General features: G+C 43.8%; 1 protein-coding gene across 2 annotated transcripts; it reads left to right on the top strand.

The window, feature by feature from the left end:
- Window positions 1-10,334: 10,334 nt before the first annotated feature.
- On the top strand, window positions 10,335-111,050 carry Tbx15 (T-box transcription factor 15). Of its 2 annotated transcripts, none has more exons than XM_075981799.1 (8): window positions 10,335-11,039; window positions 66,961-67,174; window positions 70,809-70,910; window positions 72,568-72,739; window positions 73,628-73,795; window positions 83,604-83,668; window positions 96,538-96,635; window positions 108,596-111,050. In XM_075981799.1, exons 1-8 carry the CDS (start codon window positions 10,835-10,837, stop codon window positions 109,378-109,380), a joined length of 1,809 nt encoding a protein of 602 aa, XP_075837914.1. In that variant the 5' UTR covers window positions 10,335-10,834; the 3' UTR covers window positions 109,381-111,050. The 2 variants fall into 2 exon arrangements, with proteins under 2 accessions (XP_075837914.1, XP_075837915.1); XM_075981800.1 differs by lacking the exon at window positions 10,335-11,039 and adding an exon at window positions 53,350-53,576.
- The last annotated feature ends 18,970 nt before the right edge of the window (window positions 111,051-130,020 follow it).

The following is a 130,020-nucleotide window of genomic DNA, read 5'->3' as shown; positions in this document are numbered from 1 at the left end:
CTCGGATCAGCCAGCCCCCTTCCTCTCCCTCACCACGCCCCTACGCCCTCAGTGTTTTGGGGACCAGCAGGAGACTTGGGGCTCTGAGCCTAGAGGCAGGCGAAAGTGCGGTGAGTTCAGCTCACTTTTCTTCGAGCGCGTCCAGAACCAGCGTGGAAAATGACTTCTCTGTTGCGCCGCCCACAATATTAGAAGGAAAGAGAATTCAAATACTATGGCCCAAACTCTCTGAACGGAACACTTTGAAGTTGGGTAACCGTGACCGCCCCCCTCCCCCATTCTCCCAGATGCACCAGAAACAGACACTTTGATCCCTCAAAGCAGCAATTTATATTTCTTTAATATCTTTTTGTTAAAAAATGATTGGACTGGGGGAAAATAATGTAATTCTGCGGGTGCAGAGCCAAGAAGAGCTTCCAGGCCCAGGCCCAAGCCCAGCAGTGAGGGTCTAGGGTACCAGGCACATCTGGTCACCCGGGTTTGCCTGCCACTCATTCCTCCTTGCCAATTGCTTTTGATTCTCTCCTCAGGAGGACCGGTGGTGTGATTCACCACCACCACCCCCAAGCCGAAGCCGGAAGCCAGGCTTTATTTGTCTTTGACCACGACCTTCAGGGAGTGAAGGTGTGGAGGGGTGTGGTGAGGAAAGGAGAAAACTGCCCATCCAGATCCCTGGCGTGAATTGGAAAGAGCTGAGGGACAGCCAGAGATGAAAACTCTTCTTTACTTGAGCCGGGCGGGGTGTGTGTGTGTGTGTGTGTGTGTGTGTGTGTGTGTGTGTGTGCGTGTGAGAGAGAGAGAGAGAGAGAGAGAGAGAGAGAGAGAGAGAGAGAGAGAGAGAGAGAGAGGCATTGGAGGGGATGCAGGGTAGGGCAAGGGTTAGGGAGGGCCATTATCAGTGAGCTCTCATCCAAGCTCATCTCAGTGAGCTTGCTGAGAATTAGACCTACGTGAAACCTCTTTCTATACTTTGCTTAACAACCCCAAACTGGGTTAAAGATTGGGAAGGGAGGACAGACGTACAAAACAACAGACACTCCTGGCTTCCTCCCCAACACTTCTCCCCCTCTCCCCGCCCACCACCCTCTTCAAGCAAAACTCAAGGACTCTTAAATTTTCTGCTAGGCCAAACTAGCAAAACCCGGTTTCATGGCTCCCATTTTTCCGAGACCCTCAGTCGCTCGGGCTTTCTCTCCTTTTCCCTTCCCCATCGTAGCTGCCTCTTTCTTTCTGGTGATGCTGCACCTCAATGCTTGAAGAAGGAGAGCAGGAGGTCGGCCTCACCTTCCCTAGGCTCACAGGTGCCTTCTAGGCTGCCAGGTCACAGCAGGAGTCCCGCAGTGTTAAGAACCCTAGGTGGAGCACTTCAGGCTTCCTTCTGGTTGCCCCTGCTTTGGTCTAGCTGATATTTCGACATTGGTTGCTTTTCACAAAGACTCTTGCAGGACTTCCAGTCCCTCGGGACAGGCAGATTCACCCTAGATTTTTATTGTGCCCAGCTTCTTGGGGGAAATTAGATGGCAGTTGAAAACATGCATTTTATGCTAGGTTGGGGTCATAGCCCTAAATTCATTTATTTTTCTTGCTTTTCCTTTCTTACTTTTCCGTTCTTCTATTTCCCTTTTATTTTTCCCATTAAGTTCTTCTGCCCCTTTAACATTCACCTAGCTTTTATTTTCTCAAGTCTCCCTTCGTCGTCCTTAAAGCTCACCTGCTTCAGGTTGCTTTTGAGAAGGCTACTAAAGGCCCTGTTTACTCACCTGCTGCACACGGACTGAACTCAGGGGGTAAAACAGCAAAGCAAAGCTGGGTGTTTAATGTCCTCTGGAGCCCAGGAGAGGCCCTCCCAGGACACACTTTTTCTTGTGTGCTGGTGCAGGGGGGATTTGTGGGAGCTGGGCATACCTGTGATGCAGTGACATTTTCAAATGCAAGCAAATTTGATGGAGATAGGCAAAGAGAAATTCCAGGCAGTAAGGGAGCAGGTGAAAAGGTAGGGTGGGTGAAACAGCATCTGAAGAGGTGAAGAGATTTCCCTTCAGGAGCAGACAAAGATGCCACGGGGTTAAGGGTCAGCACCCAGCTCACCCCTGGGCATCATTACATTGCCTTGACAAGAAGTGATATTTTAATCACTTCAAAGAAAACTGGTTTTCCAGTGAAACAGGATTTGCAATCAAGGGTGTGTTGTGTGTGTGTGTGTGTGTGTGTGTGTGTGTGTGTGTGTGTGTGTCTTCTGGCATCTTGCTCTTGTCACACTCCTCTAGACAGCATAGGCAGCTGGTTGCCACAGAGTCCAAGCTGTCCCAGAAGCTGGCTTCATTTTACTCACAGATTCCCCCACCCTTGCTGGAGGCTAGAGGTGGAGGGGGACTAAGCTTTGGAAGGGATGGGAGCCAGAAGCACTTGGATGCTGCAGCACGGCCAGTTAACTAGGGAAGTATCGCAATCCAGAGGCCAGGGAGAGACTGCAGCATCTTCAAGGATGCTCCTTCCCAAATGGGTTACTTGGCCTTATGTGAGCCCCTTTAGCAATCAGACCCTCAGACCACTGCCTTTCTCCTTCATCTCATCATAGTTTTTCTCCAACAACAGAAGGATCTTCTCTCTGGATCTTCCCTCCCAACCTGATTTGTGAGGCTTTAGATCCTCAAATATAAGTGATTGGTACTCACATGAGCAACCAGACTTGTTCTTCCTTTTCATTTTAAGTACATCTAGGTCACAGACAAGACAAAATGGTTTTCCAGTCCAATCCTGGGTGTCTGTGTCAGGGCCAGGGGCAGAGAACAAGGTGGGGACTCTGGCAGTACTAAAGGCTCCTCCCGAGGCAGAAGCACCTCTCTGGTGACCATGGAGTTTCAGAGGTAGCTCTCAAACTGCAGGAGCGAGCACATCTGTCTTCAAGAAGTACCCACCTGTCTGTGGGCGTTGGTTACAGTCCTCCACACTTCTGAGATGGACAGATTCTTCAAGATGAGGTAGATCCAGAGAAGAGAGTTCATGTTGAGTTCTAATCACCCTTCTCAGCTGCAAATGTAGGTAGCATCGCCCAAGTTGCTTATTAGTGGGGTTGGGTGGATGGGAGGCAGGGGACAGATGTTTCTGAGACTGGATCACTAATGGGTTACTGTTATGAAAATGATTCTTTGCTCGAGCCCAGGCCTGGAGCCCAAGAAGCCAAAAGCAAGCTTTCCCACGGGATCCTACTTGACTGAACCCAGCCTGCACCTTGAATTTCCTTTCTGCAGGAAACCATGGGTACATGCACAATGATACCCGCTTGGCCTAGCACCTGGCTGCCCCTCCCATTGGGAAAAGATGGAAAGTGAGTGCCTGCCTTTTACCCCCATGTTAAAATAGATGCCCTGATGGAACTGGGAAGGGCTCCAGTGTGTATTTATAACTGGGCGGACATTCTTCATCCTCTTATAAGACAATTCCATTGGTGCCTCCCAATTACCAGCAACTTTGCCTTGGGAGAACCTAGGTGTGCAAGCTGCTTAAGGAAACATGCAAGAAGAGAGGCCAGGGGTGTACAGGGTTAAGAATGCTGGCTCTGGAGTGACATTACCTGCACTAAAAGCTGTGAGATCCTTGCCAAGTTACATAACTCTTTTTCACCTCACAGTTTCCCCGCATGTAAAATGTGGCTGGTAATACCGGTTCTTGGCTCACAGAAGTCAAAGTGGGTGGAGTGAGTTGGTCCATGCTAAGCATTTAGCATAGGCCCCAAAAGCCTTTATGTGATGCAGACCCGAAGGAAGAAATGGAGATAAGGGTGGGTGGTGAGAGCAAGGCTGGGGGGATGCACATGTCTTATCCTTTCTTTGGATGGCTTTCCTGGAAACTGTGGTCTAAGCATAACATTGCCTTTTCTTTTCTTTTTTTTTTTTTTCCTTTTTGGGTCGTGTAGAACTTTCCAATAGTGAAGAAGCCAGGAGTACCGATGATAGCAATATGGTTCTGGCCTATGCCAGTGGCAACCTGCTTTGGTTTGGTCTTGGGGCCACAAAGTAGTCCATGTATTTGAGGTCAAAAGTCAAAGCTCCTTGTGACTTAGTTCATTCCTTAAGTAGCTCCTGCAACTCCACCTGATTCCGAAAGCAATGTAAACAGAAGTCCAGTAGTGCTGGTCTCATTGGCAAGATGTTCTGACCACCAGCCCTTCCCCAGCAGTGGTACAGTTGTCCACCATGAATAATTCTTGTCCACCCCTGAGTGATAGCTTGTTCTCCACTGGCAAGGGAAGGGGAAAAGTTCTCAGCCAGTCTTTGTGGGTGATGGTCTCTGGGGGTAGACTCCCACAGTTCCACTGAGGACATTTTGCTCCTAGGTGGCTCTTTTATTGATGACAAATGAATTCTAACCACGACTGGTGTACCTGTGGGGGCATCAGTATATCAGCGTGTTAATACCCCAAACTGTTTGTTTACAATTATTTAGCTGTTGGTATTTGAGCTCCAACAGATTTTAACACTCGCTGTTGTGCTTCTGGCCTGCTTCATTTCTGACCCTCTCACCTTTACCCAAGAAACCTGAGGCACCATCTTTATGTCTCAAATTTGCTATGGAGTTAGGCTGCAGAGCCTGATATTTCTTTACCTCTTCCAATAGGCTTTTAGATGGTTCGCCCTCTTCATATAAATGAACAAACAGGAAAACAAAAACAAAAATCCTAAAGGGAGCTGTTTGACCAGGCACCTGTCAGACTACCAGGAAGGAGACGAAGTTACATTTAGGAGGTAAACCTAGAAGATCTGAGACCAGAAAGCACCCCCAAAGAACTTTCTACCATAGTATGTGGCTCCAGAATTTGTCTTTTCTGGCTCCGGGCCTGCTGGCTCAAGCCAGAATCCCAGGGCATGTGATTGAGAGCAAGCAAAGCTTTGCTGCTTCCAACTGGAACTCCAGTTTCTCCTACTTAGGCTTCCCAGTCCTTAGTGGGGTTCCTGGAGCTTTGCCAAAAGCTAGGGTCTTCCATAGGCAACGGGTGACTCCTAAAAGGACTGAGCCCCGGAGGCAGAATGTTGGGTCCATTTCTTCCTTTGGTCAGCTGGCTTTGTCCGTTTGAACATGAAGGTGTCCCTAATAGGTGAAGAAGAAGTGGTTAAAAAAACAGCGCACCCGGATTAAACTTTAGATCAAGGAGAGCTTGTGGCTGAAGTTTGGGTAAAGAGATGTCAAAGGCGCTGCCTCTGCAGGCTCTGAGAGCCTAGGAGGGCGAGGTCAGGATGCTTCCCAGCAAGTCTGCGCAGTGACGTTATGCACTCTAGCAAACTATCAGCTGTGCCTGTGTTTAAGTCTAGAAAGGCATATGGGCGGATAGAGGGATGTACACGGTGTAAACAAGGGTTTGGGTGGCGAGACAGTCATCAGCTTCACATACTGGTTAGGGTGCACACTGAGCCAAATCTGGGACGTCAGTGCCCCCTCCACTTTGACTTTGTCTGTGTTCTCCTGTAGACAAACAACCCTGGGAATCCTCAAGCAGGTTCCTCCAGAACTTTGCATAAAATGGAAGTTCCGCTTCCTGCGAAGCCCAAGGAAGGCACAAACCCGGCTGCAAGGTAGCTCAAACCGAGGAGGGAAAGAGGAGCTGAGTCTGAGGGAACAGGATTTCCTCGCCTCTTGGGCGCGGCCGCAGCGGGCAGGGCCACACAAGGCCCCCTTTGTGGAGGGGCCGAGCTCCAGAGCAGACCCAAGTCGGGGGAACAATAGTGCAATGTTGCGGCCCGCCTGCCCGGCTTGCCGGGCCACACTGCAGCGGAGGCCGAAGGCGAGGAAACCGGGTGGCGCTTTTTTATAGTCACAAATATAAAATCGGGGCTTTCCCCCCTTTCGCTCGCCTCTTGCCCCAACGCCGATAGAAAGCAGATAAATTTATGAAGGGCGAGCTAAGAGAATAATTACGGGGTGAAGGCCGTTAAATTTTATTTCAAGTCCCAAAGGCAAAACCTGCGATTTTATTGCAAACATCTGGAAGGACCGAGAGGTGGGCACGCTGCTGGGTTAAAATAAAAATAGACGATTTTTATTTCGCGAAAACAAAAAAACATCATTAAAGACCTTTTGCCCCCATGGACTTTTATTTTAAAAAAAAAAAAAACTCTGTTGTGGGGGGCAGGGGTTCCTCGGGACAGCCAAGGACTTAGGCAGTGTCTTAGCTGTGGACCAAAGCCAGCCCAGGAGGTGCGCTGCATGAGAAAGCCCATGCTGCCTTGGGCAGGGCTTCTCAAAATTTTCTCTTCTTCCTCGCTGCACCGTAGGGCTCCAGACCACTTACTTTGTCCCATTTCGCGCTCTTCCAATTCTCTGGAGCGCCAGTTTGAAAGCAGACGTGAAAAGAGGGTAAACATTGGCTCCAGATTGCCAGAATGATTTGATCTCAGCCAGAATAAAACCTTAGGTCTGCCGGGCCTTCTGCCCCCTACGAATAACTTGCTTATTCCTGGCTTCAAATCCTTTCCATCTCTGCACTCTGGAGAAGGGAAACTGAGGTCCTAGCCTGTTAATCAACCCGCCTAAGGTCATATAGTTTGGGGTTGTGGTAGGACTGATCACCAGGCTTACCTCACCTTAGAGTCTCCGTGATTTTTTTCCCACCCCATAGTCGCCTCATAATATTTTACACCTCCCCTGATGGCCAAGTTCATTACGATCCCCTTGCCCCCACAGAATGTCCTTCCCACGTGTTTAGGGGAAGCCTCACGTGTCCTGCTGGCCAGTTGTTCTTAACTTTGTTTTCAATTACTCCCTCGAAATTCCCTGAAATCAAAGCCGGCTGGTGGGTCACCTCCGCACTGAAGCATTAGAAGCATTAGGCGGCCACGACTTGAAGGTGGTATTTAGAGTGCTTTAACCGGCGAAGAGAAATGGAGGATGGGCATGGGGCTCCACTTCTGGGAATGCCTGCTTATCCTCTTGCTGCCAACTCTGTTTTACCTGTGAAATTTTGGTAACTGGGCTGGGCCAGTTTGAGCAGAGCAGTCCCTGCACTGCCCTTTCTTCCTGGTGTCCTTTGTTATGACTAGGCCTAGATTTCATGTCCACATATATCCCTTCTGGTGTCTGGTGACTGGGTGGGCGGGAATCTCCTCTGACTTTTCAGGGTTTAACACTCTTCCTTCTTTCTCGCACTCAAGCAGGAGCTGGGCTCATGCCTCTGGCTTGATTTTGGGCCTGGGATAGACTTGAGGTGGAATTATAGCCTGTAGAATCTGTTTAAGTCACAAGGTGGAGCCTGTAGCTGGGAGGCCTGGAGAACGCCTAGATATTAGCCTCAAAACTGGGGACCCCATACTTATCCCTAAAAGTTAAAAGATAAAGAAACTAAGGTAGCCAAAGTAGGTTTTGGAAACCCTTTGAGCAATCAATAGAAGAAAAATTAGTTAGATCCCACAACTCCCTCTCCACTCCTGTTGACTGTTCAGTATGTACCCGAGCCAAACATACTAAATCATCTTATTCAATCCCCCCCCCCATCTCCCATCAACATAGTTTTTTGTACTAAGGAGTGCATACCTTTAGTGGGGCAGATTAGATGAACTCCAGTGGGAACACCGAATGTTAAAGCCCCTCCCAGTTTATTTGGGGAAACTTCAATTTTCTCATTGGTCCAAGTCTGCTAGTCTTCATTTCCATGGATTGGTTTTTGTGCGACTGTAGGGTATAGGTGAATATGGGACAGAGTTGTTGCAGCTTGAAGAAGAGGCCAAGTCATTCCGAGAAGCCTCTCGCACACATGAGCCATGGAGCGGGGTGTAGCGGCCTATATTGAAGGCGCTGTTGCTACTTCTGAGGCATTCTGTCTGTGGCCTGCCATATGGGTGGGCTCGTGCTGTTGGACCTATATTGGGACTAGTTGATGATTAAAGGGTCTTTTGCATTTTTTTAAATCGCATTTATATGGGCTCTGTGTGTGTGCGCGCACATGCACACATGCGCATGCCTTGTTGCACACGTGGAGGTCAGAGGACAACTTTGTAGAAGTTGGCACTCGCCTTTCACCCTGTGGGTCACAGGAATCAAACACAGGTTGTTGGGCCTGATTAGGCAAGTGCCCTAATGACTAAGCCAGCTCAGGCCTCCTTTTGACTCAAGGTAGTGGGAGGGGCCCAGGACAGGACTAATGTAGGTTCACAGAGGGTGTCTGTCCTATATGGTATATCCATTTCTCAGTCCTGGCCAGGCCTCTCAAAGAATTGAAAGAGGATTTCAAAGAGAGATGGGAGACAATGGAGTGGAGGAAAGAGCTGGGAAAATCTAGAGGGTAACCCATAGCATTCTCACTGAGCCGGATATAGGCTGGCTCCTAGCTATAGAATTGGGAGAGGCACCATAAGGGGTTCGGAGAGGCTCCATGAGACCAGAAGCCCAGAGCAAGACATAAGCTGCTGGGGAAGAGATTTGCAGGGCTCCTGGGTTACCTTGTCTCTGGTTACTTTCAGCCATAGTTCCTGCAAGAAATGCTGGTCTGTAAGGGCACCTTGACACTTGCTTCGCAGAGTCTCCAGGAACAATCACGGGAATGTCTGGCTTTCCAGACACGGTAAATTCTTATCCTTGCTGTCTGGGAACTTCCAAGTCTGAGAAGAAGACCCCAGGAAGGTACCAGAGCCCAGGACTGGTAGAAACATTCCTACAAGGCCTATTGTATTTGCTATGCCACCAGCTTGTTCTTGGCCAGGCTGGAGCACAAACTGAGGGAAATTCCAAAACTGAACTTTAAACGTAGTTCTCTAAAGACCAGTGCACACTCACCATGTGGATGTGGATGTCGCTTCCAGCAGCAGAGGCCCTCAGGGAGAATGGCAGGAACTAAATTTCCTTGGTCCTTGGGGCAGCCATCATAGCGTGGTCTTTCAGAGGTGACACAGTCTTCCTTCACTCCTTACCGCCCTAGCTGGTTCTTTGGAGCTACTCACATGCCCTGCACCCCTTCATATAAGCTTACTTATTCAGACCTTGCTCAGTGCCTGGCTAGGCTCTTTTTTGCTGGGCCTCCCACTCCACGCTAAGCTTCCAGCATCTTCCGCCATCATAGCCCCAGGATAGAATTATTTTGACCAGGTCTTTGGGATGGGGAAATGAGACTTTTAGGCCTCTGCCCCCGAAATATGAGCTTCTTATTTATTTATTTATTTATTTACCCGGCGGGACACTGAGCTAGCTCGGGATAAGTCTGTGCTGGGGCCTTTATGCTATTTGCAATCAGGGTAAACAGCCCGTGAATCAGTGGACTGGAGGAATGGTAAGGAAGGTTGGATTTTAAGTTCCTTGACTATCCGTGCTGAATGAACTGTCCTGAAAGATTTAAGGGGGCTGGCGTGGGGGGAGTGTGCGTGAAGGGAGATAGTGAGAGGTGAGAGCCAAGTTCTGGAGGTGAGGGGATTTGAAAGAAACTTGAAAGGCTCCTTTTTAGCCATCAAAATTCTTAGCTGCTCTCTTCCAATACCCGCTGTGGGTTCTCTGGAATAAGAGCCCGGAATAGGCGAAAGGCAATTCAGAGCGTGCTGCGCTGTGGAAGCTACTATTTGTGTGGTGCGGGCCCAGTCCAGCAGGGTAAGCTTGCTGTACCCGAGGTAAGGTCAGCGCCCCACGCTGGTCTCTCAGGTCTCCGCCGCCCTTCTCCTCCCTTCGTTAGGTAGAGGAGGTAGGAGAGTAAAACCTTGACATAGTCACATAAAAGACTTAGGATGGCAACAGGACTTCTCTGTTTGTTTCGTTTTGCCTTAACCAGACCCGCTCAGAAAACATTGATGGGGAACAGAGCCATAACCTGTGTGGAGAAATTTGGGCAGATCTCAAAACCCCTGGGGGGCAAGGGTGACGTGATCAGAAACCTACTCTGTCTTTTTTTGTTTGTTTGTTTTGTTTTGTTGGAGTGGGGGCAGGTTAGCATTTTGTCACAGCACCAACTTTGCAGATTTGCATCTAAATTGATTATGAGTAGCCAGGTCTATTAGACGCAGAGAATTTGGAAGGAAAACGTAAGGGTTTGTAATCTGGATTTGCAATTTGGTCGAGTCTATAAAGACAAAGATCAGTTTGACTTTCAGCTGTTCCGACTGCCCTTCCCTGCCCCCCCCCCCGAAGAAACGGGTCGGGCACCGGGAAGCCAGGGGTTAAAGTTGGCAGGGAAGCATCCTAGGGATGGCCAGCGCTCAGCCTTGGCCCCAGCCTCAGTCTCTCCCTTCTCCTCATTGGCCGGAGCTCTCGAGGTTTCTCTTGTTCCCTTCTTGCCATTGGTTGGGGGCTGGCTTTCCCTCCCCTCTGTCTTTTTCTTCCTCCCCCCTCCCTTCTCCCTCACCCCTCGGACAGGAGCTCACTGCCTACCCCCTGTTCCTCAGGAAGAGAGGAATTCAGGGGGGAAAAAACTTTCCCTGAAGTTTGGAACAGGGGAAGGACGGGAAGACCGAGAGGGGAAGGGGGGAGAGGGAGGAGAAAAAGAAAAAGGGAGGAGAGATTTTTTAAAAAAAGACAGAAAGAAAGAAAAAAGAAAGAAAGATGAAATCCAGTCTGCAAGGCTTGTGAGCGCCTGCCCGGGTGGGTGGGAAACTGGACTCAGCGCTCATGCAGCGAGCGGGCGGCGTTCCTGGCGCTCGTTCCTAGAATCTGGGGTAGCTGGGGGCACCGGTCTGATCCGGCGGTCGAGGGCGGGGGAGGACACGGAGGGAGGGCGCAGATCACCCGCGGAGCCGCCGCCCCAGCTTCGGCCGCGGCGCCGCCGCCTCTTCAGGGCCGGGCCCGGCAAGCGCTCCGAGCGTGCGGCCGCTGGGCTGCCAGCTCAGTAGAGCGCGGGCGAGAGGGGACCCGAGTGCGGGCGGCTAAAATGAGTGAAAGGAGAAGATCTGCAGTCGCCCTGAGCTCCAGAGCACATGCCTTCTCCGTTGAAGCCTTGATCGGCTCAAATAAAAAGCGGAAGCTGCGAGACTGGGAGGAGAAAGGGCTGGACCTGTCCATGGAGGCGCTGAGTCCCGCAGGCCCACTCGGAGACACAGACGACCCGGCGACCCACGGCCTGGAGCCCCACCCGGGTGAGTGTGTGAGATCGGACTAGGGGAGGCGGGTGGAGAAGGGATACCAAATGATATGCCCGCGTGTGGAGAGAGGCCCGGCCCGCTGACTCCCTGCCTCGCTCCGACGTGGGTTTCTTTTTCTTGGCATAAATAACTTGAGCCTCCCTAAATTCGCCGGAACCAATTTGGGGGGCTGGCCCGAGCCTTGCATTCTAATAGCCAATTTCAAGCAGGCCTTCTTGCATTCGTTCCCTTCTCTTGTAGCAGAGAACAAGCAGCATTTTGAGGCGCCCACTCTGAAGGGCTAAGGGTCCCTGGGTTCGGAAGAGCGCAGTCAAAGACACTAGAGAAAGAGCCCAGTTGATTTGAGACTTGCTTCTGAGAGCTCCCGGGTGCTGGCCTGTGAAGCCCTTACCGTGGTCGTGGGAAATGCTCCGTTTTTCTCATTTAGTTTCTCTCCCAACTAAGATTTAGATGGCGGAGAATAACTGTATTTCTGTCTCACTGGAGACATATTAGACGCTATATCCTGAAACTTAGGTCTTTATTCAGGGCCCTCATTTCTGTATTTGGGTGGGTGAATGTTTTAACTAATTTGTCTTGGATCTATCCGTATCATACACATACAATATACACGTAACAGTTAAAACTCAAGGCGGATGTCAATGTGTGTATTTTAACAAACCCTAGCAGGGGGAAAACAGCCTCACATTTTCTATTAAGTGCCAAGATTTCAACAGTGCAAACCGGCCTGGGGGAACAGCTGTTGTCAGAATCCTGTATTCACAGCACACGAACACAACAGTCACAACTTGGTTTAGCGGCTTGAGAGCAAATAGTATTTTCAGTCCAGACTTCTAAAACCGTGCAGGAGGTGTCCCTTTGTACCAGCTAAAATCCAGAAGTAGCAGACCCAGCTCCTAAGGCTTGGGGGAGGGGAGGTGGAGTAGGGCAACCACCCACACAGGGATGGGAGAAGCCAGTAGGCTGGAGAACTTGGAGATCCTGGCCTAAAAGCTGGCCAAAGCCCGAAGAGGGACAGCTGTCTCTTACATTTTCTCTTTCGGCTCTGACAGTTCAGTTTCCACGCTCCGGAGGCTAATAATAACGCGATTAGCCTGGGACCCGCGGAGACAGAGCTTTAGAGAGTCTCCGTGTTCTTGCAGCCCGTTACGGAATTTCGCGTTAGTGCTGGGGAATTATTTTTATTAGTCGATGAAAAGAAAATTAAAAGGAGATTTATTTTGTCCATTCACGACTTTCTCTCTTTGGGAGAGGGGACAGGTCCACTCGGACCTCTGCGTGGGCAATATAGGATGGAACGCATGGCTAATGTGCGCCCCTTCTTTCGCGAGAGCCCGTTTCCTCTCAGAAATGATCTGTTCTGAGAATTTCGCTAAGGCATCGGTACAGTTAGTGGAATATGTTTCAGGCCTTCTGACAACTTTCGATTTGGGAGTCACTTTTATTTTATTTCCCCAACAGTGGAGAAGGGAGAAATTATTCTACTTAGCAAGACTGATGTCTTGTCAAAGGAGCTTTTCCCTGGGGGAGAATCTAGGTTGCTGGAAGTGTGTCCAGGGTCTTTTGTTCAAAAGGGCCAACATGTGGGGTCAAAAGCATGGGCATAGTTTCACAACTTTCCCCTCCTGCCATCCTTCTTAGCCGGAAGTGAGGCGAGCAAGGAGAGGGGATCTGCAAAAGAGACTATACCAGACACAGGCATAAGCATGGGGAGCCAGTCTCTAAAAGTTTGTTTAGTAGTCCATAGTCCCTGCCTGACAAAGATGCAGTATAGAGCAAACCTTACAAAACACAGTTCAGTTTATCTGTCCCATTATTTTATCACTTGTTGAAAAAGGCAAAGGGTACATTGGAGTTCGAAAACAGGGAACTGTTTCTATGGGAAAGGTTTCAGGAGCGGGAATACAAAATCCCAGCATGGCCTTGGGAAGACAGGGCCCTCAGGTTGGAGCTCTGGCAAAGGCTTAAAGGCGTCTTCTTCTCTAGACTTGGAGTGAGAAATCACCCTTCAGGAAAAAGGTCCCCTTGATGTTGAGCCCTGGTGTCATAGCTGCCCACTCTGGACCCAATTGTAGATATTGTGAGCAGAAATTGGGGGCCTTGTAGTTTTGTTTTCTCCTCTAGTATAGTACCCTGACCCCCGCAAAAGGCCACGTTTAGAAACATGTATAGAGGAATTGCTTAGGCGACTGACCCACCCTGTTCAAAGCAGTGTCTTTCTCCTACTGGGTTCCATAATTTGTCTTTTCTCGATTTGGGCGGGAGAGGTTGCTGTGTTGGTTGCTAGTCCTAGGCAAAGGGAGAAAATAAATACAAAATAAAACCAAAATTGCCTCGGGCCTGGAGCCTGATCAAATACTCATCGGGCCAAAGAAGCCAGCTTCGTTGTTCTCACCGTCTTCTCTTTGAACTAATTCAACTATTTTCGATCAGCCCTACCCGACCTGAAACCATCAGGACCCTCAAACAACTTGAACTGGTAAAGTTAAACTGTAAAGCAAACTTTAATTCCCAGAGTCGCCGGCCGTTTGCTTTTTCACAACCAGAGTTTCTTTCCGGGTCTGGACAAAGTTGGCTTTAGTTAGCGCCTGAGCACCCCAAGTCTGAGGCGCAAACCTGTAGCAGCGGGTGACCAGCCAGTCAAGGCCTTCCCTCTGCAGGCAACTCACTGGTCAGAGGACGCAATATTTATTTCAAAAACTTCCAACCAATGCCCCACAGTCTCCCAAATCTCTAGGCCTGCGGGGCTTCTGTTCAGACTCCTGCCTTAGTCTCCGGTTGGCACTCGCTCCCGCGCTCCCTGTCTTTTGGAGAAGACGCTGGGACGTAGGGCGTAGAGGCCACCGGCAAGAGGGAGTCTCAAGGCCCTGGCCTCTGGCTAAGTTCAACAGAGGAAACTTTCACCCAGGATCAGCTGAACAGCTGCTGTGGCTGCGGCCTTGAAAATGTATTTCGGGCGCTCGGCGGCGCCCTCGGTGCTCGGGACCCCTCCGACGCTCAACTGGTTCTTCCCCACCCCCCTACGTCTGGCTTAGACATTTCCCGCCCGAATCTTCAGCAGAGAGCGGCCAAGGCCCGGTCTCCTGCGGAGCGAAATAATTCAAACCTTCTGGGAAGGAATTTCCCCGTTTTTCAGCCTGCAGGCCGAAGGCCTTGCGGCCAGCCCGGGTTCTACGGGCCTAGGGAGGTGGCATCCCTTGCGGCTGGGCAGGTACAGGCAGGTACAGGCGGATTGACACTCCGCACACTCGTGCATAAGCAGAATTTCTTAACATTTTCGTTTGCACCCATGCGCGCAAACCCTGGTAAAACTAGACAAGGGAAAAGCCCAAGCAGGAACCTCCGCTGCCCTAGAGCAAGCACTTCCTTCCTAGCTTCCTCCGAGTTAGCACTGAGACTAACTGGTCACATTCATTAATCTACCAGTGTATTGTTTGTTTGCTCAGAACAAAACGGGGATTTCAATCCTGACGTTACCCACCCCATTCCCAATAGGGAAATGGGGTGAAAGGGAGGAAGTGACTCTGCACTGACGTTTAAGAAACGGATACAGAGGGATGAGTTGGATGTCAGCGCAAAGAATATTAATGTCTAGCATCAGCCAAGACCCAAGATGGGTTTAGATGCCAGGGGTAAGATGTGAAGAACCCTACGCAGCTGTTGAGGGTCTGCCTGGGGTAGGGGCCTGCCCACAGGACTGTAACTTCTCCGTGCTGCACTGAGTGCGCTGCCCCTGACACACAAGCGGGCATCCAGGGTGCGGTAGGCACCAGACAAGGAATTAAGTGGGCCTTGGAAAATTGCCGTCCATACGGTCTTCCTCAGAGGCTACCCGCTTTGGTAAGTGATCTTTTGTGAAGAAGCAAAGGAGGAGGTAAGAAGCGAATTTGTCATTGATTGGAGATTGTTCACTGGAGAAATGAAGGCCAAGAGTGCGTTTCCGAACGCGGGTCAGATACTGACTGTGGTCTGTGGATGCGCGGGGCTAGGAGAGCACGACTCATCATTTGCTCCTATGCAATGGGACTTGGTTTTGCAGACGCTACGTAAAGTCCCAGCGGTGGGAGAAACGATGGGGGTGGCGGGTAGGAGGAAAGTAATCCTAACTCAGTCGGTCCCAAAGAAATAACAACAGTAAACAGCTAGACTGCCGCCGAGAGGCCAGGGAATGGGGAAATTTAGATGACCAGAGTTTCCTGTGACTGGCGGTCCAGTGAACCTTGCTGCGGCTAATTCCTTAGCTGTTAGCCCCACCGAGTCAGTAGTCCACTAACTAGGCTCAGGACTGCACAGCACTTTCACTATGCCGCCACGGAGTTCGGAAGGCTCATTCAAACACCTCTAGCCCAAGGTCCGCAGGGCACCTCAGACTCCCCCCCCCCTCCATGTCCCGCGTCCAGAACAAACCCAATGACAGACAAAGGCATCCTATGCAAATCCGCGCACAACCTAGGGGCTTTGAAACTCTGAATTCTATCCCCCCCCCCTTCTCCATCGCCGGGTTTCTTACATTTCTCGTTGAGCAATGCTTTGGAGTTCACAGCTAGCCATTTTAGGTTTACTGATTTTGTAGATGAAATTCCCATAAAGAAAAGTTCATAGGGTGACGTTAATGTAAGGAAGAGGAAAGAAATTTCTTGGATTGGAATTCAGGCAGAAATTAAACTGATATACACCCCATGACGTTTTTCTTACACCCCATGTATCCTCGTATCAATAAGCCCCAAAGATGTAAAATTTTAATTATGAAAGAAAATTGTTAGTGTAAACTATCTTTAATACATACGGTCTGTGTGGAGCGAGTGAACAGTGGTCTAAAATGCTTAATCTGAGGGTCAACCCAAGACAACTCAGAATATTGGAGAGGTGTACTTCCTTTTTCTCCATACAGTTTCTTTGCGTAGGGCCACAAACCTAACAGAAACCCTTCATCTTTAACCCCACCTGTCGAACTAGACAGACGCAGAGAGAAGGACAAAACAGATAGATGCAGCCCGGTGCAGAAGACCTCATTGCTGTTTGCTCAAACCTACCCGATGACATTCATTGCTGTCGCTAAAACGCCCTATGCCAGATCCATCACAGACAGTCTGTTAGCAGAAGATTACAATATCAATATGAGAGACAAATTCTGGCGGTTTTAATCACGAACCCCGCTAGAACTCTGTTCTTATACTTAGAACAAATGAAGTTACTTAAAAAATGTGTGTATGTCACTTTCCTTTCTCTGTATTGGAAATGCAGAGATCCTTCTGACGAGGGTCCTGAAAGGAGCTGGTTCTTTCTTGCTTTCAAAAGCCAACTACATATTCCCGAACTCACCCTTCCACCTAAGACTTAAATTTTGACTTTTGCAAAAGAAGGGCAAAACAGGCAGTTGTGGACTGTGAAATCTCTTCGGTCCTCTCATGCACAGGGTTTATTTTGACTCTGTCTTTTCTGGTTTCTAGGAAGCCTGGACTTTTATATGCACATGATTGAGATACTCCCCGGGTCTGCACCGGGAACAGCAATTAGCAAATTTATAAATCAGGTCTGTTTACACTTCTTTGGGGAAAGATAATCATTAGTTAATTTAAGTGAGGCCCTTGCTCCAAGCATCCGGGTGGAAAATGAGACTTGGAGGGGAGGACCTGCTGTGAAATGGAAGAAGTGGGGGACTTAAGCAACTGGAGAGGACTAATCAAAGCTTATTCAGCACCACTAATGGCCTCGCGTCGAGGCTGGGTGTTTTGTTGAGTACAAACTGCTAAGAAGCTTTTGATACCAGAAGTGGAAACAGGCAATCTCTACATGGATGCTGTATTAAAACAAATGAACAAACAAACTGCTATCCAGCTTTGGCCTTTGTAAAGGTGTAAAAAAAGAATTAGTACAAGTTTATGCATGCAAAAACCATGGCACCCTGTGCAGTCTATGACCACAGCCAACCTCAGAAACATACGTGAATGGTGGGATACAGATATTTCAGGGAAAGAAGTTCCCCCCTCTCTCTGCCCCCCTCAGTGTGTATGTGCATGTGTGCGCGTGCACACACGTGTGTGTGTGTGTGTGTGTGTGTGTGTGAGAGAGAGAGAGAGAGAGAGAGAGAGAGAGAGAGAGAGAGTGAGTTTAGGTTATAGCCAGTTTAAAAGATTAGGAATACATTATTTGAGAAAGAAAAGTTTTTTTTAAAATCAATTTTATCTATACTTTAAAGTCTAGAGAATTTGAGATTTGAAACTTCTAGATACGGACTATTTTCATTTATTTCTCAGACCCACCGAACGATTTTGAACAAATTCTAGGAGAAATATCAGAAAAATGAAATTATATAAAGTTGATTAAATATCAGGCGCTGGCAGCAAGTTTTCTCCCTCAGTCGTTTAATTTTGTGGCTAATGCTGGTTTTAGTTTGTATGGCCAGAATGTTACTTTCAATTCTAAACAGTAATATCATCCCCCTACCCAAGTAGGAAGTAAGTGGAATAGGAGAAGTGTAGATAATAATTATATTTTATAGAGTTGAGATAAGCAGTGCAAATTGGGAAAATTAATTTAGGAACATATGAAACACATGTAGAAATATATCCCCTAATTGTCTTCTATTTTTCTTTCTTTCTCTTCTTTCTTTCTTTCCCTCTCCTCTTTCTTCCCTTCTCTCTCTTTAGCCCCACATAGTTGCAAAGGTTTAGATAAGATGGGTGCCGAAAACTGCCTCAAACTTTATAGGATGAAACTGTAAGAAACAAGCGCATAAACTCCTGGATCTATCAGCATGGGGATATTCCTTTTCCATCCCAGTAATCAGGAAGCAGAGGCAGTCAAACCTATATGAGCTCAAGGTCAGCACGTTCTTTAAGAGTTCTGGCCAGCCAGAGCTGCATAGTGAGACACTGTCTCCAAAACAAAACAAAACAAGAAACAAAAACCTGAAAATAAACACGTCCTCAGTGGTCCTTATGTTAGTGGGAGCCCGGGAGCGGTCTGTGTAGTAACTAGACACGTTTCCTGAATTGCGTAGCCTGCGGCTCTCTCTGCTGTTCCCTGCCCCCCCCCCCCCAGCATAAGGAAAAGACCTCACCTACGAATGGGGACAGTTAATCTTGCTCTCTGCTTTTTCGCGCCTCGCGTCGACGCCCCAGCCTCCCTGTCACTGGGAAAACGGCAGTCTTTCGAGCCTCTCAAGGAATTGCAGCTGACATTTCACCAGGGAAGGAACTGGATTGGATCCTTCCCGGTGAATCCGTAGTTCGGGTGACCTTCACAAGCGTGCAGTGGCCGCGTCGGTCAGGTCACACCGGCCCAGTCGCAATCGGCCGGGCTGTGCAGAGAGTTGGAGATCGCGCGGGAGACCCTTGCACAGCTCTGGGCCGGCTGAGCTCCCATCCTGGCCTGACGGGCCAGGGCAGCAGGCACCGGGTGTGGGGGATGGAGGGTAGGGTAAGGGGGAGCAGCTCTGAGTCTTTGAAACTGTGGAGTCCTGAGTCCGGTCTCCAGAGATGGGTCTTGCGCGTTGTCTCTCTAATTACGTCCTGGAGAAGTGAGAGGGCTCTCGGGTAACCCGGGAAGGCTTGGGAGAAGCCATCCCTCAAAAACAATCAGACTCCCCCCAAACAACGAAAGAAAAACAACGGAACCCAAAGATCTTACACCTCACGCCCTGAGGGGAGTTTGAGTTTTGCTTTCATCAGGCTGAACAAATTTCCGAGGAATCAAACTGACTTCAAACATTAGCAATTAGAAACCACGAGTCCCTCGGCCTGAAGAACTTTTAATCCTTAACCATTTCCAAATGGGTGATTCTAGGGTCAGTAAATATTGTAGCCAGTCTGTTAAAACGGAAGAAAAGCATATTGTTGGTTATGTTGCCTGCCTACGGTAGAGTCCTTTCAGGACCCTGCGTCGCCCCCTGCGGACAGAGGGGCCTGAAAATGACTGTCCTTCAGCTGTTCTTGGGATGATGGTGCACACAGAAGTAGTGACTTTCTTAAAAGAGAACCTCCTCAACTTTACAAAGTTGACCCGCATGGCCTGGACCTAAGCCTAGAGTTTTGTAGCTTGACTGTGTCCTAAAAAACACAACTGGTCTTCTCCGTGGGAAGGGGCAGAGCATTATGAACTGGTAACTGTGTACATAGCGATACTTTCCCTGAATTCAACATTTTTCAACTCAGAATCTTTTTGATTTGTTTTTGTTGATGTTGTTAATGGTACAGCCCGAAGGGTTGTGTTTATAAAGCATTTAGAGGGGGGGAAAAGGTTTAGTTTGAAATTTAGATGTATAGGGAAGATGGCGGAGCAATATGGATCGAAGACAAAAGGACCAGAGGGTTCAGAAACCCAAGTAAGGATGTTGTTTGTGACTCTGCAAAAGCCTTACACACAGTTTCCATATTCCATTCTATGTCCCTGTGTTTCAGTAGGAAGAAGGTGGGACCCACTTAAAGCAGGAGGCTTAAATTCTAGTGCTGGCTTTGGTACTAATGGTGAAATACGGTATAAAAGCAGACACATTAATGTTGAAAGAAAGTTTTAAAACTGTTTCATAGCGGCTAGTGAGGCCTTGGTTTCTGGCTTGTGAGATGAGAGAGCCAGTTTCAAATGAAACATGAAGCCCATTTAGCTTCAAGATTCCACAGCCCCCGGTTAGCTTTTGTTTTGAATATTAACACTTTCTCCTAATGCACCTTGGCCAATACTTGACCTGCCCTTTACACCACTGGAATGAGAGAAATTTTACTGCACTTGTGGAACGTTGCAGCTAAGGTCAAAAACATTTAGAGCTAAAATTAGGTGCTTTCATGCAGCTCTTGAAATTATATTATATTAATATCACATGTTCAGAAATCAGAGATCGGTGATTTCCAGTCCTGTGTGTTTGATGCCTAAATGAAAAAGTCCAGCAAGGGCTCTAGGGCACTGGTGAATGGGAAAGGAAACACGAACTATTCGTGCTTTGACGATGTATCATTCACTTCCCAGAAACAATCATAAAAACTAAGGATCTGAAAAATAAAGACTGAGAAAAGCAATGCATCACTGGTGAATCGAAATGGGGGAAACTGCTTGCCCTCTGACACCGCTTGAGCCTGCCCGAGAGCGCTAGTAACTCTTTTCCATGTCTCGCCTGCTAAGCTGAGATCTTGCTCTGGCAGGGATGTAAGAATGCTAAAAGGATGACTTAGTAACAGGCAAAAGGCTTGTCAACAAGATAGATCAGAAGACAGCTTAGCATTCAAGACCTCTATTCATAGCCGCTGAACTTGAGGGCAGGGTCAGCGGCAGAAACCGGGCCCAGCACACACCTAGCAGCCTGGGGAGATCCCTCTTCCTTGCAGATGTCTGCACCCCAGGGCTGGCTTCCCACCCTCATCTAGGACCTCATTTTGCACAGACCCTGTTTGGACTCCTATAATCCTGGGATATGCAAATTTTATTATTTCCCCTTGACCCATTACTGTTCTAGAAATTGCTAAAGGAGAAGGGCCTTGATTTCATTGCTTTTGTTTTTTTTTTTTGAGAGCTTAGCATTTAGGAAATGATAAAATTACAATGATAATCATAGCCCAATACAATGATAATAAATAGCAGCATTCATTGGATGTGTAACGTGTCAGCCATTGTGCTGATATTTAAAGTTTTATGTATATATACATATATACACACATATATACATACCCACATATATACACATACATATATACACACACAGACACACATTCTAATTATTTATATGCAGCAAGTACATATATGAAAACAGAGTTACTCTTACTGTGTTATTTCTTTTTTAAAAAAGAGACTGATTTATTTATGTATACAAGAGCTCTGTCGGGCGGTGGTGGCACACGCCTTTAATCCCAGCACTCGGGAGGCAGAGGCAGGCGGATCTCTGTGAGTTCGAGACCAGCCTGGTTTACAAGAGCTAGTTCCAGGACAGGCTCCAAAACCACAGAGAAACTCCTGTCTCGAAAAACCAAAAAAAAAAAAAAAAAAAAAAAACCAAAAAAAAAAAAAGAGCTCTGTCTGCTTGTACACCTGCATGCCAGAGAGGGCATCAGAGTTCATTATTCAAGGTTGTGAGTCACCAAGTGGTTGCTAGGGATTGAACCTGGGTCCTCTGGAAGAGCAGCCAGTGCTCTTAACTGTTGAGCCATCTCTCCAGTCCTGTGTTATTATTTCTGGTGTAGTGACTGCATCAGTTACGCAGGATCCTGGTTCTAAGCTCAGATGCTTGGGGTCACATTGCTTGCTCTAGAGCTCTGGTTCTAACCCTTCTTAAATGTATGGGCCCCTTAATGTCCTTTGACAGGAGTGTGTGCATCTGTGGAACAGCAGCAATAAATGTGGTCATCCGATGGTTGTTACTAGGATCAGCTGAGACGGTACACCTACAGGAAGAAAAGATGTATCTCAACGTCTGCCATTCTTTCCACATGAGTTGGCAATGGCTGAACATTGTAATCTACAAGCAGACAGGGTACATTTCCTTAAATTTTTTTTTGTAAGAGCGGGTTCCTCACCCATTTATAGCCTCTGATTGGAAGCAGCACAGGGTCCGAGTATATATGGTAAATTACGTAAGTAGAACTGAGCTACTCAGTAATCCACTGAGACAAAAATCCAGAAGCCGATGAGTGCAAAGGGAGAAAGTGGAGATGTCCATGGAGATCCATGCTGCCCTGCAGCAGGAGGGAATGGTGGGTAGGTGGGAGGTACGACTGGAGTGCACCACTCAAACTTACCGGCTCTTCTAAGACCTCAGTTCCTGGGGCAGAGCAGTATGTCTGGAGGCAGAGAGACAGACGGACACCAGAGCTCTCTATCTGGTGTCTCTCTGCAGCCCAGGGTTTTTAGATGGTTAACCCTGGCTTGACAGGAGATCGGAAGACTGACTATTTCTTTGTAAAAACAGACTCTGACGGACCCCCAGGGCTGCAATAATTAGTTGAGGGCACAGTAGTTTAGGATTACTGTGCTATTTGGTTAAGAAATTAGAGGTAGGACAGGTGTGTGAGTGGCGGGGCGGGGGAGGGAGAGAAGAGAGGAGAGGTGGAGGAGGAAGAGGTGGTGAGGAAGGGGTTAAGAGATAAGTTGAAGGGATCACTTAGAGATTCATTTACTTTTATTTTATGTGTATGGGTGTTTTGCCTGCATGTATGTCTGTGCACCACATGTGTGCAGAGCCCATAGAGGCCAGAAGAGCCCATTGGATCACCTGGAACCAGATTTACAGGCAGTTGTGAGCTACTTTGTGGGCACTGGGTTTCAAACCCTAGACCTCTGGGAGGGCAGCCAGCACTTTTAAATGCTGAACCATGTCTCCAGTACCACGACCTTAGCTTAAAGGAAAACCTGCAAGTGTGAGGAGGGAAAGAGCTTGGGGATCTTTTAAAAGAGAGGCAGTGGGGGCCCAGATTGGACCCACATCTGATGGCCCCTTTTGCCTGTTTTTCTTGCTTCCAGATGTTAGAAGCTCACAATTTGCTCTTTTTGTTTTTAATGTTGTGGCACCCTAAACCTTCTTCCTATCTTGTTTCCTGGCAGTGAAGGGAGAAGGCAGCTTCTCTGAGGAAGAGGGACAGAGGAGTGAAGCCTTTCTGAGTCTTTTCAGGCAGCCTAGGTCCTTTCACGACAAGCTCTCGGGCCCTGGCACTGTAGACAAGTCAGGTCTTTGAAAGTCTTTTCAAGTCAGACGGTTTGTTCATTCTCTCTAAATATTTTTTATAAGTTTATGTGTGTGTATGTCTGTGTGTGTGTCTGTGTGTGCATGCACGCATACAGGCAGGAGCCCTCAGAGACCAGAAAAGAGTATCAGATTTCCCAGAGCTGGAGTTACAAGGGGTCCTGTGTGGCTCATGTGTGTGCTGTGAATGGAACCCAGGTCCTCTGCAAGAGCAGCAAGTGCTTCTAAACACTCAAGAACCTATTGAGGCCTTAATCACTCACTTGCTACACTTACACCTCAGAGAAAGATAATTGTATCTCCATTGTGCAGACCAGGAAATTAAGGCTCAAATGATTAAATATCATAGCTACAACCATACAACTCCAGTTTACCCAAACCTGTCTGGCTAGATTCTGAACCTTGCTGTGTCGACTGCCAGCATCCTTGCCCACTACTCTCTGGAGATTATTCTTGACTGCTTGGGGAAAGCATTCTGACCTTGCTGCCTGCTATACCCCAAACAGATCATTAATCGTAGTAAGGGCTTATTTACATTTTAGGTCTCTGTGCTTTTGTTGTTGTTAGTCCCTTCTGTCTTCAGGTGGCTATAATGGTACCCACTCTAGAGGGCAGTGGCAGAAGGGTCAGTGGGGTTTCTAAGTCATGATCTCTGGAATGAGACATGGTCAGCCTTCACACTGTGTTCTTGTTCCTTCCTTCCTTCCTTTCTTCCTTTCTTTCTTCCTTCCTTCCTTCCTTCCTTCCTTCCTTCCTTCCTTCCCTCCCTCCCTCCCTCCCTCCCTCCCTCCCTCCCTCCCTCTCTCCTTTCTTCCTTCCTTTTTCTTTTCTTTGGTTCCTTCCTTCCTTCCTTCCGTCCGTCCTTCCTTCCTTCCTTTTTCTTTTCTTTGGTTCCTTCCTTCCGTCCGTCCTTCCTTCCTTTCTTTTTTCCTTCCTTCCTTCCTTCCTTCCTTCCTTCCTTCCTTCCTTCCCTCCCTCCCTCCCTCCCTCCCTCCCTCCCTCCCTCCCTCCCTCCTTTCTTCCTTCCTTTTTCTTTTCTTTGGTTCCTTCCTTCCTTCCTTCTCTCCCTCCCTCCCTCCCTCCTTCCTTCCTTTTTCTTTTCTTTGGTTCCTTCCTTCCGTCCGTCCTTCCTTCCTTTCTTCCTTTCTTCCTTCCTTCCTTCCCTCCCTCCCTCCCTCCCTCCTTTCTTCCTTCCTTTTTCTTTTCTTTGGTTCCTTCCTTCCTTCCTTCTCTCCCTCCCTCCCTCCCTCCTTCCTTCCTTTTTCTTTTCTTTGGTTCCTTCCTTCCGTCCTTCCATCCGTCCTTCCTTTTTCTTTCCTTTCCTTTCCTTTCCTTTTCTTTTTTCTTCTTTTTCTTTTTGGCTGTAAGGAACAGAAATCTCAAGTCCGAAGGATAGTGGCTCCATATTGAACTCGACCTAAAGCCTCCTCATCCTAAATCCCCTCCCCTACAGTGAAATTCAGGGACAACTAAGGGCTCTGTTTTACCCATTCCCTGTCTCCACTCACAATGGGGTGGATGGAGTCTTATTGGTAATTGATTCAAAATGGAACAGCTTAGGAAGGTATCAGTTGCAGCGACAGGCAATTCCTGCGATCCTAAGTACTGTTGATTTTCTCAAACTCAGCAATCACAGCTGAAATCCCTTTGCCATGGATTGAATTTACAAAGGAAGAGATTCTGATTTCCACAGTGGCTTCTTTTTAATGCCTGAGGATTAGGAAACTGCCTTGAGGGCCCACTGCAAGTACACCCACTCTTCCAGTCAGGGCTTTAACCTCTCAGTGGCTGCTCTGATTCATTTGTTTGTAACAGCTCTATTTGGAGCAGCCTTGTTTGCTACAGGGTCTGCTACTTGCAGGGATCTGTCATCCTGATAAACACTTACATTCACACTCCATTTTCTCCTGCCCCGCTATAACTGGATGAGATGCCAGCAAGAAAGGACTTATCACAAAGTTTCTTTCTCCTCTCTCTCTCTCTCTCTCTCTCTCTCTCTCTCTCTCTCTCTCTCTCTCCTCTCTCTCTCTCTCTCTCTCTCTCTCCACCTGTTCACTGTCTCTCCATCACTTTCCCTCCCACTCTATGTAACCTTCCTCTCTTAGAGTCAGATGTCTCCAACAGGGATTTGGAGAAAATCTACACCCACTTACCTCCCTGATTTCCATGTATAGATTTTTACCATTAATGCATTTTTGGGGTTGTTTAATTGTACAGTCTGTTATATTCCTGTCTGCTGTTTCTGGGGAGAGAAAAGTGGCTTTTACAAGCTGAAATGGGTATGATGTCAAGTCCATCTCCGTTTTGCCGCCTCGTTCTCTCCCACTGCCAGCCCTACTCTACATAGGCAGCTAACTGAGGGGGTTCGAGCCGAGCCGCTCTTTCAGCAACAGAAGCATGTGACTCTCTGGGTCTACTTCCTTTCCCAAGGAATGCACAGATTCTCGAAATCTGTAAATTTCTCGAAATCTGTGTAAATGAAGAGGTGAATGCTACAGTCTTGCTGCTTTTCTGGATCTCATCATTGAGATCCAGCAGAAACAGAGATCCTTCAAGATGTGCCGCTAGCCTGGCTATGGCCCTTTTGTCTTTTCACCTCCCCTCCAGCATTCAGAGCACTAGCTGCAGAACTGGCTGAAATCTAGGGAGCATTTAGATGCCATCTGGTGCATCTGTCCATTACACATTAGAGTGTGACGTCACAGAGATTTAAGGTTCTGTGATATTCTGACTGGGTGGCAGGTACTGCTGAAGGGGCTTCTGGGATATGCACAGCCAGTATGAGAAGATAACAGATGAAGCTTGGCTTATGCACATGTATATATGCGTGTGTGTGTGCGCATGTGTGCGTGTGCGTGTGCGTGCGTGTGTGTGTGTGTGTGTGTGTGTGTATAGGGCTGGAGTGACGCGGGGTGTTATGGAGATCTGGGTGTAATGCTCCCTAGCCTGTGCGGGTGAATTGGTTCCGGATGTTAACATGTTTTCCTTGGGGCTTGGCTACATTCTTCTTTTTCTTTGCCTGTCTGTTTTTCTGCCCACATTGTTGGGCCTCCACAGCTGGGTGGCTCATTGCTAGTGAATATTGAGGTTTTCTTTTCTTTTTTTTTTCCGGCATTGGGTGGGGACCAAACCCATGGCCTTGGGCTTGCTAGGCAGATGCTCTACCATTGAGCCAAGTCTTCAACCCTGCTAGTGAGTATTGAGAATGAGAGTTATTCTCAGTTACAAAGGTAAGTTTGGGGAATGTGCACAGTTACAGTTTCACCTGGATTCTTTTTTGGGTTTTGAGGACTTATATTTTTTTTTAAACATAGTTACTCTGTAGTACTTTAGAGCCTTATCTAGGAGATGGGTATGGAATAGTCTGGAAAGCAACTAAGTTTCACACTCTACAAGCAGAAGACATTGGATGATGTGGGAAACCAAAACATAACATGAAGGCTGTTATAGGCTGGGCCCAGAGGCCATGTATTGAAGGCTTGGATGCTAGCCTGTGTAGCCTGAGAGGTAGAACACTTAGTAGGTGAGGCCTAACTGGAGGAAGTTAGGCCCTTGCTAACATGCTCTTCCAGGGCCTTTACTCCTTGCTGTCTCCCTGCTTCCTGATCATCGTGAGGTGGGCATCATTTGTATGTCATGCTCTGCCCTCCCTTGGGGGATGTTCTTTCTCATCACAGGCTTGGAAACAACAACACAGCACTCTGACTTCTGAGACTATGAGTCAAACTTTGTATTCTTTAAATTGATTTTCTCAGGCCTTTTGTCACAGCGACAGAAAGCAGCCTCCACAGAGGGTGAGCAGATATCACCGTACAACATTGAAATGGGGGCCGGCGGGTACGGGGGGTGGGGGAGAAGGTTCTGACTTGAAACTAATTCTGTCTCTATGGCCTTGGGCAGGTGATTTAATTACTCTGTGTCTCAGTTACATGCATGTAAAATGAGAGTAGTCATATGTGTTTTAAGTCTGGTGTGAGGATTAAATGAGATGGGTTTCAAGAACTTGGTATAGTGCCTAGTACATGGGAGGTGTTCAAAAAAAATCACGTCTTGCTCCAAATTTTACTTTTGGTAAAGTAGAAAACTTGAAAACTCTTCGAATTTATATGAGAAAGCATTTAGAGAGTGCTGGACATGGGAGGTGCCAAACTCCTTTTCCCACCCCCTTTGCATACTCTCCACAGCCCTTGCTCCTTCATGGGCTGCTTCTCTTTTCACGATGTAGAGCTCTTGCCTTCTTTCTGTCTGGAGCACATTTCTCTTATAAAGTTCTTTCTGAGGGAAGTTCATTATTCTCCCACGTCTCATCTTTTTCTTTCTTTCTTTCTTTCTTTCTTTCTTTCTTTCTTTCTTTCTTTCTTTCTTTCTTTCTTTCTTTCCTCCCTCCCTCCCTCCCTCCCTCCCTCCCTCCCTCCCTCCCTCCCTTCCTTTCTTAGTGTATTGATGTTTTGCCTGCATGTGTGTCTGTTTAAGGGTGTCGGGTCCCCTGGAGTTGGAGGGAGAATAGTGGGCTCTCCACTGGCATTTGGAATCTTTTGAATCTGTCACAGGTTTGAGTTGGATGGACATTATGTACACTAACATCTATATCAGTTGACCTTTTCCAACTCGAAATATCCCTGCATCTTGGGTGTTTAAGACGAGACTTGAGGGGGCTGGAGAAAAGGCTCAGTGGTTGAGAGCACTGGCTATTGTTCTGGAGAACCCAGCACCCACATGAGGGAGGAGTAGGTGGATGGATGCCGCCAGTTTATCTTTACATGGTGTCTGCTGTAGGGAGTGTCTCTTTTAGAGACATTTGCATGATTTTCCCTCAGCCTGATGCCAGTGTGCTTCTGTGAGCTAACAGTGATGAAACTTCTTGTAGCTCTCAGAAGGGTAACCGAGACCATACGAAGGTGGGTGCCTGCTTTTGCTATCGTCTTTAAAAATCTGCCCTTCCTGGGAGATAGTCATCCAGTAATCCGAGGAGACCATTTCTGAGCAAGTTCCTACCATACCATTGCCTTCACAGAATATTTTCAGACTGCATACTGCCTACTAGTGCACGCGCACTTACATGTGTGCCCGGCATACACACACACACACACACACACACACACACACACACACCCTATCCTTTTGCCCTACTAAGTTGGTATTAACTTCAGACCCCTTGGGCAATTGATAATTGATGGATGTACCCAAGGAGAAGGTTTTGTGATCTTTCTGCCCTGTGGACATTTTTGAGCACATATAAATACATATCCGTACCCACTTAGTACTTTTCTTTGTTCTTTACCCACAACGTGGAACTGACCATATAGGAAAACAAGTAACAGAAAAAGATTGAAAAAGGAAAATTATGAGTTCAAAGTCAGTGTGGTCTGTATAATGAGTCCTTTTTCCATAAAATAAAAATAAATGAATTAATCAAACAAGCAAACACTCCCCTGAAAATACCAAAATCAGTATTTTGCGAGCCCCATTTTAACTGAGGAACACTGACTTACTCATCTTTGGATTCTTATGAACAAAATTCCCCGAACAGAATCAGCACTTGTCCCACGTTGGCGATGTGTTTTGTAACCAATACAGCCACTGTAAGCGTGGCTTGGCTTCAGATGACCTAGCATGAGTTATCTGCCAGTCACTTCTAGGTATGACTTCAGACAAGTCAATGGATCTTTCTGTACTCTGGAGTCTCCATCTCTAACAGGGATGAGAACACTGAATTTGAGTAAGGAGAAAAATGTTATTTAATCATCCTATCAACAAGTCATTTCTGTAGTCCGAAACTGCTGAGTGCCCTGGGCATGAAGAAATTTTTATTATGGACCTTGTTTTCCCTGGAGAGATGCTAATATTTAGAGACATGGTTACTTTGAGGGAGTTTCTTTGATCTACCATTCTTCACAGATTTCAGGCTTTATGTCCACAGCAGTCTGTGTTTCTGCCCACCAGAGGGGATAAAGAAATGGAATAGGAGAAAACTCAAAAACTCCTCAGCATTCAAGAGAAGTGCACAAACATATCTGCCAATGGAAGACAGAATGCGTATGCTTGAGAAAATGGAAATGGGTCGGGCTCAAGCAGAGCAATAGGAATTTTTCTGGTTTTCCCTTCCCTTGAGTTGCAAGGAATATGCAAGTGAGCTGACAGGCAGTTCCGGCCTCGTGATGGGAAAGCACGCAGGTTGTTAGCAGAGGCCAGGAGAACTGTCCAGAAACGTAAATCTCTGAGCAAACCCGAGGGCTGAGCACTAGGTCTTTAGCCATAAACAGTCAGGGATGGACATACACACGTGCCAGATGACTTTTGGTCCCCGTGGGGCTGTCCTGGGCCTGACTTAGGAAACAAGGAGGCAAGCAACATTGCTTTGCCGTTTCCTTTTGTCCTGTGTGTCTTCTGACCTTTCTTCCTATTGTTTGTCACTGGGCCTTGCTGTAGGAAAAGATGTGTTTTGTTTGGACTTTGCTGCTATGCCCACAGGCATGGTGTATTACTAGGGCTCACCCAGCACCACTACAGAGTCTGTGGAAATGGTGGCTTTTGACCATTGTCATATATTTGAAACACTGAAGAGTGGAAACTGTGGATAGGACCCCTAATGTGAAACTTCCAATGCACCCCAACAGAGCTGGGGCAGTTCTTGTCTTGAGCGTATGAGTTCTCTGCACTTTTCCTACAAACAATAAGAATGGCTGAGTCTTTGCTTCCTTCCTTCCTTCCTTCCTTCCTTCCTTCCTTCCTTCCTTCCTTCCTTCCTTCCTCCCTCCCTCCCCCCCCCCTCCCTCCCTCCCTCCCTCCCTCCCTCCCTCCCTCCCTCCCTCCCTCCCTTCCTTTCTTCTTTCTTTTTTTTGTTTTTGTTTCTGAGTCTTTCTCTGGTTGAATAGCTTTAATCTTGAATCATGAAGATACTTCTTCAAGATGCATTTGTAGGCCACTCATGATTACTGCCCAGCAGACTCCATGGATGGAAATATGTCTTAATAATTTGGAGGAACATACAACTTCAACACAGTGCTTTTCATTATCTTCTTTATACGGGGATTATGGCCCTTTTAGGAGGGAGACACTTAATAACTCCCTAAGATCTCGTCCTAAATCATCAAAATTCCATTTGCGAGTGTCTCTATGGTGAGGCACTGCAGGTACCGAGGTTCATTGTGAGGAGTATACATTAGCCATAAAGATTTGAATGCTCCCACCCATTGTTGAGCAGCCTGATTCACAATTAAATTATGGGCTTTCCTTCAGATCTTCAGAGGCCAGAGGGTAAGGATAAATATCCACAGAGAGTAACTCCAGAAGCCCGACGTCGTGAGGTGAGCACACAGACCGTGCTGTTCTTTGGGTAAGGGAGATGGGATAACTTGCAGCCATGGAATTTAGGGAAAAGCTTATTCCTGAAGCTGCACGAACTATAGGAAATGAGTAATGTGCCCAGGATGCTAAGGACCTTGGACTAAGTATTCAGGATAAAAGTTCTCTGGCTGCTATGCCAGCTGCCATTCGTAACTTTCAGGAGGACATCTCTTTAGCCAGGGTCTTGCTCCTAACCTATGCTAGCTGTCGTGGACTTATAGTACATCATCACCATTCCATCCAGGGAGACCTGGAAACTGACTTGTTAGCTCCAATATCATTTATGGTTTTTAAACAAAGCTTAGTGTGCTTGATAATCAAAGGAGAGCTTGACATCGGAAATGAGTCTGGGTAAAGGAGCAAACCCCTTCTGTCTGGATCTGGGGTTGTGGTACTCATGGACTAGATGGAGCCCTACATCCATACTGTGTACACGTGACCTTAACAACGTGTTGTGAAAGCTCAGATCAGAACTTCAAACTAGTTTCCATGCAGAGAGCTTCTGAGTCTGCCCTTCATTTAGTAATTCAGTATTTTATTATATGTGTAAAATATCTTTACCCCATTCTGCAGCTATTCTGAACAGTCTCCATGAATATGGCTGTATTGATTCTATTTTCAGTGGTGGGATTTATAGTTACATATTATCAGAGCTCACTTTTTGAAGTATATGAGTTTTCGTCAAATGTGTATAAATAAGTTTGGAGGGGGGTTGACAAATTAATTTTCTTTGCAAAAGGAACTTTTGTTGCTTTTAGGTGTGGTGTTCTAGAGAGACATGATGACAGACATTTTCAGTGATGAAGGGAGGGCAAAGACATACTCGAATTTTCATATGCCAAATTTACTACAAGTTGCATGTGTTTTAGTTCAGGCTGGAAAACGATGTACATGTGACTTTTACCTCCCATTTTGCTTAGCCCTCAGATTCCGTGTAATTATGCTTGAAATTTAAAAATATTTCATTTCAGGAGATTTCTTTTTCTTTTCCTTCCTTCCTTCCTTCCTTCCTTTCTTTTTTTTTTTTTAGATATGGTTTCTCTGCATAGCCTTGGCTGTCTGAGAACTCAGTCAGACCTGGCTGGCCTCAAACTCAGAGATCCATCTGTGTCTGCCTCTTGAGTGCTGGGATTAAAGGCAGCACTTTAATTTCTCTCTCTCTCTTCCTCTTCTTCCTCTTCTTCCTCTTCTTCCTCTTCTTCCTCTTCTTCCTCTTCTTCCTCTTCTTCCTCTTCTTCCTCTTCTTCCTCTTCTTCCTCTTCTTCCTCTTCTTCCTCTTCTTCCTCTTCTTCCTCTTCTTCCTCTTCTTCCTCTTCTTCCTCTTCTTCTTCTTCTTCTTCTTCTTCTTCTTCTTCTTCTTCTTCTTCTTCTTCTTCTTCCTCCTCCTCCTCCTCCTCCTCCTCCTCCTCCTCCTCCTCCTCCTCCTCCTCCTTCTTCTCTCTCTCTCTCTCTCTCTCTCTCTCATCTCTCTCTCTCTCTCTCCTTTTTCTTTTCTTTGTTTTTCCTTCTGGGTTTTCAAGACAGCATTTCCCTGTGTAGCCCTGGCTGTCTTGCTCTGTAGACGCTGGCATCTAACTCAGGGACCCACCTGTCTGTGCATCCCAAGTTCTGGAATTAAAGTCAGGAGAAAAAAATTAAAATAGTTTATTGAGTCATATTTTACAGCAGTCCATAAATCATGACTAAGGAAAAAAACTCCGACTCTGTTTTCAGAGACTATTGAGAGGTCTTCCTGAAGAAAGATGTAAGGTATCTACTGGAAGCCGAAGCTGGCACCATACATGACTCACTTCCCTTATCGGAGCCATCAATTGTCCCTGTTAACAGGGACAGTGCGGCATGATGATGAGCCATCTTTTGGAGGTGTAGAAAATAAATGGCTCAGCTGGGCAGTGGTGGCACACACCCGTAATCCTATCCTATCACTGGGGATGGGGGTGGCACAGAGGTAGGCGGATTCCTGAGTTCAAGGTCATCCTGTACTACAGAGTGAATTCTCGGATATCCAGAGCTCATGCGGAAATTGTGTCTCGACAACCCCCCCAAAACAAACAAACTAACAAACAAAAGCCAAAACATACAACAGTACCAACAAACAAAGGGCATTCCATGACATCGGTAGGCTGTAGTTTTTATTGCCATCTTTCAGGTGGTTAAAAAAACTGCCTTGAAACTCTAACCATGAGAGTACCACCTTTTCAGAACCCGTTATTTGCCTCCAAGGCCACATACACTTATTGTCTTGGAATACTGGAAAATAAACCTGAGGTATCATACCATCTCACTACTAAAAATATTTACTCAAGGAGTTCTTTAAAAAGTTGTTTTCTGACCAAAACACAATACCATCATCACATACGATACAATTTATACTAATTTCTTGATATCATTTTAGTTAGTCTACATTCAGATATCCCTGATTTATTCAGAAACTGCAAAGCTCTCACTGACCCCAACAGTTTTCCTCTGATCTACAGTGTTTTGAAGTGTGTCACTACACTCATGAGAGGTCTGTGTGGGGTTCTTTACTGAACATGCCTGAAAGGTGCGCTACTCCAGCCCGACAAAATACTTTCCAGAGCGTTCAGATGGAGTGCAATGGCCGCAGCCTGTGTTTTAGGGCAGTCTTTAGGTAATTTGTTGGAAGCTGGCCTGTCTTAGGAATGCCTGTGAGAACACACGCTTCAAAGTGCGCGTCTGATCAGAGTACTCTGGAATCCAAAATTCTAGGACGACGGCAGACGTTCTTCCAGCAGCCCAAACAAATGTCAGAGCTGAGAACAATGCATTCTTGTAGCAAGGTCAGAGAATGAATTTTTGCTTTAATAGGAATGATTTGTGGCTGTTGACCGAACACGGGGCAGCAAACACTATCTGATTACAGGATCCCTAGGCAAATGAAGCGCGGGATGTTTTTCTGCTTGGGGCAAACGCATCTTGTTATTCTACAGAGGTCACGAAAAGCAAAACTTCTTCAGGGTTTCAACATTGACAACAGAATACCATGCTGGAAGTGAAATTACGTTAGAATTAAATTGAATTTTATGCAGGTTAACTCGGGAAGCTCTGCCAGAATCCTCAACTCTCAGGCTATGTAGGTCCGAATGAGACACCCAGTGGAACACACACATAACAGAGCAATACTTGACTCATCTTTTGTCTCCACGGCGTTCACTGTGTGTCACATGACTTTTGACTGAGGGGTTTGATTCACTGAGTGGAGAGACCAGCTAATTGTTTTGATGGACTAGAGTTACATCGACTAGGCCACAGATAACAAAATCTGAGGCGGGGGATGGGGAACACATTTTTAAAAGTCATCTCCACAGAAATATTGTCTACTAATGTTACTACTTACGAGTCACATCTATAATTTTCACAGTGTTCCTACCACTGTGAAATTTGAAATAGCCACCAATTAATTGAGTTATTTTAGTCCTCCAGTTTTGCAATTATTCAATTAGATGCTTGGCTAACTCAAAACAATGCCAACAAACACGTTGATTAGCTTTTAGCTATAAAAATTAGTACTAATAGCTTGCAGATTCCTCAGCAATTAAGTGTGCAGTGTGGTGAGTCCCTGTACCTTGGTATTTGGTGTGTCTGGATGTGAAGGTTGGAACAGCAAGCTTCACAGGGTCAACTCCTCTTCTCGTGGTGGTTTGCTGTCTATACGACTAATAGAATACTACGGTGACAGTATTAGAGCTCGGATATTTATGTCTAGACCATGCACTAAGCCTTGTCTTTCCCACACATCCGGAGTCTATGTTTTTAATTTTGGTCTGTGTATCTCTAGTCTTCATATCATACTTGACTTGTAATAAATGCTCAATGAATTTGCGTGGCAATAAATGAATCCATCATATTTTGAGTTTTGTTTGTGCTGGGTTATCATAGTAACTACTCTGATTGATCCAACTGCCGGGAAAATTAAGACAAATAGTTGGTTTTCTACCAAAAAAGATCACTTGTGTAATACTGCTAATATTTCATATTTGTTTTCTCAAAGTACTGTCTGTCCCAGAATAGACCAAAAAAATCACATTAAAAATTACATTTATTAAAGCCATAAAAATGAAGTCATCTTATATTAGATGTGTGAAAACAAATGAGCACAATTCGTTCAAGGTCACCATCAGATGGACAGGCCAACCCTCAGGGCTTTACTGATAAGGCTGGCCATCTCCTTCCCTTCCCTTGGGCGTCAGGGAAGGAGGATAAAGGGTGTGCTCTAACAGAGAGAATGCTGTTTTCCCCTCTGAGGACGTCTGAATGTGCAGTGGGTTTCTCTTAGTTATATGGGTTCTGCTCAAAGGCCGGGTCTGTGACGCATGGTCCTGCTGTAGCAGAGCGCCCCAACTCCAGTCTTTTCAGGAGGCCAGTGTGTCTGAGTGTGGGGTGTTTACCTGTGTGTTTCTCGTGCTGCTGCCAATAGTTCGAGAAGCATCTGTTCTGCATTTTACCTTTTACCAAACCCCTAAGAGGTGGCAATGGTATCTCCTGGGAATGGGCCTCTGCTGACCTCCACATCCGTTGAACCAATATCTGAGGAGCAAAGTACTCATGGAATGTTCCTGAATGATAGCGTCAAGCCTCAAAGCTCATGATGACCTCTCTTCTGGTTCTCTGGACAATCTACTGCTGTCTCTGTGTCTTAGTTCAAGACGGCCTCTTAAGTTTCTGCTTTCTACCAGGCTGTGAAATTAATAATTGCTATTTATCTCTGTTTTAACTAGAAACTTAATTCAGATCTTTTGTACATATGTTAAAAATTATGTCTTAGGAGATAGGTTAGGAGGTGAAACACTTTATGCATACATGAAGACTAAGTTCTAGATACTTAAAGCCCACATAAACAAGATAGAGTAGTACATAACTGTAATCCCTGCTCCTGGGGCAGGATATTAAGTGGAGACAGGGGAGTATCTGGAAGCTCCAGGGCTAGTTACTTGGCATACACAATGATGAGCAACCAGAGCCCTGTCTCAATCAAGGTGGAGGGTTGATATCCAAGGTCTCCCTCACCACACACGTACTCCAACAGACCCAACTCCCCAACTCCCTTCCCCAAACTCCCAGCTTACTGTCTCAGAATAGCCACTATGAGTTTCATTTTCTTTACTTCAGAAGGATTTATATGTCATCAAATTAATGACTCGTGTGTGTGTGTGACCATATGCATACCCATGCATATGTATTTGCAAACCTCACAAAACAAGATTGTTCTAGGAGACACATGGTGCTTTGGACTTCACGGTTCAACTTTTGAGCTTTTGTATTGAAGACTGTTAAGAGCCATACCTGCAGGTCCCCTCTGCCCTGTAATTTAAAATTATAAAGACATTATATCCTATGGATCTATGATATCTCCTCTCAAACTTATTTTTAGTGAGACTTTAGGTTATTTTAAATAAAGCTCTACGGTTGCCTTTGGGTACTCTTGTGCTGGCATTCCTAGACTAAATTCTAGAAGATGAATTGTGTGGTTGAAGTTATGACATTTAACATTTTGATGGAGAGTCCAGATAACTCTCCAAAGGGCATGTCAATCGACACTTCTCCTCATTGTGTATGGCCATCTATCTTCTTCTTCCACCAACACTGTATTTAAAAAGTCACATATTTGCTAGATATGCTCTTGCCATTCAAAAGTGCTTGCAAACCAATTTCTTTTCGTCACAAGCTTGCAATTCTTCCATCAGTTTCCCATGTTTTTCTAGGTATGGAGCTCACGTTTATAGATGTCCAGGGCAATTCCCTCTTCCCTTTAAACGGTTTAATGTTGCACAGGCTTCCCTGCTCCTCTATTTACTACCAATCATGACTTTAACATATTCTTTCAGGATCCTGGGGTTCAAGTCTTCATTGCCAGAGGCTGTCAAGGTGTTGAGTAAATAAGAAATGGCACCAACAATTTCTTATTAGCCAGGGAGAGAAGAAAATGCATGTCACTCAGAGTTTCGGAGTGACTGCAACTTTGGTTCAATTATCTTCAGATGTTTAGAATCAAGGCTGTTTCCAGACCATTTCAAAGAAGGGCAGGGCGACCTGCTGAGAGCTGTGTGAAATGAACACCCTGTTACAACTAATTAGTGTTACTGTTTCCCTTGCAGTTGGGGGTGAGAGGAAATACGTGAAGGGTGTTTATCCCTTCCTGTAGTAGGAAAGAATTGGAACTGCTGGAAAGCCTGGAGGGGGACCCAGACAATGGCTGCGGCCGACTCTGGCCACCCCATTCTAAAGAGTGGCTGTGAGAAGTTATGAGCCATGCTGTGCTTGACCCGGTGCTTAGGCTTCCTTTGACCCAGGCACACATGCATCCACTCATTTCATAAGAGGCCCGAGACAAGCAGTCCATTCAGTTCAAGTCAGCAAGCTTTTTCTGGACATTTATGGCATGGAACCGAGTAAGCAGCAGTCTCCTTTAAAGATTTAAAACTTCGGATGTCAAGTTAATTTAGTGGTTCTTTGGAGCTACTGGGAGTTTTTGGTGATAGGGGTAAGAGCATAGGGTGGACTTGAACTATGACTCTGCCTCTTACATGGTCTCCAAACCTGGGTAGGTTTTTTTTTTAAACTTCTAAGTTCAATGTTCTTATTTATTCCAAGAATTCTAGAAAGTCATTAGGTGTGGTGACATGCACCTTTTAACCCCAGCACCTGAGAGGCAGAGGCAGGAGGATGCAGATGCTGTGAGACGGAGGCTGGATTGGTTTACAAGGTGAGTCCCAGGGCAGCCAGGGCTATGTAGAGAGACATTGTCTCAGAAAAAAAAAAAAACAGAAAGAACAAAGAAAAAAAGATTATATTAAGTCACCACAGCCAGTGGTCTAAAATCACTGGTACCATGAAGTCATGGTTCCTTAAGAAAACTCCATGCAACACTAATGAATAAGATGCCAAAGTAGGAAATGAGGTTGAAGAGATGGGACAATCACAGTTAGGCCTCTTAGCACTGATCAACCATGACTCCTTATCTACTGCTCATTGCTCCAGTTACCAACTCTAGGTGCTTACTGATTCAAAACACTCAGCAGCTCAAAATAACCATTCTGTCTGCTCATGGTTCCGTGGGCCAGGCATCCAGGATGCAGCACGATGCTTCCCCTGTGCTCCAAGGTATCACAGGTTTCCTCTGGGCTGCCTCTAAAAATGGCTGAGACAGAGTGACAGGTGGGTGTCTTTCATCTCAACGTTAGGTGGTCCCCTCTGTTCTCCATGTAGTTTCTCTATGCTGCTAGCAGAGACTTCCTAACGGTGTGCTAACAAGGCTCATCTAGCAGAGAAGCAACCTCTTATCTCTTTTCTGGAGGGTTTCAATCTTAATGGAACTGAAGGACTGATGAAAACTAGTTCTGCTTCTGAAGTCTTCCTCCTAACTGTGTGATAACCATTCCTAAATTTACAAAGATAACATACATACCTATGGCTTGCCGAAGATCATACCTGGAACCAATCTAACATATTTGCTTTGAGTTAGAAATGGGAACTGTGCCTCCACCATAGAGAGACACAGAGAGAAGGGCCTTAAAAACATAGAAGTTATATTTTATGGGACTCTGAAGGCTGCAGTTTAGCTCTTGGCATAGTTCTTTCTGAGATTCCCTTGGTGAAATACATGAAATATATGTATTTCATACCTGAATTAGAATCTCATCTATTAGAATCTTATCAGTTCTCTTGCCCATATAGATGACTTCAGGGCCCTTGGGACAAAGAGCCATTGCCATGGAAAGACTGGTGCTTGTTTCTGGCTACCTTGAATAGACATACACTAAAGAGAGTGACGGGGTCTTCCCTGTCCTTGCATGCTTCTCTCAGAGCTCAGCTACAGAGTTCCCTCACTCCACTGCCAGGAGGCAGTTATTGGAAGAGCTAAGACTCTGACTTTTAAATATGAAATGGGGAGTTATTCTGACACTTTGCCTTGCCCCATACACTTAAAACAAAGATCTTTTGCCCTAAGGAGGACAGGCATCTTATCCCAACCAAGGAGTGCTGTGTAGACAGAGAGACTGATCTGCAGCCCCACATACCCTTCAGTTTCAGCGGAGAAAGCCAACTGCACTTTGACCATAGCAGTGTCTCCTGTGCCCAGTCAGCAAACAGAGTGAATAATGCTGGGAGGGACAAGTTGAGTAAGTGAAGTCCTTGTCTTAAGGAGATAATATAATCAGATAAATGAAACAGAAGCTGATGTATATCCTGGTAGGCTGTGGACAGAAGCTAGGAGAACGGCCTGGTTTAGGAAAGCCAAGACAAACAGTATTTTTTCACTCCCTGACGTCTACCCGGTTCCCTGCAGTAGGGCCTGGGATGAAGGGGACCCAGGAGCCCTCCACTCTCCTACTGTCCCTTCAGTCCAGATGGACAGCCATCTCCACTTTCCTTCTCTACATCTGGTTCTGCTCCTGCTGCTTGCGGATCGCTGACTGTGGCCTCCCAGTGTCGATGACAGCAGAAGTAACAAATTGCTCCGCTCTCACACCAACAGGATGGGTTGGGTGAAGTCCGGGATGATTAAATAGCACTTCGAATCCTTGCCTTTGTGGACCAGGCCTCCGATTCTGCGCTCCCTTTTCCCTTCAAAGCACTAAGTAACATTTGGGATGATTGAGCCAGAGTGACCACTAGCCCTTGTTCCCGCACACTCTCTCAGCTTCAGAAAATGCAGCCCCGGTCCGGAGAGAAACTGCTGGTTCCCTCCATAGCCTGCGTGATAGGCTGTGTTATCTTCTCTAAACTACAACCTGTGCTCTGTGCTTGGCATGCCTTCTCGGAAGCCCCTCCCTTCTTTATCCGCAGTGGCCTCCTGGTCACCCTGGCATGTTGTGGAAGTGCTGAAACTTCTTAGGACTAGTTTCCTTTTCTAGTGTCCTAGGAAGCTGGCAGTTGTGGACATCAAAGCTGGAGAAAGTGGGCCACCAAGTCTGGCCACTCAGATCGGTCACTTCAAAAGAAAGGAGATGGGGATTCTGGGGAGATGGCTCAGTGAGTGAGGTGTCTTCTGTGAAAGCGTAGCGACCTGCCTTCATATCCGGAGCACCCTCAAGAACAGCTCTGGGTGATGGTGAACACTTGTAATCCCAGGGCTGGGGTGTGGAGCGAGGGGGCTCCCTTGGGGCTTGCTGGCCAGTCGTCGTCAGCCAGCTCCAGGTTCAATGAGAGAGGAATAGAGAGAGACATCCGATATTCACCCATGGCCTCTACCTATTTGCACGCGGAGCACAGCATCCCTCCACATGTACGCAAGTATCAGACATACACGCACACACACACACGCACACACATACACGCACGCGCGCACACACACACATACACACGCGTGCGTGCGAACACACGCATGCACACACACGCACACACACACACATATTGAAACTGGAACTGGTGTCAGGGATGAAATACTGCAGGTGTTCTCTACGTCTGCTTTGTATCCAGTTGTCTGCATTCAGCCACAAAAATGCGCAGAGCTCTTGAAACCAGAGCTTCATGGGTGCGAACCAGATGAAACTTGAACTGAGTGGAAGGTGGTAAGTTTTTCTCAGCGCAAGCCTAGTGGGTGTACTTGGGCAGAAAGTCACGTCGGGGCCATAAACACAGCAAGATGGAGAGGCTGCCAAATGCGGAGCAGAAATAGCTGGGGGTCCCCTGTCCTGCCTCTCCCAGGTCTTGGCTCCTGCTAGACACTCTGCCTTGCTTGCCCTTGCTGCTTTCTCTCTGTTTCTTTCACTCCCAAGCTCCCTTTGGCTCCAGGGACTCTTCAGCCACCATACGGGGCTATAATTGTCCCTCCAATCTTCTGGCCTTTTCTGGGAGTAGAGGAGAAAGCGAGAGAAGCTGGCCTCCACTGAGGGCTACTCCTTCCTTCCGGGGAAGCTGCAGGAAACATGCCTCTTTATTGCACTCCGAGGCAACATTTTGCAGGTGTCTGTACAAGCAGGGGCAACTGGCTCCTAACCCCGGTTTCAATCAGTGTTTTTAGATGTGCTGACGTTACTACAGATGCATGTGCTTCTGGCTTTGCCTTCAGGTTCCATCAGAGTCTCGCTCAGTCTCTATGCAGCCCTCACTACGCTGAATCCGTTCACTCTTTCTTAACGATAAATTACGGGGCTGGAGTGGAAGTGATGTTGTTCTGGAAGACAAGTCACATGCTTTGGGAAGGGCAATTGTAACGAAACAGGTGCTGCCCATGAGTAACCCCAGGGAGGACTCAGCCCAGATTGGCAGGGCTGTTTTTTTTTTCCATATTCAAGGACTGGAGCTCCAGCGGTGTTGACAGAGGGCAGGGACCAGAAACATTAAAAAACATCCTCTCTCCAGCAGCAGCCTGAGACAGCGCTTACGTTTCACATTTAGATGCAGAAGCCTTGGACTTCTGCAGAGTACAGCTTTCTGCCTTCTGAGGGTGATGGGATGGTCTCCTGCAGATGTCTAAGTCTAGACCTTGTTTGTCTGAATTTTCTGGCATCTGAGCAGAGACATCCTGCACAGCCCAGCTCTTCGAGAGGGATGATATGGCAATACAGGGAGGCACTAGGTCCCTACCTTCCTTTCTTCTACAAAACACTGTTCTCCTTCTCCTACAAGGAAACTGGCCAGAAGATGTAGTTAATTTCTCTATCACCTACCTACCAACCATACTATCTACCTCTCATCTATCTAATGGAAGTTGTTAAACCATTTGATAAATTCTCAGGTATCTACTCTTGAGATTATGTTTCCTGCTAATATTAACAGTATTGGAACACTAAACATGGTGCTCCACCAAGACTTTGACAATCTTTCCTTTTGATTACTGTTCCAACCATGGTTTGCTTTTCCCAGGATGGGAAAGCCAGATTGAGCTGTTAGAGAGTTGGTTAGCACCTCAACGAGGCCTAACAAGTCAAAACATCAGTGAATCATGGGACGTTGGCTTAGCAGGATTAACGCCCTTATACAAAAGCACATCAGAGAGGTTGTGCTCTCTCTTTACACTCTATGAAACACAGCAAGGAAGTGGATAAGAAAGTTTGGGTTTTATTTAACACTGATGTAATTAGTTAAACACGATAGCCAAGTTTAATTTCCCAGATCTCTTCTATGAATGGGATAATCTGGAAACTAGAGAACCCATTCTAAATTTTTGGCTTTGTTGGGCAAATTTTTGATGTGACTTCTGAAATTTTGGACTATCAGTATATTTAAAGAGTACAAATGCTTTTGAGTTCTCTGATATAATTGTTTTTTCAAAATGATCATTTTGATGTGATTTCAGATTTACAGAAGTGTAAAAACTCTTGGTCCCAATATTCCTTGCGAGCACTGTTTTTCCTCATCCAACCCCTAATCCAGCATTGCTGTCTTATTTATTTCAGCCTCTCACTAAAATGCTGTGAGGAGAGCAGCTTATGAACAGGGTTATCTTTCTCATGGTTCTGAAGGCTGGGACGTCTCCTATCAAGGCAGGGGTAGACTCAGGATCTGATGTCGGCCTGTCCTCTTGCTAGCATTTGGGTTCTAGCAGGGTCCTACAGTGGAAAGTTCCTTTAATCCCCTTTAATCTGTCACTCTTACTTGGCCTTCTTTATTGACCTTGTTAACGTATGAAGTGCCTGGACGACCTGCTTTGAGGACCGCCATTGACAAGGGCTTGTGCGATAGGAATATTGTAAGAGCGAGGAGTCCTCAGTGTCCTGTATCAAAAGCTGGTGATGTTGCTTTATGCTAATTTTGGTGATGTTAACTCCTACCACTTGATTAGTGGTTGTCAGCTGAGTCTCTCCACTGTGCAAAAGTAGTTAGCTACACTGGGAAAGTGGCAGGTAGCTCTGGCGAGGCATTTTCATATCCCTTGTTCCTAATCACATTTTCACTACCTCTGTTAGTATTTATTGACCATTTTTGTCTCCACTTCAAATTTAACTTGTGTTACAAGGAACACTTTTTTCCTTTATTTATTTATTTGCTTTCTGTAGGATGAATGTTACCTATTTTATTTCATCCTCCCCCCCTCTATATCTATATCTATCTATCTATCTATCTATCTATCTATCTATCTATCTATCTATCTATGTATATATTCCTTGATTTGGTCTGGGGGATTCCTTCCAAAGTTGCTACTGTGTGTTCATTCTTGCACTATCCATTGCACTATCCATTCTTTGAGAAATTTTGTTCCTTCTGGTGCATCAGGCTCTTCCAAGAGCAGTATGGTTTTATTTTGATTGATTAGCTGCATCCTTTGGATTCTAATTGGAGAAGAAATTTGAATTTCATGCAGGAAACTGATAGTTTTAATGCCTCTTGACATGGTCACAGAACCATGCACATTCGCTATGAGATGGCCTCCTATTTGCCCCAGAAAGCCCTTTTTGAATCCACTGTTTTGCACACAGCGGCACTTGAGTATCATTTTGATTTAATTAATGTATTTGGGTGTGTTCTTTAAGAATTGAAGTAAACCTTCCTGTTCACTCAACACACTTGTATTGGTCCATTTTTTTGTTGGTGATCTTTGATTTTTTTTAACTGGAAATCTGTGCACATTTATCTTGCTTTGAAAGATAGATTATTTTATAAGTATTGTTTTTTTATATCTGTACTGTAGATCTCATCATGGCATATTTAGAGGGTTGCTGTGAATAAGCCCTGGGTCCACTAAATTGCAAAATTTCCTTAGGGACTAGGGTAGGGTTATATATGCAATTAAGTCAGAAAAGACTAAGCTTACATAATTCTCTATTTTTTCCCCCAATGGCCTAATAGTTTTACATTTTCACACTGTACACTGTATTGTGATTGCCTTGGGGGAAAAACCTGAATTATAATTATTAGCCTTCCATATTGGATATGTTCAGTAATTATTCGTTGATTGCTTCTCTGGAGCAGCTCCAATTGCTTTGGAATGTATGAGGTTTGTTGACTCCTGGAAATGTAGGCTTTGCTATGCTCACTTGCACTCTTTGGAATTAGTCTGAACTTTCCTTGGAGAGTCAAAATCACTAAAGCAATTCCAAAGTTTGCTTCTCATCAACATCCCTCTTTCTCTTTTACCAACATTCTATTTAAAAGACAGAAAAATTCCTTAGAAGGGATTTTCTTTAAAAGGGAGAGACGCTGTATAACAAGTTCAAGCCAGGTGGTGGTGACACACACCTTTAATCCCAGCACTTGGGAGATCTATTTCTGAGGTTGAGGCCAGCCTGGTTTACTGAATTCCATGACGTCTAGGGCTACAGAGAGAAACCCTATCTCAAAAGACAAAAAAACAACAAAACTTCAAAATAAATGGAAATAAAGCTGTGGTCCAGATGATCTCCTTTGGTGGATGCTGGGGGAGCTTGAGGGAAGGGAGCTCCTCCTCATGATTCTAAATGACAATGTACAAGTGACTTCAAAGTCTTGTGGAAACGGACTCTACAAAGACACCTCGCACGTGTTCTGTCTTACACCTGTCTGACACGCATTCGGTCTTTCGTCGGTTCCTACCCTTGGACCCGACGAAGTCTGTAGCACAAAATCTCGAGATGCTGGGACCTTCCCTCCCTGTGCTGAAGGCAGGTTCGGACACAGCTTGAGAACTGGGCTGTACAAAGAGCTATCTAGTGATGCGAACACCCAGCTGAGGTTCCCCTGTCACTCAACTGTGGAAACCGACAGTTGGGTGAGGGCACTCCCCCAAGGTGAAATGAATATGGGCTTGAGTTAGTAATCCCAGAATGTTTTCTGTCTTTGAGATTTGCTGGGAGGCATGCTTGCCTTCAGTGAAAGGGTTAGACTTTTCTTTAAGCACATGAGCTCTCTTGCTATTTTAGGGAATCACGGACTCCACACACATATGCTCAACCAAGATCTAGGGCATAGTGAATCCCATTGACCTTGTCCTGCCCTGCGTTAGAGTGTCTTGCTAGGCCAAGCGAATGTTCTTCAAGAGTTTGGGATCATACTCTGGGACTCTTGATCAGACACTGCTGTACATAATGTACCCCCTTGTTCCTGTGTTAACAGGTATTCTTCCAAATGAAGATACAATGTGGCCCATGGTAAATGATAGCTCCGCCCCTGGGAATCTCCCGGGGACAAGCTGGTGCTTTTAGAACTGCCTTGTGCCTTGCTCTTAATTTATCTGTTGTATTCAATATCACTGGAATCCAGGAAAAGGCCAAACACCTGACCTCTGTTCCAGGACTGTGATATTGCACCTACTCCAAGATTCCTTTGATCCTTGCTTTGGCAAGCCAAGTAGGGGAGCTCCTTTAGTATTCCCTGGACCCCAGAGTTCATCTGACTTTGATATTTTGGGATATTTAGTCTTCTCCTTACCACTTGACATGATAGCAGATTGGGGCTTTGAAAACCCTCTGGAAGGTATCTGATCAGGCTGAAGTTTACCAGGTGTCCACATGTATATTAGTGACCTTGGCCACTTCCTGGCTGGTGACAAATTCTGAGAGTTAGGATCTAGACTTTGTCCGGTCTCTCAGGCAAAGGCTGCTCTAGGTAGCCTGCAGTGCCCATATTAGAGATGCTTCACTTCTAAAGCAGACAACCCTTTAGTTCTGCCCACTTTAGAATTCCTGTTCAGAACCAATCCAGATATTTTGAAATAGGGTACAAAAAGTGATCATATATTTATTTAAAAGTTGGACTGAAGTACTTAAGTGATGGTCAGCTGACTTAAAACAATTTGGAAACAAATTCTGTGTATAAAGTGTGAGCCCTGGGTTAGGATGACAGGTTTTAGATAATTCCCTTACGTGAGACATCACACATATTATAAGCACACGATCTTAACTAATTATTGTAGGGGCTGGAGAGATGGCTCAGCACTTAATGGCCGTTCTTTCAGAGAACCTAGGTTCAATACACAGCACCAACATGGTGGCTCACAACCATCTGTAACTCCAGTCCCAGGGCATCTGATGCCCTCTACTGGCCTCCATTGGCAATGCATGCAGGTGGTATAAAGATACATGTTGGTGAAAGATACATGATAATAAACACATTTAAATAGTGATTATTTTACATGTATGTGTGTTATATCTGCATGTATGAAGAGGCACATTTGCATGTCTAGTGCTCATAGAGCTAGTAAGAAGGTATTTGATTCCTTGGAATTTGAGTTACAGGTAGTTGTGAGCCACCACGTGGGTGCTGGGAATGGGAACCCCAGGTCCTCCGAAAGAGCAACAAATGCCCTTAACCACTGAGTTATCTCTCCAACCCCAGCACATCGCCTTTTCTTGACTCTCTTCCGGTCTCATTTGAAATCTTCTAGTGTGAATTATGAAATAATGAGATTTTAATTAAAACTTTATAATTAGAATTTTGAGCTGCCCCATCTGTATCTTTCTTTCTAGTAGGAACAAGATGCTGAGGGTCCCACGTCTCTGATCGTGGAACTCAGGAAGAAAGGAGAAGAGGGAAGACCGTGAGGGCTGTGGAGGTGTTAGAGTTTTCTCATGCTCTGCTTTGCGTCTCTTTTTTTTCATTTTGTTTGTCTGTGGTCCTGTGGCCAGAGCGGGGCCTCTCACACACTAGGCAAGTGCTCTTCCCAGCAAGGCTACAGCCCCCGTTCTTTACCTCTCGTTTATATCTTCTGTTCCACATTTATGTCGCATCCTGCATTTTCTATTTGGCTGGGTGGCTGAACCAGGCATTTAAGACCAAGGGGGATGTTTAGAAGGAATTAAACTTCAGCAATTCACTTATGAGAGTAAGGTGAAAAATTGTTGATCTGGAAAAGAGATCAATGCCCACAATGACTTTAGTGACGGAATCAAATCTCAGTGGAAAGCTCCTTAGCAACAGCTATAGGTTTTCCCTAGAAACCAGTCCCTGGCGCTGTAGAAAAATGCCAGTATGGAGTTTTTATTAAAAAAAATAATGAAATGGCTCCCTTTCTTCCAGCTCATGTTCACGGCTGCTTTTCCTATTTATACACTTCAGTAAGAGTCCCGAGCTGAAGGAGGATCTAAATTTGGAAGCTCGGGGTTTTCAAGCGCTGAGGCCTTTGGTTCACAGTTTTTTTCTGGTGGTTTTATGTACCTCACTTTCTCGGAGGACTGAGTTTCAAGTAAAGCAACAAAGACAACAAACTCCACGATTTCTATCGCTTGTGAGTCCTAGTACAGGGAGCCGTTCTTCGCTTCTCATCTTTCTGAGGCAAAGAGAGGTGCCTTGGAGCGCCTGTGAGCTGAAATCCCTATGGCCGAGCCTGCCCTGGGAAGGTCAGCCATCTTGCATGAGAGTGTGGTGTCTGCGTGCTTAGGAGTGCAGGAGGGAAGATGGCTCAGGAGAAAGAATGGGGAGACCTGCTGCTCAGGAATGTAAAAGGTCCTCTAAAAAAGAGTAGGTATAGAGACTGTTACTCTTGGAAAGATGAAAACTTACACCCCACAGATTTAAGAATTGAGTCTTGATTTCAGCTTCAAGACACAGTTGGCTTTAAGTACAGAAAATTAGTATTTTTTTATTGCCACCTAACAGTATACTCGTATCACTTCCCACTGGAGCCCCACATTCCTGCGAACTGGAAGTCACACAGGGTCCCCACATGGGTGGGGACTCTGGGTTCTCTCAGAGTGCAGCATGACATGGAAGGAAGAAACCAGAGCCATAACCCAGTCAAGGCCGTGCTTGTGGAGGAAGAGCGAGGTCCTTCTAGGGACCTATACAGTGGGCAACCTTGCTCACTGTACGGCATAGTTTGTCAAGGCTGGGAACACAGTTTCAGCCCAGGGTCATGCTAACCTCTGTGTGTTTTCCTACCTGTCCTTAAGATGACACAATCCAGGCGATGAGGCAAGGCAGAAAATAGCACCTGCAGCCGGAGCAGGTGAACTTTAACGCCTGCCAGGGGGAGTGCGGAGACCGCCAGCAGGAGGAGGAGGGCGGAGGCCCAGGATTCCACAGCTCTGCCCTGGGCAGGGAGACAACAGCTGTTATTATTGTTACACAAAGGCCTCGGTGGCCTTTCTCCAGCTGGGAGAAGTTTGGACACACAAGCCACTCTTCCTCCTCAGCACAGGGCTGTCCCTCTTTCCTGTTGAGGGGACCCACTTGTCATTGTTGCTTGTATGGAACTCTACAGAAATGAATGCAGGGCTAGTTTAAGACTTTAGCCGATTAGAAGAGGAACCTCATATTGTTGGGGAGATAAATATCTTTACCAATATTTTGCTATCCTCACAGTTGGGGTTTGATTTTCAATCACTGGGTCACGAGACTATTTTTTTTTCCCTGCTGAGAAAATTTATTTCAAGCTAGGTGTCTTATGACATCACAGATGTAATCGGTTTGTAATTTCTAGTTATTTGTTTTCTGGAATATGCCCTTGTCACTGCCTGCCACCACTTGGCCCCTGAATTGAGTCATGTTTCTGTCTGTTCTAACAAGTTTAAATTTATGATGGTATGAAAGTTGCCACATGTTGCATCGGGGCGGGGGGGGGGGAACTGGTGCCAGGACTTTTCAGGGGGTACCATCACGATCTGCTGGGATTTTCTCTTCTCACTGCCTCCTTGGCAAGGAATCAAGCTCACGCATAGACTGACCCAGCTGCTCCTCTTGCGACAAATAGGAAACATATTGGAATATTGTGCTGGGGTGCCAGCAAGTTTGGAGAAAATAATGCTCTATTTCTCCTCCCTAACCCCCCCGCCCCCGCTTCTTTTCATTTCTTCCTCCTTTCAGTGTGGTTCAAACTCCGGTTCTTATGCCTGCCAGGCAAGGACTGTACTACTTAGCTACACCGCAACCTTGTATTTGTTTCTCTTCTGAGATTATCTCTTGTATCGAAGGCTGTCCTCTGACTCTCTTTGTAGCTGAGGATGACTTTGAACTTCCTGTCCTCCTGTCTCTTCTGCAGTGCTGGGATTATAGGAGTGCATTGCCATTTCCAGTTTATGTGATGCTGGGCACTGAGCCCAGGACTTCGTGAATGCTAGGCTGCTGGGTCACTAAGTTGTCCCTCTGTGAGACAGCGTCTCATTATTTAGTCCAGGCTGGCCTGGAACTTAGTCTTGTCCCAGCTTCCCGAGCTGAAGTTCTAGGTAACATGGATCTTGTTTGTCTTCAGAAGTCTTTGAATTGTATTTGGTATTCTGCAGAACTTTATACTCTGCTCTGGCCTGAGTGTTGGAGAACAAATACAGGCCCATTCTTAAGAAGAAATGGACTTCAGGTACTCATTTAAAACAGCAACAACAACAAAGGGACCTCACAGGTCACAATTCCCAGGCCAGCACCTTCACACAGACATCTCTGGGAAAGCTAGCCTTGGGCTTGCTGCTGTAGCTCCCTCTGTGATAAGGTTCTCATATACCATTTTCTGAAGCTCTTGGTAAATACATCAGTGGTCCAACAATCTCTGGTCCTCAAGTCACCTAGTTGAAGATCAGAACTGAGACCATATTAAGAACATCTTCTTTGATGCTGTCTGAAGGGTGGGTCATCTTCACACCTATTGGGACTTGAGGTTGCATTGGCTGGTGTCATCTGGAGCTCTTCTGTCAAGTCTTTACTCTACCCCCTCCAGTGGAGGGCTTTTGCTGATAAAGTCATGGATCTCAAGTCACCAGAAGAACCTCCCTTTAGCCCTGGTATCTTTGCTCTCAAATAACAGCCCAGTACTGTGGTTATAGTACTTTCTAATCATTCTTCCCAACACACTCCTCTAAGTGTTGGAAGGAGGCTGCTTGTTCATTACCGGCTGCTTAGCCTCAAAATAATCACACAGAAACTGTGTTAACCAAATCACTGCTTGGCTCATTAGCTCTAGCTTCTTGCTGGCTAACTCTGACATATTAATTTAACACATTTCTATTGATCTGTGTATCGCCAAGTGGCAGTGGCTTACCGGCAAAGTTTCAGCATGTCTGACTCTGGCAGTGACTCCATGGCTTCTCCTGACTCTGCCCTTCTTTCTCCCAGCATTCAATTTAGCTTTTCCACCTATTTACCCTGCTATAGGTTCAAAGCAGTTTCTTTATTCATTAATGGTAATCACAGCACACAGAGGGGACTCCCACATCACTCTGAGTGCCATGTAGCTATAATTTAAGTAAAAAAAATCAAAGTATTTATTGTGTACTCATTCTAAGGGCTGGTATTTCAAGCCAGTTGGTAGCAGAATATTCTGAATGTAGATATATCCTGAGCACAGATGACTAGATATCAAAACTTTCTTGGGCAATCCAGGCTGGATGATAGGTAGGCTGTGTGTCAAATGAAAGACATTGAAGACCCTTCTCACCTTAAGGCAATTTTGAGACTTTGAAACTCATGGAGAGATCTAGAAAGTGAATTATGGATCAGGAGTTTAGAGCATCTGTTTTCTTCCCATCTCCTCCCACTTTTTAGCCCTGTCAGTCTGTATCACCTTAAACTACCAATCTAACACTGACAGAGGGGTGGAAGGTGTAGCAGTTGCTTCCATTAGCCTCACATTTGAAGGCTTGGACTGAGGGACGCACTGCCAGTTGGCTGCCAAGGCCTCTGGCTTTCTAGAATGACTCGAACACACACTGATGTTTCAAGGCTGGGTGCTCCCCAGCTGGAGCCCTGAGATGCTTGCGTGGCATCCCTAGCGAAGGAGACTCACTTGAAAGAAACTCCCACAAAGTAAATCATCAGGACCGGATGGTTTCCATCCAAGAGTTGGGGAGGAAATGAAGTGTGAAATAGCATAGATACTGATGAAGACATTAGTTCTCCATTAAAACCACAACTGTGTCAGAGCAGAAGTTTGTTAACGTGATGACCTTATCACTAGAGGAGAAAGATTAGTGGCCTCTCTGAGGTCCCTGGCAAACCTGGACCACTTGGAAAGAGCAACATACAATACGGGCAGTGACATGGGCTTTATGCTCTGAAATCAGGTAGAGGGGACATTGTGATAACTGAGGTTGGCCTTCTGTGGAACCTTAGGAAGGCTGACATAGTGAACACAAATGCTCCTGTTCTGCCTTCCTCTGTTCTTGACAGACATCACCAATCAATCTGCTACCTCTGATCTTAACTTTGGCTTCCTGGTTCTCAAGTCTGAGCCCCCAACGCCGTCAACGATCAGATCAGATGACTTGTGTGTTAGAAGACACTTGCACCCCTCCTTAGAGGAGATACAAGATTACTCATGTCCCACTGAGTAATGCGGTACTTACTTTACTAGTAAATGGTTGCTTTGCACATGGAGAAACAGAAAATCAGATTGAATACTCTCAGCATAGAACAGAGCCTTTCTGCACTTTGGTTTCGTTCATGGCTCACCACTAGGGGGGGTGGCTCAGAGTCCAGTGAAGCTAACGTGAGTAAGCCCATTGCTCCGCAGATCTGACCTCTAGTTTCCAGTCTACCACAAGCTAACTTGTGACTGGTTTATACCTTACGAAATCACAGGCTGCGGAAAAAAGACACCAGGGAGATCATTTTGTCAGATCTTTGCCTCACAGAAGCAAATGGTTATCATTTCGATCGCACACACCCGGTAATAGTTATCTAGCAATAGGAAACGAAACACCTCACTCGAGGGCGTGTGAGGAGGAGGGAGAATGATGACATGAGTGTGAGTGAGGCGATGGGATCCAGAGAAATGGCTTCTCACTAAACCACCCTACCGAGACCCGGAAGTCTCAATCTCCTCATCTTTAATGGGCGTGGTGCTTGGATTGAGCCGTGTTTGAAGGACGTCACTAGGTGGCTGTGCATGCAGAGGTTAGCTGTGATGTGGATAACATGTATTTGTAAGTCCTTTATAATTTACAAAGTGCTTTCATGTACACTATTGTACTCTTCTTGTGGCTTATCACATGGGACAAGTGGCAGGAGTCCTTGTCTCCATTTTTCGGCTGGGCCAGCAGAGCACTGGCAAGGGAAGGTGGCTTTTTCCACGTGACCTCTTTCTGAAGAGAAAGAAGCACGGCTCACATTTTTGGCTTTCAGATTCAAAATTCAAGGCACCTTTTCACAATAAAATGATAAATAGTTCAGAGTTGACTCTTATTTATCATTCACTTTGATGACAGCAAAGTGTCTCCAGTGTCACCCGGTGGTAAAAATAGACCTTGAGCCTCTAGGACAAGGAGGTTCTCGGCAACAAACAAACTGAGCTCACCACAGTGTTCTTTCCTTTGGCAGACACAGCCACCACAGCCTTTAGGAAAGCCTTGGCATGGGCAGCCTCACCACACACTGTGCCCAGCTTTCCCCAGAGAACTGCAGCTCCTCAGTGCCAGTGACACACTACACACACACACACACACTCAGGGAATACGAGTAGGGGCTTCTTCTAAGGTCTTGGGACCATTGACAGAGAACATTGACAGACCAGAGAACTGAACTACTCACCTCATTACAGCAAACTGGTGTGGTTTTGGCAAATGAGAAGGAAGAAACCTAGGGAGCATGGGGCTCCTGTGCTACTAATGTTTTTCTGAGATATGGGGAAGGAGAGTAAGAAAAGGGTAGTTGCAGAGTCTGGAAGGAAAAAGCCCCTCATACAGAGTACATCTTACTGCCTCCCCTGACGCACTTGAATTGGGTGCAACATGCGTGCATGGTTACCATGGAGATGAAGGGGAAAGGAAGACACAGGTACAGAAACTACCTGTATTTCTTTGGAAGATTGAAGTAGGAAGACCAGGAATTAAAGGCCAGCCTGGGCTACCTGAGAGACTGTCTCACAAAATATGTAGTTGGATAACTGCTCTCTTTGAAATAACCTTACCTATAACATATGACTTTTAAACAGGTCCTCATCTGTTTATAGTCTTATTTCAGTCCTTTATTGCATTAATAAACATGATCTCCAGTGCACTGCATTTGTATTTGATAACACTTGCGTACTACTTCATATAATAAGGAAAACCCACCTTCATTGTTAAGTCAACTTAGATTATACATAGACTATAGTACATACAATAAAAATTTAACATACACAACTGCTCATATGCCATCAATAAGATCTCATCCTCCAGACTTGTGAATTCTTGGGGAAAATTATTTCCACGTGTTCCTAAAACGACTTAAAATTTTTGAGTGGTTGGTGGTCCGTTGGTTCTAAATAGCTGACCTGTCAAAATGCCATCTTTAAACTCCAGTGATGCACAGAGCTTGGAATTAGCCAGGGTTGAATTTATTATAGAACAAAGGGAGGTGATGACTAACACCCATCTGAACGGTACTGGGTGGGGGTAATCCTCGAATGGAGTAGATGCCAGGAGCCTAAAACCACATTCTCTGCATGTTGGTTCCTTGCCCAGAAATGGGGAAAGGCCAAACACTATTGCCTTTTAAATGACAGGGTATCTCTAAGGGACTCTGGTCAGAGTGGGTGGAGAGTTGGGGGATAATCTTCCTTTCTCTTGTGATCTTCACTACGGAGAGCCTAGAGCTGTTCTGTGCACAGCAATCCCCCAAGCTGACAGCCCACCCAGTTAGGGTTATGAGCAATCAGACAGCTTCTTTGGGTAGACATAGCATTAAAGTGTAAGTGTGTTAGACTCCTCTACATTAAGGTGTGAGCATGTAAGACTCTACGTAAAAGTTTAAGTGTGTAAGACACTACATTAAAGTACAACTGTGTAAGACTCTATATTGAAGTGCGAGGCATTGTGTTCAAGTCTAAGTGTGTAAGGCTAAGTGTACCTGGGTAAGACTCTACATTAAAGTATAGCTGTGTAAGACTTTTTCTTATCACTAGAGGATTATCTTGCAGTTATTTTGGGACTCTACCAGGATACTTTTGAAAGACTTAGAAGCTGCTAAAAAGATGAACTGAGTTATTACCACTGCCCCATGAAGTCAAACCACAGCTAGTGCCTTGATGCACTGAAAACATCTGGATCCAGATCGCTGGAGGTTCAGGGACATTCATCTTTGTATTACCTGTCCATTAGTACCACACTAAACTCATTTTTAGAATGGTTTTCTCACTATTCTCTCTTTCTTTTGACATCTATCACAAACTTTAAAAAGGATGGGCTTTCAAAATAGTATTCTAGAATAACATCCCCAGAAAGCAACTCTGAGACAAGACTCCAGCAGGGGCTTCCCTTCCTGGGGAGAAAACAGACCAGCAGAAAGTCATTTTGACCCCATTCCCCTGGAGGAGGGGACACTCGAATCACAAGCCCAGGTGCTCAGGAAATCTCTTGTCATTCTGAGACGGCTTGGAACATGGTGCCATGTCTGTAGCTTCTAAATACAGTTCAGGCTGGGTCATCATGACAGTTGCTGAATTGGCACCATCATGGGAGCTGAAGTGGGAACTCTGACAGCACTTAAATGCCATGGCCTCTGGGCTCCAAGTCTTCCTAGGCCAGGAGGCAAGAGGCAGCGTGGAGCCTTAAGGGGAGAATGGAAGGAGTGACTTTGGCATGGAAATCGTGCAGCAGCAGCCGGCGACACTGCCACTCTTTCAGAGAGCAGCAGACACCCACAAACACACCAGCTATTTTAGAAGCCGTCAGTTTCTGAATTGCTGACATACTTGGAGGACGCTGTGGCTTCAAAGGTCATTCTGACCTGTCAAGGTAGGTAGGTCTGGGGAAAGACTGAGGGTGCGGTGGCCAAGTCATTGGGTGAGGAGGAGGTGGAAACTAGTGACCTTGTATAGAGCACTCAAGGAGCCAGGGGTAGGGTTAGGAATAACACGTTGACTCTGAGATTCCCAAATCAGTCTTCTACACAGAGGACAGATCAGCAATTCCTAACTCACTCCACCTGCTGCTTCTTGGCTGTCACCTAATTTCCACCGTGGGGTTAGGGACCTTTGATGATGCAATCCCTTTTGGAAAGGGGGGAAAGGAAAGGTAGGGAAGACCCAGGGGGCTTAGCTTGTCCCAGAGACATGAGGTATGAGGGTAGAATTCAAGATTTGCTAATGTATTAAGCTCAGTCAGCAAGTTATGAAGACAAAGACAAACCATGTACGAATCTAGGAATTTCTCTTGCCTCCAGAGTTTGCTCTGTGTCCACAAAGGGAACCTTTTTCTGCTATGTAAACATTTCATCTCAGTTCTTTTTCTTCCCTCCCTTCTCCCTCTCTCCTCCTCCTTTCATTTCTTATTCCCTCTTGCTCCTTCCCTCAGTCCTGTTTTCCTTCTTTCCTTTTTCCCTTTCTTCCTCCATCTCTTTTCTTTGTTTCTGTCTCTTTCTTGGTATGTGGCCCATCTCACATTTGCCTAAAACTTGTGACCCTCTGCCTCAACCTCCCCAGTGTGGGGATCACGGGTACATACTACCATTACATCTGGCTGGATTCCTGTTGTTTGCATATGGGACAGTAGATGAGTTAATATTCTTATTAAGAACCTCATAGGGTCTTTTCTTTTTAATACTTCTGAGTTGGAGACACTAGGCATGGTGCTTTGTCCATCTTTCAAAGATCCAGAGTGTCCATTTTTGGTCTCCCCCCTCTACCGACAGGAACCTCATCTACACACTGATCTTCCTTCCTCCCACAGTGTGTATATTCCTCTTCTTGAATCAGGGAGTGGGTATCCTTGACATGGTTGTCAGCTGGAGTCCCACATTTTTCTATTTCTCTACCTGTTTCTTTGGATGAGGTCTTATCTGCCTTTTCAACGTTGGTTACTTTCTCTGCTGCTCAAGGCTAGAGTTTGCTTTCCTGACCCCGCCCCTTCTTATGAATAACCAATGGGAGTCTCTGTTCCCAGCAGTCTTCCTTCTCTCTGCTTTCAGACCCAGCTGTGCCTGGGGGAGTAGTGTTTAAGTGGATCCTACAGAAACGGTCTTTTTAAGTGGACAGTTGCATTGCATCTTCATGTTTGCTCCTGCCTCTTGACCCTGTACCCTGACACCACCCAGTTTTGACAGTTGTTTTCTGTTGCTCCTGAAATGTTTTTTTCATCAGTGAACCTTTTCTGTCCTGTGTTCTATGCTTTTTGTTTGCATATGCTTTTCTTCATTTGTAAGCACACAGACTCTCCCACAGCGACGGACAGGAAAGAGACTGAAAGAGCCCATAGACCTTTCCAAATGATGGAAAGAACTCGATGCTGTCCTACTCTGTTCCAGAGGCTGTGCCGAGTCACCAGCATCTCACGATTATCTCCAACTAAAGAAGTGTTGCTCAGAAAGGGCATGCCTCTTGCACAGCCATGTGTTTGAATCTGTGTGGCTCTAGTCATGGTTGGTGCTCCTTCCTTTACCTCATGGCACTTCTGCAAACCCATCTTGCTGCAGGCAGCAGGGACAATGCTGTACAGCAGAGCTGGGGGCTCAGCTGCTGTCTGCGTAGGAGCCGCTCCTTCTCCGAAGGAGGAGGCCATCTCTGCCTTGTATTTCACTGCCAGATCCACTGTGTCTAATATTTGCAGGACTTGATTCTCCGTTCATTTTATCTGCATGATTGGAAGGTCTCTTTTCTTGTCAGGGTCTTATGGAAGAGAGTGCTTTCTCGGCTCTTTGGCAATGGTTGCTTCTTCACAGAAGCAGCTGGACTCTCTGCCTTTGTTAGAAGCTCCTGAACTGTTTCAAGGCAGATCTCTCCAATCTGTTTAACACAGTGCACAGGCAAAGTGCAGGCTGTAAAGTCAGGAGGCATGTAACCTCGGGATTTAATAGAGATTTTGCTGGGAGTATGGTATGCAATGAAGACACCCCACTATGAGGGATATGTTTGTCTTCTGGGAGAAGATCAGAAAAATAACATCAAAAATTTTAATTTCATATCAGCCCACTTTCTACCTGCATTTTTTCATTTTTCTCTGTTAAAATATAGCATTTTATCCATCCATTCATCCATTCAGTAACAGGTAGTGTTTTACTAAGAATATAGCAGGCAGCAGACAATGTTTCAGGGACTGATACAGGTGTTATCTGGATGGCACAGGTTGCTGTTCTTTGTGCATTTCTTGTGGGTTTTCCTGCTACACCTTTGCTTTTAAATGCCCTACTCTGGAAGATCTTCCTTCTCCTTTGCCAATGCGTTTTTGCTCAGAAAAGAGGTTCCTCTCACCACTAAATTCCCATGGCATTTTGGTGCTTTTTTTTTTTCAGTTAAGAGCACATGAAAAATAGTATTGCATGCAGACTTTTAAAAAAATACTGGTAATGTAAATATGGAAATGCATGTATATACATATATTGCCAGCAGCTGATAAAAGGTTTACACAGTAGTTCTTAATGATATAGTATTCTATAGATGATAAAAATAATTGAGATTAAGTCCTTCCTTAAGGTAGGCAGTTGGAAGGAGGCGAGATGAACTCTAGCATGCCCTCCTTTGGATACCAAACCCTAATTGCCAAGCTGGGTTTGGGGCACTCTACTTTTTTAGACTTGTCCATGGAGCTACCCTCCTTCTCTGAAAAATTTTGTAAAAATCCAACCCAGTGCCTTCCACACATCTCCAGCCTAGGCCATATACTCAGTAACTATTTGCTAGACAAATATGTGATTGAATGAATGGATTGGTTCAGAGTACTTGAGAAGCTGTTGTGTTTATGTGATGAGGATGTTGGGTTTTAAACGTGTAGCTGAAGGTCTTCTGAGTGTCTCCTAAAGGGCTCTGTATTCCTGGGTGTGCTCAAATGTCTATCATATTCATGTGTTGGAAATTAGCATTGCTAAGGATCCTGTCCCCAGAAGCCACAGTTAAATTATACTTACTGCTTAGAAATAGGGTGTTAGCACGTTAGTATGTTTGTACTTTAATTTATGCCTAGTGGAAATATTCTAAAAAGTTGTAGTGCAGGTGCTTCTGGGGCCTGCTTTTCAGTTCTCAGGAAGTATCATGACGGCTGATGTGAGCGGGGGCTGGCATTGGGGGTGTCAGTGAGTGGATGGAAGTCACAGTTGCAAAGAGCAAAGATGGTCTGGCTGGAGTATGAGCTGATAATCTACTTCAGTCAGGACAAATGCAAGGAGCCCTAGGAAGGGGCCTGTGTTGGGTGCAGCTAACCTAAAATTCACTGGGAAGGTTTGAAGACTACCCAGCTGGTCAGAGTCAACTAGTGAAGGACTTTTGATACAACGTGTTTAGCTCGGATATTGTCCCGTGGCTTGTGGTCCCATTTTTGATGATTTTATTTGTGTATTATATTTCATGAATATTATCTGAACTAAACAGTCTCCCAAAACAAAATTTTGTAGCAAGAGTAAAACAAATCTAAAATTAAGGTTGTTTTAAAATATCCAAGACCCAGCTGGGCATGGTTAACCATGCCTTTAATCCCAGCACTTGGGAAGCAGAGGCAGGCAGATCTCTGTGAGTTCCCGACTAGCCTGGTCTACAAACTACTCAGAGAAACCTGTCTCGAAAAAAAAAAACAAACAAGCAAACAATCCAAAACCCATGTATATCTCTTATTTTCTCTTGGTTCTCCCAGCATTGGTGAACTCTTGCATGCTGTTTTGACTCTTTTCTGTTATGAAGTACTTTCATAGCCATTATCATGAGCTGAATTGTTTTTAAGCAAATTATCCATTTAGGACTATGGGAAACTTCTAGGTCCTGAAATGTGACCTGAATTAAATATAAATAAATCAGAATTTGCATAAATTATCCTTCCTTGCCTGCCTTTCAGTGCTGTCATTGATTTTTTTTTTCAAAATCCAAACACCTTCCAACCACCATACCTTCTGTTACTTTGCTTATCAGCAAAGGGAAGAGCTGATGTTGACAGTGACCTTCACTGTCTGTGTTAGTTGGGTCTTTCAACCAGTAGTCTGGAGACAGGAAGTGGAATACAAGAGGCCTTACTGTACTTCCTGACAAAATGACTTAAACGGGTGTAGAGCTGGTAAATATTGCTGATTATGACTATGTTGGTGGTGGAGGAGGAAAATTATCATGTGACTTTGTTTGGCTTTTCTCCTCTCCCAGAGGGATTGGCAACATTTTTGTTACTGAGAAACTGTCTTGTGACTGAAGAGCTTAGAAGGTCCCAGATCTTCACATGGGCAACAGTGTCGGCTGGAAAGAACACCTACCCAAATGGCAGCCTAACTCCTGCCCCATTCTGACACCAGTCCTGCTATATAAGAAGAACCTTTATTCACAAGCAAGCCTCCATATCTGCTTGTAAAATATCTCAGCCAGAAAACCCCTACTTCATAGACTGCTGTGAAAATTAACGAAACAATGTAGGTTCACCTCTAGCGTGGCGTTGGATGCATTTCCCCTTCCACTTTGAAGTCCCCAGAGGGTTGAAAGGCTGAACCTCCCATGGCATTAAGTCTTTGCCTGCTCGACAAGAAATAGATCAAAAATAGTGACCGCTGTCACTGCTGTGCAAATCTCCTTCACAAGTCTTGAACTCTAGAGGCAACTGCACCTTAATGTGGTTCTATGTGTCATGGGGAGAGCTGTTGCTTATTAGGTGGAGAATGCTTTGGGCAGCTAAAGAGATAAGAGCTCTTAGTCTCCTTAATTGGCTTATTGGCATAGGAATTGCAGGCTTCAGGTTACCTTCCCCTTTCTCCCAAATAGAACTTGGAGGGCATGGAGAGCTCCGGGACTCCATTCCACGACCGACGCCATCTAACATCATTCGAGTGTTTGCTAGCATCATGATTTTAGTTTAATCCAACCTGGGTTACAGGTCAGTCTCTTGAAGCTCAGGATGGAGTATCAAATTTGGGCTCAGTCCGTACTCAGGTTAGTGCCAAATACTGTGCTTTTTCCATATTTAGAATTACTCTATGAAAAATTTCATCCCCAGCTTTCTCTCTAAGCTACCTTGAAGTTTGGCAGCCCAGGACCAACCACCACTCCAAAAGGACGCTGGGACAGTTTTCTTGTGCCTGATGCAGAGAACACTACCTGGATTATAAGATTCTGATATCTGTTCTGATAGGAATGAGACTCCTAAGATAAACAAGGAGTTTTGGTATGTGGTCACACATTAGTGCTTGGTAGAAAAAAACTCAGTACGGGCTTAAGGGCTCACTAATATCTGGGTTGCGTCTTTCTTTTGCAGTCACTTCAGACATGTTTCCTTTAGGAGAAGCATGGCAACTCGTCAGTAGGCCCATGGAAGTGATAGTTTGCGTCTGATCTCAGAAAGTTTGACCGCTGTGGTTTTCTTCTGTCACCGATCTTCCATTCTGAAGCTAGACTGTCATAACCCTTTGTTTACACAGGGCACAGGACAGAGACTTCTAGTCTGAAAGTGAAAGAAAACTATTGTGCTCATGTAAAATCAACTTTTAGTTTGTAGAGGACAAAGGCTGAAGTCTACCTTCTGATATCCATAGTCTTTACAAGTTCTAAACTCCACATGGCCACGTATTTTGCTTATCTCATCCCATGAGTTTAGAAGTAGGGCACACACATAGTAAATGCTGAGTAAACAGCTCTTTAGTTTAGTTGAACCTGATTTTCTGCCTTCATCTCATGTTCTTCACCCTCTACCTTTACATAAGCTAAAGCCTGGCCATTGTCTGTGTTCTAAAAGCACCCAAATCTTTATTCATGCTATTTTGTTTCATCATTTGTTTGATGCTGTTGAACCTGCATTTAAGTTTGTCCTATTCAAATGTCATTTCCTGAAGTCTTTTGATATTCATTTCCCTTGTCATTGGCTCAGAGCTCCTAAAATTTTCTCCCTAGGTTTGTGTAGCATCTATCATAGTCAGTCTTTAACACTTTGTATGTCCTTCCTACCAGATTCTGGTAGCTTAAGATCAGAAATGTTGTTTATCTCTCTTTGTCCGTTAACGTATAATCTGGTCTATATGAATCAGATTGTTTGGAAAAATAAGATGAAATTAAAGTCTCACGTACCTGAAATCCTTGATAAGAGAACTGACAACTGAACCTAGAGTTAATGGTATATAATATGGAGATGATAGTTCTTTTTTTGGTATCAAATTACGTTATTTTATACTTAAAGAATTAGCAGAGTGCCTGGAATATAGTGAGCGGTCTATAGGTGTTAAACCTGAATGCTTTGGGACAGTTCTTATGATCCCATGTTTACCTCAAGTGCCCCAAATCAAAGACTGAATTACTGTAAACAGAATCAATAGATTGTTTCATCATCAGAACAGAAATAGGATTTTAGATGCAGCATCATATCTTAAGACCTTAGCTCCTGATCATAAACCTAAGGTAACTGAGGCCCAGTAAAGCAAGAGAGACTTCCATAGATCCCATCTGAGGAAAAGGGGAGCCACAGCGGAAATACACTTTGTTCACTGTATGTTGAATGAGTCAAGAAAATTACCAGTTGAAGTTGGGTGCGGTGACCCATGTCTGTAAACTCACTACTTGGAAGGGTAAGGCAGAAGGATTGTTGTGAGTTCAAGGACAAATGAAGCTATTTACTGGGTACCAGGCTGATCTGGGCTACGGAATGAAGGCTTGCCTCAAAAATCTCTCTCTCTCTCTCTTTCTCTCTCTCTCTCTCTCTCTCTCTCTCTCTCTCTCTCTCTCTCTCTCTCTCCCTCTCCATATATCTCTCTATATACACATACACACATATATACATATATATGTATATATTATATATGTATGTGTGTTTATGTGTATGCATTTTTGCAAGTTTAGAGCAGAACAAAACCAACTCACTGTAAAATATTTCCATAATGCTTAATTTTGATATTAAGCACCATCATAAACTAAGTGTATGCACTTGAGGCATTTTGTATCTATGGTAACCCAACCAATTTATTGTGGCATTTTTCTTTCCGTAGTCTTGGTGCTCTCTTAGCTGCACTCCTTATCCATCCATTAGACAGCAGCGTTAGCAGAGACTTTATAGCCCCTCTAATGAATGCGCATGTGCTGTGCTATGGAGATGAAGGAAACTGAACACCATAGCGGTTATGCGTCTTAGACAAGATTAACTTGCTGAAGCCATGTCAGTGCTGCATAGTTAAGATAGTTAAGAAACATTACACAGATGTCAGCTGCTTTGGTCGGGGACAAACTTAGCATGATCTTGGGAGAGCAGGTCACTGAATCAGGAGGCAGAAGATCTGTGTTCTGCTTTGGTGACTTGCAGTGTCTCTTGGTTTTAAGTTGCTAATCCACAAAATGGAAAGAGTATATATGTGTTCTGCCTCTACACACCCACCCACACCCACGGTACATTTACTAGAAGCCTGAACTGCATGCTTATCGCTGTGATTCATAAACTAAAATCAGTTCCCTGTGGGAACTTAGTGACATGGTGTGCGTGTTAATAAAGCCAAATTGGTTAGATGTAGAAAGTGAATGGCACTCCCAACTCTGACGGGGAGTCAGTTTTGGACAGGAGCAGTTATTTACATACGTATGTTGATTTTGCCCTATGAGTCATGGGATATAACCAACACAGAGTGTTGGATACAAAAATTTTTCTTTTTTCTTTTCCCTGAGTGTAAATTTATCATTTGTGCTCCTTATTTACTGAAATACCTTTGTTCCCTGAGTGTAAATTTATCATTTGTGCTCCTTATTTACTGAAATACCTTTGTTGAAATAGTATTTATAAAAATTTTTATGGACAATTCAGATTATTTCCTAATATTTAATTTATTAAGAAAGAAAGTCAAATGTTGCCAAAATAAAAATAACTTGAGATGCTTTTAATCTTTAAGGAATTAATCATTAAATTTTTCCCTTATATTTATTTTATGTGTTTAAGTGTTTTGCTTTTATGTATGTCTATGTACCATATGCTTGCCTGGTACCTGAGGAGGTCAGAAGAGAGCACCAGATTCCCTGGGACTGGAGTGACAGAGGGTTGTCGTGTTCTTGAATGGATGATCTGATTTGATTAATATAACTGATTACATGCTTCTTAAATGCACCACTTAAGGCAACGTGATTATATATTCTGATTCATTGAGAAAAGTATTGATTCAAATAGTTTAACTGTTTTTCAGAGTATATTTATTTATCAGGTTGGGAGGGCATGTGTGCCATGCTGGACATGCAGTGGTCAGAGGACAACTTTGTGAAGTTGGCTTCTTTCTTTCACCTTTCCATGGCTCCCAGGCATTGAGCTCAGGTTGCCAGCCTGGGGCGTACACACTGCTGAGCCATCTTGCTGGGCCCCTAAATGTGTTATGTACTTATGGCTTAGGAATATATTTGTACAAAGAGTTAAACTTTACTTTTCTGCAGACTGCTGATCTTGTTCTCAGCTCTGAGATTCCAATCTAAGGTTCTTGTTTAGCAGCTGATCTCACCAGCCTTTTTCTCCTCTGTCATTTTTTTAAACTGTTGAACATACAGGGTCAACATTATTTTTGAATGATGACAGCTAGAGAACAACTGAGAAATGAGCAATAAAGGGTGCATTCAAATAATTTCACTCATAGCCTGGGACCTACATTCTGTAAAAAGCTCATGGGCTCCATCCTTGAGTACATGGGATGTTGCAAGTTTAGAATATTTCTAGTAATACAAATAGCTGTTTCTGAAAATGCTCTTCATAGGTAAGTGCTGCTTATGCTACCATAACTTAACCCCTTTTTTTTAGTAGCAATGGGTTCTCCAAAGATCCTTCCCAACCCTCTCAAACCTCTATGTCCTCTAGATTTCCACAAGACATATGAGACTCTAAGCAATGGGATGGAAACAGTGTTGTTGTTACCTGTGTTGGTCTCTGAATATTTCTCACTTCTTCCTATGTCTAACTGCCTTGTAATACATTAGAGAGAGTCTATTTTTTTCCTTGGTACTTTTCAGAATCTAGCACAGTGTTAGGCACATGGTAACTACTCTGTGAACCCACAGTTAATCAACACTAACTGGAAATCTCTCATGGTCTGTATTCTGTTTCTAATTCTAATTCTACGCGGTATATAATCTGGAGCCATATGCTCATAGGTGCTAGTTGATTAGCCTGGTAGAAACTGTAGCTACTCACTGGATCCCTAGTCAGTATTTTAATTTCTGCAATGGAAACCTGGGCCTTTATTCTTTTTCTTCATTTAATCTGGCTTGTTCAAGTCACTTTGCTCCTAATTCTGCTAATACCTTCCTGGGTATTCCTCTCATTGGAGAGGACCCTTACATTCTCCACGTCATCAGAGACAGAAGAGATTCTAAAAGTTTCCAGTTTTGCCCTTTCCAGGGTACGATGGGAAAATAGATCCTTTGTGGTCAAGTGACTTGGCCAAGGCTATGTGTTAATCCATTTAGTAACACATTTGAGTCCTTGTCTTCTTCCAGACAGTGTGTTCAGGGGAAAGTCTCTTATTTCCTAGTTCCCAGCTGTTGTCCTCATTTCAATCCATTAACATGGATAATTGTTATGACTTAGTGTGGTGGTCTCTCTCCCCCTCCCCTGTTCCCGTTACTGAACATGCAGTGATGAAATCACATGTCTAAAACTGCTGCTGGACCCCACTTTCAGAGTCTACTCCCAATTTTATTTTATAATTATATCATTTAGTGGTGAGGACATTTTAACACTTTGGTCATAGGTAAGTTAAAGCTATTTGAAAAATCTTGTTTTGAGAAGATTTTGAACATGTTATACTATTCATGTTAAATAAGAAGCTTTTGGTATCTGAGACAAATAGGCTTTGAACACCCATCTTTGTCTGTGACTGAGTGTGTGACATTAAAATGGCTCTGTTTCTCAATGACATCTCAATCAAGCTAGGAAGGATGCTTGTCACTTAGCATCTGCTCTTGTTTTAGATCTGTGCTGGAGGGAGATTAAAAAATAGCTCTGGTTAGCCCAAGGCATAAAAGTAAACCTAGACATATAGAATCTATCTATAAAACTTTTCAATGATTTCAAATGAGGATAGTTACTGAACTAGAGATTATGGATAAACATTTTTGGTTAGAAACAACTTTTATGTAAGAAGTAGGTTGATCATGCAGCAACTTGATTCTGTTCGGAAGTGATGGATGAGGGAGATTGGATAGAAATGACATTCTGATTCCTGTGGGCACCTTCTTCCTTATGGATGACGACAAACTTGTGGCTGTTGCCAGAGATGATGTCTGGATTTGGGAGAGGAACATTCTGGAGCTGGAGAGGATGGGATGTGTTGGTCACATGTCTCGAAATCAGCTATAGGCGAACATGGATGGCAACAACATGGTCTGGCTTTCTGTCTCAATCTTTCCCCAATTTACTGGTGCCAAGATCTGACCCATAACAACGCTGAAAAGTCATTTGACAGTTGGTGTAAACAGACATCCTCAAAAGGAGGCAAAATGGCCAAAAAGTATGTAAAAAAGGCTCAACATTACTAATAATCAGAGATCAAAACTCCAGTGACATATTATCTATTCCAGCAAGAAAAATTATTCTAAAAAAAAAACAAGAGATAACAAGTGCTAGCCAAGACACAGAGAAAAGGGAACGTCTGCAAATATGTTAGTGAGAATGTAAACTAATACAGCAACTCTGAAGAACAGTATGGAAGGTCTTAAAATTTTAAAAGGGGAATTACCACATGATTTAGTAATCTCACCGTTAGGTATAGTGTAGGCAGAGTTTTTGTTGGGTCTATGATCAGCTCTGTTCCACCAGTTGCTTCCCACATAGCCACTCAGAGACTTATTATTATTTATAAATGCTCAGATGATAGCTCATGCTTATTACTAACTAGCTCTTATAACTTAAATTAAGTCACTGTCTTTTTTCCTTTCTGTCTGTCTGGTGACTCCTCTGACTCTGTTCTTCCTCTTCCTAGTGTCCTTTGTCTGGTTCTCCCATATAACCTTATCTTGTCCAGCTAGTGACCAGTCAACTTCTTTATTAAACCAGTCACAACGCCATATATTCACACATATAGGAGAGGTAAAAGTCATGAGCCTCTAGGCAGCACATATATTAATAGAAGTGGCTTAAGGTTAATTTAAGTTGTAAGAGTTAATATTAAGCCTGAGCTATTGGCTGAGCATTTATAAATAATAAGTCTCTGAGTGGTTATTTGGAAAGTGGTTGGTGGAACGAATTTGATCATGGTCCTGACAAAAAACTCTGCCTACAGTATAGATCCAAAGAAATTAAGTCAACATGTCAAAGAGACATCTACACTTAGTCACAATAGCCAAGAACTGGAAAGAACCTAAGTGCTCATCAACTGACAAATGAGTAGAGAGAATGTGGAACATTTACACAATGAACTACTATATCACCATAAGAAGAATGAATCATGTCATATGCAGCAACAAGTAGACCTGGAGATCATTAGTTTCACTAAGAGAATCCTGAGACAGAAAGACAGGCACTGCATGATCTCACTTACATGTGGAATCTAAAGAAAGTCAGTGTCTTAGAAACTGAGTTTAGAATGGTGGTTACCTGAAGCTCCTGGGAGTAGAGGGAAGGAGGGATGGGAAACTTCATCAATGGCTACCAGGTTACACTCAGAAAGGAACAACACATTCTGGTGCTCTAGATTTTAAAAATGTTTCTATTATCTCTATGTGTGTGTGCATGTGTGCGCATGCACGTATGTGTGTTTGTATGCCATCTGTGTGCAGTTTCCTCAGAGGCCAGAAGAGGCCAAGGGATCCCCTGGATCTGGAGTTACAGGTGATTGCTAACTGTCTAACACAGGTGCTGGGAATTGAACTCAGGTCATCTGGAAGAGCAGGGAAATTCATGGTCAAGATACATGGTCTATAGCTGGACAGTGGTGGCGCACATCTTTAATCTCAGCACTTGAGGGGCAGAGGCAGAAAAATCTCTGTGAGTTCAAGGCCATCCTGGTCTACATAGGAAGTCGCTGGACAGCAAGGGTTGTTGGACAGAGAAACTCTGACTTGAAAAAAAAAACCTAAATAGTACATAAGTAAGTAAGTAGTAAGTAAGTTAGTAAATGAACTTCTTGGAAGAAAATAAAAATGTCAGTTTTTGAAGCATTATGTTGTTCCTAAAACCTCTACTCATGTATTATTTCCAGGGAATGCTATCAGAATCTTTGATATTAAGTGGCTAGTTAGATGAACAGTTCCCTGACGCTTGATATCATTTGACCTAAGAAGAGTATATCAAGATGACTCGAATGTGGACAGTCTCAAGATTTAGGAGTTTTGATATCAAGTTCCTGAAAGTAAAGCTTAAACATCTTAGAAAATCTCATTTCAGCCTTCCCCTACCCCCTTAGCACTTCCTGGTCCCTTTGTCCACCTCCTGTTTGCAAGGACAGAAGGCACAAGAAAACCCTGGGTGGCCCAGGACATCAGATGCAGCTTTTATTTGGTTGCTTTGAACCCCGCCTTCCTGTTTGGACCACTCCTCCTCTCACCCATCCTTCAGAAACCAATCAAGGTGTCTCCTGACCCCATTTATTCTCTTTGTTTCAGCTGCTTTCCCTAGTAACTTTCCCCATATGGTTAAATCCTTGCCTCAAAAAGAATTTTTTTTCCTATCAAAAATGCTCCATCCGATTGGAGTCTAGGAAAAACTGTTCACTCAAATATGTGACATACTGCTTATAAAGATGCCAGAGCTCTTATTTTCATTACGTTGGTCATCAGGGAATAGAGGGGTGGAAGAAATATTTCTATGTTTAAAAACAACTTTGATGCCAAGTGTCAGGAAGTGAGAAGACATGACGCTGGGGGCAACAAGTGAACAGTCTAATCAAGACGTAGAGAGTCTGTGCTTGTGGGCTTCATTTAGTGTGGCATTTATTTTGTCACTCCAGTTTGGCCTCATTTCTTCCCGCATGGTGACATTGGTACTCTTTATTTTGCCTATTGCAGACCAATTTTCTTTATCTATGGCTAGAGCTTACTAAAATGCCAGATGTCACATTGGAAATGCGAAACCTGAAAGAAGGTCATAAATCACAAAAACAAACCATAAAATAAATAATAAAATTCCCCGAGCACTGTGCTCTGGGGCTTCCCAGCTTCAAGTTTCCTTTTGTTTGCTCCTCCCCCAAGCCCACCATGTCTCCCACTCCCCCTTCTTTTAAAGTCAGGTATGGGGGCAACGGGGCAGCTTCTCACCTCAGTCTCGATTGTTCCCTTTTCAGATTCTGAGCAGAGCACTGGGTCAGACTCCGAGGTACTCACCGAGCGGACCTCCTGTTCCTTTGGTGCTCACGCTGATCTGGCATCTGGTGCCGCAGGCCCAGTGCCTGCTACCATGACTACCATGGAGGAGATTCAGGTGGAGCTACAATGTGCTGACCTCTGGAAGAGGTTCCATGATATTGGAACAGAGATGATCATCACCAAAGCAGGCAGGTAAGGATATTCCTTTGAGTGACCAAACCCAAAGGCACTACAGAAGTGGGCCCCGTTCTTCCCATTCCCACATATCTGTGGCAGAATCAGCGAAGCTCAAGCAACCTTGAAGTTGCTTTTCTGCACTTAGATTTGCTCATGTGGTCTTGCTGTGTCTGCCATTATTTTGCTGTTTTTCTCTAAGCACTCAAATCTAGCATCACCTCTACACTCACAAACATTTCCCATGTTCAAACATACTTCTTCATCTAATTCTTGATATATAATAGAGAAAAGTTAGGTCCAAAGCAAGTATTTAATCCCCCGTGCAATATTTTCAAGAAACCTTTTCTGAAATCAGTATACATCTTCAAAGACTAAAGTAACCAAAAACCTTCAAAAAAATGGGGTTTGGTATACCCGTTGAGTGTTTTGTTGTTGGCTTGAAATTATCATATAAACTTCATGATGATTAGGAGAGTCTCTTGTGAATCTAGTTACCCAAGATAATAAAAATTTGGAAACCACTCTCTCTCTTAAAAGAGGCTCCTTTAGTCAAATCATGACTTGACTAGCATCCTCCAGTTTCCCATAGCTATGCATTTATTTTGGGCCAGGCACTGAATATACACATAGTACTTGAACTTCACAAAAATCTTACAAAGTGAGATGTGACTGTTCTGTATGGGTACAAGGCAAAGAAGACTGAAAAAGGCTAATAATTTTGATGAAGGCAAGGGCTATTGAATGATGGTGGCTTCAAAATTTATGCATCTGGGTTGCTCTAAAATAATGATCATAATTGTTTATTAATTCTCCCATTTAGTAGTTGCCGTTGTTGCCTCTGACTCAAAGCAAAGATGATTTAGATAAAACTGAATTCAGCTTAGGCCTTTCAGTATATAAGAAGAGCTATTGAAATGAATCATGACTACAGTATTTTATTTCTCAAAGGAGATCTATATATTTTATAGATGTATACATCAAGAGAATGAAAAGGCTCCAGCCACCTCATTGCTTGCACAGTATTTCATGGAAACACTTTTATGAATAGTTCATCTCCATGGGTATAGAGAAACCAACAAATTCAATAAAAATCTGAAAACCGTGAATTAAATGAACCTAAATTTCTGCCTTGTTTTCCTCCTGGTAGACTTATTGCTTGGCAACTTCTGGTAGTAAGGAAAGGCTTATTGTGTAAATCAACTTTGAAAGAGAGTTATCTTCAGTGCCACCTCTTATTACCTGGATTTTAGTGTTCTCCTCTTCTACTTTTATGATGTTGAAAATTGGAGGAAAACAAAGAAATTAAGGGAATTTTCTTTTGATAGAGAGGTTGAGCAGAGAGAGGCATAGTAGGGTTTACTATTTTTTGTTGTTGGGTCTGTATTTGCCATACAGTCTTCTTCCTGATATCATCCCTCACTCTACACACTTTGGAGCTCAGTTCATTGGTGCACCTCCAACCTTTCTGTGTTTAATTTCAGGGCTTCTGCACATACATTTTCACAAAATCCTCTTGATTCTTGGCAATACCAACATATTCCCTAGCAGTTTCTTTCTCAGTTATATTGAAGTTCTGTTTTTCTTTGTTAGGTAGGTAGGATTACATGTCTTGTTGCAACGAGGGAAATATTATTCACCATGTATGTCTTGCTACACACCAAGCTGTCCTCCTGCTGATTTGTAATGGTTGCTTGTATAGAGCCCTCAATTTGGGAAACTTCAACTCATCAGTGTAATCAGCACCATGGACAGAGCTGCTTGTTGGGATTAATGGATTTACAAGACAGAACTGACCTGCATTTAGCCATAATATTAATACCAAACACAGCGCCTTTATAAGATATAAAAGATAGTTTCTTTTTAATTGTTCTATGACTTATATTGTATAAAGTATTAAAATACTAACACCAAAATGGGCAGTACCTAGAGAGTTCAGAAAATTCAGAATTTTAAAGCAGGTGCACAGTCAATCTAATCCACTGCCTTTGCTCTGTTTTACAGACGATAGGAATGGAATTATTTACCGAAAGTCATCTTAGAATTTGAGTACTTAGAAGTACATAACTGTTCCCAAAAGAATACCAAGTTAAAAATATCTAGTGTTGTTTCTTTGAAGTTATTAAGGCAAAAATAAATCTATTACTTTCAGTGTAGTACAGCCTTTGGAGGTGGCTAAGGGGAGGCACATCTTCTTGCCTCCAATACTAAGTTTTCTCTCTGTCTCTCACCAGATGCCCTCTAGTAATTAAAACATAGAGGAGAATAGTAATTCTTGCTGTTAAGAAGGCAAGTATTGATCTGTGTTTAAAAGTCTAGGCTTTGGTTCTCAGATGTTTGGAAGAATTGGTGTAGATCAAAGTGTGTGACTCACAGTGAATGTTATTGAGTGTAGCTCTCATTACATTTTATCGGTAAGACTAAAATTCAAGGCCTCCTCATTAAAGTTGTGAGGATGGGAAGAGAAAACATAAAATGACTGGAAAAGAATCAAGTGTGAAGGAGGAATGGCTATGCATTTGGTGCAAGTCTTTCAGAATTCATTATCATCCTTATCAAAGATCTCTTGCCTCTCAAATGTGATTCTCATGGCACAGAATTGTTGCCGGGAACATTTGCTTTATGGGTTACTTTTCCTGAGTAAGGACTGAATGTGAGACTTGTATAGAAAGCCTTGCACACATTTGCAAGATGACTGTCTGAGGTCAGGGCATGGTCTATGGCCGTGAAATGGAGCAAAGCCAATTAGGCCATATGTGGATCAAGCTTGTGACCTTGACCTCATTAGCACCGTGGTCGGCTCAGCTCGATTAACTAGCCCCAGATGGTTAAGCTTAATGTTGTATTCTGTGTCCAAGTACCCTAAAGCCCACTCAGGGCAATCTAAATGTTTGAACTGAGCACTTTTTAATGTCTGGTTTAATGCAAATAAGCTTGGTGTCTTTTCTTTCTTCTTGGAGTTTTTTGGGAGAATGGCAAGCTTTACTCTAGACTTGTTGAAATCCAATACCTCTTTTGAGCTGTGCCCTCTCCTTTCTTCAGTTATGAGAGAAGCTATAAAGTGCCATATCCTGACCTCACTTGTTTTGGCAAGTTTAACAAGCCATTGTGGTGGAAGCAAGGTATTGCCCAGAGGCCACTAGACTTCGTTTGGTATTTGCTTCTTATTCCATGGGGTCCTTCCTCTGACACACACGTTGACAGCCTGAGAAATTGCAGAAATTTTTGTTCAGTTTTATGCACTGAAAAAAACCCTTTAGTGGCCCTTGTTTGGAGATGAGGAGCAATTCATTTTGCTTTGTTATTTTCTTGAGAAATTAATTTTCAGCAATAATGTTCAAATAAACTTAGTAAATATTTTATATATACTACTAAAAATGAATTAAAATATAAAGCAGAGCCAGGTATGTTTGAGTGTGTGAATCATGAGGTAGGTTAAATTTAAGCTAATAAGAGATGAAATTTCAGCAATATTGGTCTTTATCATTGTTCACAGTGATCATTTATAGTAAAATCACAATCGGTCAATCCAGGGAATTAGTGGATATTGAACTTTGGTGTGCTTAAAATACCCAGTGAGAAGACACTTTAAGCTTATACTCCACTGTACCTTCCTCCTCTCCTAAGCTGACGACCCTGTTCGTCTCCACAGGAGGATGTTTCCCGCCATGAGAGTGAAAATCACTGGCCTGGATCCCCACCAGCAATACTATATAGCAATGGACATTGTGCCTGTGGACAATAAAAGATACAGGTAAGGATCCTGGAATATGGAATGGTAGACATCACCAGTATGCCAAGGCAGTTCCTCAAACGCGTTAGGTGAATAAGGGCAGAGGCTATGACAATGGTGGGTGTAGTGGAGTACCAGGCGGGAAACAATAACTAAAAACAGGGAAGCAGAACTCAATAAGTGCTTTTCCAAATCCTCCCCATGTCTCTGGACAGAATAGAATTTTACTGTGTCCCCCACAGGAGCAGATATTAAGTGGCCTTTTCTTGAATCTGATATTAACTGAGGTGAGGTTAAAATGATGAACACATTGAATGATCTGTCTTGTAAAATGGTTAATGAGTTGGAATATAGGGTTTTTTTTGAGAAGTAGACAAGTGTGACACATTCAATTGCCCATTTAATGTGCCACTATTGAAAAGATGGAGAAAAACAAATTGAAAAATTGGAAAGAATTTAAGAAGAGACTCTTATCGGGGGAACAACTGTCCTTAATATGGGAGTGAGTAAGTTTGATAAATAACTTTATTTCAGATTTATGTCAATGTATTCTCCAAGTCTCTTTGATGGCATATATATATATATGTATATGTATATGTATGTATGTATATTAAAATAAACTGTGGCTTTCTCAGTGTCTTGAGGTCCAAGTCAAATCAGAGGTGCATTTTCTAAAATGTCTAATATATGAGAACTTAGTTCTAAGCCTCTGAACTGGGAGGTAAGATATGAATGGAGAAGCCAGGATCATAATGATATGAAGAGAGAGCTAGCCAAGAGAGTCATGGTATACATTGTAGAGCTTAGGAGAGAAAATAATTCTAGTAAGTTAAAGAGAATCTTGGAGGCTATGATTCTGTCTAAGTGCTTCTGTTTGCCAGAGTTCTCGGCACATGTAATTCTTTAGAACCGAAACACAAGGAGGTGCCGTATACATGGGATGGGTCTTGAGGACCATAGGAAGATTGGTGAGCCTGGGAAAATAGACTTTCTTTGCTGCCATCTTTATGTCATGTCCAGGGGCATTCTGGGAAAATGATGTAAACAAAGAAAAATTTCCAAGCCAAGTTCATTAAAGTGAGCACAGAAATAAATATTTGATGGTGATTCTGGGAGTGGTTCCCATTGAAATGCCTCACAGGATTCAGAGGGTTAGCAAGGAAATGGTTAACGAGTCAGAGCTTGGAGGGTCTCTGCACATGGCTGCTTTTTATAGGACAATATGGAAGATGTTTTTAATAAGGAACAAAATCCTGAACAAGTGGCTAAAGATTGTATGGTTTGCATTTGAAAGGTGAAAGGTTGCAGTAAAATACCTTTTCTTTAGCTAAACACATGGGTTCAGGATGCCTGTGCGCACACAGGGGTGCATGGCACAGAGAGGGAGGAGAAAGCGAAGGGACTTGGAGCATGTTTTCCTCGTGAGAGCTGTGGCTTTGATCGTTAACCGCAACCGTTCTCTCTCATTCCCTAGCCCATTGTCCATTGTCATCTCAATTTCATTTTTCCCCTCATTATCCACATTTCTGTTGGTCTCATCCATATTCTCCATTCAGTCCCATCAGTTTTCCATTCTCGTCATCTCTTCATCTTTTCTGTTCCCTTCTTCTTTGTGTCTTGGTTCTCCGTTCTTCCATGCATCTGTCTCTAAATTCTCCCCTCTCCTTCTGTGTCTCAGATATGTGTACCATAGCTCCAAGTGGATGGTAGCTGGCAATGCTGACTCCCCTGTGCCTCCAAGGGTTTATATACACCCAGATTCCCTGGCTTCTGGAGACACCTGGATGAGACAGGTGGTTAGTTTTGACAAGCTTAAGCTGACCAACAATGAGCTGGACGATCAAGGACACGTGAGTTAACGAATTCCATTTACCCCCTCCCCACTCTTTCCCCTTTTGCTTTAGAGCTGATTATCCCCAGGTCCTTTCAAATAGGTAAAATAAGAATCTGTCTACCATTGAAGTAACTAAGCATAAATGTTTTTTTCCACTTAAATTTCATTTATTACAAATCTAACATTAAGCAAGCATTTGCTATGTATCAGTGTATATTTTTCAGACAAAGTTCTTTTTGCTCCAGGGACTCACAGTCCAATCAAGGAGATAAGACAGAAACACAGGGCATTTTGGCTGATTGGTTAAGAAAGCTGTAAGCTTTGCTGGTATAATCAGAACAATGGATGCTATTAGTCTATCTCTGGCCCTAAAAGATGTACTGGATTTTCAGTCAATGCCAGCCCTTATTGTGGTTGCTATGGCTATTTTCTTCAAGGGAAGAGTAATCTTCTTAGGTGGTAAAGTCACAGATACGCCATTTACACTTCTGTGACATAAAATAACGTCCACAAATTCAATGAGTGCAAATAGCTCTGTGAAGAATTTAAAGACACCATGGGCACCTGCTGAGAAACTGAAGGTGGCAGGAAAAATGTGTCACTTGTCAGAGGTCGGGAAATTTTAGTGGAGTGTTGTTGTCTTAACACGAGAATGGGTGGTCAGCATTTTTCCAATTAAACAAAGGAAACACATCTACCATCCAAGTAAAGCTACCCAGAGGCTTAGTTCTCGCCACAAGGAAGTGCGTTGATTTTCAGCCCCCTGTGCATCCCACTCCTAATCTGTCCTCTTTCTCCTTCACCTCCAATGCTTCCATTTTGTGATTTATTTCGCACAGGAGTTTGAAGAGATGCAGGCAACTCTAAGTCACACCTCCCATAATCTTCCCTCTCCCCGTTTCAGATCATCCTGCACTCTATGCACAAATACCAGCCTCGAGTCCATGTCATCCGCAAAGACTTCAGCAGCGATCTCTCACCCACCAAGCCTGTGCCTGTAGGGGATGGGGTGAAAACCTTCAACTTTCCTGAGACGGTGTTCACCACTGTCACAGCCTACCAGAACCAGCAGGTAAGGGGCTGCTCTCGAGAGCCTGCTGCCTCCCAGCTTTCAAAGAACCTTTGTCTCAATATTGGGGAGCAATGGTGCAGAAAAGTCCAAACGAGAGACACCAGGCTTGCAGCATACATGGCGCATTGGTGATGACAGCGTCGTGATGTCCGGTGACAGCTGGCATGGTCTACATTTAGCTCAGACACAAGTGCCCTCCTCAAGTGCATCAAGCTCCTACATTATCTTCATGTCTTCCTATGTTAGGATCTCTTCCACCTCTTGGCTGTGCAGGATTGAGTCTTGCTCTCCCCTCTGTCTGAAGATTCCTGTGTGTATTTCTCTTCCATGTAATCTCAAAGCCATTAGGCCTAAAAATGTAAGGCTCACTGCTTCATTTCCAGACTCTGTGTACCTCCGTGTGATTAACAACCTACCAGGGATCTGGAGCACTTTGCTTATAGCATACACATTTATTTACTAAGTGGGCATTGAGAAGTTACTAGGGTCTAGTCTTCGTAGAGAAAATAGAGCTGGTTAACAGAGTAATTAGGATGACGGTTCTCCTTATGGATAGCCTTAGTTAAGAGAAAAACATGCACCTACACAATGATAATAATGGAATAACTCAACGACAAACACAGGCACAGAAGATTTCTTGACTTGTTGAATAAGGAAGTTTTCCTGGAAGTGTTGATTTATTTTCTGGGCTACACACACACACATAGGAACCATCCAGGCTCACACAGAAGATACTTGGATAGGAGAATGGCAGAGGCAGTGACAGGGTATCACTGTCTTGTTCTAAACGTTAGTTTGCGTGCGCGTGTGCGCGCGCGTGCGTGTGTGTGTGTGTGTGTGTGTGTGTGTGTGTTTGGTTGTTTTTTTTGTTTTTTCAAGACAGGATTTCTCTGTGTAACAGCTTTTGATTCTCTTGGAAGTTTCTTCATAGACCAGGCTGACCTCAAACTCATAATGATCTGCCTTTCTCTGCCTCCTGAATGCTGGGATTAAAGGCGTGTGCCACCACCACCACCCAGTCTCTGTTTTGTTGTTTGAAGAGGGTAGCTAGATGGGTTTATAAGTAATCTTACTGTATGAAGTTCCCTAAAATGCGCAATCAAACCCATTTTATACCATCTTCTTTTGTATTTATCAAATTTTCTAATTAGGAGATTCAAGTTCATTAAGCTCAAACATTAACATCCTTTCATTTGGGATGGACCGGAAGCAAAATGAACTTACAATATCATTACATTTGATGCCTTTTGAATCAGATGCTCTATTCTGTTCTCAAAACAACTAGGGAAACATTAGATATTTATCAAGCATTTTCTTTGTACTAGTTAGGTGATTGTGGTGGGTTTTTAACAAATTAATATCTCACATGGACAGAATTCTCTCTCTCTCTCGGTATATCTGGGTAGCACTCCTTACAAGTTCTTTATTCCTGATGAGATTAAGCATCTGATTGTCAGACCTTTTCAGCATGTGTGAAGTGCTCATAAGTTCAGATTTTCTGCATGGATGCCATGTTTTATCAAAGGTAGAGGAAAACAAAAATTTGTTTTGGGTGCTGATTAAATTACTAAGTCAACCCAAGCTCCTTACATAGGAAGGTTGCAGAGGTCTGAGTGAAGCTGTGCAGAAAGCTTCAGTGAAGATTTCAAATTTTAACGCGACATACAGCAACAATATGGACGTGGCCCCTTGCACAATGGAACCCAAGGTTCACTGTGTTTCAGAAGAGGCAAAGCAGGGGGCCAGTTACTGTTTTAATTGGTAGCTTTTTTTTAAAAAAGCAGTGCTGTGGTAGTAAGCATTCGAACTTCAGGACATACGTGGTAGAAAAAGAATGCTAAACAATGAACCCAGTACTATTTCATCCGAGTTGATTATAGAGGCTACAAGGGCCATTACTGTAACCTACCTGGAAGCCAGAGCTTCAGTTTGCTTTGACAATGAAGGGGGACTCAATACAGGTACCAGATATCTTTCATTGCTTCATTTTTTCCCTTTATTTTGGTAGATGTGTCCCCTGTCAGAGTACCTTTCGTTCAGATACACATTTTGTCTGCAGGTGGGTTGGGACAGGACATGAGCGCACCTGCTCTACTCTGACTGAAGCACTGACAGATTGCGTGACCTTGAATAGGTTCCTTAACTTTTTTCCGTCTGTGCCTCGCCTCCTGTATCCACAAATGTGCCTGCCTCAAGGAATTATGTGGGGCAGACAGAAGATGAATCAGCCAACACCGCTATATGGCTGGGATAGAAAGACAGGGAGGCAGGCAGGGGACAGAGGCAAGTTTACAGAATAAAGTGTTCATTAGGGAAAAGTAGATGGTTGGGAACTGGACAAGGTGCATTGGCTCGTGAAGGGATTGTGGTGACTAGGTTACCACTTTGATCTCTGTCTTCATGAAAGGTTGATGAATTCATGATGTGATGATGTTCAAAATAGATGGGTCCTACTCAGTTCTGCTTGTTTTGAGATCAAGGCGACAGCTTTTGCCTATTTAACAAGTCCCCCGTTGCTGCATAAATCAACCAGCGTGATTGTTTAATACTCCCATTGGCTGTGTAGATGTGATTTAATATAATACAGTTGCCTTCTAATAAAACCCCGCAAGCCCAGGTCTTTCCCATTGGGCTTCATGAAGTTTGTATCCTACGTATCAGGACTGGCTACATAGCAGTGATTTCTTCAACTTTTCCCGAAGATCCTGGGGAACAGAAATGGTTCTTTTGTAAGATACATTTTCTCATGGCTGTGTTCTTATTAACCAGAATGAGCACAATCAATATTTTTGGGTGAAGTTGTTTTTATTGATCTTTCAGAGGAAATAGTTAGTAGGCCTGTGTAGGGTAAGAGCCAGTGGTGGGTCTTCATTGTGCATAGGAACATGTCTGGGGGGACACAGTGAAGGAAGTCCAACCAAAGGAGTAGAACTCAGCTGAAGTGCCAGCAGGTCTTTCTAATGAAGGGCTCTGTCTCATTCACAGACAGCAATAGACCTGATGTTTGGAGGACTGTATCAGAGTCCTAGATCTCCGTGAGCATCTAAGTCACCCCCTAAAAGTAACTTTTTATGTTTGGACTTCATTTTCTTCTAGAAAATGGGTTGTCTTATGCTTCCCAAGGATGGTTGCTAGATAGGTAGTTATAATTTGCTCCTCTTCCTTCCTCCTCCAATGAGTATTGGAAGCAATGTCCTGTAGTGCACCCGAGGCAGCCTAACATTCTCATGTTTGTAACATATTAAGAGATTTCTGCAATATTTCAGATCATATTTTTAGCAGGCCTACTCCTGAGAGGTAGGAACTTTGCATTTTGCTGTTGACAAAACACTGCAAACTCCTCTATGATCTTCAACTCACCAAAGGCCTCTGTGAGTTATTGCCAGTCCCTCAAGTAAGACTTTGGAGTCTCTTCACAAATCTTCCTTTGGACTCTGTTGCTTCTATTAACGTATTTTCTTCTTTCTAATCTCGGTGCTTTGTCCTTGTTCTGCCCTGCCCTCTCTGCGCTCTGACTCTGAAAGGTAACTTCTTACTGGATTCCTTAGATGTCAATTGGAATGTTCCCCCAACTGTCTCACATCTCTAGAAGGATCTAGATAAAGCACAATGTTGACTCCACTCTTTTCCCACCATAATTGTCAATGATGCCTCAGGGTCTGAGCAGCAAAGTCCAGGACCTCAAGTATCTCCATTAAAACCCTTTATGTCTAATCACTGGCTTCATTCCTGGGCTCATTTCTTGTTATTCCCACCATGTCCTTGCAGGAGTGCAGGGATCTAGCTGAAGTTCTTGTTGAATCTGTACTGCCTTGTTGGTACAGGTGGTTCCTCAGGACTGTCTCCATCCTTCCACCTTTCCTGTCTGTGTTCCTTCCACCTTTCAAGTTAGGTGAAATTTCTGACAGAAGCCTGAAACTGTCTTTCCTGGGTTGCAAATGAGCTCGGCCTTCAGAGCCCTACTTGGGCACTGGGCCCCTTTCATGACATTCCTCATAGAAGAACCGAGGTCTAGCTAATCTTCCTCCAACTTGAGAGTGCTTTCTTTTGAGAACCAGTAAACATTGCCCTGTGATATGGGAGAAAATGCCAGCTGGAGGTTCCAAGGCGTGAGCTGGACTGTGTCGCTGGTGAGCCGCACTGCTCTGGTAAAGTAAAGCCCTGTTTTGCAATGCTTGAGTTTGCCTGCTGATAGCTGGGTCTGAGTCAGTGTCCATGTCTGTGGAGAAGCAGTTCATTGGAAAATACAGCCACAAACACTCACTTATGTTGTTCTGTTCTGGCCTGTCTAGTTTTTGATACAAAATGTTACTTACTTTGTGAAATAGCGATACCCGTAGAGTAGGTAGGTGTTAATTTTTTTCAGGTTATTTTCACTCTATTGAGTAAAAATAGGAACATAAATGTTGATTTCTCAAATGTTGTGAGAGTGATTAGAGCAGTTTATGAAATTCTAAGGTCTAGAATCCATGAGTTAAGATGAAGGATGTTTCCATAATTCAAAAATATTTACATCTGTTTGCTTTGGGAATGTGTTTTATAAGTGACTGCATCCCTGAGAGCCATCATGACTTTGATATTGGCTTCCTTATACACCCATAAATCTTCTCCTTTGGCTGTGAAGTGTGAATTAAACATTTTTATTTTCATGGAATATTTTATGTTTTTCTTCCCCTTTTCCATTCCTTCCTCACACTTGCCTTCCCAATCTATAGACTCTCAGAGTTCCTAACACACTGAAGTTACTATTGCCAATATTTGCTCTCAGAATGCCAACTTGGCAGATCTGTGAAAGAGAATGGTACACCATGCCCAGAATCTCCTCATGGGGAGTAAGTTGGGAATACCTCATGGGGTAGACTGGGAATAAAGGTGATGCAAGACTCCATCCCTTTTCTTGGAAGATGCTGATGCCAGCATGTCCTCGTGGAATTAGCAGGAAATTTCCACTGTGGCCTTTGTCTTCTCTGAGGGAAAAGACTGCTGAAATTTTATCTTTTTCTTCCCGAGGGAGGAAACTAGATTTCAGAAAAGCATAGCTATGCTCTCCCCAGGTAACAATGCTACACTCGATGAGAACTGGCTCCACGAGCAGAGAGGATGTCTGAAACAATTGCCAGGTTTGTGGGAGCAAACCCAGCAGGATTCTGAGCCGCTTCTTCTACTCTACCCTGCCCAGCCAGTTTTCCTCTCCTTTGCAATTAGACCAAGGTAGATTTCTTTTTTATTTTGAACACACCAACTCAATCAGTTTTTTTTTCATTCTTCATGAAAAAGTCTCCCATATGCATGGTTAAAAAAATAAGAACAATCAGGGGCAGTCATAAGGGAGACTTTTTTGACCCGGGTTTTATCTAATCAAAATATTCATCATCAGGCTTCCTCTCTGGAGCCTGTGCTATTTATGTCCACACTATACTATGTATTGTGAGGTACACTTAATTTAATAACTTCCCGTGTCACTAGGCAACAAAATAAAAAACCAGTGGCAATGTAAAATTAATGGTGACAAATTCACAAGTACTCCATCTTCTTCCAGTCCTCCATACCTCAGACGGAACAATATTAAGGTTAGGAGCATGAAATCAGCAAAAGATACTGCTTTGATGGCTTTCACCTTTTCCATGTCTTCTTCACACAGAACCGAGTTTGAACATGAGTGCTGGTGAACAGCGTCAACTTCATACTAATAGATCTTATCCTAGCTGGAAAGACACTAACAATCATTGTGAGGCAGAACACAGAACTGGGAGTCGAGGCAGGACTTGCTGAAGAATCGCTCAATCTAGTCCTTGTTTTGGGTTTGATGAACCATCCCACATAATCACCCATTCAATGATTCTTCATTAACAAAATCACATTGGGTGCCAAATGCATGTCATTCTAGGCCTCACTTAATAAAACAGTACTTAAAATATGTATAGACCTTGTCACACAGGGGAAGAGACAGTAAACATACGTAGATAAGTAACAAACAAACGGTTAAAACAAACAGTTGGATTGAGGGGAAAGATGGCTTAAAGATAGCACCGTTGAAGAGGCCGTCAGAGGTGCTCAGAGGAGTTGCCTACTGAGCCCGGAGCTTTAGCATGAGATTTAGTGTGAAGTCAGCTCTGTGTAAGGTCGAGTAATGGAGCAGAGCACCGTGAAAGGCCTCCCATGAAAGGGCTTGGAACATTGTATCATGGACCGCAGTTCAGTTTGGCTAGAGCCAGGGGACAAAGGTAGAGGAATGTGCTAGCGTTGGAGCCTGGGCTGGAGCCAGAGCCTGCTGGCCCTGCAGGGCTGGTCAAGGAGGATGGATTGAATTCTCTACAGGGGTAGTCACTGGGAAAAACCAGCATGCTGTAGAAATGTCCGGATGCAGATCCCTCAGGCTGCTGTTTAGACTGGATTGGAAGTAGAAGGAAGGAGGTCAGTTTGAAGACCATTTAGAGCAGTTTAGTCAAGAGTATAACTGGTCTGTGGCAGGGAGGTGAGAAGACATATTTGAATTTCACTGGTAAAAGATAATATGACATGGAGTTGGAAATCACTAATGTGTTCTCTTATTTCTGTCTGCATTCTCTCTCTCTCTCTCTCTCTCTCTCTCTCTCTCTCTCTGTATGTGTGTATAAATTTTGTGTAGCTGTTTTCCCTAAAAGGACCTCATCTGTAATGGAGTAGGGTAGGGACACATGCTTTTGCCTTTCTACATTTCTATTTTAAGTTTGTATCTCTTAGCATACCTTGATTTGATTTGTGTGCACAGGTTAGTTTCCTCTCCCCCAGTGGACTTTCGGCCTCTGGTTGTATGGTGCACGTGGGTGGAAGTGAGAGATTTCCATATCCTCATGGCTGCTTGTGGGTTCCTCCACCTTCTCTGGGCTCACTGCAGTGCTGAAACAGCTGCCGGGGCTGTTGCTCAGTCCCTGGTGTTGACACGCTTTGACAACATTACTGAAGTGAAATCTTGTTTTCTTGCCTCTTGGGTTTCTTTCTTGGTCCAGCTTTCCACCAAGACTCATGCAAGTCCTCTGTTTAAGCCCCAAGTTTGCAGCATGTCTGTGTCATTGTTAGGCCCACATACATACATACAGTGTGAACCCTGCCAGCCTCTCTGAGTCTCCACTCATACCCTCTAGATTTCAGTCTGAATGGGAAAACAGGCACAGGCAATTCAACTGTTTACTCATCCTCTGGCTCCACTGGGGGAGGAGGAAGAGAGGACTCCCAAGATCTTAATGAACATTCATCTGTGCTCATCCTCATCCTCCAGGGGACAGTGGACTTTGTGACCAATTTTTTTTTGGATACTACTTTTTTTTAAAATTTTTTATTGAGAAAAAAAAAGTTTCTGCCTCCTCCCAGCCTCCCATTTATTTGTGACCAATTTTAAAAGTGAAATCATTCATATTCTTCAAGGTGGCTCTTCTATTACCTCTATGGTGAAATCTCAGAGTCTTTCAGCTTGCTGATTCCTCAGAATTTTCGGGTTAATTTGCTGTGGATCTAATTATGATCTGTTTTTATGGTGTTACCACTGTGCATGTCTGCCCTTTGTTCTTCTGGATTATAAGTTTCTTTGAGAGCAAAGAGGCGGCACAGCCGTCTGCTGACTACTCACCACACTGTCGCCGGTGTCACCTGTCACCTTTAGTGCGCAAAAGATATTTGATAAATAACAACCGTCACAACCACACTCTTCATAAATCTCTCTAAACTTCTCATTAAAATTGTTGGAACAAGAACAGGAGTGCTATTTTCCCCCGACGTCTTTGGCCCCTTTCTATTAAATTTCCATACAGATCCCTCAGCCTTGGCTACACTTAGCTGTGGGAATCAGATTTTCAACTCTTTCTCCCAAGCCATGAACTAGAATGTCGTTATATTTACAGGGGTCTGTGGAGGTACTCCAAACACGGCAGTGCGATTGTATATCAGAAACCGCTATCATAAATGAGTTGGACAGGATAAGCCAACTTGAAAGAGAAAATAAAATATTATAACCTCAACTTGAAAAGAAAATATGGCGTGTGGTTTATTGCGGTGGGTTATGGGGGAAGAAAGAGCCGATTTTAAGTCAGACACAGAGAAACAGTGGCACTCTTTAAATTCAATACAGTATTCACATGGCAGACACTGGACTTCAGAAAGGCGAACCTCTAGGCTCCTGCTCTCGTCTATAAAATAGATGTAAAATTGCCTTTGCTACATTATTAGTGCACCATTCTCGAGGCAAGGAATGTTTAGCGAATAAACTAACCTGGAAGCCAGCTTGGCGCTTTCAAGTCAGAGTCTGTTTGTGAGAATCTCACATTGCATTTTAAAGTCTGCGGCTGTGGGAAACTCCTCTCTGACGAGGTGAGAAGGAAGAAGGCGTAGGAAAGGACTTTCGTTGTCTTCATGAGAATGTGTTTGCAGTTAGCAGCAATCGGAGTCTGCTATCTTTAACCGACAAGATTTCCATATTTCTAGACTGGCTTTTTCAGAGTCTCTTCCATTCTTTTGAGCTCCCCAGCCTTCAGGTTGTATAGTAAAGAATTTGGAAGATGTGTCTTTTGTGGAAGGGGAACTTGGGGAGTCCTGACTAAATTACCCATCTCTCTTTCTGTGAATCAGTGTGGTTGCAGAGTATGGGACCAAGCATTCTCTGGGAATCAGGAGCCTAAGGCCCCCAATGAGATATGGGAAAAGTAATTTTATAAAGTGTTTTCAAATTAGCCTGAAATTTCAAAATTTTGAATTAGTCTGAGATCTAGGAGGAATCAACAAGTTGTGAGAGGCTCTGCATCTTTATCTTAGAGAGCCAGGTCTTGAAGAATGTGTATAATTTCATTTTTCAGATGGGACATAAGGCTCGCTGGCTTCTGGAAGCCTGAGTGTCTGTGTCTTGGGTTGAGCAAGTCATTTACATCTGGTTCAGACATAAAGGTATCAGAAATGCCTCCCATGGCCAGGACTGGAAGCAGAAACACGAGCACTCATATGGAATGTGTTGTTCAGGCTTTTCCTAGTCTAGAAGCATTAGGATGATAGGTCCAACTGTGTCAAGGTTTACTGGGACTAAGAGAGGATTCCGTGGGCTCTGATGTACTAATAGGAGGCTTCTGAGGACCTGGCTGAGAGGGTGGCACACGTGTGTGTGCTGGCTTTGCTCATTTGCTGATGAGTCTTGCAGACCGGATGAGGTGCCGTTCATGTGGCCCCATTCAGTTTCATATTTGAGGAAGCTCCCTACTTTGGGTAAGAACCGAGCTGCTTTTTGCATCAATTCTACAAACCTTTTAGGTCATTAAATGCGCAGTTTCTGGTGGCAGGAAAGGCACAGGGTATGTTACGTGGGAGATGCAGCCGATTATTTGGCTCCCTCAGGCTGAAGCTGACTTCTGTTGGTAGTTTGCAGGGCTGAGTCAATCCATGTAACCATCTGTCCGTCACTCGTTCACCTGCACAGTATCTGTCCAGCAAGTGTGCCCGAAGTGCGTCCTGCGTGTCACCAGCAACGGGCCTCGCCGTCACTCATTTCCTTTCTCTGTGTCCCTGTACACACAATGTTTATCATCAGTTCAGGGTAAGAACAGCGGGTAGGAGTGAGATCGCAGTCACACAGAGGGCAAGTCTTGGTTGTCAGAAAGAAGTGAGTCACACATCTGGGTGCCAGGCCCCAGCCCTATGTCAGACTGAAATTTAAATCTCTAACTGAAAGGAAACGAAATGAAAACAACAGATGTTATTAATAGAGTGAGTTTTTGTTAATTTTCTAGGAGCAACACAAAAGGAAATTGGTTAATATAAAAACAATTGATATTTATCTGTTTATTTCCAGATCACCAGATTAAAAATCGACCGAAATCCATTTGCTAAAGGATTCAGAGATTCTGGAAGAAACAGGTAAGAGCAGCAGGACAGGAGACTCTCAAGCTTCTTTTCTTTTTGAAATTCCTTTTCCCTCATCTCGTTGGTGGCTCTTGGCTCCTGATGTCCAGAGAGAGCTTAGATGCTCTGCAGCCACGTTGACTCAGGGGACGAGAAATTGGTGACTTAACTCAAGAATCCCCAACTCTGCTCCCACAAAACACACGTCTCCCAAATTTTTTCTTATAAAACCTAAATTTCCATAACCAAGCCTTCATGTTGTTTTACCCCGTACCTTGTACTGTGTGATTCAGTCCACAGAAAGCAAGTCACATGATCACTTATTGTTACTGATGGATTGGTGTATTTTTCTGGTACCCGAAGGTGACCGTATTGGCTGCAGTGGTGCCTCAGGTACTTTTCATTTCTGAAAAATAAAATATTCCAGAAAATTACTACCTTTATGAGTTGAACTTTGTGGCAACAAATGTAATCATTTTATCCCTTGGAAATACTCCCCCGAGTCATGTACACTTTTGGCTTTATTAAGGGGGAGTGTTTCTAGAATACCACTTTTCTTTTGTTCCTTTTGTAAAAATCCCTTTTCTATTTTTTGAGATAACTACATCATTTCCTCCCATTCTTTTCCATCCTCCAAGTCCTCCCATGCACTCTCCCTTTGCTCTCTTTCAAATTTGTTCTTTTCTTCCATTGTTGTTGCATGGGCATGCATGCAAACATATGTGTGTGTGTGTTTGTGTGTGTGTTTCATTGCTGAGGATACAGTTTGTCTAATGTTATGCATATGGATGTCTTCATGCTGGCCCTGCGGTACTGGGTAGCCGAGTGATGCGCTCCTCTCTGCAGGAGAACTATATATATCTCCCTCTCTCTGCATTCACCATTGGCCTGTGGTTCTTGATTCAGGGCTGTGAGTCTTCCTTCTTCCCCATTAGCATGCCTATTTGTGTCATCCTTCTTCAGGTCATGTTTAGGTAACTACATTGGCGAGACTTCATGTGTGTCTCTTCTTTGATATCTCTAGGAGACATGTTCTCACAGCAAATTTTTGGTTCCTCTGGCTTTTAGCATCTTTCAGTCCCTTTTCCAAACTGATGCCTGAGCCTTGGGTGTAGGAGTTGGATTGTATATGTATCAGCTGGAGCTTGGTCTCAGAACTCTGTCTTTCGGTCAGTTGTGGTTTTCCATGATAGTCTCCATCTGTTACAGAAAAAGGGACGTTTCCAGTGATGAAGGGGAATGCCACCTTTCCTTATGACCCATGCCGTCAGTTCCAGGAGTTGCAGATGTTCACAGTATCATTGTGTTCTCTTGTCAAATGCCTTAGAGACTGTACTGGTTTTCTGACGGATAATGCTTTCTTCTCTCTAAATGATTTCCTACATAAAATGCAAATCTGTCATCTATGGAAAATTAGGAGACATCCGAGATGGCTAGGGAAACCAGACATATCCACAGTCTCCAATTAGGCAAATTCATCAGATACCCACAATACAGGCTGAGCGAGTGTGACACGTCTGGCTGGTGGAGCACAGGCATTGCGACGCGATTGACTTTCATCAGGACCAGACTTCTTTCATAATCCGCAAGGATGGCCTTACATCTGGCCAGCAGATTGTCAGGAATTATCTTTGGTATTCTCTCTCCAGCAGTTTTTGGATACACCAACAATTTATATTTAGAACTACTCCATGAAATATGGGATGCATCATCTAATCAAGCACCGCAGCATGGACAGACCCCATGTGTGATGGTGTCTACAGGAAAGGTGTGGAGAGCGCGTGTGTCTGGATCTGTGTAGGGCCATTCTATGATGTATACATGATGACTGAACTGCACCATGACATTCACTGACTGTGCCTTCACCAAGCAATACCTCACGATGCCATAGGCACATGTCTCAAACCACCTCTGGTGATCATTTCCCTCAGAAAATGCTTTACAAAAGCCCTTCTTCACTAAACTCTTAGTTTATGTTCATCAGCCATTTAGGTTCCCCATAGAATTTGCTTGTCTCAAACTCCATAAGGTCACACCCATTGAGTAATATAAAATTCAGACAATCTTCCCGTTTTTAGATAACAGCATTAAATAATGTGTTCTAGGCCACAGTCAATGGTAAAGCACTCCAGAACTCTGAGCAAGTGGCTCCTGGTCAAATGATGTTCTGTTCCACAAAGGCCTTCATCTTCAAAGCATCACCTGAAAAGAACAAACAGACAGACAGACATTCTATCTCAGACATCCCCCACCATTAACTCATAGCCCAGGTCACAAAAACGTTCTCCTTTTCTTCATTTCTAAGATTCTGCACTCTGAGCTTCTTGAAGACCCAGTTGATGGCAGGGTGTTAAAAAGCGACATTAGGCTCAGGCTAGGTAGGCTGTGTACGGTAAGGGTGTTGGAAACCTGGAGCTTGGAGTCCGTGGATGGCTTTTCAGGATTCTGTGTTCTCCTAGTATGTAAGCATGACTGCATATATGAGCAGCTGTACATTTTAAAAATAAGCCTGCCGTGTCCTTTTTATTTTTAAAAGGTCCTATCTCTCAAGGTAAGAATTTCTGTTCTATACCTAAATATATGTCTCCAGGGCCAGACACACCCATGGTATTTATTCAGCGATTCCTTCCTTTTGGAGGAGGGTGGTCTCTAGCAGTCTTTAGCATTTGTTTATTTTCTTACAGATGCTTAATGTACTGCTCTCCTTTTCCTTCCTTTGTCTTCCAGGGGAGCCCTTGCAATCTGGAGGATTTGGTCAAGTTACTTTATTATATAATATACTTGACTTTGAGTTTTCAGCTAGTGCTTCCTGTTGATAGCCACCCTATTCTGGGAAGCTACAGTAGAAGGCACACACCCTTGGAGATTGCTATCTAGAATGTTCATGCCGTGTTTCAAAGAAAGCAAGAAAAAATATGCCAATTTTCATATAAGACAATTCAGTCAGGTCGAGAGGGAGTCGAAGCCGTTTCTAGAGGGTGGCCGGGGTTAGTGTTGATGATAAAATGCTATGACTCAGGTAGGCGGGTTGCAGAAAGAAGGTGTGAAGCGAAATCTGTGTTTGTTATGTTTGACTATGGAGGACACCCGTGGCTCCAGAGCGAGGCCCTGTTTGTAACAGTGTCTCGGCAGCACAGGACGGAAGGTGCCCAGGCCTGACAAAGTAGCTGTGCTGACCATCGCTGGACCTCCACTTCCACGCTGGAGTCCACTTCCACGCGGAGGCTAGGACTGCCAACTGTTGAAGGATTTGCACTGGCCAGGGAGTTTTGAGACCCTTTTAGCTGAAGTCCTGAGGGAAAGTCCCCCAGGAGACTTGTGCTGCTTAGGAATATACTTATTTTCCTGTCATGCTTGGTGGGTTCCTCTTCTCTGTAAGACTCCTTCAAAGTGGAATTAGGGGTAAATCAAGGACAGACGGCGAGCACCATAGTGCACAGCTCTGAAGTCAGGCATTAGCGCATCTCCCATCTCAATGCTTAATTTATTTCTTATAGTGTGAAAATTTTTTCTTTTTTTTGTTATACAAAGCCTGCAAACCATGTTTAAAAAACAAAAAAAGGATAATGGAGTCCTGTCATTTGTGAATCAACGGGGCTGAAGGACATTAAGTGAAATAAGCCATCACAAAAATCCAAGTGGCACGTTACATACGAAGAACTTAAAATAGTTGAGTTTTGTAGAACTGAGAAGCAGAGCAGTTACTACTGGAAGTTAGAGAGAGAGAGAGTGAGGAGGGACAGGAAAAGCAGGACGGTAAATACCGAAATACAGAAGAGAATAAGTTCTAATATGCCTTAGCATTTTAGGATAACGGAGGCTCACAGTTTATCATATATTTTTATTTATTTTTATTTTATTTGCATTGGTGTTTTGCCTGCATGTATGTCTGTGTGAGGGTGTCAGATCTTAGAGTTACAGACAGCTGTTAACTGCCATGTGGGTGGTAGGAATTGAACCTGGGTCCTCTGGAAGAGCAGTCAGCACTCTTAACCACAGAGCCACTTCTCCAGCCCCCCATATTTTCTATAAAGATCTAGAAGAAGTCAAAACTTCCTGATCCAGTGAAATGAAATGCTTAAGGAGAATGAAATCTTGCCCTGGTCTGACTATTGCATATTGTGTGCCCATACTGAGTTATCAGACCGCAACACATAAACAGCTGTACACTATGTGTCAATTAAAAAAATTTAACCCCACCCCCAGAGGTTACTTTAAGGACCATTGGTAACTGTCTCGGTTCACTACAAAGGAACACTTACCATTTGGAGGCTCATCCTTCATTTTTCTCTGACTTTCAAGCCTGCATCTTCAAAAGGCTTGAGGCCTGCAGGAGGAAAGAAGCTTTTCTACCACCCCGGAGCAGAGCTGTGGAGCTGGTGAGCAGCCGCGTCTGGCTGACTTCAGAGCAGGGCATCCCATGCTATGATGCTAGCTAGCATGCTCTCCTTGCCTTATCTCACCTTCAACAGATACTGAGAGCAGAATCCTTCCTCTAAAAACATCATCCAATCACCCGGAACTGTTTCGGTCTCAGATAAAGCTACCTTTATTATTCTTAGCCTGTGTTTGTAGACTACTGCTCACAGCTTCACCATCTACTTCATCCATCCTAGAAACAAGGATCTGGGACACAAAACCAAGCCTAACCTTTCTGGCAGGTGAAGCGAGGATGCACTCTCGGTGTCTTATAATGGGGCTAGAATGTTTGGCTTTTTTCACTAGCACTCTGGGAAACTACATTACAGTGGACTTGTCAAGGCAATTATGAAAGTTTTGAATGTTTTTTTCTTTCTTTCAGAAATTCAAAATTACCCAATTCTATCATTAACTACCTAGTGATTTGATTCTCACTAGTTGACTGCAGAATCTGAAGTAGGCGAGAACTTTTAATGGTTTTGTGTAGATGGAAAAGATGGATGGGCGAGTACATGGAGAACCTGGTGGTTCTGCACTAGCATCAGGACCAGGGTACAGCATGCCATCTGTAGCCTTTCTCAAGCTCACACAGTTCTCAACGCCTGCTTTCCCCATGCATTTTAGACATCAAATGACTCATGCGGAGGAGCAGGGCTTGATGAGCTGCATATAAATGTTACTAAAACATACGGATTACATTTCCTTTAAAAACACATGGGCTTAAAAATTAGAGGGGAAAGTGCTTGGCCAATGTTTTTGGTTTCGTAGAACACAAAACATTTGTGGAATACTTTGGAGTCCCTGAGTTTGCCAAACCTCAAACCAAAACACGTTCAGGTTTGTCGATCTCAATCCGTCCCAGCAGAGTCCAGAGGCTGGAGAAGGGAGGAGAGGAAAGATGGGGAGGATGCAACCACCTACTGCACTCTCCACTGATGCCTCTGGCAGTGCCTCTCAGCCTGTGAGGCTCTCACACCGAGTCCCAGCAGAGTGTGGCCCTGATGATAGGCTTCTTCTGAAATACACACATGAGTACGGAGCAATGACTGAGCGCTCCAGTGGCTATTCTTTGCCTCCTTAAGAAAAGAAATCTCTGGAAAGAAGGGCTCCTGGCTCCTAGAATTGTCCTTTTCTTCTGCTTCTCAGAAGAACCAGGGACTGATCTAATGCCTGGGTCCTAAAGGAGGACTCCCCACCCCAAGAACCTGCCTGTACGCAGAGTGTGTATCTCAGGCTTCTTGTCACATGGCATATCTAGCAGAGGAGGCCTGTAGAATTTTGAGTGAGCACCTTCCAGAGGAGTCCTGAACCCTTCCTTCAGCCCTACACTTATCCCATGATTGCCAGACAATTTTATCAGCCATGAAATTGGTATTTTGATCTCCACTGTGCTAGGTTCCTGTGTCTTTCTCTTGACTGAGTCAAGAATCCAGACCTGTAATTTTTTCAAGTTTTTTCTCTTAGGTATTCCTTCTCTCACGGTGCCAGGGGTAGAGAATGAAATAGAAATTGTTCACTAGTTACAGAGCAGTATTGGTGAATGGGAGATAAACTGAAAAGGGAACTTAAGAAAGCCTCATTCCAACCAGTGGCAAATCAAGGAGACCAGAAGCCATGGCCTTGGTTTAGATGCCGAAGGAGAGGGAATGACAAGGAAGTGACTAGTTAGAAAAGCTAAGGGCAATTAAGATGCATGTCTGAGCCTGTTTACTTCTGATTGACTCCGATTTGACCACATCATTGCTTAGACACACACACATCCAGGGGACATATGATCTGCCTAATTTCCCCTATCCATGTGTTTCTTATATCCCTGGAGAAGGACACTCACAGCATTTCAGTGTCTGTAAGTCTTAGACAGGGAGGCAGAGTGAAGGCAAAATGAACTTTGGTTTGGTTGAACAAGGTCACCTAGTAGTGACCTGAGAAGTGAAGTATGCCCTGGGGAAGCATGAACCAAAGGCAAGAAAAGGGTCATGAGGTTGAAGAGAGGCGGCTGAAGAGAGGTCTCACCACCCAGAAGTAGACTTGGGAGACACATCTGCCCTCGAGAGCCCTCATTGCTCAGATACAGGGAAAGACAGCTGTTCAGATGCTGCCTGTTTGGAGAAGCCAAGGAAATGGAGGAAGAGAACTCTGTGGGTCTTTCAAACCCCATCTAATGTGAAACTCTTGGCTCTTAGAGGTGGCTGCTCAGACTTTACAAAAGGCCCAAGTCTGTTTGGTGAATTCTATGGAATTCCCAGAGGCTTCCTCAGAAACAAACACATTAAATAAAAAAGAGAAGATTAAAATTAGGATCTTCCTGGGGAGTGAGAACTCCTTTTATGAAACTTTCTTAAAAGTACTAGATGGTGACAGATTGGGTGCTTCACGAATTCTCTTCATTCTGTCTTTGACCTTGGATTTGATCTTTACCACCAGGTCCATTGTATCCATGGCAACTGAAAGCCTCGTCATTTCCTCCATCTATGTCTAGCTGGCATGGCACTCTAGAAGTTACTGCTGTTGATCCCATGCCAGGTCCCAGGTAGACCGACCCTTCTGTAGCCCTTGGAGATGTGCAGTATTTTAGGAGGATATGTTATTCTCTGTGGAATTCATCATTAAAAGTTTGAGTCAGGGGCACATTAATTCCAAACTCAGGAGTAGTCGGAGAGGGGTCATGTGTCACGGAGGCTGATTTACACACGAAAGTAGTTTCTTTAGCAGATTGTCCCTCATAGTACCTGCAGAAAGGGAGAAGGTGCAAGAGGACTTCTGGATCTGTCCCTGCTTTCCAGCTGTTTTGAGCCAGAAATATGATTGCTCTGAGTTGCTTGGTAGAAATCGTTTTTAGTTTTGTTCCTTTTTAGATATTTCAGGGGATGGTAGGCATTGCAGCAGGAGAGTGGTAGACTTGCATGTTTAAAAGGATGCTCAGTGAAGTCACCTTCTTCACTGAAGAAATCTTGAATAGTGGTAGAGAAAATACCCAAGAGTAAAGATTTGCCTAAAACCCCCTCTCAGCACTTGCTATTCTAAGGCCCTGCCTATAGAGTGAAGAATTACTTCCCTGTTTTGGACAGGACCCTTTCTCTGTTACAGGCCCATAATGCTCAGAAGAAAGAGGAGTGAAAAGGGAGGGATTTCCCAGTTAACCGAATGGAGAGACAAAGAGAAGTCAGCTAAACAATAACCCCCAGCCTGGCTCATCTTTGTGGGTCTAAAATGGCTTTCCCTAGAGAGTTGGAAAGAAGGGACCAGTAGGTGAACTCTAGCTGACACCTGGTAACAGAGTGCTCTCTCGGAGACAGTAACATGTTTGCCTGCACATTTATCTATTTGTTAAATTAAACAGAAGAAATGGCTGTTTAACAGTTAAAAAAATAAAATCCCACTGACTTCCTAGAATTCAATCTTACAGTTATTTACATCTAATCGATTTAAAGTCTAAACTAATAGTAGTACTTATTTCATCTTTTGGTTGAGGTCCACAGTCTTCATTTTTATCTCGGAGCTGAAGTTCCCTCCCAGTGCTTCTCTTCACACCGATGGCAATCTGCATTTTGAGCTACTGGCGTCAGGATTTGCAGACCCAGCCTGTCACAGTGTCCAGAGAATGATTCCACTGTCCTCTGCAGGCCCAGCTGGGCAGGCAGCAGAAACCAAGCCTCCAACCACTTCTGGCTCCCTGCTGTTCACGAGTCTCAAGTAGCAAGCTTAGAGCCAATGGGCTGACCACTTGCCTTTTCTCAACTGTCAGTATATCCCAAGTGTCCCCCTCATGCTCAATTGCTGTGTTTTCATTTGTCCCCTCAAGGGCCATTGGCTGCAGTTTCCCGGTCAACCTCATCCTGTTCTTTCCTGGCAGCCTTACAGGCCCCTGTAGATTTTTGCATACTTTCTTGTTATCCCTGGCGTGGGTGACTTCTGCCATTCAGCAGGTCTAGGGAAGCAATCAGTGTTGGGCTTCGGAGGGACGGTTGCATCTGTCGTTCAAGGTAACTGGCCCTGTTCTAGCTGCTGGCAGCAGATCCTCCCGTTGGTAGTTGTGTTTCTCCCATTCACCCGAGCCTTAGCTGCCTGTCACGTCCCGTGGCGTAGCCTTTTCGCCAGGATTTAATACTTTTCTCGGCCTTATTATGTGTTCCTCCTCCCTTGTCATGAACTGTTTCCACCATTGTCCCCCTGGCCATGCGGACTTGCCAGGGAATGTTGGCAATTGTTTTATTATCTATGGCTGCCGCTCAAGGATGGTGTCATTGAACACCGCGGCGTCTGTCTTTTTAATGGCGAGTGTATTGCAGTTGGAGATATCGGCAAGATAATGAGGCCTCCAGGGGCGCGAGGGACACGCTTTTGGTTTTCTGCTGAGGAAATGAGAAGTGGAATTAGGTAACGTGGAACTCCTTCCCCATCTTGTCTCCAGCCAGGGGACTGACAGAACTGGGAATTCCAGGGAAGTCGGACTGTATCTGCTAGACCAGGCTTTCTTTAGCTCCAACTGGAGCAATGTTGATGAGGCTTTTATTTTACCTTCTCACTTGCCTTGAGAAGTTTTGTTTTCAGCCAGGCTGTGTTTACTGAGTCACAATAATGTAAAATAATACCGATCTCTCTATCCTAAAACTGGAGAGGCATAGGCATGAAGACGTTAACATGCTTTGGCCAAAGGTGCTTTAATCAGAAGCCAGACAATCTATATTTAGAGTCTATGCTCTTAACTGGAATGTTCATCTGTCCCTTGTGTGGTGTTCATAATAACAAAGCTAGACTATTCCAGTCAAATGCAAAGGAACCTATTGTTTTAGTTAAATTGTTTAGTGTTGTTACAATTTTTTTTTATTACTCTTGAGACATTGAAAATGCCCAGGAACTGAGATTAAAACTTATGCAAACTCTAAGAGAGATAGTGGGAACGGAACCTCTTGGGAACACCAGGTGATGAGCAGTTTTCGTTCAATTCCAGCCGATTACATTTCCATAGGTTTCTCATCCTTCCCAAGCCAGTGAAGGAGGCTTACTGACGACAGCTTTGTCATTGTGTTGATGGCACTGTTGTACCCTGAGAAGCCGCATTTCACATGATGAGTTTGTCCTTAAACAAATTGTAGAATTCAGATTTGAGATCCTTTGGAACATCTGAATAGAAAGTCTCTTAAATAACTGGAGGTTGGAGCTGATTCTACAAAGTAGTGAGAGAGGGAAGTGTGGAAGGTTTGGCCTATCCTCAAGAGAACATGGATAGATTAAGAGCATTGAGATAAGATAATTAGATTTGGACTGAATGTCCATTTTACGTACCCCCCCTCTGTGCACAAAGAGTTTCAATAACACCATGAATGTTTGTTAAGTGCCCAGAACATACCTTCCTTTTCACACTGCTAAGTCTTTGCACGCATTGTTGACTCCGCTGTAAAAGCCCCCTCTTGTTCTGAGTGGAAGATTGCTGAGAGGGTCATTTAATATTAAGTTAAATAGATGCCCGGTTGTGGAATCTTCCTCTAGTTTCCCAGGTCTATTAAATACTTCTTGCTCAAGGTTTCACAGCCCCTCTTTTATATCTCCAGTGTATCTGACAGTTTATAAAACGGTCCCTTTCATGTTGTTTTTTTCTCTCTCTTCCTCTCTTTACTGAACAGGACACTCCTTAAGGGCAATACCTCTGTGTCTGTTTTGCTTTTATATCAGCTAAGACTTTTTTATAGTCTGAACACTCTTTTAGGCTTTCAAAATCCCTGCTACCTTAGGATACTTTTAGCCGTAGACTTCCTTCTGTTGAGAGAGGAACAGCGACCATCTCAATCTACTGCATGTGCTCTCTTGTCTACAATAGTCTTGTCACACAGCTTAGGGAGGCGTAAAACTTGAGAAAAAATAGAGATAAAGAGAAAATAAACAGATGATGACGAAGAAGCAATTTCCTATCTCAAGGCAAAGATAATGTGAAAACTGTGTCCAGTTATTACTAAACAGGATCACAGATATTTAAATGATAATTATTACTATTGTCTGGGATTTGCTGAACTTCAGAAGACGTCTCTCTTCGTCTCTCTTTAAATGCAATTGGGAGGTTATTTCTTTCCTATCTGGGTTGTGATACCACGTCAGTTGATCTTGAGGCACCGTTCATTTGTGAAGGAGCTCTTTGGCTAGCTCAGCCTCCTTCCTCTTCTTCCCTCAGCATAGCCTTTGGCTTGGCCAAGTCGAAAGAGAATAGCTTGGAAACCAGAGAGGAAGTTACGGCCAAAAGACTGAAGAAAGGGGGTTTAGCTGTGGCTTCTGCTGTCACTGGACTAACGAGGGAAAAGGCAGCAAGAGGGAGCAATTGCCAGTTTGGCTGTTTCTGATCGGAAGCTCCAGAGATGACGTCAGGTCCCTGCTGTGCCACAGCCCACAGAGGCCCACCATGGGGAATGTGTTAACCAAACACTACCCAACACAGCTTTTCACATGTGTGGAATAATGAGTCCATTTTGTAAGGCTTTGAGATAAAAATTCACAAAATTAGGGCAAGATAACAGTGAACAAAACAAACAAACACTAGCTAGCGCTATCACAAGATGCACCTGAACAAATAAAATAATTCATTCCATGCCACAGCATTTGGAAATAGTATCATGGAAAAGAAACCAAATCTATTTCTACAGTGTTGGTGTTACCCTGTGGCACCACTGAAACTTCGCAGTGTCCTACCACGTTATTATGAAACGAAACGGGATTGTTCTTTGTCCTTGAGCTCGCTTCTGTCCTCGTGCTGAGCACTTGTCTCTGGAAAAGATGCACTGGAAGGTGGAATACTAAGCCCTTGCCATCTGCAGTGAGCCGCTAAAGGGAACCCTAGGCTGTTCTGGTGGGCTGCCAACATTCCAGGACAAAGCAGTCAGATCTAAAGCTGGGCCTATCTATTTCTTCTATCCAGCCAGGCTCAACATGGCTTTATCTGCCTATCCCCATATTATTCTGAACTCCCTTAATTGCCCGAGCTCTTTCTCTCCACAAATAGTCCCACGAACTGTATTCAGCACCAATGTAGGCTGATGGTAGAGATCTCGTCTGCTCCTGCTTCTCGCAGATTAACAGCTAATAAACACCATGCACTGCTCTCTCCTGTGAACCTCTTCTTAAAATACAGAGTTCGGTTTGCCAGCATCGGTGTATTTAAAGCCTCCAAGATCCAGGGAAGCCTTTAGAAGGAGAAATATGCAGGCAAGGCCTACCCAGAATTAAAATTCCCAACACAGAGAGACAGTCCACGTGTCAGTGGCTCCTCTGAGAAGAATGCCAGGCTAGGGGGATTAGCATCAGTTAAAGGGAGTAGGTATTTGTTTTCACTTAAAATAAAACCTCTCACTTTATTCTTAGCATATAACAGCGCTGAGCAAGTGGATTACTTAGGTAGCAGGACAGAGAGCATAATTTCTTCAGTAGGAAAGATCTGTGTGCTGAGAGGCACATCATGCACTTTGCGATGCCATCACATGGAAAGAGATGGGCCATTGTGATCCCCCCTTCTTCTACTTTCTCCCCACAGTTCCCCCAACTCCACTTCCTGACACAAAGGGTTTTAAAGCAGTAAGTACTCAAAAGCTCTACTCAAAGCTTTTAGCAGAGCTCCAAACTACAGTCTGTTTTGAGGATGTTGCATATCATGAAAATATCCTGGAATCCCCGGGCAGTTCTTTCAATATTTCATATAGGGATGCAGTCGAATGATAAAGAAATAGTATGCATAGAGTCCAATTTACAGAGTGTACAACATGATGAAACCAGAAGCTGTACATAAATGTAATTTTCAAATATTTGATGTTTTCTAAAATTTAACAGTTTAGGGTTCCCAATAGCCGTTTAATTATTATTAGGTTACAAATAAAGATAAACATTTGGAGATACGGATTATTCTTCTGGCCTGTGGTCTATTTTCTCTTTTCCTTTGGGCGGATATTTCTCACTACGATAAAAACTTGAGTGCACTTGTTTCCTCTCCTCCTATTTCTGCTGTCCCGCTCTCCTGTTGACTTAGGAGGACCTTTGAAGTCACAGCAGCTTGACAACTTCATTGAGCCTTCCACACTCTGGATGTGGAATTGGCTGTGGGGCGGGATGTGCCAGCCATGGTGAGGTAATGGTGGCGGCATGAGAAGCAGTCGGGGCTACTCTTTGCTCAACTGTACTCATGATAGCCTTGACCTTAAATACACTTTATTATCATGCCCATTGGACCTCTTTGGAAGGAAAATAGAAGTTAAATTTCATCATGGTTAAGGACTTTCTTGTGAATGATCTGAATTAGTTCCCTTTGTTCTTCTTCCAGCAACAGAGCGCCATCCAGACCTTGTAGTTCCCCAGACTGACTTAGCCTGGTGGTGTGCCTCCCAGTGCCTATAGTATGCCACTCACCAGACAACTCCCCTTGCATCTTCAAATATCAGTGATTGTTTGGGATTGCTTACAAGTTGATTTTCTGGCTGTTCTTGTTCCAGAACTGGACTCGAAGCCATTATGGAGACGTACGCATTCTGGAGACCTCCCGTACGCACCCTGACTTTTGAGGACTTCACCACCATGCAAAAGCAGCAAGGTAAGGCTCTGGGCAAAGCCTCTGCTCTGCAGATGACAGGGGATGAAGGGAGCTGAACTCAGCATGGCACAGCCAGCCCTAAGCCAACCCAGTAGTTGCACGAACTCTCTGGGAACAAAGAAAACTTATAGCTTCATGAATAACAAAAGCACCACCGGTCTTGCACATGAGTTGGGACCAGAGTGAGGCTGCCATTTGTATTTAGAATTCCTTCCTAACACCATAGATTTCTATGATATTTCCTTTTCCTTGCTGTTGATAACATACTATGATCAAAAGTAACTTCAGGAAGAAAAGAGTTTGCCTGCCGTATGGTTTTGGAGAGTTGGTTCATAATAGTAGAGCAGGCATGTCATGTGGGCAAGATCGAGAAGTGAGTCTATCAGAAGTATTCCTCATTAAAATCACCACACATGGTTCTGCCCTCTTTCCCTCTTTCCCTCTTTCCCTCTTTCCCTCTTTCCCTCTTTCCCTCTTTCCCTCCCTCCCTCCCTCCCTCCCTCCCTCCCTCCCTCCCTCCTTCCCTCCCTCCCTCCCTTCCTCTTTCTTTTCTCCCTTCCTTTATGCTTTCCTTTGTTCCTTTCTTCCTTCTTTCCTTCCTTCCCCTTCCTTCCTTCCTTCCTTCCTTCCTTCCTTCCTTCCTTCCTTCCTTTCTTCCTTCCTTCCTTCCTTCCTTCCTTCCTTCCTTCCTTCCTTCTTTCCTTCCTTTCTCTTTCTTCCTTCCTTTGTTCCACCATTTATTCCTTCCTTCTTTCCTTCATTCCATCCTTCCTTCCTTCTTTCCTTCATCTCGTCCTTCCTTCCTTCCCTCCCTGTGGTACTAGGAATCTGCTAAGCAAGCACTCTGCTGTAAACGACATCTGCTGCCTGCTAGTTATTTATCTACAATAACGATTGCGATTGAGTCCTGGTCACTACTGCTAAGCCTTCTCCCAGGCTTTGCCATTGAAAACGACCGTATGATATCTTCATTTCCTCCTCATGGAAACCTCATCAGTTTTCTTTTTCTAGCTTTTTAGTGACAAAGCAAGCCTCAGTTCTCAGCTGAATGAAACGAGGCCTCACATGAGAAGGGGCTGTTTCAGAGCCCCCCAGAACTTTGCTATATGTAAGCTAGCCTTTTTTTGTCTGCTTGAAGCAACAGCCCTGCCACATTGGTGAGTTATGTGGACTTTGCTTCACTTATTTGTGATTTTTTTTTTTTATCAAATTCCCAATCTCTCTTCCCATGTAGCTCAGGCTGGGAAACTTTGATGAGGTGTGCAGAAGGCTCGGAGGATTTCCACTCCATGTCAGTCCAGCCATGTTCTGAGGCCCGTTCACCTGGGTTCTTAAGCTGAAATCTCTGAGAGTATAGGCTCTCTTGTTTCCTTCTCCCATCTTCCTCTTCTAAAAGGTGATACTGGGCAGAATGTTCAGATTGAGCTCATTCCTTTCCGGGAAATTCTCAGCATTGACAGAAGCCTATTTTTTGAATTTCTAGTTACTTGGGAGGCCATTCCAGGATCTGACGCCATAAGCTCTTCTCAGGGGAGAAGCAAATACTTTGCACACTGGGATTGGTTTGTGACCAACACTACTAAAATATTTTGCATTTTCAAGATGGATATAATTAAAGCCCAGACTCATACAGGGTGCCTCCTGGAACAGCTGCTTACAAGGCTGGTGCAGGAAGATCACAAATATACAGCCTACCTGGGTTACAGAGCAAGTTCAAGGCCAACTTGTACAACTTAGTGAGTGCCTGTCTGTCCCATTTGTTTCTGCAGCTGTCATACTAACCTAGAGGAATGTGGAGAGGAAAGGGCCTATTTTCTGACAGGTCATAGTCCATCGTGGAGGAAGGTGACTTGAGGCAGGAACCTGGAGATAGGAACTGAGGTAGAGACATGAGCACTGCTTTCTGGTTCACACAGAAGCTCATGTTCAGTTCTTCTTATCTAACGCAGGACCACTTCCAGGGCTGGCACTGCCCACATTGTTCATTAATCAAGACAATGCCCCACTTGGTGTCCACAGGCCATCTGAGGGCAGCAATTCCTCAGCTGAGGTTCCCTCTACCCAGTTGATTTAAGTTTGTGTCACATTGGCCAAGTAAATCAGCACCCTATACACAAGTAAAAGGGGGACTAGGAGCTCAATTCAGTTGTGGAGCATTTGTATAGATAGGTTGCTTGAGGACTCACGTTTCAATTCCTAATAAGCAACATAACTCAAATTAGACAGTGTGAACCAAATTCTCATCACTACTTCCTCCTAGTGCTGGGACCTTCTCTGAGTTTCTCGGCCTTTTTGCCACTCAGGTTTTCTTCCTGCATGCTACTGAAGAGCATGGTATATTCTTGTAAATATTAAATGAGCCTGGGTATTTAAAATCCTAATAAACTCTCAGTGCACGGTAAAGAGTTGTCAGGCCTTCATGATCACCATCGCGGTTGTCCTCATTTTCACTTCCTTTGTGCAAGGGTGTCTGACGTGAGTGGGAACTTGTTTTTCTGAGATCTGCATTTGAAACACGATTAAGCAATGCCCCTTGACAGGGCTCTGTGAGAGCAGGAAAACCAGCAATTCCTTCTCATTCTTGCATGGTCCTACCACATCTTGACCGCCCATTCGGTTTTGAATCCATCCACAGATTAAATAACTGACTTAGTCAAGAACAGCATGACCTAAGTGTTCCTGTAAACAAACCCCACAGACACCTGAAAATGTGCTTTGCTAGGTGTGTTTCAGTCCGATCAGCGTGAGAGCTGGGATTGACCTTCACACGTGGTGAAGGGGACCAAGGCAATAGAGACAGAAGAATTAGAATCCGGGCCCATTAGAGCCAAATATAATATGATCCTGTGGTTCTCTGATGGATATTTTAAATAACGTTCGTGTCTTGGTTTCCCCATGCATACATTTGAGATATCTGTGTGATAAAACTGAACTTTGGTGAGTAGTGAGCCAAGCTATTTATGCTGGAAGGAAGGATTCGGGCTGCACCACAGTTAGTATTTCGCCTCCCTCTGTGAAAACTCGGAGACCTAGCATTTTAGAAGCCTCTCTTCTGCTCAAGGGCCAGTCGACTTCACTATAGATTTCAACATTCCTGGACATTTTTCTATTGTTCAGATAGTAAAAGCTTTAGAATTATGGCTGGTTCCTGTCGGTGACTGGATTTTTATTCATTTGACTGGTAGTCGTTAGGAGCTGGCTAGTGGAGGGGATTATACACTTGAAAAATCATATTAGTTAAATATCGAGGGTCTGGAGAGAAGGCCCATCAATTAAGAACATGTACTGGTCTTGGCAGCACCATGTCATGTGACCCACAACTGTCTGTAACTCCAGCTCCATGAGATCTGATTCCAAGAGCACTTGCACACACATGAGCACACACGCTTCCCCTACATATACACATAAAGATAAGATATTAAGAAATACTGAGAAAATAGTTCAATGAACATTAATTTTTGAACTGTGAAGTCGTCGCAATGATGCAAAGACGGCTGATTGGCACAGATCCCTTTGAGTAGAGGGACAATGCAGCTCTTCTGTCGCAGAATTATCAAAAACAGTGCATGCAATTGCTTTCCAGTTATGTGTGTAGGTATATGTGAAACAAAACGTGGATTTAATGTTTTGTGATTAGGGTTTTATTCCTGGAGTGTCTCAGAAGTATATATAAATATTCTGAAAATCTGAAAAATAAACCTCAAGTTCAGAATATTTCTGGCCCCAAGAATTTCAGGTCAAAGATACTCAAACCTGTAGTTGATAACACATTGTACACTTACTCCCTAAAACAGTGGTTCTCAGCCTTCCTGACACCGCAATCTTTTAATACAGTTGCTTGTGTTGTGGGGACCCCAACCATAAAATTATTTTCATTGTTACTTCATAACTGAAACTTTGCTACTGTTATAAATCATAATGTAAATATCTGATATGCAGGATATCTGATCTGCAATCCCTGTGAACAGGCCATTCAGACCCCAAAGGGGCTGAGACCCACAGGTTGCGGATCACTCTCCTAAACTCACTTAGGCTTAGTGTGTTCAAAACCGATCTAAGAGCCTCTCCTGAGAGAAGGATGCCACAACGGCCTGTCATCTGGATGTTTCTCCCTGCACTATCCCCATAGCCTATCATCAATGCTCTTGAACCTGGCCGCATCTCTAATCTCCCATGCCACCACCTGGCTTTGATGTGTCATCATCCCTTACCCAGCTGCTTATGATGTCCTCCATAGCATCTCTGTTCTGTTCCAAGACATTCCGCACGTCATGCTTCTGGTCAGTGTTTCAAAACAGACATCTCATAACAACTCTATATCCTAACTTGCTTAAAATTTTTGAGCAGCCACAATTTACTTTTGTCCCCTTGACATAGATCACTAGACCTCTAAAATAGAGATTCGGTAAGTGGGTCCCTTAAGATAAACTTTTTATTTATTTATTTATTAAAAATGTCCACCTCCTCCATCCTCCCATTTTCCTCTCACTCCCTCCACTCTCCCTCCCCCCTTGCTCTCCAGTCCTAAGAGAAGTCAGGGTACCCTGCCCTGTGGGAAGTCCAAGCCCCCCCCCCCCACACTCCATCCAGGTCTAGGAAGGTGTGCATCCAAATAGACTAGGTTCCCAAAAAGCTAGTACATGCAGTAGAATCAAAATCCGGTGTCATTATCATTGGCTTCTCAGTCCGCCCTCATTGTTAGCCACATTCAGAGAGTCTGGTCTGATCACATGTTCGTTCAGTCCCAGTCCAGTTGGCCTTGGTGAGCTCCCATTAGATCAGGCACACTGTCTCAGTGGGTGGACATACCCCTCGCAGTCCTGACTTCCTTGCTCATGTTCTCCCTCCTTCTGCTCTTCATCTGAGCCTTGGGAGCTCAGTCCAGGGCTCCAATGTGGGTCTCTGTCTCTATTTCCACCCATCGCCAGATAAAGGTTCTATGGTGATACGCAAGATATTCATCAGTGTGGCTATGGGATAAGGACAGTTCAGGCACCCTCTACTCTGCTGCCCACGGACCTAGCTGGGGAAATCCCCTTGGACACCTGGGAACCCCTCTAGAGCCAAGTCTCTTGCCAACCCTAAAATGGCTCCCTTAATGTCGATATCTTCTTCCCTGCTCCCATATCCACCCTTCCTCCATCTCAACCATCCCATTCTCTCAAGCTCTCCCCAATCCTCCCCTTCTTTTTACAGAAGCACCTGGGCTTTACTAAGTGCTCAAACAGGATCCCTGTATCCTTTAGCCTAACCCACCTCCCCTCTGCTCCTGAATCATCGTCTCTGCCCTCATTTTTCACACCCGCTGTGCTCTTCCCGGTCACATGCTGCTTAGAGGGCTCATTTTTACTCACTTGCTTTCTTCGTACTGTCCCTGTTTGAAATCTCAGCTCAAGTAACAGTTGGCTAAAGTCTTACAGGGCAGCCCCCTACTTGTTTCGCTCTTTGTTTAATATCTTTTACCGATGTTTCCCTCAGTACTTTCCCCATTGGGATTACATTCCTGGGTCCAGGCACTATATCCAGTCCACATTAGAAACTCACGTAGCGATGGAATGAGGACACAGACTCTCTTAGGTGCTATACAAGGGGAATATTGTTAATGTGCTTGTCAGGGATTCCTCAACTTTATGCTCGTTTTTTGACGGGAAAAGGGATTAGTGAAAGCCAGAGAGAATTATAAGTAACAATTAGTTGGTGGAGGAAGGGATGGTGAAAAACTGATTGATAAGAAGTTCAACAATTCCACGGCACTATAGGGAGACTAAGGACAACATTAATGTACTTTATATTAAACGCTAAACAGAAGGATTATTAATTTTGAAAAATTAGGTACTTATTTAAAAGAAATTGTATATTTTGATCATATTCTTTCCCCTCAGTCCTCCCAGATCCTTCCCATATCCTTTCCTTCCCAAGTTCATGTTCTTTCTCTTTCTCCCCTCTCATTAAAAAAACCTTTCCACAACGACCCCAAAGACAAAGGAAAATCAAAACAAACAAATAAAACCCAGCAAGATCCAAAACACCAAAACAAAGTAAATGTTTGAGGAAATATATATCTTAATAATGATTTAAAAATGATAGAATATAGACACATATCAAAACATAGTGCTCATGCTGGTGAACATAAAGAACAGGAAAGAGAAGGGATGACACGTGTCTGCAGGAGATGGACCCAGAAGGAGAAGATGTTACCATTACCCTCTCCATCCACATCCCTCCCTTATCCTGGGCTGCTCAAGGTCACTCTGCTGAGATGCTGCCATTGCTTATTTCTGTCTTCTGAAATACATCTTTCTTTCCACCTTTTAGCTATTTGGCCGTGCTTCATAAACCCAGCAGAATGTCACACCCTGTATTGTAATTTGCCCCCTTTGGTCTTCCTATCATTTGTGAGTTTGCTCCGGGGTTCAGGATCCCTTTCCTGTTGTGATCATTCCACTGCTGTGCTTGCATTGGTCTTTCCCGTGGACTTAGAAATATTTTTTTAAAATTCTTTTGTTACGTTTATCTTGTGTCTGCGTGCACACTCACCCACACTCATATACCCCATTGTGCACGCAGAGGTCAGAGGACAACCTGTCCTTTCCTTCCGCCACTATGCCCTAGTAATCCACCTCAGGTCAAGGTCATCAGGCTTGGTGGCAAAGTCCCTTCACTTGCAGAACCATCTTGCCAACTTTTAGACCTTTTTATTTTTAGTTTTTTTCCGTTTATTTATTTATTAAAGATTTCTGTCTCTTCCCCGCCACCGCCTCCCATTTCCCCCAATCAAGTTCCCCTCCCTTGTCAGCCCATAGAGCTATCAGGGTTCCCTGCCCTGTGGGAAGTCCATAACAGTGTCTGTTTTTCCATTTTCAACACTGCATTCCTTATTAATGCATATATGAAAAGTCATCTTTTTGAAAACCACCTGCCTGTGTATCCAATTGTTTAATTTGATCTTATTGAGGAGAGCTAGGGAAGAGCAGGAACTCCTCTGATTTGTGTCACCATTTAACAGACTGCATATTTTGAACTTAAGTCAGGTAGCTCATCACACACACACACACACACACACACACATATATATATCTGGGCCAGGTATCTGTCAGGCATTCAAACAGTTCAAATCCCTTGTTACTGCTGGTCACAGGCTTAACCCATGGCTTCCACCTGACAAAGGGTCCACAGACCTTCCCCTCCACTCTCATTTTTATGTTCTTCTTCTCCAGATTTATCCTAATATTCTCAGACCTTCAGATTCACAGAAAAAAAAAAACCTCATAGAATCAGAGACCTATATCAACTAGAAGTTTTATGTAAATATAAAAATAGCAAATTATAAAAGCAAAACTCATTGGCTTAAAAAGCAAGAAGGAGTCAAACAGCTTCTTTAGGCAAAGCCTAAGTTATGGACTCTGACCAGAACGCGCCCCATTTCTTTCCACTCTGCTTTCCTCCACGGTGACTTTAGTTTCAACTGTCCCCTGCGATAGCTTAGAGAGTATCCTTGGCCCGAGATATTTTTGCTTTCCCTCTAAAGGGGAAGGGCATATGCCTGTGATCAAGGGGTTTTAGCAAAATCTCACCAAATCTCTTTGATTCTAATTGGGTCCCCTCAGAATCAATTACTGTAGCGGTAGGGGAAATATGATACTGCGTTTTCCAGGCCAGGTACACACGCCTTTCCTGGAGGTGAAGTGTGAGAGAGGAAGAAGGCTGGCTTCCCAGAAAGAAAGCAAGCATTGTTCCCCAGAGAGAGGCAGCTAACGTGACAATGACAACAGACACATGTGACAGGAAAGGCTGAAAACGAGTGTGAAAAGCAAGTGAGGGAGACGAAGACGTGGGGATGGAATGCCCAGGGAATGGGGCAACATCGGACCGGGTACAGAGCAGAGTGAGCGGGCGAGGCTATTGGAGGGAGAATACATTTGGAGCTATGGAAGTGATGAGGACGGTTTCCATCTTCCTCTGGTGGAAACCAGACAATTCCCGTTAGGACCGTGATGCTCTCACATCTGTGTCCCGAGAAGAGTTCTCATTTCAGCTGAGGGACATTTCTCTGTTGCCATGCGCATTAAACTTTATGGCCTCTGGGCTTGTGCACTGGGATCAGTTCATGGGCGGCTGCTGTTTTACCTCTTCCGTGTCTGAATACACTGGGAACCAGCACTCTTCGGGGACGGATGGCATCAGGTTATAAGGAGAGAAGAGTCTCGCCAGGAGAACAAGTAATTAATTACATGGAAATTTATTCTTTATTCATCCAGATGGGGTTTTATCTTATTGGTTGGTGTGTGTGTGTGTGTGTGTGTGTGTGTGTGTGTGTGTGTGTGTACAGCACAACAAATAAACTCCAAAGGAAGTTGTCTGTGAAACCCCCCATGTTACAATCTGGAAGTGATCAATTTAAAGATACCAAAGTCAGCAGGTTTGGGATTCAGGATTTTCATGGACACATTTAGCTTGTCTTCATGGTACACAAGTGTATTCTAGGTTATTGTCTTCATATGGGCTCACTGCTAAGTATGCATTCTTGGTCGTTTTGGCTCTTAGCCTTGGATACTGGCACAAGTTAATGTTACATATGCATGTTAATGCGTGCCTCCTCACTTCGGTCCCTGAGTTCATTACGATGTAGGGAGCTGGGAGGGATGGTGGAGATGAGTTCTGGATTACCTAAGAATATGAAGTTAGTAATGTCATTATGTTTTAATCCTGTCTTAGAAGTGGGCTAGGATCTCTGAGGACAATGGGGGAAGGCCCCATTGATTACTTACTTGTATTCAATCAGTTCTGCTTTGCTTGATCCGAGAAGAAATAGAGCCATGGAACAGTTCATTTGCTTCATGGGCTCACAGAGTAGGGAGGAAGGGCAGAGCATTCAAAGAGGAACTGGAGTACCTTTGTCAACATGGCTCAGTTGGCCCAGAGCTGTCAATTCACTATGTCTCTTATCATTCACACCACAGAGGTTCTTTTAGCCTGAAATACTATGGCACATACATCTTATGACATCATGCCCATTAGTGGTATAGAAGCCCACATGCCATGCTCTCCCCGGACAGAAACCAACACGTGGGAGCCATCTCCATTGGAGTGAACATTCTTCAAGGTTTCTTTCCCATTCTTTACCCCTTCTCCCACGAAAGAGCACGTTTAATGTCTATATGCCAAACTATGGTCACTTTTTAATTTCTCAAAATGTCCCCAGAAAGGAGTTATTAGAAATCCCACATATATAATTACGGAGCCTATAGCTTGGAGGAGATGCTAATCAATCAAGGCCCCTTGTAAGATAGCAGGTTCCTGCATGTCAACAGTCCACATTTGTCTTCTAAGCAAATTTATGTCAAGATGCTCAGAGAGTCCGTGACCTTGCAGGGACCGAGGAGGTGGGGATGAACAAAAGGGACACTGTAATGGTCAGGGGGACAAGTTTTGCTCTGAGAGGCAGCCTGGTTTCCCACCTAGCCCTGACGTTTTGGGATGAGAGGTCTCTGTTAACCAGGTGATGAAATGTACAGGGAGGGTCGGCTGCCTCCTTGAGCTTGCTTAGTGCTTGGCTGGCATTCCCAATCTTGTTTAACATCTGACAAGCCATTATATCATAAGAGAATAAAGGCTTCTCAGTATCTCAGCTTGCCTTTCTACAAAATAAATACCACAGTCCTCTCTCTCTCTATGTGGACTCTGAGAACTAGTTTCTTATCTGTATTGAGTACTTTAAGTGCATAACAATGTTTCTTCAAAGTGGGTGGGAGCAACGTGACCCTCTTTTAGACAGGCTTACTCTCTCCTTCAAACACTCGCTCATCTGGAGGCTCCCACCCACTCCCCTGAAGCTCAGCAGGCCACCAAGTCTCATTTCCAGTGAATGTCATTTAAAAGCCAAAGCAAGCTGACTACAAACTTTTTAACATGTGCCTCTCATCTGCTCGGCAGAAACCCCTGTAACTTGTTAATAGTTTCCCTTCTTCTTCTCCCTTTTTTTTTCTTCTGTAGTGAAACCAATTGAGGCCTTAAATCAGTACCATTCGTTCCATCTTGGGCCATCTGAGAAAACCATTTAGCGTTGTAGAACGCCATCTACTCCATCCTGCACTTCCGGCTGCAGGGCCGAGGCCTGCGCCGGCTGGAGCTCACCTCCAACACGATAAGACAGTGTGCCGAACAGGTGGTCTCCTCAGGGGTCACATAAACACCAGACCAGGGAGAGCAGGACCAGTTTTCAAAGACAGGAGACTATATTCATATCTCGTAAAACCACTAATCTCTTTACAGCTGGAGTCAAGTTTCTCCGTTTGGGTCACAGCACTCTACTACAGTAAAGTTCGTGGCATTTAGGGTGGAAAAGCAGAAAGCGTATGTAGGGTGCCTCAAAGAGGAAAAAAAGAAATCTCTGAGCTTTCTGTAGGATATAGAGGGAGAGAGGCGTCTGACTACTCAGCAGCAGGAAGCATGAGATGCCCTGCTTCTGCTACCTGGAAGCTTCCCCTTCCAGGACTCCCTCTTTAGATTAAAATGATGCTTCAGAAAGCACTCGGAGTTGACAACCATACTTCCTTTAATCGTTAGACACAACCACAGTGTGAAAAGGAGGGAAAATGAGGCTCACTGGTTCAAGCCCTTTCTTCCGCCTCTGTGGAGAACGTGGTGATAGAGTCACAGTGTGTGGCTCTGAACTGGAGAGAAGCTCCTCCCACTGTGACCAGCTGCTTGTAGTTTTGGGCAATGCCAGCCTTATCACAGACTGTCGAACCAAAACTATTTTAGTTTTTTTTTTTAATAGGAATTTGTTATGAGAAGAGATTTTTTGATGTGGCTCTAAAATTAGCAGCTGATTGGCTTGTCTTTAAAGGCCAATGGATCTGAAAGTTTACTGAGGTAACCCTTTGACCATGGAAGAGATGATGTTGAGCTATAAAAATTTAACTCTGAACAAACTAACAAAGTCTAATTTTTACCTCTACCACCAATACCCCCACTTTGCCTGTGATCTAGGCCAAGGCTTTTTGTTCCCTCTACCAGATTCTTCTCTTCCTAGAATACTAAAGATGTTTTCCCAGTACATCTGGAATGCTCCTGGTTTTCTTCATGGATTAAAATAAAGCAAAACACAGTCCTGTTTTTTTTTTCATCTAAAAAATACTTCCCTTCTAATGATGCTTAGTTTCTCAGAGCTTCAACAAGAGTTATTGGAAACCTAAGACATGTTGTCTCTTGAAGGAGCATGGTTCTCAACAATTAGGAGAAGTACCATATGGGTACAAGGGAAAGGAATTCATCAAGAAGGATTCTTGAGAGGACAAAGCAGCTGAATATTCTAGAATTCAATGAAGGTTCAGTTACTCCAAGCACTTATTGCCTTTGACGTCCATTGAAGAGGTAGAGAGTGGATGCTTTCTACCCCGGAAAGATGGGTCTGCATCTTATAACTATACTTATCACATGTCTTTGATATGATACACCAGACCTCCAAAATAATGTCTCAGGTTCCACCATTCAGGTTTGTTTGCTGTGCTTTCTCAGACCTAAGTCCTGACTTGGCACCATGTTCCATCCTGATAAAATTAGTGTCCTGTTTTGGTATTCTACTAAAGTTTGCATAATAGGAAAGTGTTACTTGATGAAATATAGACCTTACACATTTGCCTGGACCATGGAAGATCTGAGATAGTAGCTTCTACTGTGGATCACTGAAAGTCTTATTAGGAAGTGGCTTTGATGGTAAGAATATAAAAAACTGAACACTGAAGTTTTGGTCTAAACTTTTAAAGTATGACTAAGACCAGAAAGAAATGCAAAGACTAGGAGTCTCATGTCATCCTTTGTCCTCTCCTTTGTATTGTGTGCTCAAACATGTGACATCACCTTCTGATGTGAAAGGAAGCAATTGATCTATAAAAATGTAGGATTTTGAGCCTAGACAGACTAATCTTAATCAATGAAATTCATGTTTTATTTTTCAGGGGGCAGCACAGGTACTTCCCCAACCACCTCCAGCACCGGGACACCGTCCCCTTCGGCTTCTTCTCATCTCTTATCTCCATCCTGTTCTCCTCCAACTTTTCATTTGGCCCCCAATACTTTCAACGTGGGCTGTCGAGAAAGCCAGCTTTGTAATCTGAATCTCTCCGAGTATCCACCGTGTGCCCGCAGCAACATGGCTGCCTTGCAGAGCTATCCAGGGCTGAGTGACAGTGGCTACAACAGGCTCCAGAGTGGCACAGCTTCAGCCACTCAGCCCTCTGAAACCTTCATGCCTCAGAGGACTCCATCTCTGATCTCAGGAATACCAACACCTCCCTCGTTGCCTAGCAACAGCAAGATGGAAGCCTATGGTGGCCAGTTGGGGTCCTTCCCCACTTCCCAGTTTCAGTATGTCATGCAGGCAGGCAATGCGGCGTCCAGCTCCTCCTCACCGCACATGTTTGGTGGCAGCCACATGCAGCAGAGCTCCTACAATGCCTTCTCCCTGCACAATCCCTACAATCTGTACGGATACAATTTCCCCACCTCCCCCAGGCTAGCTGCAAGCCCAGAAAAACTGAGCGCATCTCAAAGCACTTTACTCTGCTCTTCTCCTTCCAATGGGGCCTTTGGAGAGAGGCAATACCTGCCCACAGGGATGGAGCATGGCATGCATATGATCAGCCCTGCAGCTAACAGTCAGCAGGCTGCCAACACCTGCGACGGGCGACAGTATGGGGCAGTCCCAGGCTCCTCCTCCCAGATGTCCGTCCACATGGTTTAAAGAGCAGTCCAAGCACCATGGAGGTGATGGCAGTCAAGACTCCAGAATCTCTGTGGGTGGAGCTTTCTCTTTGGGAATCCCGTGCCTTGGGAAAATAGGAATTGTGCGTTTGTTTTTGTTTTTGTTTTGGCTTTGTTTTTCTGGATAAGGAAAACAGAGAAGAGCAATAGATACCACTGAAGGATCCTTGGAGTGCATCATCCATAACTCAGTGGTCATTCTTCTGCCTCCCAAACTCTTAGTTTTATAAAAAGCATTGTGTATGACAGAGTGGCCTTGAAGAGAAGAATAATCATTTTATAATAATATTGATGGAGATGCTAGCATGTAGCAGCCAAGAAAAGTTACACAGACAGACTCATGCACAGACAGACAGACACAAACACACACACACACACGCACATACAAACTTACATGCCTCTATTCATGCACACACATGCATACACAAAGTATTACAAACACAAACATTCTCTACACTGACTCTGAACTGGGTGAACTCTATGGAGGGAGGCCCAGAGTGGGTGCTTACATCAACAATCTGTCTGTATACAACCCTAGGTGGATTGGGTCATCATTAGCCTTTAGCCTTTCTCCCTTGCAGCTTACCATGTTTCTGGAATGAACCATGTACCTTAGAACCTCTCAACATCACTGCGATGGAAAGACATCAGCTGGACTTGGCTTCCTGAGAGAAATTGCTTTGAAACTTTCGGCTCTCTTCCTTCAGTGTGCCATGACTGACGTCCTGACGGTGTCTGTGGAAAGACAGGGTGAGAAGAGCTGGGAGAGAGAAAGAGAACCGACAGCAGCAGAGGAAAGCGGATGACGAGACTGAGAAGATGTGAACAAGTGAGGAGATCGAATTCGCCAAGGAGAATAGTTTGGGTTTGGTTAGCCCCTAAAGTTTTAGAAAGAATGATGGTGTTATTGGAGAGTAAGCCTCTTTGGGACCCAGCTTCTAGTCAAGGGTACCGATGAGAAGGGTTAGGACAAGGAATGCTGGATTCCACAGCTCTGATCACAAAGACCCAGGAGAGAGGCGCACTATATGGGAGTGCCATTCCACGGCAGCCTGGCAGGGTGAGGGAAACGGGTGTGGAGAATGAAGAATGGCTTTTTCTCCCAGGTGATACCAAAAAAAGTCACGGAAGACAGGCTTAGCTTCAAATGCCAGATTCAAGGTGCTGACCTAGACGATCTGCCCCTGGTCCCACGCAAGAGAAACCCTGACACACCGGAGAGAATTGCAGATGGGTGTTCTGCCCCCTTTCTACCTGTCTGTAGCTCTCCATTTTGATCAAATAGTTCATTGCATTCTGAAGTTTGGGGGTTGTTTTTTCTTTCTTTTTCCTTTCAAATCCTTTATTGGTAAGAAAACAAGTGAAGCTTGCTGCAAGCTAAAATTTTTAAATGTTGTGGAAACGCAAATGATACCAAGTAAGATAATACAGATATTATTAAGATTTTTTTTTTTGGTTTTGAGGTGTTGTAGATAAATGTATTTATATGCCTAGTGGGGGTATTCAATATTATGAATATTAAAAAGGGGGCAATAAAAGGGTATGTAAAATATGTATGAAGAAAAGGTGTATAAAAATTTGCCCTTATGCACGGAACTGTTTCTGAGTGCCAAGCACAGAAAGCCGCTAAATAAAATCTTTGCAATTGTTTCTCGTGTGTTTGTTCATCTAGAACAACTAAATAACAGTTGTGTGCATTTGTATTCTGTCTTGCAACCCAGTCCAACATTTTCACATGAGTTATCGGTGAGTTTTACGTGGCCATCATAAAGTCAATATTATCCTCATTTTATGATTTGTAGCTGAGCTATTCAAAAGTTAGTGAAATATCCAGGATCCCCCGAGCTGTCAGAGAGAGAACTGAGGTCTGGAACTGGATTTTCGCACTTAACAGGGTGTTCACTTACATGTTATCTGCATCAATATGGCCTCACAGCCACGTTCCCTACGATTTCTTTTATAATGACTCATCCTCCAACAGTTCTGTGAGGTGGGTGTGATTGTAATAATTCTATCTGTAGATTTGAAAGCAGTTCTATAGAAGATCAAATACTTGGCGAAGGTCCTCAGCTAGCAAGTGATAGACCTGGTAGGACCCTCGAATGCCTATGCAATTAGCACTATGTCATTACGCCAGAGCATGGTGCCATTTGGAGAATCAGAAACAAAGGTATACTCACAGAGACTGTGGTGAGAATGCCTCTGAGGCTAGGGTTTGCTTCATATGTTTGATAATAAACTTATGCTCCTTTGTGAACGCATCACTGAAGTGTGGGAGGAGGGGCTTTGAACTGTTAGGCATAAGTTCAACTTACAAAGCCCCATGACGCGCGAGGGTCATACCATTCCCAAGCCCTTTCACAGACCATATCAGGCATGCCCCACAATATCCATAAATGGGGAAAAGGGGACACAGACTTTTTTTTTTGTAAATAAGACACAGGACTATTAATCCCGCCCTGCTTATACTATTAGAAAACTGCAGATCAGGAGCATAAAAATCTGTTCTTACCGCCACATTGCACTGCGTCCTATCCGATAGTTACACTGGTTACCCATGGGCTCTTTTTCCTGGTATTGGATGTGGGAAGCATGGGATGCTGGTCATTGCAATCATTCACTGGAACTGGATCTAGATTTGAGGGAACAAATTCATAATCATTGCTTTGATTGTATAAGTAACGCAGAACGTGGCATGCGAGTCAATCCCACTAACTGTCAAATTGTTGCCAAACTAGTTGAGCCAATGGCCAACTCAATATCTCCACAAATTTTAGGCTGTTTGGGCATGGCCTGCCTCAAAACACAAAAAGACCCTTTGATTAGGAAACTGTAAGTTGCCTCTCTGCAGACTGGTGGAACAAAACTAACTACATGTGAAGCATTTGGTTATTTCTTTCTGATCTGTTAGCAGACCAAGCACTGTTCATGGTGCCCTCCGAAGTCTTAGGTAATAACCATAATATAGCATGCAACAAACTCGGCATAGACATTTCCATGCTTTCATTTAGAATGAATAATAATTTAACAATTGTTTGTGCTCTAAAATTTAGAGCACTAATAAGACATACTTTTGTAATTTTAACTCTTTTAGAATAGCCTAAACCACTTAAGCCTATACTATGATGTGGGTTTCCTTTGTACCTGAGGATGTAATAGAAAGAACAGCACATACTGGATAAAGGATTTTTCAAGATTGGGCTGGAGAGGTGGATCAGCAGTTAAGAGCATATGTTTATCTTGCAGAGAATCCAGGTTTGATTCGAAGCACCCACGTGTTAGATCACAGCCATCTGGAAACTCTACTTGAAGGGGTTCTTTACCCTTTACCGACTGCAGTGAACACCATACATAAATATGGTGTACATACTTAAACATTGGCAAAACATACATAGAATAAATAAAAAAGTAACTAAAAAATTTGTCAATAATATAGTCTAATGGCAAACTAGTTGGAGAAAAGCCCATGAGGACCAAACCCTACGCAAAGAACTCTAGGCAAACAAAGAAATCTGGAAGCTGGAGAGGTGGCCTGAACAGACTATACTTAGGAGTATATATGCATATATGTGTACATATACATTTAATAACAATGACTGAAGAAGCAATAAGTTTTAGGGAGAGAAGGAAGGGGCATGTGGAAGGATTTGGAGGAAAGGATAAATGTTACAACTAAATTATATCTCAAAATTAAAAAAGAATGTATACTTAGTTTTTATAAAATCATAAAACATTATTATACTTTACATTCTAAGCACCAAAGGGGTGTTTCTTTAAAGGATTTTTTTATAGGTTGATATGGTTTACTCAGGTATTATTTTCCCAAGGGAAAGCCCATTTTGTTTGTTTGTAAATTCTCAATACATAGGACAGATGCTGGGCTATCATAGATGCTTAGTACATAAACATTTTCACTGCTGAATCTGTCAACCAAATTTGTTTTTACAGTACAGAATGATTGCATGGCTGAATTCACAAGAAGGGGAGTTAAATTAGTAAAGAAATGCTGTTCTTTCATAGAGCATTATGCTGTAGATAACTAAAAATTGAATTTATATACCAACTAGCAGCATTGTATATAATGAAGTGTAAAAACCAAATGTGCCATGATTTATTTATTTAGTGTGTATGTGTATGTGCACCTGTAATTGCAGGTGTGGATGCAATAGTATCCATAGAGACAGGAGGATGGCATCATATGTCTTCTTATCAGTTTCTGTATTATTTCTTTTAGCCAGAGCATCTACCTGAACTTAAACCTCTTGTTTTTTGCCTGGCTTAGCAGTCAGCAAGAGACCACGTCTAGTTTGTTGTGTGGGTGCTGCAATCTGTAAATCTTACCTACTGAGCCATCTCTCCAGCCCCAACGATTTCTCTCTTGAAAGGGGTTCCTTTTTACTCATTCATGTGTGACAAAAACTATAAAAATTGCTTAAAATTCAGAGAAGATGCCCAGGATAAGAGGGTCAGGTCAGGACTCTTTCATTAAAAAAACTTGGCTTAACTGAACTTATGAGAAGCTCAGAGTCCTTGTAGATGTAAAGAAATAGTGGCTTTAAGAACGAAATATCAACATCAAAAGGCAAGAAAACATCTCTTGAATTACCAATATAGTATTTCAACTAAACATGGACAATTTAATCAAGGCAGAAATATTCAGAATTTTTTCTTTTTACTTTTCCTTTTCTTCATTCCCTTCCCCTTCCTTCCCTTCTTCCCAACCCTTTTTCTTTTTGTAGAAGATCAAATACAGAACCTCATACATTCCAGGCAAGCAAGCAGTCTACCATTGAGGTATATCCTTAGCCTCCCAAGAAGGTTCCTGGACATTAGATATAGTAGGTTCCTCCATGAACACTTTTCTCATTAGTGGGAGTTTAGAGGACCAAGAGCAACAGTTGAGCTTAGTTCTAGTTCTGATGATTTCAGAGATGCTCTACTGGACTGAGTTGCCTTCGTTAAGCTTCAGGAGATGGTCTCTTCAAGGAAGGCTGGCCATGGGTACCTTTCTTCCAAACCTCTTTTGCTTATGATCATTAATCACTGGAGATTGGTCTCCATACCCATGTCCAGCTCAACTCATCCATCTGGTTGAACTCAGGAAGGGTTTATTCCAGGACCATTCTTCCAAATGATGCTTTAGGTAGTGCAATGTGGGAGTGAACCACCGGACACAGTCCTGTCTTTCAGGAACCCGGGATTGAAAGGGAGACATTGACTGCACCTGTGCCTGACTGAATAGTGTAATTTTAGATTTGGTTAATGACTCTGAGGAAGATAAAGGTTCCAGGAGGTTAGGGAGTAACTGAAGAACGAGAATATTGTTTAGGGACATAGACCTTTGCAGAAGGACTCTCTAAGTAGGTGACAGTTCAAGTAGCATAGATACAGATATCACATATATGCTTGCTTGTCCTCCTGCTGGGGGCAGTGGCATCTTCACTAGAAGATGTATTCCGTTGAGACCAGAAATTTTTGTTCCTATACTGCCTTTCTAGTATTATTACTTGAAAAAGCCTTCAGGACTTTTCAAATCTGTGTCGATAACCCATTTTAGGCCAAAATACAGCTTTACTTTCACAGCTTCCTTGGGAGAGAAAGAGAGTCATCTCTGCTGTTTGTTCAGATTAGTGCACTGACAGGAAGATGGTTTGAGAGCCAACAATGCTCTCGGAGCTAGTCTGTGTAATCTTTGGATGCAGACAATTTCTACCTTGGAAGACTTGAGTCTGTCTGAGGAGTTAAGACGTCACATGAAAGAGGGACAGGACTTGTGTTAAGTTGTGGCAGAGAGTACATATGCTCCCACTTTCAGGAGGAAACTAATTTTTATTGAGTGTTTATTACATGTGATGCCTTATGCAAGGCAATATCCTCTAATCCTTGTAACCACCCGTTAGGATTTGTCCTGCAGTCTCTATTTTATAGTTGACGGAACTGAAAATGACAAAAACCAAAAGAACTGGCAAGCAACAAAGATAGGGCTCCAGCCCAGGCCCAACCAAGAGTTACAGGAAGCAAAATAGAGATAGGTCGATGGGAAAGGCATCTTGAATCTTACTTTGAAAAAAATTGTAGGAATGGTAAAAATGAAGAGAAAAGAAGCTTTTCTGGTGGTGGGCAACTCGTAGAAGAGACATACTTCTGGGATGAATGATCTCTGATTGAGGGAGAAGAAGATGTCCATTCTCACAGGTCAAATTTCATCAACTCTTCCTGTTGCTTTCTGACTTTGGATTCCCTTTTTTTTATGGATGGTCTCTTGGCTGTGAGACTTGGGAAGCTCAGGTTTTCATCCCATGTCTGAGTGGAAACCTCAACCTCAAAAAGACTTGTGGTGTCTGGGAGGTGATGGAGGAGTGAAGCTATGTCTCTAACACCTCCACCCATGCCCCTTGCCAGGGCTCCAGGGAGAGTTCAGCCTCTACATTCCCTGAGTCAGGCTCTCCACAGGGCCTCTTGCTCTCTCCAGCCACGTGGGATGGTGAAAGGGGACTTTGCTTCCTCAAGCCAAGAAAACATTCATCATGTTTTCCTTCTGAGCTCATTTTACTGCCCACAGCACTCATCTTTTATGGGGGAGCCTAGCGGCATTTCCCACTTCAGATGGTTCCTTCTCACACGTTCGATTTTATTAGACTCGCCTGCAAGCCCCGCCCGGGCACAGAAAACCAAAGGCGGTTGAATCCTTTTGGTATTACTTTCATCCTGTCAAACCAGAGTGGATATGGGGCTGGAAAAGAATTGCCATGGCAACCTTGAACGGTTCTCATTCTAGGGGGAGTTTGGTACTCCATGACAAGGATTAATGGAGTTCTCCTCTTTCATGCTGTGCATCCTTCCTCAACTGTCTTAAACTGTCTGGAATAGATTCCTTCAAATCTTACCCTTCTAGAACTGATTTCTCATCCTGATGCTCCATCACGGGGTTCCAGGGTAGCAGACTGATTCTGGAAACCAGGCACCTTGCCTTTTATAGCTCTGATAGCTTCCACACAATGGTTAACTCTTCATTTCAGCCAATAGATGGAAAATGAATGAAAGTTTGTGTCTGGCTGTGTTTATCAGCCAGATTTAGAATTGGCAGATGACCTGTTCTGTTTTCCAGTGGTTGGGACTCTGATGACCACTCCCAACTGAAAGGGAAGGAAGAAATAGAGCTTAGCTGAGCGTCGAAGAGAATAGAAACATATCTGTTAGACACTGGGGATGTTTTAGGAGACCCTCAGTCAATCTTACCTGAGTTAATTCAATCTGATGACCATGTCAACCCAGGAGGTAAAGGTTAAGTCTAATGTCTACACACAGATTCTCAGCTGCTCTGTAATACAACCCAGGACAACCAATTTGAGCTCCATTGGAGTTTATTTAATCTAGAGGATAGCTCTCATAGGAGTTTTTTCTTTGTTTCCTAAAACAGATAAAGGTTCATAGAATGTAGACTTGGACATTTCTTAAGTTAGGAGAACGTATGTGTGTGTGTGTGTGTGTGTGTGTGTATGTGTGTGCGCATGCTTATCATATACCAATAAAATGCCCTTAAACACCCATCCTGTTTAATTATAAACAATCACTTTATGAAATAATATTGATAGCCTAAATTTTAAATTTATATTTATTTATGTGTGTGAGTATTTGCCTGCATGTCTGTATGTACAATACATGTGTGCAGTGCTCACAGAGGCAAGAAGACGGCATTAGATTCCCTGGAACTTGGATACAGGTAGTTGTGAGCTACCATACGGATGCTGGTAGCTGAACTGAACTCCAGCGCAAGAGCAGCAAGGGCCCTCCACTGCTGAGTCATCTCCCCAGTCCCAAATTTGATATTATTATTATTAGTAGTTATTATTATTTTACATTACTCACATTATGTGTGAGAGATATCAATGCTGAAAGAAGACTAAGCATCTTGTTGAAGTCTTGATTTAGAACTTTCACTGTTGATTAATACAAGACTGTTTTGCTTAGGTAAAATGGGTAAAATGATAACAATAGTATGGGTACATCATGTTATGTGCCTTAAAAACTTCCGTGGTAACAAGAGTCACCTCTCATTCACTTTCATCCAGAAACAGTTTAATCATAAATTCATGTGGATGTCAACTCTGGGCTGTTAGGATCACCCTTTATACAGGGTGTCGTTTCATCAGGTTTTTAGATAATACTTGCTATCCCAAAGCAATAGTGTGGGAAGATGGGCTTGCGGTGTACCCCCTCCCCCCCTTGCCCAAAGGTCCAAATTCCTAAATGATTTCTGCAACGAGGTGCTGGAACTGGGCTTTCTCAAACCTTGTGACAGTACTCTGGCCAGTGGCCTCAGGTGTCCCTCAGAAAGCAAACACACAGGGTCAGAAACCTGACCGTAAACCAGCATTTCAGATGGCCTCACCCATTAGCCAATTAGTTTCCCGGGGGGAAAATGCGTCATCTTTTCCCTCAGAAGGGCTCCCAGAAGCAGGTAGGTAAACTAATCCACAATCCATTTCCCATACCCATAGACAGCCGTCTGAGGAGAGTTTCAGTTTTCACCAGTTGGTCCCTCTCCTAAATGCTGGTTTTGTTGGCTTACATACGGTTTTTCATCAAAGTTCCCCAAACTTCACATGTGAAAGGCTCATTCTCCTTAATCATGACCTGAGAAAGGTTTCCTCTACTGATTAGTACTATAAAAGACTAAGTGGCACACGCCTTTAATCCCAGCACTCAGGAGGCAGAGGCAGATGGATCTCTGTGAGTTCGAAGCCAGCCTGGTCTACAAGAGCTAGTTCCAGGACAGTCAGAACTGTTACGCAGAGAAACCCTGTCTTGGGAAAAAACAAAAGACTAAGGTCCCCGGTAAAATAACCCCAGGAAAGAACAAAGGATCTAGAATTTCTGAAACCACAGAGATGCACCATTCTCCTGGTACTCTTCTTAGGGACATCGTGGGTTGTACAACTGAGCAGAGCTGTCACATATGAAGCACCACTTTGAGACTGGCAAAGACATTATCTGGGGCTCTGTCTCCATACAAGATAGGTTAACGTTTGGTGGTCAGGGAGTATATATAAAGTTGTCCTTTGAAGAACAAATTAATCAGCGTTCCTACAGTGACAATTCTATGCGGGTGTATGTCCTACCTAAATGTCAACTCTAGTCGTACTTAATATTTCATGACAAGGAATACTGACAACCAAGGGAGTTTCTGCAATAGAATTAATTCACAAGTCTGGAAATGGTTTTTACTTTAACCCATTCACCTAAACCCCCAACCATGGTTTATCAGCATGCACTCATGATCTGTTTTACCCAAGACTTTACTGCTGAGTGATGGTAATAAAGATATAAGTGGGAGCCAATCAGTGAAAGTCTGAAGATCGTGATCTGGTGCAGCCGCAGCCACCATTCACTATTGCAGCGAGGAATGATGCCATAGAAATAGATGTTTACACTATGGGCACACGTGGACCAGTTCAGAGTTCATGTCAGGCTCCCTGGAGATGACACGGCGTAGCTGAAACCAGATCGCTTCCTATTGACCCGGAATAGACTGGGGGCCTACAGACCACATAGAGTAATACGCAGTTATGCTCCAAAGACTTACAGCAGCCCACTGCTGCACCACGCTGCATGATTCAGAACCGGGAAATCTCACATCTAATGAAGCAACTCCTAATGTTTAGGGAGTGACATCGCTAGCCTAAAGTTAGCAGTCTGGGCAACTAGGCTCTATTAGGTAGGTTCAGGTTTAGCTCCATGAAGAGGCCAGTGAAGCCTGAGAGACTACAGAAAGCACTGTCTGATTCTGGCCATATTCTCAGAATCATAATTATGTCAGAATCCTAAGGAGAAATTGGATCTTGCTTTTTTTATCTGAAGAACAATTTTATGGATGACCAGGTCATCTCCACACAAGGAGCCTGATAATGTGAATGTGTGTAGACTCTTAGCCTACGATAGAAAAATCCAAGCAGAGTGCAAAGGTCACTTGTGGGAAGGTGTGAGTCCCACAGGGAACACCTAATCACAGAAGAGCTAGCTACTCCTGTGAGGGCCAAGTCAAGCAAGATTCAATAGGGGCTGTCAGGAATTTCATAAGCCTGTACTTGAGGTTGTTAGTGGGACCCAGAAATCCAAAATTATGAGTTATTTAACTTGGCTTTCAGTATGACTAGCTCTTTTGTGACTTGGCTGTTCTCGGGGATGTCACACCTTGATTCTATTAGCTTTGCTGTAGAACATTTTTAAGGTGAATTTTATGCTTCCAATGACATAATCTTTTCTGTTTGGAGTAATAGCTAAAGAGGACCCGATAGTTGGGGTCGAGTACATCAAAGCGGTTATCTCTTGGGCTATATTGCTGTGAGCCAAGTTCCTCAACAGGTGTGCGGTTTGAATAGGACCTCCTAATGCGAGCACACTGTACCTTTTCTTTCAACCCCCTAAGACCCTGCTCTGAAGTAGGTAATATTAGGAAGGAGCTGAGGGCTTGGTCGATGATGAAATTCCTGTTATCCCAGCTATTACAGAAGCTGCGGCTGGAGATTCACAAGTTCAGAGCCTATCGGGAGCTACAGAGGGAGGCCAAAGCCAGCTTGGGCAGTTTAACAGATCATGTCTTCCTCTATCCCTCGAAAGAGGTCTGTGGATGCAGCCTGACTGTATTGGACTAGCTTAGCACGCTCAAGACTCTGGGTTCATCCCGAGTACCACAAAAGTTAAAAATTACAAGAAAAAGCTAACAGAATAACCCCCAGCCTTAATAAGCACCTATTTTAAAAACAGTTTATTATTTAAAAATTATGTGTGTGTGTGTTTCTGTACACATCAGTGCAGATGACTTCAGGGGCCAGAGGCATCACATCCCCTGGAGAGAGATTTACAAGGGTTGTGAGCTTTCCCATGTGGATGCTGGGAGTTGAACTTGGGTCCCCAGGAGGAGTAATGCATCCAGGAACTGCTCAGCCATTTCTGCAGCCACAAATGCACACCCATTACTTCCTTCAGCTCTCCTAAACACCCTCTGCAAGAAGCCCGAAGCACAAGGTTTGCAGAATTTTAATCCCGAGATTTTCCATTCTCTCTAAAAGAGGAGTGCTGTTTCCAAAGCCTTCCTGAATGCGGGGCCGAGTGCCGCTGTGACAACAGGCCAGGACACAGGCCCAAGGACCAGGTTCACAGACTTGGCTCAGTGAGAAATGAGCAGACTCCTGTAGGGCCCCGGGCAGTGACTCTCAAGGAGTTTAGTCTTCTCAGTTTTACAGATCAGGAGATGACAGAATGAACCACACTCTTACTTGATGCCCAACGACTTCTCCCTGGAAGCCAAGGTTTTATTAGCATTGTTTTGTTTCAAAAGAAGCTACAGCCTTTGGACAAAATGTGGTGCTTTGTCTTCCACACCAGAGAAAGCAGTACAAAGGCAAAAAGCCCTGCAACTATTTTTTTTTTTTTTTGAGACAGGGTTTCACTGTAGCTTTGGAACCTGTCCTGGATCTAGCTCTTGTAGACCAGGCTGGCCTCGAACTCACAGAGATCCGCCTGTCTCTGCCTCCCAAGTACTGGGATTAAAGGCGTGCGCCACCACCGCCAGGCTCCTGCAACTATTTTTTTTTAAGAAGTCTGAGTTTGAGTGCTTGGCTTATCCTTTACCAACAATAAAACAGGGGCTGTAACCTGCCTCCCAGTTGGTTAAGGGTGAAGTTCATATGCAACAAAAGCCCTCATCTTTGGCTCAAAAGAGGCCTGGAGGCGAGAGAGGGGGGCATCAGGTGAAGTGATTGGGACACGAGTCTGGAGACCCGATATCATACATTTACAAGGGGTTCATTTCTTTGCATCTATTCTTTATTTAAAAAGAAATATAGCATGCATATGGTTCTATTTATTTATTTGTTTGTGTTTTTGAGATAGAGTTTCTCTGCGGCTCTGACTGTCCTGGAACTCTGTAGACCATACTGGACTCAAATTCAGAGATCTGCCAGTCTCCGCTTCTTGAGGGCCGGGGTTAAATGCATGTGTCATTACCGCCAGACTATGTATTATTCTATGAGTAGTCTTTGAAGTTAGTTTTATATATTACATAGATAATTTCATATTCTCTTTTGAGACAGAGTGTTATTCTACAGCCTAGGCCATCCTCAAAAACAAAAATCACAGCGTTCTCCTTTAGGCATGAAACTCCATGCTTGGCTAATCTGTGGCAATTTTATCTCTTTCTCTGAAGGCAAATATTTAATTTGCTTTTATTTATTTAGTTAAAATTTTTCAATAGAAAATGACTTTTTAAAAAGATTTGCTTATTTCTATTTTTGTGTGTGAGCATTTTGCCTGCATGTTTGCATCCATGTGCACTAAATGTGTGGCCTGGTGCTCTCAGAGGCCAGAAGAAGGTGTCAGAGCCCTAAGAACTAGGCTTAGAGATGATTGTGGGTCACCATCTTGGTACTGGTAACCAAACTTGAGTCCTATTTAAGAGCAGCAAATGCTCCTAACCTCTGAGCAATTTCTCTAGCTTCATTAAAAATGATTTCTCAGAGATCTTTCTATATAAACCAAGCTTGCTTAGAATTCACTATATAGTACAAGAAAACCTTGAACTCATGATCACCCTGACTCTACTTCGAAGAAGTCCTGGGATTATAGGCATGTGCCACTTTTTCCAAGCTAAAATTTTGAATATATATTTTAACTGCTTTGTAGACATTATCTTGCCTTAGCTCTGACTCTATAGATGAAAGCTACTGGAAAATTATTTGGATTCCATAGATAGACATGGCTCTTAGCAACTTATCAAGGCTTCTTCAGTCCTCCCATACTCTTAAAATTACTAAGGCTTACCCAACAGCTTCTACCAGCTCCACCTTTCCCCTAAGGGGTCATCGTGTGAACTTGAGCAGACTTGGCCATGGACAGATTGGAAGAATGCTGCCTCTAATAAATTTTCTTTCTCTTCTACAGACACACAGGGCAGAGGAAGGCTTCTCTCCTTCTCTTACCATACATAGACTGTTTTAGCTGCAGCTTTTCTTGCCATCTGTGTCATCAAGTTCTTAATCTCAGGACCATTAGTAATTGACACCGTAGCTAAGATCACCGGTGAGTGGTTGGAATCCTGGGATGGGCCAGGAATTTGACCTGTAGATTCTGGGGGATCCGACAAAAGTAGCCTTGTGGTAAATCAATACCTGTGGCAAAAAAGTGGCGACCCCAGCACATAGCTGAGAAGGCACACAACTTTCCCAGCCTAGAGTTGTCCCATAAATAAGATAGAGTTTCCTGAACTATCTCAGATGATCTGTAGCCATGGTCACTGCTTGCTCAGGGCCCAAGTCTGTCCTTTGACTAGAGAGCAGAGCTTCAGGCTTCAGGCTTCCAGCCAGAAAGGGCAGACTGAGGGTCCAATGTTAGCAGACACAATGTGATACACTTCTGGTCAAATGTTTTACATAGAGTTTCTTTATCCCCAAAAGTTTGGATTTCTGGTATCTCTTGTATAAAAAGCAGATTTGGAACAACCACAACTTTGTAAGAAGCTGAGTGCGCCTTCCCTCTTTAGGAAGGTTGTGGACTTTCCAGATGGACAAACTTCATCTCGTCTATGTCACTGATGTTTATAACCCCTGCTTGAAATGTGATAACACCCACAGTTGGAAGCTCTACTTCTTGCTGAGCAGGAGAGTCGACCACAAGAGGACTGTGCACTTTGTGGTAATCAAGCATTTCTTTCTTCATCTAGCAAACAACAAAAATTCTAGTCCCAGTATTTTTCCTAGCAGAGTTGGAACTGCCACCACAGAGATTAGGAAACTCAGGCCCAGAGAGGCCAGGTAAAACCACCCTAGCTTGCTAAGGACAGTAGTGGTAGAGTCAGCATTCGGCTGAAATCATTGTATTTCACCACATCAGGTTGGAAGGAGGACAGGGAAAGGGAAATGATGGAATTAAATTAAAATTTCAAAAACTGAAAGTATCGCATATTAGAAATAAATTCAAAGAACAGTGTGGATTGAAGAAAGATGTCCTTCAGAAGAAGTACAGGGTGTGGTCCTGAGTACCCAGTAAAACTAAGGCCTCCAGCACGGCCAGTGGGGCTATAGGCTAGATAGTGGGCATGGGGGCGAAGTTACAGTGAAGATATGGGAGACCTTGCAGCTAGGGAAAATGAGAAATCTTTTGCTGGAATGTCCTGGGGAATATTCACGAAGTCAGACAGGCATGGAACAGACCTAGGTGTTTGACTCATTCCCTTTCTTCATTAAGGTGTATCTCAACCCTGAAAATCACAACACAGACACAATTCAAAACAAAATCAAAATCCGGGAGGGGTGACCTTGTGTGGTAGGTGTGAGCCCGTGAGAAGAATCTGTGTTAGGGTTACGAAGACCTGACTGACACTTGCCTCCTCCTGACTCTCTGTGTAACCCTAGCCAGTTTTCTCTTATGCATCTTATTTTTTCGGTAGGAATTTGATTAGAGTTATATGGTTTATATCTGTTATTAAGTGTTTGGACATAGCTGGATAAGCGTGTGAGTTTCATAATAAACTTCCATGGTCTATTATTAAAATTATTGGTAGTCATGGTTATAGTTGTTGGTATCTGAAAGTGGTACATGTATTAAATAGAAGGTGCTTCAGATATCATTCAGTTCAAATCTTTTTATTTTGACATTTAATTATGCATCTAATATGTGTGTTTGTGTAGGAGTTTGTGTGTGTGGATGCAGATATCTATAGAGACCAGAATATGATTCTGACACATTGGAACTGGAGTTAAAGATAATGAACCACTCATTGAGGGTGCTGGGAACCAGTCTTAGTAGGCGCTCTTACCATCTGAGCCATCTCCTCAGACTCTAAATTAAAAAATTCTTTATTTGATTAAATCTGTAGAGGAGATGAGGAAATAATTGGTAGCACTAAGAAATGCTAGCTATTGAGAGATCCATAAAAAATTAGGGTGGACAGATGTCATTGTTTTCAAAATAAGAACTGGAGAAAGAATGCAGCCTTGTCAAGTCCAAGGAATGTTCTGGAATATATTAATGAACAGTATTTGAGAGCATTTTTTAAGAACACAGAAATAATTACCAGGGAAGTCAGTCAAGGATTGTTCAGAAAAAGTTGTTCCAAGAAACTACCATATTTTTTTTTGTCAAAAACTATTATAGCTGTGCAGACATAGGGACACATGTCTATAATCCTAGCTCTTGGAAGCTGAAGGCAAGGCAATTGAAAGCTGGAGACCAGCCTTGGCTACACAACAAGGCTGAAGCCAGTCTAGGCAACACACCAAAAATCTATCTTAAAACATTACCGAATTATAATTGAATAGGAGAATTCTGTGACTTGACTAATTATACAATGTGACACTAATTTTGTGGACAAGTTAGTGAGACATGAAATTCTATAGTAATCTCCTGCAAATTGAGGCATTCCCTCCTGCAGGGCTCAGAGAGACTCATAAGCTAACAAAATATACAAGGATCAGGAACTTCAGAAAGTTACAGGATTCACAAGACTTTTCTCTCCAGAAGCAGGGAAAGAATATACAATCCTGACAAACAAAACTTTCTGATTGGTCAAAAGATACATGCAGTTTCTACAGAGAATTCCAAAGCAGCAGATTTTGTGACTCATCAGTCATGCCGAGGTAGAGGTTTTGATGAATCAGAGCTTTGGGTCTCCATGACTGCAAAATCTCTTACTGACATTCCTATAGGCAACCCAGTAAACTCACTGTTTGTCTAACTTAGACTTGGTTGGGATTTTTTTTTTGTCTTTCATTAGAACTTTTATCTATGGTAAAGGGAGATTTGTTCATATATCATCAATAAAACACGCAGCACATGTGGTTGAATGACAATACAGTTAAAGCTTACAAAATTCAAATACTGACTATGCAGACCCATCTAAATCACCAAGGGACAGTACACTGAAGGCCATATTTGACACACCTACAGCCAGTATACTGAATGACAAAGCACTGAAAGATTTTCTCTAAAATCCAGAACAAGAGAAGGATGTTTGCTTTCACTACTTTTATTGATCTTAGCCCTGCTAGTCCTAGCCACAGAAAATTAGGCAAGAATGAAATAGAAGGAACTTCCATATTGGAAGGGAAAACACAAAATTGTGTTTGTTTGCAAATAAAATGATCTTATATACAGGAAAACCTAGATAACCCACGAAACACATTGTAACCAATAAAGAAATTTAGTAAAATAGTAGAATTAAAAACTCAGCAATTTTCTATATGTAAAAAGTGAGTGAGCTACTGAAAAAGAAATCAATAGAACAGTCGCATATGCAATGGCTACCAAAATTAAAATATATAAGAGCAATATCCACAAGGGAAGTAGAAGATCTTTGCAACAAAAACTAGAAAATGTTGATGAAATAAATTAAAGACTATACAAATAAATGGAAAGATATTCTATGTTCATGACTAGAAAGATTTAGTATTTACAGAGGTTAAAAGAAATCCTGATATATCAAAAATACTCGAGTTGTTCTTCACCAAATTAGAATAAATACTCTCTGAAACATATTTGAAAACTTTGAACATTGCGTTTCCATTACTTCCCCCTTTCCTTTAACTCTGCTGTGTCCTCCCCCCACCTATTGAGCCCAACTAGCATTGCTTCAGTGTACACGTCCCTAAGATGACCACTTGGAATTGGACAACCTGAGAAGGAATCCATCCTCAGAGGAGACCACTTCTTCCTGTCACACCAGCCATTGATCAACTGTGCCTCTTGATCTAGAGGTAAAACTTTTTGGAATTTTGCTCCATCCACTCTGGTGTGTTAACAGCGTAGTCATTGTACAGGCCTCCTTCATTCAGGCAATGGATGGATGCGATTTCACAGATGCATGTTCCTGTCATGTCTTGGGCACATTAGCAAGCAGCAGGTAACCCGTTTCTATGGTTCTTCCAAATTTTTTGCTCCTTCTTCTGTGATTTTCCCTAAACCTTATTGTGTAGGAGCTGCAGTCTAGATGTGTCAAACGGGATTGGGCACCCAACAGTCACTTCGCCTCTGCATTTTGAGCAGTTGTGGGTTTCTGTGAGAGTCTCCCACTATTACAAAAAGAAGGTTCTTTGATGAGGGGATGACAACTACACTTACCTGTGGGGATAAGGATGAATTGTAGGAGGAAATGCTGGGATGGCCTGGAGGTCAGCCCACCTGGCACTCTGTGCTCCTAAATAAGAGGCGTGGCACACCATACTCCCGAGCATCCCAGAGGTTGGAACACTGACTTCTGAAGTAGCATGCATAGGCAGTAGTTGGCCTACAGACGAGCAGTCTGCACCCTGAGCATCTCCTTTCATGTGTTCCTCCCAAACAGAGATCCTGGTGGGATAAATGCTCACTGGCCAACCCGAGGTTATGTGATAACCAACCACAGCTCCCAGGCTGCCACTGGGTAAGCATTTGTTCACCTGTAATGAAGCAGACACCTCTTTCTGAAATGGTTGCCCCAGTAGTTTATCTCGGTACCATGTACGGGCCCATGGGCATTGTAATATTGTTGGGTGAAGCCCTGGTAATGAGAGCAATTAATCTTTGGAATATAGTCAGAAGTTACACTAGTTAATGAAAATGAGAAGAATCTATGTCCTCTCCAGCCACAGGTAGTTGGCTCAGTTCACAGTGCTAGGCACAAAGTCCTTCCCATTGAGCCATATCATGTATCCTGATTTCAGAATGCACTACAAAGTTACAGCAATCAAACAGCATGGAACTGTCATTAAAAACTGATATATTGATCAGAGAGCCTGAAATAACAGATATTTATAACCAACTGATTTTTTTTGGATTTTTTGAGACAGGGTTTCTCTGTGGCTTTGGAGCCTGTCCTGGAACTAGCTCTGTAGACCAGGCTGGTCTCAAACTCACAGAGATCCACCTGCCTCTGCCTCCCGAGTGCTGGGATTAAAGGCGTGCGCCACTGCCGCCCGGCCAACTGATTATTTTTTAAAAGATACCCTGAGCACACAATGTGAAAAGGGCTTTTTCTGTAATAAATAATGCTGGCAAAACTTATTCACAACAAAATGAATCAAGATCTCTGTCTTTTCCAAGTTAAAAATATCCATTAAAATGGAGCAACCACTTTAATATACTCGTGAAACTGCTAGGAAAGAAACATGGAAGGAATTCTCAGAACATTGCCTCTGGTGTCATTTTCTTCATATGATTCCTGATACTAGGCAACAGCAAACAGAACGAAGAGACAACTTTCAGAGTGGGAGAAATTACTTTCAGACTATTCATGGACCAGGGCTTGATGTTCAGAATATGTAAATAACTTAATTTAATGTCAGAAAAAAAGGAGTAATTCTGTTACTTGTGTCCTGAAGCAGTGAGTTCAGTTCTATGTGGAAATGGCCAGAGTAGCATGCGGGACTCAGTCAGACTATGTGGAAACAGCAGTGCTGGGTCACTGTTAGTGGTTATGGTCATGGATAGACACATTTATGCCTGACACTGTGTTTTTCATATCAACCTAACATACACAGCGTGTTGGGAACGATGATGACAGCTTTCAAATCTCAGTGATGTAATATAATATATTATCATTGCCTATCCTACACACACTATAGATCAGGGGACTGGGGGGGGGTGAAGGAGGCAGTCATACAAAAGCTACTTTTTTATTTTGTGGTTCTTCCCTTTGGTGTCCTTGGAGCTGTTTCTCTTGAACAGGCTCAGGACAGTCAATCTGAAAGTGGTGTGCAGCACACCTCCTCCCATTTCATTACCTACAACTCAGCCACATGGCTTTTCTAAAGGGCAGGAATCTGGAGCAACTCTAGTTGTATGTCCAAGAGGATGGATGAAGCCAATGTACTGGATGAACTCACAATTGCAAGTATTTCTTTTAATATCTAATGCGTACCTGCAAGGTAAATAGTACAACTCACTCCTGTTGAAAGGAAAAATGTTTCAGGTAGGCACAGTCCAAACCTGTGTGTTATACTTAAAAACAATGATAACAAGAAACATACCTAAACATAATAAAGGCAATATACAGCAAGTTGATGGCCAACATCAAATTAAATGGAGAGAAACTCAAAGCGATTCAACTAAAATCAGGGACAAGAGAAGGGTGTCCACCCTCTCTATATCTATTAAATATAGTACTTGAGGTTCTAGCTAGAGCAATAAGACAACAAAAGGAGATCAAGGGGATACTAATTGGAAAGAAAGAAGTCAAACTCTCACTATTTGTAGATAAAATGATAGTATACATAAGTGACCCCAAAAATTCTACCAGAGAACTCCTACAGCTATAAACACCTTCAGTAATATAGTTGGATTCAAGGTTAAAGAAAAGTCAGCAGCCCTCCTATAAACAAATGGTAAATGGGCTGAGAAAGAAGTCAGAGAAACAACACCGTTTACAACAGCCACAAATATATACAATATCTTGGGATGACTCTGACCAAATAGGTAAAAGACCTGTATGACAAGAACTTTAAGTCTTTGAAGAAAAAAATCAGGGAAAAGGTCACAAAATGGAAAGATTTTCTATGCTCTTGGATAGGTAGGATTAACACAGTAAAAGTGACAATATTATCAAAAGCAATCCACAGATTCAATGCAACACCCATCAAAATCCCAATGCAATTTTTCACAGACCTAAAAAAAAAATACTCAGCTTCATATGGGAAAACAAAAAACCCAGGATAGCTAAAACAATCCTGTACAATAAAGGGTCTTCTGGAGGTATCACCCTTCCTAACGTCAAGCTCTACTGTAGAGCTATAGTAATTAAAGCATCTTTGTATTACCATACAAACAGACACGTGGATTAATGGCACAGAATAGAAGATCCTAACAAACGCACACACCTATGAACACCTGATTTTTGACAAAGAATCCCAAAATATACAAAGAAAAAAAACATCTTCAACAATATGTGCTGGCATAACTGGATGTCAGCATGTAGAAGAATGCAAATAGATCCTTATCTACTGTCCTGCCCAAAACGCAACTCCAAGTGGAGTAAAGACCACAATATAAATCCAGTTACACTGAAGCTGATAGAAGAGAAAGTGAGAAATAGCCTTAAATACATTGGTACAGGAGACCACTTTTTGAATATAACACCAGTAGCACAGACACTGAGATCTACAATTAATAAATAAGAACTCTTGAAAAGCTTCTGTACAGCAAAGGACATGGTCAATAAGACAAAAAGAAGCCTACAGAATGGGAAAACATCTTCACCACTCCCACATTGGACAGAGGACTGGTATCTAAAATACATAAAGAACTCAAGAAACTAGACATCAAAATACTAAATAATGTTATTAAAAACGGGGTACAGATTTAATAGAGATTTCTCAATTAGAAGACTCTCAAATGGCCGAGATACATTTAAAATAAGTGTTCAACATCCTTAGCTATCAGGGAAATAGAAATCAAAATGACTCTGAGAACACCATCTTACACCTGTCAGAACTGCCAGGATCAAAAACACTGATGGCAGTCTATGCTGGAGAGGATGTGGTATAAGGGGAACACTCCTCCTCTGCTGATATGAGTCCAAATTTGTATAGCCACTTTGACTATGGCAAGTTTCTCAGAAAACTGGCTACCAATCTAACTCAAGACCCAGTGA

The sequence above is a fragment of the Microtus pennsylvanicus genome, chromosome 7 (genome assembly GCF_037038515.1).
Source record: "Microtus pennsylvanicus isolate mMicPen1 chromosome 7, mMicPen1.hap1, whole genome shotgun sequence".
In the NCBI taxonomy this organism is placed as follows: Eukaryota; Metazoa; Chordata; class Mammalia; order Rodentia; family Cricetidae; genus Microtus; species Microtus pennsylvanicus.
Note: the sequence above shows the minus strand (reverse complement) of the source record. Positions and strands in the feature narration are given on the sequence as shown.

What these genes read in the sequence shown, in the direction of transcription:
- Tbx15 (XM_075981799.1), top strand. Translation starts at nt 10,835, where the DNA reads ATGAGTGAAAGGAGAAGATCTGCAGTCGCCCTGAGCTCCAGAGCACAT. An exon ending in GTGGACAATAAAAGATACAG is followed by an intron (nt 70,911 to 72,567) that starts GTAAGGATCCTG and finishes TCTGTGTCTCAG; the next exon opens with ATATGTGTACCATAGCTCCA. An exon ending in AGCTGGACGATCAAGGACAC is followed by an intron (nt 72,740 to 73,627) that starts GTGAGTTAACGA and finishes TCCCCGTTTCAG; the next exon opens with ATCATCCTGCACTCTATGCA.